Below are 143015 nucleotides of genomic sequence, written 5' to 3'. Positions count from 1 at the left end.
AATAAGAGTCTCCTAAAATGATTTTTAAAATTGAAAACTGTTTCCATGTTCTTTGTTTTTTGATAAATACCATTTATGAGAATATAAGATAACAGCCGATAAGAATTGTGTCTCTTGTGTTCAAATGGACAATGTTGCTTCTTTGCTTGTGCATCTTCTATGACTTTTTCTATGATAGTTTCAACGATAACTTAAGTTACAGATGATTTTAAGTTGAAAAAAATATTTAAAAATGAAAACTATAGGATTCATTCTTGATTAACGTACAATTGTCTTAAAATTCACCCTGACTGTATGTCAAAACTCTTATTAAATTACTGTACATAAATCATTTGGACGCTTTTAGTGCATTCATACTGTAAAATAACATTAGTAACAATTCTTTAGTTGTGGATTACAGTTATACAATCATAGCACGTTTAAGGATATCTCAACTTCCATGTATACATTTTGTCTACAACACAAAGGCACATTTAAAGAACATCCCTGTTTACATGTTCCTTTGTACTTTTGTGTCTCTAGGGTTGCAGTGCTGTAGTATATATGAAAACACTGGGTGGCAGTATAATTTCAGTCCTGCTGTCTGAGGGTCGGAAACATTGCTGTATGAAATGATCATACAGGATTACACACTCTCGTTTAGTTAACTATTGAAAAATCTATACTGCCTTCATGATCATATAGTCATGATCTTGTATTTTTTTATCAAATGTAAACCGCACTCCCAATATCAAATTCTGAAACTTTATATGATCATGTAAGGCTATCTTTTTTGTCTTTCTTTTAATCAATAGAAGATAAAAATGTCTGCCAATGAAACACGAAACGTATCTCCTATGAGATGGTTTGTCTATTAACCATCCTGATTTAAATAAGTGAAGATACAATAAGCTTTTGAATTATTGATTTAGAGAAACCGCTGCATTTTCATACATATGTAATGTTTTCTCTGATGCCGGGCACGCTGTGACTTGGGTGGAAGTGCTTAATTTTTAAGAGTAAGAGCAGATTGCTGTCACAGATACACTGAACTTACGACCTGCTACAGTATGTTTATATATGAACTTGACGTGAAGAAGGTGCGCTCATATTGTTACACTGAGATCTGAGACTTGTATAACTTTATGACCTCCCATGACCTCTCTCGCTCTCTGGTGGTCTGCCCTCTTGAGTTATGGTTTACAATCACATTTGAAGCTTATATAAACATTGAAGTTCAGTGAGTTAGGCTGCCAGGCTGAATAGTAATGTTGAGCAAAAAGGACAATGGTGTAGGTAACGGACTGTGCAATGCTGAAAAATTGAGATGAGACGGGAGCTGGCATTATCCTGTTTTTTCATGCCTGGCAATGCTACATCTGAAGTTTGGCTGAAACAGATTAGAGCAGAGTTTTGACTAGACATCAAATCTGTTCTTCACCGCACTGATGTGTTTAATTTCTCTGTTAAACCAGCATGAGAGGATCAGTCGCAGGATTCTGCTCATGCTGCTGGCACTCGCCGGTCTGGAATCTTTTAATTCCCGAGAAGATTATTTTATAGGGACTTAGTGGAAAGATAACTTGCAAACTTGTAGGACTTTCTCACTTCTGCAGAACACAAAAGAAGATATTTTGAAGTATGTTAAAGGGATACTTCACCCAAAAATGACAATTATGTCATCACATACTCACTTACGAGCTGTCTCAAATAACAGAGAAAAAACAGAGACTTTTACATTTTTTGTTCTATTGAACACAGAAGAATACATTTGAAGAATGTCGGACAGGCACTTTTGACTACCACTGTATTTTTTTTTTTACTTCAAATTTCTTCTTTTGTGTTCCACAAGACAAAACAGGTTTTTATACAAAATGTGGGCGAACAAATTATGACAGAATTTATGATTTTTGGTGTCTTATCCCTTCAAGATTACTCTTTAAATTGTCTTAACAAAATTATGATTAACATTTTCTATTAAAGAGTACATAGCATGAGATCATGAAAATGACATGCAGTCTGTTCTGTTGCCGTGTTTGAAAGTAAGCTGTCTGCCAAGTTGTAAGTCTGAAGGTGTATAAATAACAAAGTTATATTCTTGTTAAAATGGGAGTCGACTTTGAATCACACAAACGAGACGTGGACTAGTACACCCGCGTATCTACATCACTATACATAGTCCCCGCCTACGTTTTGCTGAGACTGCCGTGAAAACGTATCTCCCCTTCCCAAAACACTGTCGCTCGTTCGTGATACGTGTGTATCATGTCTAGAACCTTTGTTCTACGGTGTGAAACTAAGTCGGCCTTATTTCAACTACCAAAGGAAGAACGTCTGAGGGAAAAATGGTTTCAATTCATTTTTGTAACGATACCAAAGGAGTATAACCCCAGTGTTGTACTGTGCGCGCGTCATTTAACCGAACATTGGTTTAATAATATTGCCGCGTTCACTGCAGGATATGTCAAACGACGATCCTTGAAAGAGGGGGAATACAAACTCTATTCGAACCTGTCAGCTCCACCGTATCCCAACCTGCAAGTGTGACTTTTCATTTTTGTCTTGTCTTACGATATTATAGTGTTTTTACACATTGTATGTACATAAACTTGTTGTTGGACACTCCATAAACCAAAGTAGGGCCTAAAAAAGGTACATATGCTAGGTACTCTTTAACATTCTTATCGGAAGCATAAATCTGATGTCCAAAGTCAAAGAAGCACATCTGTATTACTGAACATGAGTCATTAATCAAAGAATTAATGAGTTGACAACTTTTCTTGATGTTTGACTCGTTCTACCGGTTCACATAAATTGTTCTGTGCTTCGGTTGTATTAGATTCAGTTGAGAAAATGTAGTGTTATGTGCATTCAGCTTTTAGAATTTGATCAATAAAATCTAGAATTTGAGGATATTATCCACAACCTTTCTCTCTCTCTCTCTCTCTCTCTCTCTCTTCAGCACACACATACAATGGCAGTCGAACCAAAGTGACTTTACATTCATTCACACACATGGATCAATCAGAAAGAGGAAATGGATTTTTCAGGTTAACCTGTGTGTTTCAGAGGCTCTGTCAAAATCATTTCCTCACCTCACTCATCCATGTGTAATGCATTTCTACTTGAAACACACTTGACATGGCTCTCAGCCGGACTCTACACTAGTGTTGAATTGAATAGGATCTTCACTAAATAAGCTTCTAATAATCCATTTCAAGTGATGTTCGGTGGCCGCGTGTCACTGTTGTTATTCACTGAGGAAGCACAGCAAACAATAATCTATTGACTATTGAATGATGCCTTGGAACTGTGTTCGCTTTTGTGTCTTTTTCAATAATATTTTGAACAATATATAATTCTGCTCTCCGTCTAAAGCAGACTCACAAAGACCTTTTGCTTTGTTTCAAACATGAATCTGAACCCACATTAATTGAGGTTGTATTGTAAATCTATGTTGAAACCACCATTGTGTTGTGTTGTATTGTATGTGAGCAGGCATTTCATGATGTAGATCTATTTTCTATTAGCTGCTGAATACATCATAGCACAAATTTTTACTTTAAAATACTCTGTGCTGTGTTTTAGCGATTGAAAGAAAATTAGTTATTTCAAACATAGCTTTGTGGGTTTTTACAGACCCGACAAACACAAATCTTCCACACTAGAGTAACATACCATGAATATTTTATGTTTCACATTACTGTAGCTCCAGAGATCTTGAGGGACGGTGTATTCCGTCTTGCACATTCAGTCTACTGGGAGACTGCTTGACCGTGACAGACCCTTTCAGAGTTTTAGCTGCTCAGAAGCCCTGAATGCTTTGACGAACTCAATATGTTAACCGTTCTCTATGAGAACATACAATTTGAATACTTCTATTTTAAAAGAATCATACTTATTTCATACATTCAATATTTAGCCACCACTAATTTAATGTTTAAAAACAGTTCTAAATGTTGATTTTAACATATTTCAACTCATAGTAAATGAGATTCGTAAAGTTATGTGCCTATATGTGACACATATTGCAACTTATTTAAAGCCCCTATTGATTAAATCATCTAATGAATACATGTTAGCAGTACATGTAAGCAGAAGTCACAATCCTCCTGAAACATGGACTGCACTGATCATTTAAATGATGTCTCATGGGACCCTTATATTCAAATATAGATTATAAAATAAAGATACAGATATTTAAGGATAATATTACCCTCCGCTGCCCTTTAACAAATATATTATACAGTTGAGCATCAAATAATAAAATCCTCATATATTCTCACATTTTGTTTCATACAGAGTCTGTCCCATATTCGTTTTAATAAATTGAAGATACATGTCTATTCTTTAAAACCATGTTTCAAATGTTTAGCCTTCAAAGTTACATTTGATATTTAAGTACAAAAAGTTGAAAAGGATGGAAGGAAGTGCACCCAAAAACGCTCTTGCTAGAAAAATTATTAACTAAAACAAAAGAAAACCTTTTGTTTAAAAGCTGCAGTTTTTAAGTTGCATCATATTGCAGTTTAAACCCAAATGTTCAAAATAATCAAACAGATTAAGTAATGTAAACTTAATTTAATAAAAAAGTTCAACTTACTTAGCTATTTTAAGTAAACTTTTTTACTTTTGAGCATGTATAATAATTATTTTAATTAAATTGAAGTTTTTCCTAAAACTCAAAAAATTGATCATTTAAACAAGTTAATTCAACAGAATTGGTCAAGAAGGATTTCCAATTCCAAGCATGCTTTGCGTCAGACTGGATTAGGAAAGTAAATAAAAAAATAAGATTTATTTACATGTTTTTGTAAAGTTAAAGACTTGTTAGAGTTTAATGTTCACTTCTCTTAGATATTTAGAAGAGTTTGACATATTTTTCAGTTTTGTGGTTACCATAGTTTAGAAGAGTGGTGCATGTGCTTATAGGCTCTGCGAAGCTACATCTGACATGTAACATATTTTATGTTACCATTGAGCAGGAACTGTGCTAATGCCAGTTATGAGATTAGTCTGTTCTTGCTCATTTTGCGTTGCATAAATCAAAGTGTTTGATTTATGCATATTTAGACTAAGAAATATGTCAAATAAAAAAAACTGAAAGAGTTTAGTTAACTTGAAAATGCAATTTTGGTGTAGTTATTTAAGTTCGGTCTACTTAATTTCATTAAAAGCAAGAACTTTAACTTAACAGTACTCAAAACCACCTCTAAAACTCAAAAAGTATTGCCAACTTATCCGGGTTTACAGTGTGTCTTTACAAGTCATTTGAACTTGAATATTAATCTGACTTTACATATCTTTATTAGAGTCTTGACCCATGATAAAAACATGACATATTTACGTCGTGACAAATTGTCTGTGTCTATGTACAGCTAACAAAATAAACAAATATTACTTAATAGAGATTTTATCTATTTTGATATGTATGATGATGGCTGTCTTACATCAATTTAAAACCGTTCACCATCTAGGGATTGGCTAACATACAGTACAATAAGTACACAATATCAACTGTGAGAAATTAAGCTTAATGTGTTAAAATAGTTTGGATATCCTAATCCTAAATAGAGATATTAAACAAAGAATGAAAGGAACTAATCCTGATCTTCCCTACTGCTGTTATATTAAACCAGTCAAAGATAGCTACTAGTCAAAATGGAGTCCTGTTGAAAAAGCTGCTTTGTAGTTACTGTAACTCCTGAATCTACAAAGAGCATTTATAAGCACACCTCAGAGTGAAGCAGTGACACTTTGTTTGTAATGGAGATATGTTGTTTGTTTGTGAGACTTCCTATGTAAGTGTATTATGTTAATGAGTCTCATTATCTTTAATTGAAATGCTTTGTTTATCCTTTTAATATGTAGATTCTGCCTCCAAGGACATATTATACAGCTATGGCTAATAAACAAAAATCAGCCATTTGACGTAATACGGAGATGTAATGTAGAGAAGTTATTGAGAATAAAGGGTTTTCTGCTTTGATAGTTCACTTAGAGATTAAAGTGATGCTCGTACCAAATCAAAACAAAATCATTTTATCTGTAAAACTCAGGTGAATAATTATATATGATGAACCAAAAAACAAAAAAAATTATCAAGGTGGTTGGTATGACGTGTGTGTTATATTATGATTGTCAGTAGCTTTATACTTATAGCCAGAAGAACATAAGCGTTACATTAAAATATGCTGTTTTTTACACATGAGTGTATTTAACGTATTAAAATGATCCACAACAGCTCAGTCACATTCCCAACTAATTCATAAAGTGGACAAACCTATATGTTTTGGTTTTTAGTCTTCTTCAGAGCACAGTAAGAAAGTCGATAGGCTCTGTCTGTTTGATGTTAGAGGTCCATTCATGTGTATTCCCCACCTCTGAAAAAAATCAAACGCATAAAACCATTAAACTTGTGCAAGTTGCCGCAGGGTGACTACTCACCACTCAGAGTGCCTCTTCATTCCTTCTGAGAGGAAGTGTTAAGATGTCCCTAAAATAGAAAGAAACTGTCCAGAAAACATTAATTATTTCACAGATGGCACTTAACTTGATTTTATTCACTCATTTTGTAATTTCCGGCCCATTTGGATTAAATCAAGTCTAAATTCGCACAGTCTGGGTCCATCTTTAGATGTTGCCTTTAGCCGTAATAAAAATATTTTTGGATTGAATCATTTTATGTAAAAATGTTATTAGTGGTATTTGTGTACTTTTGTTTAATTGCGTTTTTAACCCACATAGTGGTGTAGTATAAGATAGTGTATGTTATGAGAAAAATGACCAAAACATTACATCTCATGCATGTGGATGCTGCACATTGGTGGTGGTTGAGGAGATTCCCCCCTGCAATGTAAAAGCACTTTGAGAACCCAAAAAAGCAATATATAAATGTAATGAATTATTATTATTTGTAGTAGTAACATTTAAAATACATTATAACAATTGTTACAAAGTTAGTATTGCTTTTATTAATATGTGTTGTGATGACAAAATTGCAGTGTTTCTATGCCTTTATTCCACAGATGAAGCTTCTAAAAATGTCTTTCTTTTTTCAAAATTTTCCCAATTAATATTAATATGCCCTCAGGTAAAAAAGTCAGACTTAACTGACAGCTGTTGTTCACTAACATAATAAATATAAACAAATAGTATTCTCAAAAATAAAAAAATAATTTACTCACATACTGTTCGGCATATGACAGCAAATCCAGATCTGAAAATGGCACGTCAATACTCATGCTAAAACTGGATCTCACATTTGTACAAACAGCATGCAGTTTTTTTATAAAATGTTTGTATCTTTACAAATTAAATCACAGTCATCGATAAACATCAGAAATCTTACATGTACAAACCAACTTTTAAGCTATTCATCCATTAGTCTTTGATCCTTTTCTGCCAAAACTTAAAAAGAAATTAGTTTACTGTTGTATTGAATGTTGAGTATTTTTAACATAACAAGTAACACCTCTACATAAAATATCACATCGATGTAGAAATGTAGCTATCTATCCAATATAACTCCACAAAAAAGGTTTTGCAATTCATTTTGGCACCAAAATCAATGATGACAATAATTATGTGCATTAGTGTTGTTTTGCATTGATCACATGGGTGCGTGTGCCGGACACACAACGAGGAGCTGGCAAGCGTCTCTGCATGACAAAAATGTACAAACACATTTTTATTTACCAGACATGTTCTATAAAGGATGACATAAAGTCCATAGAGGATGAAACCACATGTACATGGTGAATTCATTCCAAACAATAGCTGAATATTTATTCATGCATTGAGATATTACAGCCAATGTATATTGGAGGCTATCTAAGGCACAAGCTATAAAATTGTCATAGGTTTGATTCCCAGGGAGCACACGACTGACAACTGCATACCTTAAATATTCTGTAGGTTTCTTTGGAATGCATAATGCATAAATGTAAAATGTGGTTTAGATTCCTTCAAAAATAAAGCAGATTTTAATGACTCATCATGGGACTGAATTCACTCAAATTCATTTCTCCAGTCTGTCGAACTTCAGCCATGGCTTTGAATGCCACAGATGTAAGGTCGCACAAAGTCTTTGTGTGAGTGAACGGCTGTGAGAAAAAGTCAGTCAAATGCACTCATTGTTAGACGAATCAAGTGTTTTCTTGATTTACAATATACAGTTAAAATACAGTAAAATACACAGTTCTGTTGCATTGCACAAAAGGGTTTAAAAGCTTATAATTGTTCTTGATTCAATGCTGCATATATCTGAGGAGAATATCAATCACTAAACCTAACAATTTAAAAGGGCTAGTTCACGAAAATATAAACATTCTGTTATAACACTCGCTCATATCAACTATAAAGGGTGAACTATCCCTTTACTGTTTATTTATTTTAAATCCCCTGGTTGTCTTAATATGAGCCCGGGGCTCACTGTGTGATGTTTCAGTTCTGAATAACACATCAACACCACCCATGCAGACCAGCGAAGAGAAGTCAAGCTTACTCTGAATGAATACCATGAGCCAGATTCCACTTGTGCTTCTCAATCATAAGGGTGAAATCAGTGGCTCATAATGGCAAAGAATAGCAAGTTACCAAATTGTTTTACTTCTTATACAGATTTTTTTTTGGGGTCACATACACTGTTTCACTTTGTGCTTTATGACAAAAGATTTCACGTTTCGGATGGTTAATTGTTTTATGCTGATTACAAGCCTATAAACACGTACAATAAACACACAACGTCTGATGGGGACAGCATGACTCACTGGTCACATTTTCACAGTTTTTGGCATAGAAACCGCTAGACGAAAAATGATTTAGTTTTTCACCGGGTTCCCAGGAGGAGGGCCATTTCCTTCAATAATGGTGCCTATTGCAGCATAAAAATGGCTCAGGTTTTAAGGTTTGGTCTCGCTTAGACCTTTGAAACTTGTTGAATGCTGGATTTTTTTAAGCGGCAGGAACACTTTTTCACATGAATATTTAACAGTGGACTTGAATTCTGAATTATGCCTGTGGGCTAGGCACCTGTTAACAACTCATTATAACACATTTCATTAAAAAAAAAATGTTTTTTGTTTTGCACAAATTTTGCCTTTTCAGTGACTTAAGCTTGACTGGATACAAGAGAAGTCTTCTAGAAGCTCAAAGCTGCTCTGTTCCAAGAAAAATTCACCTTTCTACTTACATTCTGTATATCTACATAGCATGTTAGATAATGTTATTAAGCTTATTTTTCACAGCATCATTCTGTCCGCTTTATTTTAGTCTTTATTTTGTTATCAGCGGTTTTAAGGACAGTATGAGCTCAGCAAATGGATGATGCCGTGAACCCTTCAAACAACAGCACAGATAAGTGTAAATGGAACAAAAAACACATGAGATATTTTACAGGCACCAAAACTACTATTTTTTACTGAATTAAATTCAGTGAAGCGCATCTTCTTTTAAAGGCCCATTTCAATTTAATTCAAAAAGGTGTAGGCAAAATACAGTTTTAAAGTGTCAACATAAACAAACATTACTACGCATGCGTGCATTTGGGACTCCCCTTACTTAAAGAACGTACTCTAAATTTCACCCTTCTTGAGCTTTCACATTCAACAGGAAATTAGTTTCTGATTAATTTTTCCACCTAAAGAAAGTTTTTCATGATGATTTTCTACCTTCTCTCTGACCCTACATAACTAAACAGACTCATGAGCTGGCCCCCATCTCTCAAAAGCAGTCCATTTGCAATTCCTGGATAACATGGTTACAGGTTCACACTAAAATGTTCAGCTTATCTTACAATGCTGGGCTGAAATAATTTTTATAGCGTTTCTGGCATTTGAAGAGGAGTGGATTATGATTATCGTAAGTATGCCGCATGTGAAATGATCTATAAGCATCAGAAATATTTAACCCGAAATTAAAAGAATCTTTCAGAAAAAACATTTTTGCCTTGTGGATTCTCAATGAAGCTTCAGCTGGAGCTGAACAGGAGTGAGAATAAATGGCCGATAGATGTGAAAACAGGTCTCTGTCAGGTCTTCCTGCAACATTAAAGAAAGCTAGTAAGTCAGAAGGCAAAAGCATTTTGGTGCTTTTAAAGTATGTCTGGGATGTGATGGACACTGGTGCTGGAAGCTTGGCTCGGTATTTTAGTGGAGTACAGTTTACACAGAAGAGAAATATTTAAATCTCTCTGGTCAAAAGGTATTTTATATGAGCATTCAGGATCTATACTAGGCCTTTTTGGAAAGAGCAAGTTTGTGTTGACAGAGTGTGTGTCATAATGTTTACATTTGACTTAAAATGATTAAATCGATCTGGGATGGAAAGTCTGCATTGCGGTTGACAAAACGCCACACTTTGGTGCAATGTTTAGAGATCTAATGTGCTATCAATTGAAATGTACTGTACAGTTCAAGACGTTTATTTAAAATCGCTGATCATTGTCGAGTTTGCAACGGTCCAAACTCTTACACAAATACATAAACCATCAAGCTTGTTTAAACACGGATAGAACAATTTTCACTGTGCATGTGTAACTGTAAACAAGTTGCTTTTATTGTGAATTTACAACTTCAAATGTACAGTATGTTACGTGTGTAGCATGCGGTACAGACAAATTCTTTCACAGCACGGAGACGGTTCTTATAAACATCCAGTTCTTCTGCTGTATGCCGACACATTAAGCTTCACCTATAATTAATGAACACCATATGTACATCGTTCCAAAACCTTGACGGAGCTGAACAAACTAAACGCCTACACAAAATCCACAAATCCACAGTCAACAATTGAACTAAAAGTGATACAAAATGTACCGAGAATTAAAGTTTCACTTACGTTTTTAGGTTTTATAAGAATATACATTCCTTATTGAAATAGTTGAGAGGAAATCTGGGCACTCATGTTTCAATAAAAATAAAACACACGATGGAGGGCAGTGATTCGAGGCTTTATAGCTAGTCTTTCAATATCTGATATATTTGTGACACGTCCTAGAATTATAGTTCATTCACTCTACATTCTCTTTATATATTCCATGGGATGTGACTGTGATTATTTTACACTTTGACATAAAGACATAAAAAACACATTCCAGACCAAATGTTATCTTTCCGCGGTGACCCAGTTTGAGCTAGATTTTCCAGGACTTGCCGGCATTGGCTGGAAGTCCATTCCTATGAGCAACACAGTGAGACAGGAACATTAGTGTGACAGCATGCCCTGGCTTTCTTTATTTCCCTTTAGCTTGTATACAAAGCCTAAATCTTTCTAGATGAACGAGCACGGAATATTACTTGCCATTGAAACCACAAGAAATGTAAAAACCTCTGTCTAGTTTAATGGAAATTTCTATCGCCTAAAGAATGGAAAGTATACAAATGCCACAATATCACATATAAACACTGTTGAAAATGTTGAGCGTTATATGTGTACTGCAATAGCGTTAGTTATTAATTCAGTTTACTTTCATTAGCATGAATTGATCCACAGGTCGACGTATGTGTTTGCACTAGTCATTAAGATGAACAATCAACCTATTCAAAGTTCATTTTACAAGCTCTATCTGATAGCAACAAATGTCAGTGTTGATGTCACAAAGGAGCGGTTGTTCCACGCACAAAAGGATTAAACATTCGACCGTGAACCCACAGTAATACATGGCACAATGATACGGAATCAATCATGCATACAAAATGTTGACTGTCTGCTGGATGACTGATCTGAAATGATAGTGCAGAGAAGGGCATTCGGCTTTCAAACATGCCAATTTCACACACGCACACACGCGCGCACACACAAACATGCTGGTCTGAAAACGTCATTAAAAAATGATATGAACAGCATGTTTCGAAACATTTGGTCTCTACAGTGTATCTCCATATATCGGATATTCAACAATCCACTTTTGGTTGCTTTTTTAAACTCGTAAGCAAATATAATTTTTTAAAGAGCACTCCAGGTGGAGAATCCCTAACCTTTTTTCCAACACGGCATCATCAGTCATTTTTGATGACGTGGTTGAATTTGTGTCCCTGCAGGGCCAAGTCTGCACTAAATGAGTCTAAAACTGCATCTCACGGCGTTCTCTTCTTGATGTACAGGTTTCACGTATCGATGGTAAACGCTTCTCAGCGCCTGACATTGTTTACAACTCTATCATCAAATTATGTCAAACAAGAATTTGGTGAAGGATACATTCCGAATAACAGCTCATGAATTAACGCAGCCTGTACACGTGTCGAATTCCAGTTCACACCACTGAACGAACGTTCACTCTTGTTCACATTAAGTGAATGAGTGGATTTTACAAGGCGAACACTTCCACAACACAGTAAATGATGTTCATGACTTTGGTCCTCTTAAGATCATTCCGGTGTGAGATAATATGCCACATGGACAATTACATCACCGTTCTGCCTTGTAGGTGGTAAGTTAGACAGTGATGGATGACTCGTCCTGGCACGCAGAAGCTCGCCGAGTCTTGGGGCTACAGCGAGTCAACATGGAGATCTGCGTGCTAAAGTTGTTACCGTTGCTGCCCATGGATGGGTGCTGGTATTTGGTGTCAGGACCCAAAAACCTTTCCAGGTGCCATCGTCTCCATTTTCTCTTGATCTCACATTGGACCTGAGATTAAAAAGATGACATGAATATGCAATGCCGTCATAAAATTACTTTACAAATCATCTGAAAAACAAAAAAACAAATTCACATCCATAGGGTGTATTCTAAGTTTTATCAAATTAAAGGGGTCATATGGTGCGAATACTTGTTTTTCTGTGCCTTTGTTGTGTTATAAGTTGCCCATGCATGTTTTAGACACATAAAATTGCAAAAATTTAAGTGTTGGAACAAAAGATGAATTCTATCTAAAAGCGAATGCTCACCAAGACCTGCCTGATACGCCTCGTGTAACCACACCCCCACAGATCAACGTCAGTTCATGGTATGATTTGACTAAGACCGCCCAAATGTCTACGCAAGTAAGGTGGGCGTACCTGTCTGCACAATTGCTTTGGAACCTGATGTTCCAAATATGGTAAGAGGCGTTACATTTCCGTCACACGCTTGCAGTATTCGACCAATCACTACGCACTGGTTAACTGGCCAATCATAAAACAGCTCGATTTTCATAGCGATGATTAAAAAAAAATCTGCATGTTAGAGAGGCGGGGCAAAGAGGAGATACAAACATGCACGGTATGTGGAAAATACAGCGTTTTTTGAACCGTAAATCGTGTATACACATTGCATTGCATTTAAAACAATCGATAATATACGTTTTAGCCGTGTCATTTGACCCCTTTAACTGAGAAACAAGAGGAGGTTATTATATTTATTTATTTTATAATATTTGTATATTTTGGGTCTATTTTGTTAAATTTTATGTAATTATAATATAATTATAAGTATTGTATTTAATTATATATTTATAAAACTATTTTATTATGGACTATTTTGGAAAAAAATACATTTACATTTAATATTTTATTCAAGAAATATGATTTGTCAACATACAATTGATCCTATTTATTTTGAAAAACAAATTCCTTGTTTTTTTATGAACAATTTATTGTTCATTGTTAAAAAAAAGATTCTATCCATCTATGAAGTTTATCACATTTCAATATATATTACCGCGCCCTCCCCTCAAACCACCTGTCATATGAAACATATTTTGTGATCAAATACATTTTCTGAAATGTCCCATCTTACATTTTCCTCCCGTTGAATATTTCACTTTGAAACAAGTCACACCAGAAAAGTAAAATAGGTTGAGAATGCTGGGTCATAAAATGGGTCATAATTCACACAGAATGCATTATGAAAATGCTTGCTTAACATCTTGTTATAGCTTCTGCCTTATTTCTGAATTTAGGTTTAGGTGTCAGAGCTCAGCAGTGCTAAACTTCATCCGTGGGGCCCAAACACATCAAATTATTACAACACACCTGGCACAAAGCCTGCATGCGTGACTCTTTTATTCAATCTGTGTTAGCTGGGGACCCACAGATGCTCTGAACAGCAATGCATATATCAAAGTAATAGGCCACCAGTATGTCCAGAGCTAGTACAGCCTGTATGAGCAAACAGAATCAAAGCCAATTAAAGGCCTCAGAGGTTGTTAAATTTAAGAAATAAAATGAAATATAGAAACCCTGTTCATCCATTCAGCCATTACTATGTATTGTATGTCTGTCTGTCTTTATCTTTGTGGATATGTATTTTTATTCATCCATCACTGTGTCTGTTTAGCCTTTTTCTTACCTCTCCGTTCAGGAAACAGTAGAGCACAGCAACCACGAAACCCTAAAACAGGTAAAAGCAACTTACACAGAGTAAGAACCAAGTACGACAATCTTATCTACTTAACCATTAAAAAGAGAACAATGCACATTCATATTTTTATAGAAATTGAAAAATAGAGGATACAATCAAATTGGTAATTTATCAAACTATTTTACATCAGCTCAACAGCATGTTAATGTGTGTGACAACACATTACAGGCCCAAATTCTGCATACCATATCTGTATGATATCAATACTTCATTTTGTTTAGTATTCAGCTCCCATTTCTTGTGAGAGACATGGCTGTGTACGAGATTTTCTTCTGCCCCTCAGCACTTTTACATCACATCATTAAACAATGATGTCATCTGAGCAACAGTCCCAAGATCAGCCCCAGAGAATTTGCTGTCACTCGCCCCCTCAGACATTTGCGTCCTACTTTTGTGTTTTTACAGCTAGTTAAAATGATTAAATCCAGTGAAATACCTGAAAAGACCCAAGAATGAGGTCAAAGACCAGCCTTAGCTCGGTTTTTATATTTTCTGGAATAAAAGCGAATATGATGAAGTTCATCCCAAACAGCGGAATCAGCAATAGTGTGGACTTTGCCAGTCGCCTGTAAAAAAAGACGAAACAAATATCAGACAAATTCATGGTTGATTTAGCCGTCATTCTCAAACTCACACACAGTTTACAGTTTTCTGTAAAAGAATAATAGGTGATATGGAAAAGAGGATATCAATGGAATAACAACGGTAGTGATGCTGGGTAGAAATTGCAGGTTCTTAAGAAGTGAGGCTTGTTTTGTAGGAGCTGCACCGTGGAGAGCTACTTAAAGACAAAGGACATTAAATCATCCGAGCAGGGGCGGGTGGACGCAGTGACATTTCAGATGATGAGATTGTAGTGCAGTTGGCTCTCACTCGCTGCTGGACACCAGCTAAAATGTCCCCTTTATTTTATGGCTGGGTTACAATGACATAAGCTAAAATGTTTCTCATGTAGCCCTCGAGACTATCCTGTCCAAAAGTGTGGCCACTCTGCAGCAGGGCTCAACCCTAACATAGAAAATGGTGCAACTGGTATCTTCTAACTTAACCTTTCATACAAGGATAAATCATGTGATAAGAAAATTAATTCATTGTTTATTCACCCACATGTCGTTTAAACCCTGTATGTGTCTGGAAAACAAAAGAAGATATTTTGAGAAACGTCTCAGTGGTGATCAATGGAGTTGACCTGGTTACCAACATTCTTCAAAATATCTTCTTTTGTTTTCGTTATAAGAAAAAAGTAACCCAGGTTTGGTATGAGGGTGAGTAAATTCTAAAAGAATTTTCTTTTTTTAGGTGAACTGCCCCTTTAAGGACCAGCTGCTTCAGATGACTTTAAATATTGTGCACTTTTCTGGTGCTTTTTAACATTTTTGTAGTTTGAAAGCTTGAGTACCTGTTTACTGTACATCTTTCAAACTACTTTCCAAAATGTTCTTCGAACCTGTGAACTCGAACTGGGTGGAAAAACACGCTTATTTAAGAGCAAAACCCTGTTTTAATGGATTCCCAAAGACTTACGAATATTGGTTGGATTCGTTTCTGCCGATGTCCGGACAGTTGATCTTCTGACGCAGTATGCGAATGATACAGATGAAGAGGATGAAGTTCATCTGTCGTTGGTGGACAAACACAAAGACAAATGTCACAATACGGCATGGATTACTGAAACCACCGAGGAGTTATGAGGTTATTGAAGCTGAAGCCGAGGAGTATTTTTTACTTATTAACTCTTTGAGACTGCAGGAACAAACATCTATTAGCAGAGACATACAACACAACTGCTGCCTAAAGACTGCAGCGAGACACATGCTATTAACTCTAAGTGCATGAGATGAACTGTGTACTTTCTAAATAACAAAAACAAGAATAGGTTGTGGAAAAGGTTTCTGTTGACTTCAGTTTGTGAGCGTTGGGGACACAAAGAAATACTTTAATATCGTAGCAAAAGAAAGCAAATCCTACAATAAAGTCTGCATAAACAATTGATGACGGTAACAGAACCTTTTTTCTCTCTTTCTCATTCCTTAAAGCTCTCAAAACAAAAGCCCAGAAATGTTTGTAAAGAATATTTAATGTAAAACCTAATCACTGAGGGGATTAAATTACCTTCTACGTGCGTCAACAGGCCTCTGTTATCTACACTTTCTTAGCTCTAAGGCAAATCCTTAGATGATAAGGTACAAATAAGCAGTACGACCCAACAAAAAATACAATTAAACTCAGAAGTCATGAGCAGATGTGATCTTTATTCACTACTGTTCAAAAGTTTAGGGCCACTTAAAGTTATAGTACACCCAAAAATGAAAATACATCCATTATCTCAACCTCTTGTCATTTTAAAACCCGTATGACCAAAGAGTTTAGATACCAAGAGGCGAGACTCTGGTGCTTTTTGGAAAACAGCGCGACCTCCATTTTGGGGTGAAAATGCGGACAAGGCTTTTGTCGTCATGTATTATCATCATTCAAATGGAATTTCAGCTTTCATGTTTTCGTTTTTTAACAAAGCAGCTAATGTGCCATCCTGAGAGCTAAAAGCAGAGTCGCTTTACCCCGAAGATGGCGGAACCGCAGGGAACTGGTGTTGCAATGGAACATTCTATTGAGTTTGGCCTCTTGGTATCTATACTATTTGGTATGCCTTTCTTTTTTATTTCTGCAGAACACAAAAGAAGATTATTTGAAGAACGTTGGTAACCAAACAGCGCCGGTACCCATTCACTTGCTCTAGTTTCCGTCATCTGTCTATTCAACAGAACTGAATGGGTACCGCCGTTGTTCGTCACCAACATTCTTCAAAATATCTTAAAGGTCATACAGGTTTGAAATGACAAGAGGGTGACTAAACGATGATAGGGTTTTCAGGTTTGGGTGAACTATCCCATTAATATTTTATTCCACATTTTAGTATAATAGTAAGCATTAGGGGTTGGAGATTTTTTGAGGTTGACAATTATGTGATAAAATTCTCGTCGACGTTGACTAGTTGATGATGTCATTAATGAATAAAATAAGAGCTAGGAAATGTTTTGCAACAAGATTTGATGGGTGTGGGCAGAAAGACACTTGTTAGTGCAGGCTGTAGGAGAATGGCGGGAGTCCCCAAAATAGCCTCTAAGTATATAGTATCTACATACAAATACTGTTGTTTATCTATTGCACAAGAGCAGCAACAACTAAACTAAGGCCATTTTCAGATTGGGCTCGTGTGCTGCGGTCAACTGGGAATGACATCCGCCCCGCGCGCAGGTCCTTGGAACAGTCAGTCGTCTTCTTAAAGGTACAGTGTCAATAAAATCACATGACCCGCGACTAGTCGATATCAAGCTTTAAGTGTCGCACCAGAGCATTAATGTCGACTAGTCGAATAGATCGTGCAACCCCTATTAAGCTTATAAAAACAATGTCATCCTTTATTCACCCTCATGTCATTAAAAAACAGTATAAACCTCTTTCATCTGTGAAACACAAAAAAGATCATTTGAGAAATGTCTCAGTGGTTTTCTAATCATACAATGGAAGTCAATGGGGCTGTTTTTCAAAATATCTTCTGTGTCCTGCAGAAGAAAGAAAGTCATACAGGTTTGGAATGACATGAGGGTAAATAAATGATGAAAGTATGTTCATATTTTGGTACAGGTCTAACCCTGAGATGCTTTAAAAACAGATTTAAAGGAGTCAAAGCCATCCATTAAAAACAAAATGTTTTGTAATGAAAGAACTTTGCACAATTATATTTTTTGACAAAACTAATTTCATAACTGTAAGTATAGACCTTCAGATCCAAAGGTTTATAAGGTCAAGCATATCATTTCACTCAAATGAACCCTTAACTTCTAAACAAAAAAACAAATATATATAGCTCAATTATATGTACTCTAGACATAGGCATCTAATAGACTACAGTACCAGTCATCAGATAGTAAGCTAGTCTCCATGGTGACCGTGAGTGACAGCATCCATAATGTGAAACAGCAGATTTCTCTAATCATATTAAAACTGTCAGATATTCTAGAAGGGGAAACAACATCTCACCAAGATGGAGGCTAATATGGGGGTTTTGATAATCCACCAGAATGGGTCTGTATTCTCGATTATATCCCAGCACCTGATAAAACAGTCAGAAAAATGTCTTAATTTGAATACATAAAAAAAACACATAATCTAAATAGAGAGCGGGAGGGAGATGACTGAGGTGTTAATATTACCCAACGTCGTTGAAATAAGCTTTGGCAAAACTCCAAGCCATGATGAAAATGGCCGGACCTCCTGCAGCGAGGTGAAACAAGAGCGTATTTCATTCACATGGCTGATTGATATAATGATCATTTCAGAGGTTAACAAAGAATCAATAAGTAGGTTAATAAAAAACCCACACGATTACTACAACACCTACCCCAACCAATCAGAATGTACCACCAGAAGTACTTCCTCTCCGAGAAGAACGAAACCGCCAATAAAGCATGAAGATAAAGACCTTCCACCAGGAGCCAGAAGAAGCTCGCCATAATGCAATACTGGAAGAAGATGATCACAGCCTTACAGCCGACCTGTAAATCAAGAGATGGGTAAAATGAAAATAACTTTGAAGAAGTCATTGGCATCCTCAAGGGCTCATCTCGTAAAAGAGCAGGGGCTTCCTGACATTTACCGCAGTGATAATGGCAAATTACAGTCTTTGGTTGCAGTGGGACGGCATGCAAGTGTTTTTCACAGAGATAAAACCCACCGGCGTTATTGATATATTCACTCAAATCTCATGAAGCCACAACTCTCCCTACAATTTTCAGAGGACGGCCCCTGTAAACATGAAAGTAATTTGGTGCAAAGTTCATCAGCTTGGTCTGCAATTGTTTTTTTATATTTTAAAAAACACAATTTTTTCACCGTCTCCAGTAGGAACAGACATCATGAACACATGTGTAGACCTTTTAATGACCTCTGGTTTCCTTACAGAGTTGAGTACATGGAGAGAAACAGAACTCCAAGGAAGGCTCACAAAAAGGCTTTTGTGAGGGTAGTTGCGATTTTTGCTAGAAACTGGTGGGAGGTAGACAAGTTTGTTGAGAGAGGACAAGTGAGACATGGCAGGCAGACTGCAGGAGGACTATAGACAAATAACTGAGACAAAGACACCCGAACGCAGAGACATAGGGGGGTGGTGGAACGAAATGAAGAACAAAGCAAATATACAAGCATCACTCTGAAAATGCCAAGCCCTCTGGCTCAAGAAGAAAATGAATTCATTATGGTTTCGAAATTCTCAATATAAAAAAACTAAAATAAACATGCTATAAAACTGGAAATTTGTGGAGATTTTTAACGTACATGATTATGCAAAGACTGTATATATGAATCATGTGTTTATGTGTTGATAACATGAGAGTTTATGATATTTATATATAAAAAGTCTAATATATACAGAAGAGACCTCAATTTTTTCATTAATCTAGTCTGGGTCACGGGAGTCAAGCTTGCATCAGCTGATCCTCCTCTACCTATAGAAATAGAAATCCATTTTTAAATTTAGCTAATAGCAGCTTATCGTGTTGCTCAGGAGCAAATTACCCTCCTCCATCCCCAGCTCCATCTCACATTTACAATGAGACTCGACTTCTGTTTTTCCTTTTTAAAAAGTCTCAACTACATTGGAATTATGTTACACTTAAATGTCTTTAAGAACTAACGACATCTGCTTGTTTTGTTCTGTTTTGTTTTGCGCTCACTAATCTTATTCATGCTGGCTGCATGGATGGGGAGGGAGTTTTGCCCAGAACAGAACCCTACCACCAATCTAAATTGTATATATGTCCGACAAATGTCTATAATAACACACATTAAAAGTTAATGATATTCACTGTTTGAGTCATTTAAAATGATCCGACTAACCATCTTTTTACCCCCCTAAAAAATATCCCTCTCTCTTTCTCTCAACAGATATTGGTCTGGCTTTTGTTGAAACTTTGTGTTAGCATCTATTGTGTTATTGCTCCTGTATGACATATCACTTATTGCTCCCTGGACTCTCAATAAGTCACTTTGGATAAAAGCGTCTGCTAAATGACTAAATGTAAATCTGCATGCAACAAATCTCCAATAAAACCCTCAGCCCCTCCGCAAGCGCTTCTCTGATCTCTGCGATCTGAGGATCAGAGACGGTCTCACACATCTAAGGCCCTGTTCCTCTCTGCAACGCTCTTAAAATGAGCGCACATGCCTTAAAGGCACAAGAAAAGAATTGGGTGGATGAAGCTATCGACAGTTTAGACGGCAGAAGGCACTGAATGATGCTTTCTGCTCACGGGCGTATAAAATGAGGCAGCACGGGATGAATGGATCCGGCTCATAGTTCTAATGTGCACAAATCATCCAAAATTACTCTGAGAGCCGTAGCCTCTTGCTCAGGGCACGCGGTCCCAAAAATAGATTGAAAGCTTTTGCTGCAGGCTCGACCACACAAATGGCTAACAAACACCTATTCCGGCCTTATATCATTTATTTATTATGTATCATGTATAAAACCGCAGTTTTATTTTTTTTATAGTGCTGTTTTCTGGCGTTCCGTCATTTAGATTTTTCTTGTGACGCTATTGTTGGGGATAAATGTTTTAAAGACCGCTTGACACGTAACATGGTTAAGGAAAATGTCAGATTCAGATTCAGATCGGATTAACTGTACATTCAGGACAACACAAGACAGCAGATCAAACACAAGAGAAAGGTTACAGCTGGACACTTTACTTTAGTCTAACCGCAGGACCACTGTGATAAGAAGCCACATGTCTTCATGAAGAGGTCTGTCAAGTGCAATCAATGGTCAAATGTCTTCAAGACCTCCTGAATCATTACCATCATTCCGAAAAGTAGCCTATGTTGAAACATCCAGATGTAATGCTAAACACTGTTGCTGTGTGTATACAGATTGGAAATAAAGTATTCTGTTGAACAGCTTAGATACGACGTAAATTGACATAATGTTGAATTTGGTGTAGATGGAAAACAAGTTAAACCTTGCTGGTAAAACTGGTCTTAAAGGGATACTTCAAACAAAAATACAAAATCTGTCATTATTTACTAACCCTCAAGTTGTTACAAACCTATAATGTATTTGTTCTGTTAAACACAAAGAAAAATATTTGTAAGAATGTTAGCAATTGTTAGTTCTGCGACATCATGCACTACTATAGTAGGATTTTTTGCTTTGTTGAACAAAAACCAAGATATTTTGAAGAATTTAGGAGCACAAACCGTTCTGGGGCACCTTTGATTACCATTTAATTTTTTCCAAAATGGCAGTGAATGATCTCACAGAATTGAAAATTGCTAACATTCTTCCAAATATCTTTCTCTGACATGGGGGTGAGCAAATGATGACAGAATTTTCATTTCTGAGCGAACTATCCCTCTAAAGTTGACAACTTCTTTTTGTAACTTGTGCTTTCTGCCTTCCTTTCATGAATGTCCAGCCTGTTTGTACTGGTTAGTGGTTAGTGATGGTGACAAAGTCTTGACAACACACACAAGATCCTGTTGTGTAAAATTACCTAAAATTGATGTCAGAACCTGTGATTTTGTGGTGTTGTTATAAAAGGGATTTTTTGGGGGTTCACAACAATAAATGCCATAAAGAATTAATGGAACAAGCAATTGTCAAGCTGGTTCACACAGAGCACAGTGAATTTTGCACTTTTAAAAAAAAGTGAAGTTGTGCCCATGGGTGTTTGGCTGTACTGTTGATGTAACAATAAAGGGGAAAATGTCATATAAACCTATAAAATACTATCGACAGTAAATAATGTGTGCAACATATCCCTGCTGTCTCTCTGAAACCTGTTTTTTTGTTGTTGCTACAAATAAATCATTATTAGGACAACCATGATTTGTATGAAAAAGTCAACCTGATCAGACAATTTTCACTTTGCTAGTGGCTTGTTGCATTTTAGAAAAATCTTAAAGCTTTTTGAATGCAACATTAAAGAAATGAATGTGCATGGTTTAGAGATGTGCCGATATAGTAAGAGCCAATAATCAGTTTCGGACGTTAAAGGAAATTTACAGCTCGCGGCCAAGGTTTAAAAACAACTGATGGTTAGAGCTAATACTGCATATGCTGTCAATCAAAAGACGACACAAAATGCAATGATTTTGTGACCTATATATAGAAAATGTTATGAAAAATCACAATAGTCATTTTATGACTTAATAACATTTAGCAAATTAAGAAACATAATGTAATCTTTAGCATCAGTATCATATTGGCAGGTATCACTATGTATAATTAACTATCGGAATCGGTGGAGAAACGTTGTATCGCCGCATCGCATGCATGGTTTGTTGTCATTTTCAACAGAAGATAGTAATATTACAAAAAATTATTATGGAAAAATATGAAACTTAAAAAACATAAATGTACTAATGCATGGGTTCATCAATTTAGCCCGTACTGAACTTACAGATCCACTAGAGCAGTTGTCAGACTCTTGAAAGACGTCATACAAAACTAAGTCTTTCACAAAGACTGCTATGGCCTTCAAGATGAAGGACACAAACAGGTGCATGTGGATGTAGTTTCGCGTGCAGTGCAGTTTCCTGTGGGAAAACAAGGAATACAATTATCCACGCATACTGACACACTGAATCTATAATATATTACTCTCGATAAGTCCCCTGCCCCCTAATTACACTCCGTCCTTGGAAATAATGGCAGAAAAATGACACATAATTACACTACAAATGAAATCCTAATTGAGCTTTCTGTTCCATGTAGGCGGTTCATTAAACAGATAATTCTTGCGCCGTGTTTATATTTCAGTTCACGCATCTCTACTTACAGTAAGCATGGGAAATCTGATTTAAAATTCAAGATCGCTACTGATGCATTTATCTTATATTATCTAGACGGGTGTGAAGTCGTTCGTTTTCATTATGCGAATAACATGACCAAGATATTTGCATTGGGAAAAATACGAGATGAGTAAACAATGACTATGTTTTCTTTTTTGGGTGAACTACACAAGCTTTATCAATGTAAAGGGGCTGTTATTTAAGAAGTGACCATGATATCTCAGAACACATTGAACACTTTTAGTTTACTTTGCACAAACCTAACTCTTAGAAATCTATTGATATTTAGTTCAAACTTTGAGTTTTCTATGTGGTTTGGTGTGTTGAGAAGACAAACATTGAACACTCTGTTACATCCGTCCTCTCTAATCTCCAAACCTGGTAGATGGCTGTTAAATACTACAGTCATAGGATTGATAGTGTTGTTTACACTGCCTCTTTTGAATAGAATATTGGTTTTCCAGTAAGAATAAGCTAAATAGTCTGATTACAAAACTTAATTCATTGCTAAACTTGATTGATCTCCTTTAGAAGTCTATTGTATGAAAGAAATGTGTGAGAAGGGGCTGGTTTGATTCTCTCATAATGTGAATATCCTAGAATTCAGTTCCTCCTTATGAAAATCATGTTCAAATTATTTACATACACTGTAAGAAATGTTGCGCAAATGTAAGGTTACTAAGTTTGGGTAGCAAAAGTTTTACAACAAGAATAGTATTGCATCATTTTTTTTTCACTCCTATTGTGATCTCGATAGCACCACTTTGGCACATCATGCCATGTTTTGGAACAGCTAAAAGCCTCATATTTTCGGTAGGCCTATTGGTAAAAGCGCCTATTTTTATTCCGTATTGAAAAAACAACCCAAGAAAAATTATTTTAGCCATAACACAGTTGGCACCATCATGTTACTTCAAACTGAGGCATGTAATGTTTTGTTTAAAATACTTTGGCCTTCAGCTTAATGTAGATGGATAAATATAAACAAGCATCCCAATGGCACGAATTTGTGAGTGTATGTTTGTGTTAATTACACACTTCACCCTCAAGTATACATATATATAAAGTATAGCCTTTATTTATATATGTCCACGCTTTTCGCATTGAGTATGAGTCGTTCAAGTTTTATCTTTGAGATACAGGTCAAATCCAAGTGCATTTTTTAACCAAACACACTTGGGGTATGAAGCCTCCCGTGTGCTCATTACACAAAGTGTGATCTGACGCTGTCAGCATTGGTTACGTCTCACAGTCTTGCCATCTGCAGTCTCACCTATAGACAGATTTTACTACAAAGACTTAATCTCTCAAACTCTTAAAGAAAGCATTTACTTTTCATATTAGTGGTAGATATGTTATATCAGTTACACTTTCTGTTGTACAGACCAGCGAAAATAACCTGAGGTGTGTGATCAGGTTTTTAGCCCCTGTCAGTCAATGAAAGTCTGCATCAAACTGATACGGGTGCTTGAGCCATTGTGCAATGGAAGATTGTGTTAATAGAGTGGATTAAGATTGATTAAATGTTGGAGAGCTGAATGCTTGCTGATCTCCCGACCCACAGGGACTTTATTTCTGATAGAAGAATACAGATTTTGGGATGAGACCATGTTGTTGTTAAAGCTCAGGGCTGGTAATCGAATGGAAAGAGGTACAGTGTGAACTACCATTGATGGGCACTTGTTAGCACTCACACACATGCAGGTTTCTCTGGGGTTTGTAATAAGTGTACTGAAGAGCCTTTTGGATAAAAGCCTCAGGATAGGAAAATCAATGGGGAGGAACCAACAAACTATCCAACATAGCGTCATTGAAAGCAGATTTTCAAGTTTTAACAATGATTCTGTTATCCTCTCTTTATAAACTTTACATTTATGAAAATGTTGACATTTTACTACATTCTTGACACGTACATGTATCTTAAAGGGGTGGCGGTGTGAAGTCAATATTGAGTTTAGTGATTCAGCTCATTTGGGTAATTTAAGTAAACGAACGGGATTCAAAGACGATTCACTGATTCATTTGAATATTTGAACAGAAATCGCTACACGCCCATATTTAACACCTTAACTATATTTAAATGTTGATGGTCACCATAATTGTAAATTCATGCAATGGGAAACTATTGCTTTATAGCTGGATTCATGCAAGTTCTTTCTTAATGAACAAAATACCTCCAGCAGTTACAGTCATGAACATAGGATGGTAATGTGCCACATATATAAATTGCCTGATTCTCTCCAGGCACATCCAATGAGTCACCTGACCAATGCTAAATAGACACAATGTTTCATTTTAAAGCTTTGTTACCATTTAATCCATTAATGGATGCAACAATAATACACATAAAACAGATCGAATCACTTAAAAAAGGTTAATACTTTAACTTGAAAGTTTTGCTTAAACCTACTTAAAAGATATTTATAGTTTTAATAATGGTTAAAAATCTAAATGAGCTAGCATAACCAAAATACAGCTATTGCTAGTCAGCAAACCTTTTAAAGCAATTTCTCATACAAACAGTTTATTCCAAATGCTTTAAAATTATGATCGCTTTCCAAAAGACGTTGATTTCTATTTTTGACGGGTGAAGTCACATTTCTCATAGGAAATCTTCAGGTCCTCCACGTGGGGTTCGTAAAATCGCCTCGGGATGTTTTTATGGATTGATTCAAAGTCATTCTTTTATGCAACATTGTGCAACGGGGGCTTTAACTGTAAATATTTATACTGTGTTTGTGGTTCATGGTATCACTACACTGCATCTATTCATACCAGCACTAATGCAAATTAAAATGATTCTCTGGTGGTGGAGAGTCTTGTCTGGTCTAGTAGAAATGTGTGTGTGTTGTAGGGTATCAGTGGAAGAAGCGCTTATCTTAGTCATTAGTGGGCAGTTTTGCCCCCGGTGCCATAGATCAATCACTGTGGTGTCAAAGAGTAAGCATGTTGTTCTCCATTTAATCCTTGACTGCTCTGACGATGTGACGCTTCATGACGCCTCATGGTAAAACCGATCAATAGGGATGCGGGTGGGCTAGAACAATGGGTGAAGCGCTGTTTGATGTGCGTTAACCATCAACTTAATCTAAAATCATCCCTAGATATAAAACATTAGGTGGTTTCCAGGACACAAATGAAGCCCCAAATAGCAACAAAAATCTGATCTGATCAAAGACTATGCTTTACCTCTGCCTAGATAAACAACTTTAGGTTTTAAGCAACTTCTAGGTGTTACGCAAGATGATTTGAAGCGGATGTTCTGATGAACATTTTCTGTTAGTTTTTAAATGACTTTGAAGTTAGGACAGCAGCGGAGTCGTCCTAAAGTGAAGACCGTCTATTTGTCAAGTCAAGACGCTTCTGTAATACCCCTTTCCTATGTATAGTTAAGATAAGATTATACATTTAGGAAGTGCTTTTCTGTAATAGCTTTCGTCCTAAATGAGGTCCTATCTGAAATTACCAAGGTTACCAAACAGATACAGGAGGATAAGATTGTCAAGTTTTGATCTTTCTGTAATACGCCCCCAGGGTCACATATTTGAGATTTAAAAAAACTGTGTAAGTGCTACTGGAGCAATATTTATATCTTGCGACGTAGTTTATATTCAATACAAATGTATAAATTTAAATAACTGGCAAACCATGTAAAATACAACTGTGTTAGTGTCTTTGCTTACCTAAATATACAAAGTATAACAATGGCAGTAATGAGGGAAATAAGAGAAACACTGTGTCCGATGGTGTAGCCAATCTTCACAGTTCTAAAGAAACTGTCCTAGAGAGAAAGAGAGAGAAACCGTGTTTACATACATTTATCTCTGAACTCACATTTTAAACAATTCCAATGCAAAATCATATCTGCTGGAAACTTAAGAGGATTTTATTTTACGGGGCTGCAGGGGCACGTTACAATCATACTATTGGCTGGTCATGTCCCAATCCCACACCCACTACTTTCTAGAAAAGGGAGAAAAGGTTGCAGTCTGTGGACATTGCTCCAGACACGTAAGCATCTTCAAGCGACCTATCTTTGTGTCCCGACTCACAGTCTTTCCTGGTCTTGCTGCCCTCTCTCCTTCCCATCACTCTCTATCTACTGTCCTCGTACAATAAAATATAACTTTGAAATAAATAAATGATAAAAAAGTAATTATATTCTCTTTCTGAACAACCTTGAAGATACAGCGAGAAGTCATTCTATTAAGACCAGAAAAAAATCTCTTGTGTTAGTCGATGGAAAATGATGTCACACACCTCACCATTGTGTTCAATAAATCAATAGCAATGATTTTTTTTAATTACTGTGCTGTTGTCCGCACTTGTGACGAAAGTGGACTCAACATACATGTTCTTGTGTGTCAAGCACACCTCACATCAATGCTACAGCTCAAAGAAATACCATGGTATTTGACCATGACTCAATACATAGCCTTCTGGTCCGTTTTATTACATCCAAATGCCTGAAAAGGGATGAATCTTGCTCAAGGTTGCCTTTTTGTGGTAAGAATGCCTGCGCAGCCTCTCCCACGCACAGCTTTGACTTGCCTGCGTAGAACTCGGCACTATGATGTCGCTGTGCGTTCAGTGTTTTAAATAACCCCCTCCATAGTCTTTTACTGAGAATCGAAAACCTTCACAGCGCTATACGTAAAGGCAGATACTTATCCAGAAGAACTTAAAATTACTTTTAAGACCCACGCACACAAATTCCCCGCGGATCCAGAGACCTGGCAGGCCTGTTACCTGTGCTGTTTTTCATTGAAGAGAACACATGCTGGGAAAAGTTTCATCAAAGCGGAAATCTCACTTGATCTTTACACGAGTACACTATGAGCAAAGATCAAGAATGTTTCATTTAGTGCTTTAGCAGCTGCTTCAAGTGTGGAGTTTACAAAACATACAAAAGATGGATGCTAAATAAAAGGGTTATTATGTTTGGCTGGTTGGTTTGCACACAGGAAATAAAAGACAGGCAGGAAAGGAGGCTAAGAGGTCGACTGCAAGAGGACGGTTTGGAATTTTGGGTGAGAAACGGTCAAGAATTAGATGAGATATCATCGCTTAGATTCACTCTGCGTGGGCTTAAAGTCTATCATGTCAAGCTTTTAACAGTAGGAGCATCACAGTGTTTTATAAAGGCAGATGAAAACTCTAGTTTTCAAAGACTCTGAATCTTTAATGTTCACCTGTGGAGATGTCACTTCAAACAAAACCGTTTCTTCTTATTTATTCTTTTTGTATTGTTTTACACTAATGCCCGATTCACACAGCCAGCGACTGGGAGTGACAGTGCAACATGGTCTCATTTATTTCAATGGTAGGTTTGCGACTTCTGGCATCACAAGCGACAGTGAACACTGGCGACAGAAAGTGGGCGTGTCTAAAAACACGACAAAATGAAGAATTGTTCATCTTCATGCAAATGATGAGCGACTTTTGGGAGCGTTACCAACAGGAGTTAAGGGCCGTTCACATTATAACGATAACTAATGATAATTGTCACTATAACTTTATTTGCATCTACACCAGCAGACAATAACGTTATGTTTTTTTTAAGATTGCGTGCTTTAGTGTTCCCAATCATTAAAATGAATGTAGATAATCTGTTTCTGCTGTCAAAATATGAAGATGAAGATGTGATCGTGTCTGGAATGTATAGCATAATATACAGTATGCGTTACATTATCCCCCCATAAACACAGCGCTTTCCGACCGCTATACAGTCTTTAATTCAGACATTAAACCTGTGTCGCGATCATCAAAAGCCAAACATCAGAGATCTGCCAGAAACTATTTAACAGTACTGTATGTATTATCATTCCTCAGCTGGAAAAATAAATCTGAAAGTGATCCCAACAATATCGTTCTCTTTATCTTTATTGTTGTAGTTGTAATGTGAACCCGCTACTCTCCTTAATGAGGAACAATTTTTAAAACTTGATGTGTTTTGGCAACCTAAAAATAGTAACACCTCAGCCAGAGAAAGACCTCATAGCCAGAGAAAGACGTCACACAGTGTATTGATGAACTATATTGATTAAGCACTTTAATAAAGTACATTGATCTGAAAGCAAAGTAAATCTTAAAATAAGATAAATGTACTTGAGAATCAAAATGATCAATATTAAACTTAACTAAAATTGTATTTCTTTTTTTAAAAAATGCCCTCAATTTAATGAGACACATTTATGTTTAATACAGGCAAAAAATGCCAATTGGGGAAAGAAAATAAACTTTATTTAAAATATGTGTAAACAAGTAATTCATATCTTATATAATTTAGCCTCTTCTAGTAAATGTATCATGTTTTGAGGTCGGCTACATATTTTTCCAAAATACGAGACAAGACTGAATAGAAATTCTTTTTGGACTTACATCATCAACAGTGTCGTTAAGATTAAAGCCACAATTTACAGCAATGGTCATGGGGTTCATCTCAGTCCAGCCGTCATCAGTGCAGGTCTTTGAGAGGTTACCTATATGAGATATTTAAAGGTTATTAACAGCAAAAACACACACACAAGCAGGCTGATCTATAACTTACAAAGTGCATTTGTTATTTGTTGCTTTATAAATCAAACTCAATAAACCCCAGGAGTTGGTTTTTCTGAAATGTGTCCAATCAAAGTAGTTTTCTAAAGCAAAAATTCTGGACCACGTCACCTTCCAGCTGAGCTTCTCCCTCCACCTTTCCCCTCAATAAAGAACAAAAACCCAATGAATAATCTAATCAACACAAAGAGCCCCTACCAAGCATGCTTGTATTTGATCTATGCTTTGAATGAAAATGAACAATGTTGTGCTGAGTGATTTGAATACAAATCAACCATTTTTGAGTTGATCTCACATACACTAGAAACAAGTCACTCTCATATACAAAAAGTGGAATATCTATAGTCTCTATATCCCACAACGATGGCTTATTCAGTGACATCACTGTCTTTTTCCGAAATGGTCCAGATTTTAATATACATGATCTAGACTTCAAAAGGAAGGGCATGGAGTAATACATCCATTCATTGACAAGCCCGTGTTACAATAGCACGTATTGATCGAAACAAACCAATCAAATTCACTCAGGCTTGAATTATAAAGACTGTAGATGAATGATTCTCCATAAGAAGCTCCGAGTCTTATTTTCCAATACACTGGTTACATGAAAGCTCAAAAAAGGAGAGAAGCAATGCGGTTTCAGAACAAAAATATGGACTCTAAAAAGGCGAACAACAGGGTCCTCAAATGAAAAGACACATTCAAGCTGGAAAATAAATTTTGATATTTGAAAAAGTCACACCTGCCGTGACCTTCATCTAATACATAAAAGTCTCTATAATGTCCGCTGCATATGGCCTATTTCCAAGTGTCAGAAATTCTCATTACCAAACAAACTTGGTGGCCAATTACATGAAATTTGTCCCTTCCAACCCTTAACTCAAGCAGCAAATCACAATATATGTTTGGATTGAGTTTGAAGCTTGTAAAACAGAAGGGGATTATCAACAAGGGAAAACTTGAAATAAGGTCAGCTTGCTCGATCCTCTTGTTAAAAATTAATTGGGTCTTGTTATGTCTAGATGTGGCCGCTGGCTCACCCTGGGAAGTTTGGGTAGCGAAGGCATCAGGTAAACAATATAAATCTGCACGTAGCATTATCCAAAATCAACACCATTTGGCTTATCTTTCTGCATTTTTAGCAATTTTGTTTGGGAACCATCAGTGCCTGTGTGGAAATTGAATACTTGATCACGTAATGATGAAGAAAAAGCAAGACTTCTGCTTATCCCTCCAACCAAAGACTAATATGAATATGATATACAGTATTAGGACTATTATCTCCTTTTAGATGAACCCTAAGCATTGTGACTTTTGCTTTTGAGTTTGTTGTTCCTTCAGAATGTAGATGCATGTACATTGATTAAATTGAGAATGCGCTATAGAACGTCTATAATGTAAAACACAGCGTCATAATTCAAGGATATGTGTGGAGTTAAAAAAGGGTACATAGAGCTAGAGTTTTTCAATAAATGGTTGGTAAAAGGAGGTTATTCACCTGATATGAACAGTTGGCGTATAAAATGTAACAGTTGGTATATATAAAGTTTTATTTTCTTTATATGTTTTTACAATCTCATCACCAAAATACCCTAAATTGTATAATATTGTACATTTATAGCAATTAACTTTAAATAAATACAAATCAAATAAAGAAAGAAAATAGATAACTGTGTTGCAAGTAACAGTAGAACCTAGAATTACACAGTCATTTTTAAAACCAAATGTTGATTTGCAGTTATTTAACTTTTGGTTCATGAACACCCAAGTACCTTACTCATGAAAAGTGCAAAAGACACAAAAGGTGATAAAAATCAGGTGGAGGGTGTTTAAGGAAACATCATACAGTACATGTAACTCTGTCTCTCTTCAAGCCACAACCCAACAGCAAAATAATGAAAGCTTAATATATCAATCTGAATAATAATGATAAGAAAAAAAGATTCTCTTGTCATCTGATCACACAATCCAGACCAAAATAATCAAATGCTGAATGGCCTTGTCCAGAACAATTTGAAAATTGTCACTTTCATGAAATCCAGTTGACGCCTGACTTCATTCTTCCTGACACCCTTCATAATTATTGAAGTTTACATAGGAATTCCCATTCACATAATGCAACACAAGCACAGGAAACCATATGTAAATATTACACACACCTAAAAACATCAGAATTGTCTTGATTTGAATATTCACATTCATGCATTTGGCAGGCGCTTTTATGCAAAGCTACTTACATGATTGCATTATACTATACATTTGTATTTGAGCAAGTGCAATCCCTGGCATCGAACACATGATCTTGTCATGCTAGCGCTATGGTGAGCTATTTCCTGCACTAAACCATTAATGAAGGAAAGTAAACATCATGCAGGATTAAGATTGTAACTTGCCATTGCCAATCCCTTTCCTACATCAGAAATAAAAAAAACATACAAAACAAATGTATACAAGCATTCATGTTACCTCCACAAATCTGGCAGTTTAGCTTGTGCAGTTTTAAATACGATATTAAATCCTGACTTTTGTTTTGGGGTTTCATGTCGTCACCAGACCTCTCGCATCCATCACTGAACAGGCACCCACACACAGCATTTCCATCTCACACATTCCAGTGGACCTCGGCTCTGTCATAAACCACAGAGGTCCAATGAAGCGAAATCCTGAATGCTACATTAATCCTAGGTATTGAACTACAGACGTACCTTTATCATTATGAGAAGCACAAGGCATGCCAATTCAGAGAGAGGATTGGATTCATTTGTGTAGCTGGGTATGTGTGTGTGGGTTTTGTCCTCAGAAGTGAGCTAAATCTGCAAGATTTTCCTTTGGGGACACCGATAAGAAACTTGATCATTTCAATAGTTTACACAAATCAAACCCAAAAACTCAAATCACAGGGTGTTCTGTATTCACCGTGAAGAGAAAAACTGAGCCACTACAGAAGGTATTACAGTACATAAACATATATCCTGCCATTTCAGAGTATGACCAATATGATTACTTAGATGTAGAATATTTATAAGTGCTTAACTTAAGAGTCTTGTGCATGTGAAACAAACAGTTTCGCCAATATGACTAAATGAAGTAATGCTTTGTTTATGCGGACAACTGCAGGCACAAAACCCAGAGGCGCACTGCATCTCATCAATCAAATATTCATTCCTTAAACATTCCTGAGAGGATGAATGACACAAGCATAAAAGACTAAAGGCATGTGCTTTAATTAAACCCTGTAGAACAAGAAGCTCTATATGAATATCTAAAGAATTCACAAAATACACATGTAACAATGATTACCTTTATAAACAATAACTGCAGATTTGCATACATTAAACATATTAACACTATGCGATTCTATACACATCATACGTCTGTATATACTTCCTTTCTTTTATTCTGAAAACCTTGAAAGTGCCTAAGTTAACACAGCACTGCATAATCTTTCTCTAGAAATCTTGGAGTAGTATGAATTACTGAAGAAACCTCCTACATCCAGACAATATTGCTTCCTCAAAACCTGATCCATCCTGATCTCAACACATTCCCGCACCACCCGCTGTTCTGAGCTACGGTAAGTACCTTGTTTATGTCTGTCTCTTGGTGGCTAACAATTGTGATTTATGTTGCGGGTAACAGCATTGGCTCTTCATCTCCTCAATGTTTTCAATCATCCATTTCTCCACTGCACTCTCTCCTACATCCTAAAAATGTCACTAGTATGAAAACTGTAAATTTCCACATCTGTGTTAAGTGAAAGATCCGTTTCATATCTCCAGACTGCAACCAGAATTCCCCACTTAAGCATCAAGAGTATGAAAAATATTCCCCCCATCTTCATCATTTATAAGTTTCTGCTGCATGTCACATTGTATATTGTACACTCATACAGGACTTTTTTTTGAGGATCTATTGACATAAATGCAACATAATATACATAGCTATGTCTTCAGAAGTGTATAAGGACCTTACATAATGAATGGTTATGTTTTCACAGAGCGCGTTACGTCAATACGTAATAAATTATTGTAAAATATCTCAAAAAACGTAAAAATGATCTCCTTCGACAAAGCTAAAACAACTTAGTACTGTGTCAGCCACCGTAGTGCTTCGAAAGGGAGGATGGAGGGATGACCCGTTGGTTGCAATTCACATTATCGCCACTAGATGCCGCTAGATTTCATACACTGGACCTTTCAACTCATTTAATTTATTCATATCATATTTGGCTTAGAAGAGTTACAGTTTGGGGCTGAATCTTAAATATTCCATATTTTATGCATTTTACTGTTTAAAATGTCTTTAAATGTCTTAGACTCCACTGTTAATACACATATCCCAGATATTCAGTACAATACAGAACTTACGCATTCATCTGTACTGCAGATAGAGATAGAAGACAGAGACCACTTAATGAAACAAAATGTTTTCGCTTCGTGTTTAAAAAGGATAAGGGCTTCTACTGTAACACATCATTCAGATGGCATAAAGACCTTTCAGTATGAAAACCTAGTTTGTATTCACACCACACTTTTGTAAACAATCTAGATGGCAGGCTATGCTGATTCTCAGAGGAGTCATTGTATGCGCTAACATCACTCCTGGCTCTGGCAAGAAGCCACAACATTCATCTTTTGATCACTGTGATCCTACCAAGAACTTTGTGATGAATGAGGATTTTTTCAGCAAGTTTAACAGCAACCCAATGCTCCTCAATCGACCTAAAACATTTAAAAACGGCATTGCCAGAATTAAAGAAATGACACTATCACTATCCTTGACGTACTCCCACATACCTTAGTCTTTTGTCTGCAGACTTTGATGACAAAGCTTATTTTATCTAATTCGATTAATAAATTGTTTCTTTGGCAGATTTATTGAAATAGAAAGGCAGCAAGTATAAAAAGTGGCCATCAACCACCTGCAGAGAATGAGTCATCAATGCATTCTCTCCTCCAAAGTCTGTTTCCCAGAATAGACAGACTATATACTGAAAAAAGCATGTCCGAAATTCGATCAACATTTTGGAGTAAGCTAGAAAATAAATGGCCCTCATGCAAAAAGAAAGTCAAACCTTTATTTAACAGGCAAACTATAAAGTACATAAAAGTGTAATAATTAACAAAGCAATTCTAAAAAAAGAGAAAAGAAAGCTGTGCACCAATATAAAGTGCTGTGTGCATTTACCACATCTGCAGTGGCAGTGGGTGTGGCAACAGTGGGAGATTTAACCTCTAGTGGGCGTTGTTTGTGGACGATGTAATACGTAGTGGGTGTGGTTTGTGGTTGGGGTTATATTTAGTGGGTGTGTCCTTGTTCTCTTCCATACATGCACAGTAAAATGGTGTTACGTGAGGCTGGGAACTTGGTGGACTGCCAGGCTTCAATACATGAGTAGGTAATTAATAGTTTCCGTTCCAATGTGGCTCAGTCTGAATTATCAGATGAAGAAGTGTGATCTAATGTCTGTGCACACATGCCCTGATAGCGCTCAGTCGATGGGTCTGATTTGGCTCCTGATGGAAAGTTTCTTCTATTCTAAGCGCAGCAGTTCTGCAGTCAATATGCATATAAAATGTAAACCTCAGTCACCAGTAGTACTGTACATTTATATACTATACAGATTCTATTGCCAGTAGATCCTCGATGAATTTACTTTAGCTGTCTTTGACCAGTGATGTATGAAATTACTAAATTATTGTCTTTCCAACATTGTCATCCTATTTCTTATACAAATGCATAAATACCATTTGAAATCCTTTCAGCTATAGCTAGAGATTTCCCTGACCATAGCTATTTGATCGGAGCAGTTTATTAAGATTATTAAGTATTTTCAGATTAGATACTGAACAATTGTAAACATTCAATTGCTTAATCAATAGATTAACCTAAACTTCAGGTATGCAGAGATGGAGAAGCACATCAATCACAGGTCATTATTGAAATTGACGTATACAAAATGACAAAGACAAAATTTTGTGCTTTACATCAATTCTAATGCATTTAAACAAATGCAAGAACCAAGTTTGGTAAACTGTGACCTGCGACTTTGTGTGGCAAAAAGAAATTGGATATAAACAGTGTATCAGGGATCTAACTGACCTCACGGCCTCATACAAACAACACAAATCTTAAATCTGCTTTGCGACGTTGTGATAAAATTTAGATGGCAAATTTAGATTTGAAAAGCTAGTGTGACCACACAGTTACAGAGAAGTTGCTAAATGTCCTTCTTGGAGCTCAGAGGTTTTAGATGATGATATCAGCTTACCTTCATGGTGATCTGAGAAGTGTCTGAAGTAATTTGGACACGGGATCACCACATGTTCTCCAACTCTGGCTGATGGCCAACAAGCAATATTATTCCACATTCCTTTGCACCCTGTGAAGCAAAGGAGAACAAATACTTAAAGAGACTGTAACTCAATGCAACATAACTTTCATTTTAGAGGTCCAGTGTGTAATATTTAAGAGGATCTATTGCCAGATATGCAATATAATATATATAACTATGTCTTCAGAGGTGTATAAAGACCTTACATAATGAAACGTTATGTTTTTATTACCTTAGAATGAGCTATTTCTATCTACATACATTGCGGGTCCCCTTACATGGAATTCATCATGTTGTTTCTACAGTAGCCCGAAACTAACAAACTTTTTGTAAAAAAAAATACGTTATCTCCTTCGGCATCTTTGAATTGTGAGAGCCACCGTAGTGTTTCGAAAGGAAGGGGGGAGGGCAACCTCACCGCTAGATGCAACTAAAATCTCAACATTTTTCCATCAATGTTAAAAAGAAGCATACAGAGAAAAAAATGTAAATGGTTTAAAAAAATGCACCAATCATTTTTTGTAATAAAAATGATATCTCTTTCACTGCATTTATTTACAACCACTATAGTGAGCTGCAGAGATGATGTATTTTTGTATGCAAAACCCGGAAGCGAGTTAGCATTTTAGGACTTCAGGTTCCATCCCTCCATATTCTATGGGTTATTTTAATGGGTTTTTGGAAATATTTTCAAGTTTAATTCTATGACATAAAACACACCAATCATAACCTGCTTGTGATTTTTTAAAGCCTTATTCTGTCTTAAAAACGCCGGTTGCTAACAAGTTGCTAAAAGCGACTACTTTTCCTTTGGCGTCGAGGTTAGACTTCATCGTGCATATAAAGCTCACAAATAATGCAACATGGGCATAATTCTCTTTAAATTCATTCACAAAGTAATTACTTCTTTAAAACCAGGGGACACATTTTTATTAAAAATTGAAAGAGTTGTCGGAGGCTTGGTGGAAGTGACGTTGATAAAGAGTGTAGTCTGTCAATAGCATCGTGTTAGCTTTTTACTTCTGCGGCTGATTGTATTTTTTTGCTTCAAAAGTAGCAAATGTTGTGTTCATTTGTTATCTTTATAGAAGAAAGTGTAAACATCATAGACCTTTGTCAATCACAGAGCTTATTTTTTGCGATCTTTCAAAAGTCTACGGGAAAAAAGCATGGCTTTCAGTCAAGGGAAACAGCTCGGCACTTACTTCCGGGTGTGTTTAAAAAAAATCATCGCCATCTCTGAGCCTCTCCATTCATTCTCATTGCAATGACCCCCCCCCCGGTGTAGTAATTTTGTTGCACAATAAATAGAGATTAAAGTTATTAAAGATAAATATTTGTAGACGTCAAACCAAATAAGATACAAGAAACTGGGCTCAAGTATATTGAGAATATTCACAATATGGAGCAGCTTCAGGATATTGCTTTTTATAAACGTGTAAGCTCGTAATAAAATCAAATTTAAAAATGGATTTTGAAGTAGCTATAATATATAAAATGATATAGTAGTGCCTTACATAATCTGAGAGTGAAAGATATCATTAAACACAAATCACACTTGAACTGCAGCTACTGTACAGTAATTTAAGCATATTATTGAAAAGGGTCAAACATGTGCTTTATTGTGAATAGACCGGATATATATGCATATTTGCATTATATCTAACTATATGCAAATTTCCAGGACAGAAATTCTATTGCACCCCTATTGGTTTTATTAAAGCCCTGTGTGTAGTTATCGTGTCTAGTTATTAAATTTCTCCTTTGGGAGTCCTCCTTGCCTCTATTAACTAGGGCTCTAAAACTCAGACTTTCCACAGTGCTGTATACATTTGTGAACAGAATAAACCGAGATGCGTTAACTGTTTATTGCTTCCCCATAACACTTTGAATATTTACAATCCAACTCGTGCCCCCAGAATGCATCACTCTGATTCATGAGTCGAGGCGAGTCGGCTCTTGACTGTCAATGTGGAGAACTGACAGCTAGTTCATCTTATTTGTACTCCCCAAGCTACAGCAGAATGATCCAGAGGCAAGTGGCCCTTTTTAAAAACCTACCTCAGACAGTGTTGCTGTTGGTATATGAATGTGTGGGCAGGAGAGGACCCACAATTTAAACACATAAATTCAGTCATCTCAGGACTGCAGTTAAATTGAAATCTGATAAATGTGCTAGTCCATCTACTAAAATCATAAAGTGGATAAACACAGACCTGGGAACTAAGGAGGGCTCGGTTGAATCCGAGACTGAGATTGGGTTAATTTAGAATAAATATAAAAAAATAACAACATTAAGTAGAAAGACATCAAAGCTTTAGTTTTACTTTTAATATTAAAGTTCCAGAACAAAAGTTGGCAGTCAAATCGATTCCAAAATAAATGTTTGTGTTTTTACAATATATGCGTCAATGCGTGTGGCGTGTATATTTATATGCATATTTAAATACACAAACATACAGTATATGTATATATTTAGTAAATATGTGTAATATATTGTATACTGTATACATGTTTATTTACTATTAAAATATAAATGTATATATATTTATGTAAATATTTTTTACATATACATGCAAGTGTGTGAGTTTATATGTGCAAATAAATATACACAAACATTTATTTTGGAATTGGTTCATCTCAATTAATCAATGTGACAGCACTACAACAAAAATCGTAATTTCTTTTAGAGATAGAGAAACTGAAATTTGGTATGTTCCACAACTTCTCACAGACGTTCAGATCTGATGTTGGGAGAAGATCACTGAGGGCGCTGGATAGCGATTTTTTATAATAATTTAAAATATATAATCTGGAAACAGCCTTTAAAACATCCAAAGCTGTTATTTATGGTACATTACGTAGAGCATTGTTATTACAAGATGACTGCCCATGCCATTACAGTCTATTGCACCACAATAACCAATAAAAGTCTCAGTCGACGATAGTGTATATATATTTAAGGATTTACATAGATTATCTGAGAATTCCGTTCAGTTTCATTAGCTTCAGAGCTGCTCATCCACATCTTAAATATCACCTCTGTCAATTGGTTAATAATCCTGGGATCTGAAGAAAACTGAAGAAAACTTGTTTAACTTCATACTTTCCTCTGTAGCTCATCTTGCAAAGCATTGCACTGCTATGGCAAGACTAGTAACCAAGGTCAAGGGTTTGATTCCTTTTGATTTCTAGGTACATAAGAATAACTTTCTAACACAACTTTTGGTTGACTCATATATCAAATTATGTTTTCACTGCTGTATGCCAGTAAGAATTAAGTTTAATAACTCAAGGCTTACAACAATATGCAATGGAAACTATGGGGGGCTTTCACTTCAAATAGTTGAAACTTTTGTGGGCATAGTATCCGCTTTCCATCGTTTATGAAGGGGGTCTGACTTTTGCAGCTGCCATCCACTTCAAAAAATTGTCTTTCAGGCCTGAATGTCAATTCACCTTGTCAGCCTGAGAAATGAGTCAGTCGAGGATAACCTACTTCATACCTCAAAGGAGCCTCGGGATGATCATTGATATCTACTGTGTGGTGGTCCTTAGGACCTCTGCTAAAAAGCCAAAATAATCCGCCTGGCTGATGAATTTCTGTATTTAGACAGAACCCTCGAGGACTCATCAAAATGTGAACAATGCATTCTCACTGATGAAGACAATGATATTCAACAGGAATCAGACTCTTTGTGAATGATTTTTTTTGCACGTTTACTGGACGGGGACCGGAAATCGAGAGGGAGAGAGAAAATGAAATGGCTAAATGACAGAATCAAACTCAGATATCCCATATAGGACGCCAAAAATGGACGACTCTAATGGACTTTATGGAATTGTACCTCTACATTAATACCTTTTTTCCTAGTTGCTGCTATATTATAATATCAGGTCACAACCAAAATAATTAATTTGTAATATTAATACACTGGGTTTTGGGCCCTTTAGTAAAGTTTTAATAAGAATCTTGTGTGCTTCAATATAAAATCAGATTAGCATGCATTTGAATTTAACATCTTAAAAATAGCTAAGTGTTAATTGAAAAATTAAACATAAACATTTGTTTAATAAAAAAAACATACTTTTTTTATTTATAATTTCCGACCTCAAAAGTCTTTTAGACCCCACTGCAGGTAAATAAAGTCACCAGTATGGGTTTTGTTTTTTGGGCTTGTTGCCGCATCCAAAATAATACCTTTGTGATTTGCACCTATGTGTGCCGTTCCCCATCAATGCGAAATTGTTTGTTGACTGTGAAAATAGCACAGAGCAAAGTTATTCTGTGAAAATCACCTGATGTGACGTTTCCTGCGGTTTGATTCTCACATCTCTCCCTCGCCAGCCCAATCTCATTTACCACGTCACACATCTGAAAAGCACCAACCTGTGAAAGAGAGAAAAAAACTCAGTAGCACCTTCAAAGCTTCAATCTCCTTCGTCTCGGTGATTCACAGAGATATTTTATTACTTAAAGGTGTAAGCTTTCATCTTTGTGGGCTTTCATTTCATATGCATATTTATATACAGAACCTAAGCCTTGCTTTGGTATATATTTACAACATAGGTCTACAAAGAATTGGATCATGCACTGCTTCAAAAACCTCAAAAATTACATTTTGCTGCATTAGATTCTCATCGATGAACCAACAAAGCAGTGCCTGGCTGTAAGCTTGAAGACAAAAGCGCCCGGCATCGGCATGGAGATTATATCTGTCTGCAAGCGGGAGAAGGAGCGTGGGCCCAGTGAGTAATCACCGGATTGCTCACTGATGTCCACTGCTGATGACAAATTCATGCTGACAGTCAGTGGCAGGCAGCCTGCGGGTCAATAAGAACGTGAAAGTCCAACGAACAGCTTGAGAAGGTCAGTGAAGACATGGTGTTGAGGATAAGGGGTAATGAACAGGGCGAGATGAATCCCTCTAGTGCTAATGATTATGATGAGTGTGGGGATCTTTGAGTTTGTATCTGAGCATGTTGTTGTTGTGGTGCATGTAGTGCCTGAAAATGTGTGCGTGTGAGAAAGAGAGAGATTGAGAAAGATAGAGAGAGAGAGAGAGAGAGAGAGAGAGAGAGATGTGGGTGTGTACAGGTGTGCCTGTGCATTTAAATGAGAATTAAAGAGACTAGAGTTCAGTAGAAAAGTTAGCAGAATGTAAAAAGTTACAGAAAGAAAGAATAAGCAGTGAGTGGAACAAAGCTGTTATAAAATAAAATAAAATCAATTATAAAACAACTTATAAAAGAAAGTATAATATAAATATAAAATAAAAAATACAATTATAAACTAAAATTAAATTTAAAATTAAATATGATAAAAAAATCGAATTAAAATTGAATAATAAAATAATAAAAGAAATTAAAAATATGAAAGAAAATATAATATAATTGAAATATAAAATAAAATACAATGAAAATAAGAAAACACAATCACATATAAAATAAATATAATGGTTGTTTTCTAACAGGTTTCCCAAACACTTCCACTTCCACTGAAACAGAAACACCCACCCACGTCTGCCATTGTTTGAGCAAAAAAGCAAAATGTCTTTGATCTTATAGAATTTTCAACAACTAGCTGTTTTCAACAGACTATATAACAATGACAAAAGACACCAAAAGTAAACTGCATTATCAAAACATCCAAATCTTATAATATGATTTACCTACTCTGTGACATGAGTCTGAGCTGATCTTTATTAATGTTTACAAAAGAAAGCGAAGAGAAGAGAAGAGCAGTCGATCCAAAGCTGATAATACAAGGCTATTTTTACTCAGTTTCAGCTGTCGCTCAGCGGTACTCTGGTGCATGGATAATAGGGTCAGCTCAGTAAGAACTGCTCCAGTGCCATCACTAGCCATGCGTGCACCTTTAATCCCCACCAGCAAAAGATACCATCATCCTCTTTATTGCATCATCTGACCTTGTCTAGCTCCCAAGTCATTGTAAAAGTAGGAGTGGGTGCCAACAGTACACATATGCAAAAAGGTTAGGCGTAACTAAACAACACTGCAAATGGAGTTTCTTAGGTTAATCATTGTCTCTGAAGTCTGACCCTGAAGTATAAAGATGTTTTTATCCTTTCTGCCAGTAAGCGCCGGCAGCATGAGCATTTGATTATATGACTCTTTCCTGGAATAAAATAATAAAATGTGAGTTTATATAAGATTAGTTTATGAGAGAACAAAGAAGCCGTTTAGAGGTAGTTTACACTATTTTGCCTAACTTGCAATTACGTTGCATTGTACTAAATCTGCCAGATTCTCTCCATCAGATAATGAGGAGCATTCCTCATTACGCAACCGCTTTTCTGCCTTGTGGGTTATCATCAGATGTAGGGTTCATTGCGTGTGAAAGCCACCCAGTGAAGCGAGACGTCAAACATTGGGGTGATCGCTGATGCATTCCTGATAAAGCAGACACACTCGACTTCACATGTCTGTGGTAATGCTCAAATTATTTGCAAGAGTTCAGATGTAAGTGGATTCCCTGTTGGAAAATCTTAAACTGGTAAATGTGTTTTGACACCTGGTATATGATGTTATGTGGTCATTAGCCGGTCCAAGTTGGTAGACCATCTTGGACAAGGAAAAAAAACTATTTCAGCTGAGGATACCAACTTAAAGTAAGTTGTTTTTAAGACCTTTATAGCTTGTTGATTAGCTCAGACCTGTTTGGACCAGCTAGAACCAAAACACACATACAAAGCTTGAAACAGATTTTCAGCAGGGTTGCAATTCAACCTTCTGGGTTAATTGGCTAAGTGTAGGTCTGCTGGGCTTTGCTGGTTTGAGGTGGTCTTCCAGCCCGGTCAAGCTTTTCAGTTAGACCATCCAGCTGGTCTTCCTGTAACCTCTCTAAAACCAGCCCACGTTAAAATACAATAAAGCTGACTTCAGCTGCTTTAAGCCATTTTCTTAAAGGGCAGACAGCCCTTTAAAATCTGAAACAAACGTGAGTCACTGAAGAGTCTGTAAAGACTTGTCTGCAGTCCACATTTCTCGTTAAGCCTCGATAAAAGAGTACATTCTTTTAAAGAACCTTAAAGGAGTTTTTTATGATTGGCATCAATCTATACTTTTAATGTCAGACTTGCTTTTTAGTGACATTTGATAGAAAGGAGAAGAGAAGGGCGGGGGGCATCATCCACACGGTGACTCAAAGCCGGACCCCGTAACCACAAAGCATCACATTTACAGGCCAAATGAAAAGCTCACCAGAAAAATGGCACCGCAATCTTGAAGATTCTATTGTTATGTTAGTCTGAAGGCTGTTTCTTAAAGGCTTGACCTATGACCTTTAAAAAACTGGTTTGCTGCTTAACCTCCACGTATGCATTACATGCAACCCTTAAAAGTTTCAGTAGTGCTTATTTTAGCCGACCCTCTTTATAGGACTCCAACATTTTATTATTCAAAGCCTTTCTTTTATTCAAAGCATTTGATGGCAAAGCCAGATAGTTTGTTTAATGTACTAATGAAAAAAAGCTTAAGAAAAGAGCCGTTTCAAAATAACAGGAAAGCAGGTTTGTGGACGCTTTGACCCAGATCTGCAACTAAGGCAGATAAACAACACAAAGGGCCGATCCACACACAGTTACGCTGAATAATGAAGTCCTGTGGCTCTGCTGGTTATAAGAACATCTGCTGACCTCTGGGACGAACCTGCTACATTCATTTCCGAGCCAAATAACACCACTGCTCTGCTCAAACCAGAGTAAGTGCAGAGAGTGGCTGGAGATTTGTCGTGAAGACGTAACAAATGGCAAGCTGGCCAGCAGATGTTCCCTTAAAGTGTCTGGAGCAGTGTGATGGGGGGTTGAGGAGAAAGCTTCTTTCTTTTATATCTTATTGGTGAATAATATTTTAAATGTTCACAGACACTGAACGCAAAGACAATAATTAAGCCATATGTTGATTTAAAATATATAAACACTGTGTCGGTGTGAAAACATCTTATAGAGCATTCTGCCATCCAAATATTGCATACATGCGTCTCCGGGTGTCTTGAAAGAGTTATGGTTTTATGTGTTAAAGTATGTACTTTGAAACAATCGCTGACGTTTTACATTTTGTAAGATTAAGCTCAGGACATAAGCCGTCCACGTGGGTGCTCTGTAGTATTTATAAACTCCTGCTTTATGCATCCACAGACAATTCTGTTTATTACTTTCCTTACAACATAAAATTCCGGTATGCTGCATTATTTTAATATCATGACTATTTGGGAATACTTAACAGTGTTTTGGCAGCTGTAATGCACACCCATGTGAACTATGTCTTTTTTTATTATAACTGCAGATGTAAAGAAACTGCGAAGGAAAAAATTAGGCAACATCAGGACAGTTACTTTTGGTTCACTGCCATCGACCAAAAGTAAGATAACAGAAAAAAAGCATCTCCATACTTTTATGAAGTGCATTAGAGGGTCTTCTAGTCATAAAATTAATGTTTAAGATCTATGTTAGAAAGAAGTAAATCGAAAGGAAACATCTCCGTATCACTCTATAAGAGTAAAAGTACGGTTCTTAAACTGTTTTGAGATAACTGTAACAAATTCTGCATACTTTGTGTACTGTAAACATTTTTGACAGGTAACCAAACTAGGCTTCATGTGGTCGATAATGTTACTCTGTCTGTGAAAACAAGGTTGATATCTAATTATCTAATTGTGAAATTATAAGCCTCGAAGTTTGATTTCAATCATTTACATTCCCTTACTCAGTCCATATATAAGATATAAAGGTTATATTTTATTGTACACGGGCGCAGACAGCGGGCTAAGACAAGACTGGACTAAGACTAACTATACTAAAACAAGACTAAAGTTAACATTTGAACTACAAATGACTAGACTAGACTAGACTGGACTGGACTGGACTGGACTGGACTGGACTGGACTGGACTGGACTGGACTGGACTAGACTAGACTAGACTAGACTAGACTAGACTAAAGTAGGCACAGGAACTCACCATATAAAACAACAATGAACCAGCACAAGCAAAAAAAAAACAGGGGCATTAAAGAAGGAATCAAATCAAGAGGGGAACAGGTGTTGCGCATGAAATAATTACCAATCAATCATGAGGAAACGAAGGGGCAGGGACAAAGAAGACAAGAGAGAGAGAGAGAGAGAGAGAGAGAGAGAGAGAGAGAGAGAGAGAGAGAGAGAGAGAGAGAGAGAGAGAGAGAGAGAGAGAGAGAGAGAGAGAGAGAGAGAGAGAGAGAGAGAGAGAGAGAGAGAGAGAGAGAGAGAGAGAGAGAGAGAGAGAGAGAGAGAGAGAGAGAGAGAGAGAGAAAGAGAGAGAGATAGAGAGAGAGAGAGAGAGACAGAGAGAGACATGTCAAAACATACAATGCCATGTCTCTCTCTACACAAAACATGAGGCTCTACCATGATCTTGCCACAAGACAAAGAAATTACATGATATGATTAGGCAGCATCATGACAATTTCATGCTTGCTGTTCTTCCTATTGCTATTAAACACATAAACAAAGGACTTTCCTATTTCCCGGATCGTTGTAATTAAGTAATTAAAAAGATTTCTTAAAAACAGTGTAAATGAAGCCTGTGATGTAATATATCCAACCTACTAGAAAACAAGCAGAAAGAGAATGTCTTTTCAAAAGAAAAATAACTTAGGACTCCGAAAGTATTCATTCATTAACTTTGATCCACAAGGTTAGAAACTTTCTTGCCCAAACTAGAACATTTTATAGCAAAATTAAAAATGCAAAAAACACCTGCACTTGTTCGAAGATTTTACAAGTTACCTTTTCCCTTATGCTGAAAACAATTGTAATGAAAAGTTGTTATAAATAATTAAAAAAGCATTTTCACTTCGAGATACAATAAATTTATCAGTGGAGATGAGTGGTTAATATTGTTGCTGTCCGTCCAAATTTGCTGTTTTCCAGGAAATAAAAAAAACACTGTACTTTTTGAATGCTACAATACTGTCATCAAAATCCAGTGGCAAACATAGAGGAAGAAAAATATTACAGATTTATGGCAAAAAATAAAATGACAAAATATGGAGATACGAGGTTTCAGAAAGACAGTAGTGATCTGTGAATCCGTTTTTTAGGGTTGATTTTTTTAGATTTATACTGTCACCAGTGACTAGGGTCCTGGTATGTGCACTAAAGATAACATCTAAAGCAACATCTGACAACTGGAAAACACTGTTTCTCTGGATGTTTCATCTACACTGGAATAATCCTGATAAATCCATCATGCGAGAAAGCCAACACTATAACTCTAATAACACTGGAAGTGTACAATAAAAAACTACTGCAACAGAGTGGATGGAACACTGACAGCTTGAGTCCTTCTCATAATTGGTCACAGTTGCACAATCACAATCAAAGCTCAAATACATCTCCGAATCCGAAGACAGACAGAAAATGTTCATGAATAGGAGACGAGTAGGAAGGTTTTGTATAAAAGGTGAGCAACAGGAAACGCATCTGTTGCACTGTGCACTACTGCTGTTACTCTTTCCGCAGAATGTAAAGCAGTCAAACATGACCACCCCAGAGACAAGCCTAAACTTCCTGCATGCGCATCTGCTTTGTGTCACACCAAGAATTTAGATACGGGAAGATTTTAGGGATATTTCTGTCACTCCATTGCGTTGAGGACCCTCAACCACTGGATAATAACAACATATCAGGCTTTGTTAACATATACTCTCCTGTACAACAGAAGCATGATACAGATGTTTGGGAAAGCACCGTGCAACTGTTTAAATGACTTCACACTAACACAGCCTTTAGAGCCAGCAAAAATATGTCAACAATGAAGCCAAGACCAGACAGACCAAAGGCACATGCAAGGAGAGGAGACAGCTGGATAGATTGTTGGATCGACGGATTTTCCTGTCTGGCAACAGCCAACATCTCAAAGCCAAAGACTTGCCAAAGCTAAAAGTGAAGCATGATAGTACTATATCTGTACAGACAAAGAGCTTTCGGAGTCAGGTGGGAGTGTTATTGGCAGGGGAACGTGATGCGTCAGACTCTGAACTGGAGAAAATCTAAAGCTTCTTTATATTAACAGCTCCTCAGAAAGTGAGTAACTCCTAATCTATCGGCAAAACTTTATCCATGCAAAGTCTGTCAACGTAGCATATATGTCCAACTGTCAAAGTTGCGACGAAATTACAGTAAATTCACGTACAAACAGCGACCCACATTTTAAGCAAGGAATGACTCCAATGGAATCAAAAACAGCCTAACAAAGCCTAAGATAATCAAGTTTCTTTTCTTTCAGCAGCGAGTGGAAGCCACAAAAACATTGTTCCCAAACAAGACGTTTTGTGCAGCTATAAAAGCTAGGGATGCGCCGATATATACATTTCGAACAATATATAATAATATTTAAAATTGGAAGCTGATAACCAATATATCGGCCGATATACAGTATCTTAATATCAATGTTATATTATAAATAATATTATATTGTATCATTTTCTGAGATTGAAAATGATACAATTTGTATCATTGTCAATGGCAATTTGTATTATTTTAAAACATTGACTGCAGAAAACAAGGTAAGCATTAGTTCTCTTTTTTCCCTGAAAATCATGTACTAAGCCTTCTTTACAGTGGTAAAGGATTCTTTTTTTAAGCAGTCCGATGCCCACCAGTATCCAAGGAGCTCCTACAAACCAATACTTTGTTTTTAAGCGTGACTTTTATCCAATGTACAGTATGAGAAGACGGCAGTGATTTCGGTCATCAAAAGGCTGCGACGTCTGTCTGTAGATCGGGTGGCGATCCTCCCATGTCAACTTGCCGAATTAAAATTCACTAAAACAATTTACACTGTGTGGCTTTGAAACAGTGTTAAGCCTATAGGTCGTGGTTAGTGTATTAAAATAAACATTATTTGCAAAAAAATGAAATTCATTATTTAACAATAATACATTTTAAAAGAGAAACTATTTTTCATTATTTGTTTGTTTTTTATTCTTTTAGTTTTCTCTTTTGAGAACATCTTAACAACATCTGAACAACATAATGACTGTGTCTGTGCTCAAAATTTTGAGAGACAGTACACCTTATATTGAAATCGCCATTAAAATGTTTTGTTTTTTATATAACATTTTATCTATGCCTTAATTATGTTGTAGTTGGAATGGACTAAATAACTAAATAATTTTACGAGCTAAAATGTAGATTTTTTTTTAAAAGTGTATCATCCGTGTGACAAGGAGAGCGGGACCAGGGCCGCGAGGGAACGGCGCCAGGCCGGTGACACGAGTGATAATGAGCGAGCGTCAGCTGCGCATTGTACCGGTCCCTCACGGCCCTCGTCTCGCTCTCCTTATCACATTCCGTTATTATATCCCAGTTTCACTCTTTCAGTGGTGTCCCACATTGTCCAACACAAACGGAGTACCTGTCCCACATTTGGTTTGTAAACCTAACTGTAAGTGAATGATCACAACAGAAAGACAGTACTGTACTGGATTTTAACTGTGAGCAGCGTGCAGCTGAAGTGCTTCTACCAGAGGAAATTATTCATAATTTATCAACTATAATATACCAGCCTAAATTGTATTATCGGATGATACTGATAACATTAAAAATGACCATTTTAATAGGAATGCACATTAAATTATCGGCCATATCGGTTTCGGCCGATAATTTATCATGCATCCCTAATAAAAGCTCATTATTGTGATGGATATCTCTCCAGCTGTACCGCTTCATTTCTTTCTTAAAGCCCAACAGTACAATAAATGCAATGTAAGAACTGATCATCTGGTGCACAATGTACTTTATCTATATATATATATAGGCGTTATCTTATGTAAAGAGGGAGGAATTCTAATAACAGGCCATTTGTGAAATTAAATTGACCAAAAAGTGTCCTATAATTACATGACAATACCGTCCTATAATTAATTATTATTATAAATTCTTTACTATGATTATACGTTTTTTTTATTAGTTTTAAGCGGGACCTAATTATTTGATAAATGTAGAAATTTGAATATGAGCCAATAATCATATAATATCAGCAGAGTGATATCAAGAAAAGTCCGGGGGGATGCCAGATAATCAAAAATAGCCCAAAAATAGCGCAATGGACCCACAATATCAAAACTCACTCCAATACCCAAACTATATATTTTACACATACGATGTATTTCAGGTCATTTCTTCTTGAAGATTGCTGCAATAGTGAACATAGACAGTAAACATAAACATGTGTCTTTGTAAATTAATCTCACCTTAAAATAGATCAGTGATTAACAATATCTTTCCACTTTAACTAGCTTAAAAAAATCCACTGCAACAGTTTAAAGCCCAAATCCACAGACTTGGCAACCCTGAAGTCACCAAGAGCAGGCTGTATTCTGTATGCTCAAATCGCTTTCTGCTTTGAGAATTTCTGCTCTGCCCCCTAATGGCTTAACATGGAACTACTGCTGCAAAACCTAGCTTTCTAAAAGGCAGATCAATTTTAGGAGACATAAAAATCTAACTGTTAATTCTGATTTCATGTTGCAAAAAAAACAATGGTCAGTGTGTGCTTTGCATCCCATTAAACTCAACATTATTTACACCTACCTATATTGGTATTTTATTGGATTAATAGCTTGTTACACTAAAGCAGCTGAGTTAAGTTTGGTAAACCTTTAGAATTAATAAGTTTGCAGTTGATCATTTGAAGCTCGCATCAGAAGACTGGTGACCTTAGAATACAGTAAATTAGGAAAGAAGTATGTATGGCAACCAGCAATATACAAGAAATACATACAAATATCACCACATTTCATTCTAAATGTCAAAGATGTCTTGTGAGAAACAGTTGCTAAACACTGAAACCTCTGGTGATGCAAACAATACACCAGAGACATAAAAAGCCAGACACGAAGCTCAATGCAACACCAGAAAGAAAAATAACCCCGACCAGACAAATGCACAGCCTTCATATATCACATAGATAGATCAATAACATGCTGACAATGTGACTCAACTGAGACAAATACATTAGGGACAAAACACTTCACACTCGAATACATCTACAGCACTGCAACCTGCTGCTCTCCATTAAGTGTGCTGCCCTGCTCCATTTCAAAACATGCTTACAGCCTTTTTAACGTTCGAATCAGCACAAGCTCCCCTAAATAGCAGTGAGGAGGTCTCACAAAATATGCTTTTAGCTAATATTTGGTACATTTAATTCCAGATTCAGGAATAAAATGCCTTTTCATTCAGCTTGTGACAGCTAGTGATGGGGAGAGTGGCAGCCGAATCAGGGTGAAGTGTGCAGATAGTGCACCTAAGAGGCTTCTGTGAACATTCGTGATATAATTTGCACTGTGAATGAATGGATCTGATAAAATCACCACCTTTTTCAAACATACATCACACACTGTAGCGCATCATTCTAGTTGAAAGATTAAGTCTTTACTGGGTAGGTGCACTGACCCCTTCTTTAAGTTTATCAAGTATTTCTCAACATTTACTTTAATGGAAAAATTGCAGACATTGCAGAGGAGTTAAAGAATAAAATCAAGTTATAATGCCTTTAAAAAGAACGAAAATGTTTTATTTTGGTTTAATTTGGTAAAAATTTGGTTTAATTTGTAATACTGTTACCTTAAACAAAGTAGGCTGATTAAGTCTCACTACAAATTATTTTTCCAATGGTATTTGTAGCAGAACTATGGCAATACAAAAACTCGGTTACTTCACTATGTCTTTAATACAACAATGGTTATTTTATTCCGAGGAATGACGCGCGCGCGCTCTTGCGCACTGTTGAGTCAGTATTCCGACCAACTTCTGCACTGCCACTTCAGGTTTCTGGGGAAATGTATGGTTTGCACTAAATATGCGATTCTCCTCTAAAAACTGCATGTAATTCACAGCAAAACGATTTGAAATAAATGAAACTTATCTCAAATGGCTAACAGCGCGCAACCTCTTACAAACTGACATTAAATACTGTCACACCACAATGCCAAAAAACTATACTTACCGCAGACAAACTGAAGCTCAGCGTCAAAACAAATAAACTGTATTTCAAGGTATCCATCGCAAGTCGTTGCTTTTTCCTTCAGCAACTGTATTCGTATATAATGAAAAAGTTTCTCGCGCCGCGTTCTTCAAAGTAAACTCAAACGTTATTAACTGTTAACCGGATGATGTGTCGGCAGACAATGACAACAAAGTAATTTAGATGAGGGTACATCATAAGACCCGTGTGTTTGAGCTCCTCTGGATAAAGTGCTTCATCTGCTGGAGCTCCTGACAGTTGAGCGACCAATGAGCGAGTCACAGTCCCCAGTAAAGCAGAGCGTGAGAAGAGCGGTGCGTATCCACACGAGTTGCGGGGTATTGTATTGACTGCGCGCTCAAGGATGTCTTTCTCGTCATCCACGCACAACTATCTTTGTTCCATTAGTACGAAATTTATTTCAAGGTATACAGAGTTTTTGAGCACTATGGTTACAGAAAAGGACTCCCATGTGAGGCTCTCTATCAAGGTTAAATTGCTTTAGACATGGTCTAAAGGTCTAGACATGGTCTAGCTTTTCTCTAGCTCAGTGGTAAGAGCATCACAGGTTGTGGGTTCGATCCCATGGGATTGCAAATACCTATGTAAAATGTATAGGATAAAAGCAATGTATGTCGCTTTGGATAAAGCGTCTGCCAAATGCCTAAATGTAAATGTAAAGGACCTGTTTGTGAAATACGACAGGTACATTAAATTTACGTGAGGCTGTTATAAGAGCTTTACGTAAATTAGAGTTTATTCGTTACATTACATGCAGACGCTGCAACTGTAGATACATACATGTGTACAATTTAGTAGAACCTAAACCTTCTTTATTTACGGAAGCCTTTGACGAAGTAACGATTGGGTTAATTTCACGTGTCAAATAACACTTTAATCATTTTAAAGGGGTGATTTAACTCTGTTTCATGCATTCTGACTTCTAAACAATGTTAAACTGGCTTCTCATGATTAACATGGTCAACTTGACGTAGCATGTCTGTGCTTGATACACTCCCCCCATCACTCCATAAGTTTCCAATTTTTGCGTCTGGATCCATGTTTCGTAACAGGGGTCCTATTCCTTTTATTGGGCAATTGAGCAAGAAATAGCCAACCCAAGCGCCAACCGATAGTAAAACCCTCCTACCATCAAGATTGACTGCACTGCGTCAATAGTTTGTTTGTTCAAGGTGCTATGATGTCATTTTGAAGTGCGCTGGTGCTCTAGTTCCGTCCCACCTGCCTGCCTCCTGCAGCTTGTGTTTTTCCGGAAATAATTGTACAGGTGTTTCTTGCTTTTATAAATGTGATCAAACCCTTCGAAGATACGACATATGCAATATACTGTATAGGTACTCAAGATTAATATGAGATTGGCAGATTGGGTATGTAACTGGGTATATCTAAAACCAATATTTCCAAAATATTATAATGTTAGTTTGACAAAAACAAATGAATTCATGAGTGATAGCATGGATATACATTACAGTAGCTATACAATGACAAAATATGTAATATCAAAGTGATTTTACTTCAGAAAATTATTCAAAGAATGTTGCAATATGCTATTGAAAAAACATACACTGTAAATTTACAGAATTTTACAGTTTTTTTTACATATATTTCAAATATTTTTTCAAAAGGCTACATTTACAAGAAGAACATAAAAAAACGTAATTCTACATAAAAAATTGTTAAAGTTATTTTACGTGCTTCTTTTGTAATTTATCAGACTTATATTATACAGAGTGATGCATAACTATAAATAGTTGCCTATAATTTCTGGAGTAACCTGGGGTTAAACACCACGCTCCAGGCAAGACACATCGGTAATTGTGTAGGAGTGTCGTCTGAAGAATATTCAAAAACTGTATAATTTAATCAAAGATAGTTGAAATCAATTACTCTGAATGCTTATTATTATAGTTTATTATGCAAGGGCCCAGATTAATATTCGGTTATATTCCATTATATAAGGTGATTCATCACAATGCTGATTTACATGGCTTCTGTTCTTTTCAGCACAAAACTGCAGCAATGGAATTAGAACAAGATAACATCTTACCAGATAACTAATTAAACAGGGTGGATTCAGGTTCATTGGGCCATTCATCTCAATGACAAAAGTGGCCCAATTTATCATAATTCTCACAAATGTTTACTCTTGTTTTTGAAATGTGTGACAAATTCTTCCGTTTATGCTTGAGAAGTGGTTTCTCTGCAATATAAGAATATTTCATGTTGAGCTACGAACTATAGAAAAAATGGGTTGTCTCGTTTTAGCCATAATTACGAATGCTTCCATGAATCTATACAGATTTATATTTGTTGAAAGCACTTTCTCTACCTAAAAATTACATCTTTTATAGTAGTCATTTCCACCTTCAGATCTTTTCAAGTCTCTGTCTGGCAATGGTCATGTGTCCTTATATTAAATTAAGTTGCTTTAACAATTGCATACTTTAAATACAAGTAAATCTTTAAGCTCTCTTCAAGCGAGGCTGGATGCAACATGTCTTGTGATAAATGAGCTCATTCGACGTCTCACCGCCATACTCATCCAAATCATTTTCTATTTAAACAAACTAAATTACATTTAGTGGGAAAATGCTTGCTGTAATATCGGTGTTGACATCATTGTGGGTCAGCTGCCCCACTTTCTAATGATTCTATGATTGATGTGCTCTCCCCCATTCAAATGTTGATTAACAGCTATTCTGTGCAGGCAGGACCCAAAGCGTTATTATTGAAGCTTATTACATCTGACACATTAAACGAATTGAAAGAATCCGCTTTTTTTAGATGAATGTTGTGTAAATGCTCATTTATTAAACGTTTAGAATTGTGTGTCCATTTCATTTTTGTTCATGAATGCTTTTTTACAACTAACTTGCTTTAAAAAAACGCATGTTAAATCAAACAGGCACATGCATTGCGCAATAGTGTCAGTGTTGGTATCGAGAAGTCATATAGGTTTGAAATGACAAGGGGGTGAATAAATGATAACAGAATTTCCATTTTTGGGTGAACCGTCCCTTTAAAGGCCCCAATCAAAAATGATAAAAGCAAATAAAAATCTTAGTTTCTTGTCAAAATGACCATTCTGTTGCAGTCATGTGAGAGGTCAGTGAAGGCAAGTGTATTTTCATGCAGATTTTTACCTTTGGGTACCATTGTTCTTCAGAGCTGACTTAGGGGATCATGACTCCAAATAGAGAACCATTTTTAGAAAATCCTTGACGTTCGCTTTTTCAGTATATGCAAATACTTTTTCTCCTGACAGGGGTCTCTTGACAGTTTTTTTCTCATTTTCTATGTTTCTCATTCAGGAAGGTTAGTTATGATGGCTGAATGGGTTACTTCTACTGCTTATTGATCAGTTATATCTGGCTGCATATAAAAGATACAGTTGACATGTCAGAGTTTTATTTGTTCCACAGTTTTCCAGAGCTGACACCATGTTTAAAATAAGATGTGTCACTTTATTTACATCTCAGAAATTGCAAAAAGCAGATGGGAGGACTTTACATTCTAACTGACAAGCGCTTTCACAATTCTAACCAAAATGTGGGCCCAAGGTTATTTTAGTTGTGTTCCCGGTTGCTACATTCAACATCCAATCAATCAAATCTGTCTCCATGAAGTTCTTGGCTGAAAAAAAGTTGGTAATTTTGAAGTGTCAGACACTTTTTTCAATCCATCTTTTATTCGCTTGAAATGGATGTCTGTGGAGAGTGAGTCATCTGTAGAATAACACAGAAAGTTACTTTATGATAGATTTGTTTTAATCTTCTCGGTCGTGTCGTAAGTGAGAATCTTTCAATGCTCCAGTAGAAAGCAACAGACTTGTTATGTAAGCTTTTACATATGTTTCTATTGGCCCAACCTGTGTAAAGGAAAATGTGGTGCTTGATTACTAAAGTTGTGTTGTGTGTTGGCAGAATGTCAGTACTCATTTCTCTGTTTAAAATCACTCATGTTTAAACGGCATGCAATTTTGCAGCTGGCCGCAAAACACTGATTGGTTTCACAATCGCCTAGTTGTTAAAAATTATTATGTCATATCATTTTATATTATTATGGGGCTAGCCATCAGCATGTTTGCATAAAACCGCAATAAAACACTTTCACCAGTTCTATAAACAATGAGGGAAATATTCTTCACCATGGAAGTTGCTTTTAAATTTCTCTGTTCTGTTGAACACAAAATAACACATTTTGAAGAATGTAGGAAGGAAAACAGTTTGTGGGCACTTTTGACTAACATTGTAATTGTTCCTATAGTAGTAAATGTAGACCAAGAACTGTTAGGTTACAAGCATTCTTCCAAATATCTTCTGCTTTCTCTTCATTTATACTCTTCATATTTCTCTTATCATTTATGACAGAATTTTAATTCTGGGTGAATTGATAGTGCAGGTTACATGTTGGCAGCTTAGCAAATAAGATTGAACAGACTTTATATTGTAAATAAATCACCAAAGCGCCATACAATACATTGTAAATAGTTTGTATTGTGATATCGTGCCATGGTATAATATCCCATAACATTAAAATAAAAACAAAAATCTTTCCATTAAAGAGAGACTGTCAACTTCAAGTTCTTTTACTTTGGCAAAATATACTAGAATATGCTGGAATCTACTTAATATGGCCTCAAAGCGAGACGAACTTAAAATTCTGGGTTTTATGCAGTCTTTAAACAGAATAAAATCTATTTACACACAGGGACAAGAACAGCATTATGTCTGCTGTGATCATTTATAGAACTTGTGCTCAAGACAGAACCTTTACCATGCCTATTTTTTGCAGTCATTTTAGTAGAGTCGCACGGTTGGAGCTCAGTGGGCAATTAAATAAGCATAAATAGGTGTGTTTGTTTACGCAATTAGACAGAGAAATGAGAGGCCACACCGGAGACATTGTAAACCAGGCGAAACACGGTGCTTTGAAAAAAACGACAACCACAAATTTTACAGCTCCAGAACTTTGTGGTGGTAAATAGCTTTGACTTTATAGCGGAAAAGTAGTAAACGCAAGTTTGTGTTTAGAAGTGCTGCAGAGCTGGAATCTTAAGACTCTAAACGTTAGAAATATTTGTATGGCATTATGTCATTTTAAGGGGCTTCTGGGGCTGAAGTATGCAGAGTCTCTTGAAATTAGCATTAACAAATTGACCTCGATCAAGATGGTAAGACAAATCTGTTCTCCTTTTGCTGGCACTGCTTGCAAACAGATATATAAAAGGTTGTTGAAATAATCTGTGAAAAGTGGACGACTTTTCCTTTTGGCTATTTCCCCCCAACCTTTTCCATTTTATTTGACAGGAATCAATATTAACAAGAAGTCCAAGCACACCTGAGACTTCGCAATCTTGTTTGATACTTGATATCAGTCAGAAGCAGATGCAACGGCTATCGCATGCAGGGATAGTGATGTGGAGCAGATTTGATCCTGGTCTGAGATCATCTGGCAGCACTCTTTTTTTTGGAAGTGACAGATGAGGTCAGAAGTGAGAATGACTTTATTCCTCGTTGATACCGAGACTGAGGAAAGGCTGACTGAGTGTTGGCAATTTCTGACACCTTTCCTAGAAAAAATCGGCAATGGTGTGACCTCTGCTGTATGTTTTGTTGAGTTGGCAGGGGTGCATCAATTTCATACTACAATGTATTAACACGTACAAAAGAAGACTAAATTTTGTTTTGCACCGTGGATCGCACTGTAAATCATACATTTTGGTATTTAGCCATTTTTGGCTTTGTTCAGACAGGAAGGAAAAATCTGTTTAGTCGTTTCTAGATGTACAGTACATCATTGCTATAACAACCACACACTGACCACAATGTCTAAACAGAACAATCAAATATCATCAAATGACCCTGTGGACATCAGATTGGATATAAAAACCAAATCAGATTTGTCTGCAGTGTGAACAAAAGCATTAACGTCACTATCCACCTCTTCAATGCCCCTGCACATACATCTTTTTCTTTCTTTCTGACCTTCTCAAAAATATCTTTCAAAAGTCATTATCATGTGTGCATGGGAGAAGGATTTTAAGTGTACAGGACAGCAGGATCCGAGACTACAGTACTAAACAGCCTATTTATATGGCTGTAATTAAACCATGAAGCCCATGAAGCACAGTGATGTTCCACAAACCTGTAGAGACAGTTCACAGTACCATTATTTCTTTTCTGTGTGTAACCGGTGTTAAAGGTTAGAGGTGTCAAAAGTGCACCCCCATTACTGTCCAACCACCTGGTGTTGAGATCTCATGGTACCTTCAGCTAACACATTATCTCTGTTTCCATCACCTCGGAAGAGCTATTAAAGGGATTATTCACCCCAAATAAAAATGTAATCACGCTCATCTCACTCAAAACCTGTGTGTGACTCTTTTTCTGTGGAAAACAAAATAAGTTATTTTAAGAAATGTCTTGGTGGTTGTGTCAGTACCATTGATATCAATGGGAGACAATGTTGTTTGGTTGCCCACAATCTTCAAAATATCTTCTTTTGTGTTCTGTAGTCAAACAGGTTTTGAAAGAGGCTGAGTAAATAATGAAAGATTATTCATTTTAGGGTGAATCTCTACATGGACAGAAACTATTTTTGAATCAGCTTGTTTTGACAGGACACAACTGTCATAAACACAAATTGTTTGTTAGCAGCATCCAAGAAACCTGACTGCAGAAGCACTTTGCCCGAAACAACATGCAACATTCAATACATTATTTCAGCATTTCCGTAGCCTAAAATACACCACTGGATGTTGGTTTTACCCTACTGTGACAACTATTGACTGACACCAGAACAAGCTTGATGGATTTCAAAAATCCATAAAATCTAACTAGCTAAGTTTAGTACAGCACACTGTGCAGCACATCTACTGTCCTACTGGTCAGATATCCGGCACGCTCACATCCACGACTCTTAGAAGTAAAAAAGTGACAAAGTAATGCTGCAAAACTGGCAGCAGGACTTAAAAGATTTACTCAGAGCCAATATAAAGCCAATATAAAGCTTGAAAGCCGTCAATCCTGGAAAGTCAGCTATGGGCAGAGTTACTACTGCCGTTGACAGGCTGTATTTGAATTTTAAATTCTGATTATTTGCTGGGCTCATAACGCTATGTGGCAGTGCAGTTTTCAAAAGATTTCTAAGTGTGGGTTCACACACATACACACAGTATTTAAGTGTACATTTGAACATAATACCGGAGGTTCAGCTGCGGGTAATAGTGATAGTTCACCCAAATATGAAAATGCTATCATCGTTTCCTCATCCTCTTTGTCATTTTAAACCTGTACGACTTTCCTTCTTCTACAGAACACAAAATAAGATATTTTAAAAAACGCTGTTATCCGAACCACGGCAGTATCCATTCACATCTATTGTATGAACACAAAACCAAAGTCAATGGGTACCGCCAATGTTCAGTTACCAACATTCTTTAATCTTCTATTGTGGTGCAACATTGTTTCATGCATTATGACATCTTTACAATGTTAAATATGCTGGCTTCTCATGTTCAACAAAAAACAAGTTGGACGTATTACGTAGTATTTCTGTGCTCAAACCATCCCCTAGAGTTCGTATAGGTTTCAGAAATGTTTTTCGAACATGAAATTCCCTTACGTAACAACCAGCAAGAGCGAGAAAAGATCATGCCCACATGTCAACCAGCGAGAGCAGGAGAAAGCTGTAAAGTTCAGCTGTGTTTGTCAGTTCACGGAATTTCAGTGAAAATTGTTATATAATGGTGGACATAGCGCTGGATTTGGAGATTGTTTAATACTGAAAGATGAAGTTGTCACCATGCTAAAAGATGTCTGCATGCGGTAAGTGAAACTGCGTCAAATGTCTGTGTTTTGTTGGCAATCGGCGCATGTAGTATGTGCATTATGTAAACAACACAAGCTTATAGTGAATCAACAGTTATGCAGTATTTTGTGCTTGGGATTTAGTTCCTCCCCCCCAAACCTTCAGGGACTCATCTGTTTATTGAAAATAATCTTACAGCTGTATCTTTTATAAATTTGATCAAACTAAATACTTTTCGAAGACACAAAGTATGCAGTACTACTCTATAGGTCCTCAAGATTAATATGAGATTGGCAGAAACTTAGTGTGTTACCTCTGCTGAGAAACTTATACCGGTTTGAAATGACAAGAGGGTGAGTAAACGATGACAGAATTTTCTTTTATGCTTGAACTGTCCCTTGAAGTATAAGACATGTGTCATATAATTAGAGTTTATGTTAAATCTGGTACTCAATGACTTAAGTAGCTATTGTTTTTCTGTTTTTCTATAATTATAATCTTCCTCCGATGTGGAAATGCTTTTTTGGTTAAAATGTAAATTGTCCACTTCTTTCGAAATCCACAGATGTAAGTGAAATTGATATCAATTAGGCTATGCCACCCAAATTGCCTGGGACAATTTATGCTAATATATTTATAACTGCTCCACTCCAAAGTACTTTTTGTATTAACGCTTTAGCAAACTCTTTTTCATTCAATATCTTTGAGCCCACTGCAAGATTTACAATTCCAATGAGAAACAACCTTTTGAACGGTTTAGTGCTGCTATTTTTAAGAGATGCTATTTGCAACATAAAAGCGTGCCTCCTCATGCCTGTTACCAACCACAGTCAAGCAAAGAACAAAAGACAGAAACACTTTCACCATCAGCAAGGTATAAATGATCTGATTTCTCCTCAGCATGAAATATGTTCTTTACAAAAAACGTGAGTTGAACAATTTTGCAGAAAACTGCAGAATATTTTTTTGATCCTTTCGATCAGGTCGGAGCCTCTCTTCTGAGACGCAGCAACTCATTATTTAGGTTCTCAATTGTCACAACTTGTGTAATACAATAATTGTAGGAAAATAGTAAGTCAGAAATACAGTCAGGAGAAACAACCCTAGTGTTTGAAAAACTGGAATAATTTCTGTGCTAATTATGATGTTTGCAAACTATGTAAACAAAATTGACATGTTTATTTTATTAGCATGACAGAGAAGGAGAAACCATTGACACACTGTGCCTCAATGAGCCAAAGTCAACTCAATTAACTCCAGCGATAACAGAGTTCTGTATCTATCACCAAAAATTCCCATTTTTAGGTTTCATCAAATAAAAGGATGTTTTTACACAGGCGTCTGCGGAGAATTGATTATGACTGGAAGAGTCATGTGCTGATTATAAGAAATGATCAAATGATTTCACTAACTTCACAGAATGAGTTTCTTTTAAAAGCCCCATCTGATTATAACAGACAATGGCTTTACACTCATCCCAGCTCTGACTGATGATTGGTTGCTAGGCCCTTCAGGCTAAACCCTGTCAGTGTTCCTGTCTTCTTATTATTCATTAGCTGATGAAAAATGAAATCCCAGTCTTGTAAGGGAATGAGAGACATTTGACATCAGGCCTCTACAAGCCTTCTGTACAGTTTCTCTTGTTACCCTTCTCTAAGAGATACAAAATGGCAATGTGGCTTTCTTTTCAAATACGTAGGCTTTTAAAGCACATTCAAGTATTCTTAAGGTTAGAATTATAGGTGTCCCAATATACCAACTGTGAAAGCCAAATATTGTGTTATTTTTGTGTAATAGATCACCCAAAGATGAAAACTGTGTCAACATTTACTCACGCTGTTGTCATTTCAAACGTGTATGACTTTCTTTCTTCCCCAGAACAGAAAATATTTAGAAGAATTTTGATAACCAAACAATGGCAGTGCCCATTGACTTCTTTTGTCAATGTGTACTATTGTCCAGTGACCGACATTCTTCAAAATATCATCTTTTGTGGAAATCATACAGATTGGAAATGACAAGAGGGTGAGTAAATGATGACAAAATGTTCATTTGTCAGTGAATTTCCCATCTAATACTGTACATAATAGTGTAAATAATTCAGTACTCATTTAACATTTTGCCATTATGGTTACAAATTCTCTCTCATTTGATTTGTTGGTCTCAAATAGGGAATACACAAAATAAATAAACAGTTAGTTTAAAGTGTGTTTGGTATCATGTGTTACTTTGTTTAATTTCATTTAAAGATAGTAACAATGACAATGCTGTTTTTGACATTATCATCATTTACACCCGGCATATGAAAAACACAATTTCTAACACAATTAATTTACTCCACGATACGACAAGTATGAGAGCACGATTTGACGTTCATTAATTAAAACAGAAAATTCCCCTAACTCATATAAATGTAAATATTCACTCTGTCAGTAGTGATATGTCATTAAAAGAAAAAGAAAATGCTTGAAAAATAGTTTGTTTACATTAAACTTAAAATAATGAGAAAACACATTAAGTTTGCTATTGCTCATAAGCTCACTTTTTATCTCAAGGTGCAGACCTGGTCGGCGAGTAATTTGAATACAATTTCAATTTGCTCTGGAAATCACCATATAAATGAAAGACCAGGAGTCTACAAGATCACAGGGTCCAACCTCACCAACCCGCATGAAATCTGATTCTGTCATGTGTTTTCACCGGACACGGCATCCATGTGTTTTGAATTTGATGCCTAAAAATGTCTTCGCACAACCTAAAGTTTTGACCTTGATAGCAGATGTTCGTTAATCTGACTCATTCCGATATCTTTGGCCAGGAAGCTTTTAAACAAATTAGAGATTTTTGGCTGAAAGTGAACTTCGATCAAGCTGTCAGGAGTTTCTCCAGCTGTATCAAACCCTTTTATTAGGTCAAACAGACTCTAGATGTATAGATACAATGTGACACAACATGCACATAACAATCCAAATTAGCTTTTGCGATATTTGCCAGAACACTTTAATCTTCCTCCTTGGAGAAAAAAGGAAAACAACAGCGTGTAGGTCCCTTTGCGTCTGTCTTTGCTCAGTATGAGTAGTGATTATGCCGAGCCCTTATATTGGCCAGATGAAAGAGCCAATCTAGCACGACTATCTGTTTTGGGTTGATTCCATAGAGATCTCATAAAGGTCTATTGTAGTATAGCCTCCAAAATTGCCCAGTCCCAATATATCTGCATAGTCTATAAAAGAATGACTCATACAGGTTGTAAAAACAGGCTTTCGCTGGCATTCAGTCTGAGGTAAACATGCAAGATATCAGTAGTTTAGCGTAGTGGGGGGTCTTAAGATCAACTGTCATTTTAGGGAATCATGCGGTGTATTGTACTTTTTATGAATGGATTAATCCTAAAAAGATGATACTGTTGGTATGCTTGATACTGTGTGAGCGTATTTTCCACCGTTTCCGCAACTGTTTATCAAACTACTTAAGGCAGTATATCTCTGGTTATTACAGAGACGAAGCATCCCCATAAACAGAGGAGCGGGGAGGATGAGACAGTCTTTATGTGGCTAATGTCCCCTGCAGCTATGCAAAGAAAAAAGCTATGGAGCATGGTGATTTGGGATGATTCGAGCGCCCGTACACACGCGAGTCATCTGTTTGAAGGTCACATCTATCTCGCACTTGTGTTTATTAAACCACACCGTCTCGGTTCTTTGCCTCTCGTTTGAGACACGAATGTAGCCAGGAAGAATCCTGAATGTCAACCGATGCTCTTGTGCTCCTCCACAATAATGAAAAGACTACAAAAAAATGAACATCATTTTTTTTAGCTACATCACCCAACCTACTGCTGATCAGTCCTTAAGGGCGACCCCTGTGAAATGTATTCAACCCGTGATGCAATGCGGCAATGAGTGTCTAAAAATATAAATGAAAATCATATGTCATTTCCTTATGGTCATGGTAAAACAACAGTATTAAAAGCACAATCCAGAAAATCTGTGTAGACCGTGTTCAGAAATTCTTAATCTACGAGATTGTTCAGAGAAAACAATGCTGAGTAAATTCACAAAGAGGGCATGAAATGTAGTGCATTCTCTGGAGGCAGAAAGCTCGATCGAACGCACATTTTTAAAAACATGCCATTTATAGGGAAGCAGAGGGCAACCTTGCAATGTTAAAAACCAAAAACTTCATGAATTCTTGTCTCTGGTCAGTGAGGGAAATGACACTAAGGGAGCTGAAGCGAAATACTATGGTGTTTAACATGCTGAGGAAGTAAAGAAAGTGCAGGACATTTACCGGTGAAACAAGTTTCTTCTATTTAATCAGCGCTTAAAGAAAACATATCATAAAGGACAAGATTTTTCCTCTACAATTAATATAACGTTATGATAAATATATCATAATGTTGTGCAAATGACAAAAAAATCCAAACTAACATTTTTAGTTTTAGTCACAATTAACGTTTGATCCCTCACAAATGTTCAATATATATTATTACAAAAAACTTCTTACCATATGGCTGTTATTCTATATAACAAGAGGGGCTTCAGATAGTCAAGAACTATATATATTACTGGAGGAAAAACTCACCTGGGCTATCGCTCTACTGAGCTGTCAGAATAATTGAAGATGAAGAACGATGAGAACCTGCAACTGCGGTCCTGCCTGTCTGCACCTCATAAGAGCACAAAGCATATCGGTTGGAATTAGCCAAATGGTCATGGTTTGGCATACGGCCACGAGCTTACCATTATGAGAGCAAAAAGCATTTTTTTCCATTTATCGGACGATCAAAAGTAGCCATGTCTTTTGCCAAAACACTTTTTGCAAGCATTAGAAAATAGATTAAAGTTATTTCATAATTCAGTTCATTCATAAACTGATAAGTCACATGACACTTGAGGCTCAGGTGACTGGCTAAATAAAATTGAACTGAGTGCAAAGATGACAGCATCCTGTATTTCTGCTAAGTAACTGTATTAAGATGAATGTGTAAGCTAACAAATAGCTCTCTCCAGCTATTAAAAATCTCCTTCGATTCGACTTGTCATTTTTTAATGAATGTAACATTCTTTTTCCTTATTATAGGAAGATATAAATCATGACATGATTTAAGGAATAAATCACAAGCGATTTGCTCAGAACAAGCTACACTGCCAAAAATATAATAAAAGCATAAATCAACAAAATTAATGTTAAATATTGTTTAAAGAACATTGCTTATATACTTTGCATCTCATCTCCCTTCTAACATGCTCTTCTTTAGAAATCATCAAAGACGGCACATAATATCACAGATGCAATGGAAGTGTCCGTCTGAGAGGGGATGCACAGAGAATATTTGTGAGATAACGTCTGTAGCAGCTAAAATTACCCAACGAATCAAAATTGTCCGTTGTTATATTTATAGCGATGCAGGATGAAGAAATGTGCTTCTCCCAATGGTGATAATAAAGCAATGTGGGTTAGGAGCATGTGTTATTCATTTTAATGTATCTCGGGTGCATTACAAACTACTGCTTTCAAAAAAATATGGGTTGTAGTTTTGCTATGTTGAGACATGGTTTATCTCTTCATTCCCAATAAGCCAAAAGAAGGTCTGGATTTGGCTGGTAGATGGGACTCTAAGTTTTTTTCTAGTTCAAGCCCTGACCTTATTATAGTAGCCCTGTTTTCATGATGTTATGTTCAGTCATTAACAGTATATGCTACTATACAGAAATGAAACAAGAATATATTTATGGTGTGATGCAAAGATTTATAGATCTCAAATGCATAACTAGAATGCTTGATGATATTCTGCAGCTCTCTTGTGTTTTTTTCTTGCATTAGATGGATAAAGGAATATTCTTCCCGCACATCATTTTTATACCTATACCACTGAAAGATAACAAAGGCATGCAAACCTGTAGAAAAGATACAGTGCTGACTTTAACCTTGACTTGGCACAATGCGCACACACAACACTTCAGGTCACACAAAACAGCAGTAGTAGATGGCCACCTGAGGCCGGGCAGCCTTACGAAAAAGACAGTTACTTTTATCACTTTCAGAAATGCTGCTTTAAAGCACCATAGCTCTTGTTCAACATTATAATCGTCCCCGTGCCACACACCGGAGGAAAATGTCGCCGTCTTATTGATGATATCCCCAAAGCTTTTACATTAATTGGTTATTTTACGACCGCAGTGAGTGGGGGACGATGGACTTTCCGTCCTGGTTCTGGAAAGCTCCCAGATCGAACACCGCATTAAAACAAGGCATTCAGCCAACAAGCCCAGTTTAGCAGCCTTGACAAAAAACACTTTGCATCAGCAAAAGTGAAGAAAAATTTAATATCTATTTTTAGAATCTTCTATAGTTTTAGAAATGTTCTTAGTTTAAAACAATACTTTTTGTGAGCTTTGCTAAGTGCTATAATTCACACTTTGGCAGGGTTAATGGGAGTTTCTATGACTTTAAGAAATATTAGAGGACTTAGCAGGTAACTGTAGACTCAAACTCTTAATGCACAGCAGATATTATAACTACAGACATATTAAAAACATACAATTGTTAATTATGAAGAATTAAAAGGATTTAACTAAAATCTAATGACTGGACACAGCTTTAACCTTCAACCGGTCAGCATAGATTTGAACAATGTGCCTATGTTTTTTTTTTATGTTTATAATTAAGTAATTCACTTTACAATAAGGTTATATTTGTTAACATAAGTAAATGTATTAGCCAATATGTGCAATATACTGTAGGTCCTTAGCATTTTTATCTTTCTTGTCAGTACAATTGTTAGTTCACTGTGCATTAATGTTCACCAATGTTAAATAATTTAACTTTTGAATTAAAAAAATTGTGTTGGTTAATGCTAAATTTAACATACAATAATGTTAATAAATGTGTAGAAGTATTTTTCACTGTTAGTTCATTTACATTAAATTACATTTCATTTGGCAGACGCTTTTATCCAAGTAGTTAACAAAATACAACCTTATTGTAAATTGATACCATACATTGACACAGCATTAGTGCTTTTAGAATTTTTATAAAGCACTAATGTCATTTCATGTTGACATGTTAAATATTCAAAACCCAAAATTGTTCTTTCAGGAACGAGGAAACCAAGAAGAGCAACACTTAAACCATGTTTAAAGACTGACTGTCTGATTTAAATGTCATTGAAGTTTAACATGTGTTCTGTCAGTTGGCAACTTGCTTTCAAGCAATATTCATTACAATATCCTTAGCTGAACATTTCAGCATAACTGAATAAGGGCCCTGGGCAACTTGCTAATTAAATGTAGGACTGCAATAACCCAAGATGATGCTCATGTCATTGCTCTCTGTCATTTATTTTCAATGCCTCTACAGTGTAAATGGTGACTTCTTAACGAGAAGGGTGTGTGTATGAGATGCTTGTGTGAATATGAATGTGGAGGAGCTGAAAATGTCTAAGCACAGAGCAGTTTGCAGGTGGATGAATCACATGTAGTATTCTTTGTAATAACGAATTTCCTTGAAGCAATATCACACACAGGGGAAATGAAAGTCTTTTCACTGGCTCTGGAATGTTCACAATTAATAATGTAATAATCTCTGTTAATTAATGCCTCACAGTGCCAAATTGCAAAAACAAGCCAAAAGCAGCCATGTAACCTCAGATGAATGTAGTCTCACTTAGAAATAAGGACCTTATTGGGACAATAAAGGCAAAGAAGCCTTACCAATGGTCATTTCCTTTTAATAATATTAATAATAATTCATAATTGATGTGCAATGTGCATTATTATTTTCTCTCTTTTAAAAACAAATGACAGAGGGTAAATGAACAACATTGACAAATGAATCAGAACTGAAATAAAAAACAAGGTTAACAGGGTTAAGCCTAAATTGTTATGTTTATTTAATTCATTTAAAATGTGTTAATTTAAAAGTAATCTATGATTGTAAATCAGTTCAAACCTGATTGTCAAAATTGTGTCAAATAATTGCTGGATAAAGTCAAGTTTGGCGCGTGAGACAGGTTAAAAACACTATGATGGAGTGGGGGTTAATGCATTTTCATTTTAGATAATAGTTTTCCCAGCATATCTTATTATTCCCAAGACAAACCTATAATAGGCTACTTGTGCCTCTTGAGTAATGGTTACTGGTGTACATTTACTTAAGTGCTATATGCTACTTTCCCTTTGAGATAATTGTACTTTGTGAAAGCACAGGTCAAGTATGATAATCCAGTAAAATGGCACTGTAGTAAAGTCCAGGCTTTTTGTCTTTGCCAAAATTAATACCTACAGGAAAGGTCAGAGTTCGTCTACGTGCGGATTTCGCTGAAGCACAGGGAAAAATTCACGGTGTGCATTTCTACCTCACTGCCACCTGCCAGCGTAATTCCTGCGCTGCCACACGGATGTGCATGATCTATATCTGCTGACAGAGATTAAGTATGAGAACACATACCGACACAGCAACATTTCAGTAATACTAATCACTTTAAATAATATGTTACAAAATTTCAAACAAAGCTATTATTAAAAAGATACCTTTTAGCTTCTGCTCTCAGTGTTGGTGGGTAACTATCTCATCTAGCCTAACCAAACACTTAGTAGTGCGACAGTGACTTTGCCTTTTTAATGGTGTTTTGCAGTACTTAGCTAATTTTTGAAACAAGCAGCCGTGTAACAAACAAACTGACTGTCTCATATCACATTTTTTTTACAATCACAGAAACGCGGCTAAACGAATCAAACGTGACAGCTGATTCACGCATCGGTGAGTTCAATCACCTAAATTGACCGAACAAATCGAATCACGAAAACGAACCACTGATTCTCAAATCCTATTTTAGTAGCAAAAGTCCTCAAATATTGATTTTAGTATTTAAAATACGCACTATTGATATAATATATTGCATATTTTAGAATATATTCTTGTTGGATTTAGTTTGGAAAATCTATCCATCCTAAAAGTTAATGTTTTGTGCGAGATGCGCCATGGAAAAAATGAAGAGACCATTTAAAAAAAATCTGTTTTTCTGAATTTACTGTTCATAGGCATGTGCTTAGGTAAAAAGTGTAGGCTATTTGTGTTTCAAAATATTGTTTCTATTTGCAATTATTTGCAGTAAAGGAAAACTGGAAAAACGTATTTAAATAACAAAAAAGATTCTCTGTTTTATTTAAACCTCAAATAAGGCAAAGACAAGTTCACTTTTAATATTTGTGTCTAGGAAAAGTTTAAAACTATTTTTTATGTAATAACCTTTATTTGTATCAAAGTTTACATGACAATGCTGTCGGTCTTACACAATGCATTGTAATGTATGTTACTCCTGAGCAGTGTTGGGTCTTTTACTCTGAAAAAGTAATTAATTACTAGTTACTTATTACATATTCAATAGGGGAATTATATTACTGTACAAATTACTCTCTCCAAAAAGTATTTTAATATTACTAGTATTACTAATTACTTTATGTATCCTTCATCAACCTTGATAAGTTAAGAAATTCAAGGATGAAACTGCTTATTTAATTCATTCAAAGAAATTATAAATATCTTCATAAATTATTCTTATTAACTGACCAAAGTATACAGTAAATCTTCAGTTAAGCTCCTGCCGCGTTTCCGAACGGGCGTGGTGGTACGGTATGAGTAGCTTCTAAGGGCGATGGGCATGCTAGCGGCTGCTAGATAGTGATCCCATTGGGCCTGCTGCACCTTCGACCACTCCTCCAGTTGTGGAACAATGGTTTGTGGTTAAGCCCGGACAGACACCGCCATCGGCTTATTGTGGTTTCTAACAATTGCACACGAGCGTTGAGTCAATGGGGATGGTGGGAGTTTAAGTTGGTGGGAGTCTCCCTGGGTGTTATTCCCTCTCGCCGAGACATCACGACCGATGCGACTCTCTCGGGATGTGGGACTTCTTGGAACCAGAGGGGAATTTGGGGTTGTTGGTCGCCGATCCAAGCCTCAGAACACAAGTAACCATGTTTTTGTTTGATAGCTTCCCCAACACAGTTTTTTTCAACCGTCTCACCCCCATCTGTATTGTGGGCTCACAAGTGCTGTCATTTACCCCTGCGGGTGGTTGTACATCAGTGCAGATCACGTGCTTGACGGAGCTATTGAAGCAGGAAAGTGCCTGTTATTTCTGTCATCAGTTGTCTTTGTCTGTCATCTTGAACTCACTGTGTGCCTATGAGCAAACATTTTTCACTCCTTAGTTTGTATCAAAGAGATCCATTTTGGTAAATAAGAATTTAAATTAGCTGTCAATCACTAAACCTGTATGAGTCAAGAGCGTTTACTGGATTATAACAATGGTACAGAATATCTAGGGCAGAAGCGGGCAGCAGGTGTAAAGTAATGCTACTGGAGGACAGATTTTTGCAACATACTCTTTCCTTTCACAGTTATTTGTTGAATCAATAAGGGTAATGCTTCATGACATCCACCTTGGCTGTTTAAAAAAATAAAGTGTTACCCAACAGAAAAAAGGAACACATGCATTTATTCAGTCTAAACGCCCTTTGTGAAACTCACATATAAAATAAACACAAACAATTTTCATAATTAGTTCATAATTAGATATGTGAAGCTCTAAATCATCTCAATACATTGAGTGACAGGAAAACATGACATTTATGAAGTCATTTTGTGATTGACAAGGTACTTAGATTAAAGTGTTTACCATCTCCCACAGAGCAAATTGTTACATTGCTAAATTCTGTCTCTTGAAGTTGAATAAATGAGAAGGAACAGATCACAATACAAAGAACCAGTAGATGCATCCGTATTGCCTCTTAGGAAAAGACTTATAATATCATGATTTGGCAACGAACAGTGCAGTGAAGTGAACACAAATTAGTCCATATTTACTGTGACAGAAATAACTTCATCCAGATTTATTATAATTTGTATACATTTTCTAAAGAAAATGTGATTGGTTTTTGCCTGCACGAAATTTATCATGCTTGGGTGACCTCATGCTGCTTAATTGCCATTATTGTTGGATTTAGAGGCTTCTAGAACATTAGACCGACTAGATAAATCGAACGTTACCCCGAAACGAAGAGATTATTTGCAAAAATACCTAACGCGGTTTTTAATTTAAAAAAATATCATGTTTTTTATTGTGCATTCAAACTGCAGTTGGGTTGTTTTGATTAAGTAATAATAACAAAAAAATGCTGCTATCTAGCAAAATAAAACACAATAAAAACATGATTTAAAAAAAGGAATTATCTGTTTTTGCAAATAATTCTTCATAGGTAAACAAAAAAGATCTTTATTCTTCATGTTTATCAAGATTTAAAAAATGTATTATTACGTTATAACATTAAAACTGGCAGACTTAAAATCAACAAAGGTGCATTTGACATGCATGCATGCATATATTTCAGAATAAAAATGATCGCCTTAAGACAATAAAGAGACTATTTTTATGATATTAAACGTATTTCCTCAAAATGTCCATTACAGTCATTGCCAAAAAATCTCATTCTCATCATTGTAACATGAAAAAGATATACAAATAAAATAAAACAAAACATATAGGTAACATTGTGGAGAACATTACTACATTTTTCTTTTAATATTTGGGGTTCAATTAAATTCTGTAAATTTTTATTCATCCATCTTTGCTCTTGCTTGGTGATGGATGTTGCCTGAGCTCAAATTGGGATGATCAGTCAGTCCTCAGGCTCTCATAGGAGGGTGGCATAATATCTGGTTACCTGGGGATGGGGATGGGCAGAAAGAGACTAATAAGCGTAGCTCCTGAATACATCTAAGGGTAAAATATATGTTCACTGACCCAAGTTTGGGTATATATTTAAATATTTGACCCAGACTTTGTTTTAGACAGACAGAGTAGACAGGATTAAAGCAATCAGGGTTCATCTGGATAACAAATCAGATTTCCTAAGTGTCTGGCATGCAAAATTTCCTTTATTTGTTCAAGGCTGCAAAACCTGCCACTGAGCTACAAGCAAACCCCTTCAGTAAAAGCACCTTATTGTTTCACTGATTTGATTTTAATGGCCTAATTTGAAACTGACAGATGTGTGTAGCAACAACCCAATGGGTTTAGAGAAAAATGTCAACAATAGAAGGAAATTACAGTATACGCTGGATAGGCCTTGATAACGTTCGCTTTCTTTAAGCCATTGCATATACAACATAGTGATTAGCATTTTTGTCAAACAAACTACTGATAGGATGAATATTGAGACTGGTCACGTGACATAGCTAAAAGGAATGCACTTAACTTATGTAAAGGTAAACAAAGTTACTCGACTTCTAAGTGCCGTCTCCCAAAATGATTTCTTAAACTTTTCAATGCTTGATAGTTTATAGAGCATAGTGCTGGCAACAACAAGATTATGGGTTTGATTAAAAAATTAAATTCAATGCACATGCTTTAGAATAAAGGCATTTACCGAATGCCTTAAGGTAAAAGAGGTACATACAAACATTTCTTGTTTTTTAAGGAAATGTGTTATTTGTCTGTAACAGACCACTCTGCTTAATGCAGTATTCAGGATTCTAACAGCTGGCCTGTATCTGGTGTCCTTTTAAAGCTCTACTTTTACATCTCTACGCAGTCCTTCCACCATCTGTACTCTGCTCTCAGATTCACTTAGCGCCACAGATTCGAGAGCACCGTAATCAATGTTACCATGCGAGGAGAAAAAGGCTGCTGCGTTTTAATGCATTAAGCTCACAGAACCTCCACAAGCTTATAAAGCTACTGAAGGATCAACAGCTTTGAGGATTTCTTTATCTTTTATCCACCCATGCCAACTCACTTTTGATTTATCCTTAATTACATTCACATTGCGTCAGTGGTGCAAAGACAGACCCACTTTGCTAAATGCCAAAATGTAAGATCCCTTTATCATTCAGATACCCTTTTGGGTCTCCACAAGCAGTCTCTATGATGACACATAATGTGTGCATATGCAGCGTTTCCAAATTAAAACAAATTCATGACATGTTAGCATTATCTTGTTAACATAACATCTATTAGGAAGGTATTCAGGAATTCCTTTTAATTGTTATACAAGTAATTTAAGAAGCACTTGGTTTGACGTATCTTTGGTTTCTAGGCAACATCAATCAGGCCAGTGATGAGTTTTCTCTAACCATCTGCCCGTTTCATTCATCCAATTGTCCCCGAGAAATACAATGACTGAATCCACAGGTGGGCTGCATGATAAAGATGTGAATTATGGCTCTTAGCTTTGGAGATGCCATAATATTGTGAACCTTTCCACATTTCTGCTGGTGAAGGACTTTGCGTTAAACTCAAAGTATGATATTACCGTATATCCCTAAATGAAGATTTCTGATTCAGTTTGGCATGTTTTACACTTTTTATTTTGTAAATAATGGAAAACGTGTAGATTTTGTATAGCAAGTTAAAGTATGTTATGATGTATTATCTTTATAAACAGTACTTATGTTATTAGTATCGCACTTCTGTAAAATATTCTTGGTAGTATTCAAAGACTAACAGATAATCTATCTATTAAAATGTGTTTGTGTTATGAAAAGTTTTTTTTTTAGTTTTTGGTCTCATAATTTTCATTTTGTTTCCATTGTACGTCAGAAGTTAAAAGCATGTTGTATACTTCAATGATGAAAGATGCCATTGGTCTGCACAAAAATAGGTTTTGATAGTCACCAGCAAAAAAACAGTGTGCAGCAGCAGATATCGGTGTAGAAAATGTTTAATTTTTTAGACAAATGAATTGAAGATGGATGTGTAAAAAATTACAAATTCTAGATGTTTTGTAAACAGAGCTAGACTGAGGCAAGCTGCAACATTCAAACAGGGATTTTTTTGGCAGGTCTATACATAAATAGATTTGCAAGATAACTGAAGAAGACTTTACACCTACACTGACACACCCTTTAAATTAAACGCAACAAATGATCCATTTTGAGTTAAAAAATTGCCCACAATGTTGTGAATGCACAAGACCAATTCGATATTGCTTAGGATCTGCTGACCCCTACTGACAGCTGAACAATCTGTCCAAACTTCCTGCCACATTCCAAAGAAACAAAGACAGAATCACAAATGCTTTTTACACAACACTTTAAAATTCATGTTTCACAGTTGCCATTATCATTGGCAATTCTTTTCTTTCTATTTACACAAAGAAATATCTAGAATTTACTAGCTTTGTCAGACAACTATTTGTATTTCTTTTGAAAGATATACATCAATAATTTTATTTAAAAATATACAGTTGAAAATTCCATCTTCCACGCTTAATATTCCAAAGTCCATCACTCAGCACTGTGTGTGATCTGACTGTGTCCTGTGGTAAATCAGCACAGCAGGCTCTTGACAGAGGTTGTGGATGCTATACTCCCGTCCTATAAGATAGAAGAAAACAAAGAATGATTACATTATCCAGAATTCATTTAATATTAAAAAAAATATATGTCTCAGGTTTTTACTCACCACAGGGTATCATAAACACTTGTCCAGAATTGTAGACAGACTTAACACCATCGATTTCAACTCGCACACAACTTGAGATAATGCTGAAAACCTTAAAACACACATACACAGAGTAAAGTTAAAACTACATACTTAAACAACACATAGGACATTGTACAGATTAAACTGTCATTTGTCACCAATGTATGTTATCTGGAGTTGACCTCATGTGTTAGTATTTACAAAATCCAATACCAAAATTCCTCAATCTTTAATAATTATGATACAAATGTCAGGTTGGGATGATGAGAAAGACATTCACCGATAAGGGATAAAACAAGCAACATGTCTGTGTTAAAGAACATGCAATCGACTTACAGAAACTGTTTCAAGGTCCATCTGTGAGGGTTTCTTCATGAATGACCCCAGCAGAATCTTTCCATGTGAGAAAGAGGTGCTCTCGAGGTCCACCACATGACCCATGGCTCGACCTCCGTAAGAGTGCCAGTGGAAGTCATCGGGACTAATAACATGGCCCTCTAGAATAGAAAAAAGGTGCTGGATGTAAACGGGTAGGTTCAGCACTAAGTAGGGGTATTTCAAGAAACTTTTCGTGTCCAATCATTATGATTTGATGTATTATCAGTTAATGTATGCGTGTTACCTTTAGAGGCCGGGGGCCACAGGTGAGAGAACCATGCCTTCAGGTTGTTCCAGTCTTCTTCTTCTAGGACAATGGTCTGCAGAGGAGGACCACAGAGATCACACTGCGACAACACCCGAGGGACACGTTGCACACAGGGAGTCAATCTGGTTGAAGGCAAATCTAAAATATTGGAAAGGATATGTAAGCAATTGCATGATTTACCAAAAAGTGTATGCTTTGACTCTTTGAAACGCTTTTGTGTTTTCGATGACCCAACAGCACAACCATTGCCACTGGTGGCTTAGAATTTGTAACATACATTAAAAATATATTCTCAATACAGACTCACCAATATCATCATCTTCCTCATCATGATGCTGAAGCTCAATCATTGATGATGGCCCACTTCGGAACGCAACATCACTAGAAAGAAACAAAAACAATGCCAACAACGATCATTTCCAACAGTATTCAAATTGTATATGGCAGTATTTACACTAGGCATTGGCAAATGTAGTTTGCAGCCTAAAGTGGGTTGCAGATTGGCTTCTTAAAATGAGCTTACACATCAGATAAGGTGTTTGGTCCGCTGGACACTCTGACACTTGTTTGGGTTTTGTTCCCTGAGGGCTTCACAGCAACAAAGTGAGAAGAAACATGTTTGTTTCCCAGCATCTGATCATCACTGTGTGCCATATTCTCACTCGAGTGATCGGACTGATCCTCAAGAGAGTGAAGGATATTTCTGCGTCCCTGTTTTGTGCGCCTCTGTCCACTTTTCACCACGTTAACTTTGTCAGAGGCAAAAATGGCATTCATGGAAGCTAAAGAACTTTTGATTGACTTTGGTGTGCTGATATTGTTTCTTTGAACGTTCCTCGTGTGGTTCTTTGTTTTGAGCGACTTTGCTGGATTTGGCTCAATATGCAACGCAGCACGAATAGGGGTGTTTGTTGGTTTAGACTTTTGTGGAGCGGAACTGTGAGGTGATAAAGGCCCATCAATTGGTTCTTGAGACTGTGCCACCTCCCACCAGCTGGAAGGGGCTTTTCTTTGTCTTTTCCATGAAACATCTGGGGAAGAGCTCTCGGGTCTTCTCAGTGAAGATGAAGGGCGTTTCTTTGCAGACCCATTGACGCGTGTGTACACGTTGTCGAACAACTGCTTCTCACCTGTTTATTTTACAGTAATAAAGGATAAGTATTATTGCTGTTGATCTCTTCATTTTTATTTCATTTATTTAACTCAGATCAATTTTAATTGACACCACTATCAAGTACAAGCAAAAAATAGGAGTTTGAGAATGGGTTAACCTGGTGTAGGGTTGTGTTGTCGATGAGCGCAGAATACTGGACTAATATCCTCAGCAGCGACCTCTGAAGTAGCTCCTATCTCCTCTTGAGACACACTGGTCGGTGAAGGCACTTGAGATTGAGCAGCTGCTTTGATTTTTTTTCGACCAACCGATTTCTTTGCCGTTTTCTGCTCAGATTTACCCTCATCACCTGCAGTTAACACCTTTTTAGCATTTTCCACCACATTAAATATAGATGAAGATTTTCGCTTCTGACGTTTTTGGGCAGGCTTGGAAGACTGTCCTGAAAATGCTTCTTCAGAAACCACCACAGCTGCTTGCTTGCTTGGAGTTTTCTTGGTCTTTGGTCCCTGCGTTGTACCGCCCGTTTCCTCCGATTCCCTCAGTGTGGCACTTTCATCTTGGCCAGAAAGCCACCACGTTCCTGGAGGTTTCCTCGTCCTCTTGTTAATCATAGAACTGTCTGAAGAAATGTCAGAAGCACCTGGTGGTGGATCTTTTGGAGTTGGTTCAATCCGTTTTGTCTTGTCTTTTTTTGGAACCTTCAAAGCTTTTTGTTTGTTTGAAGACTGCTTTTTTACCACTGCATTGGAAGAATTAAACAGTTAAGAAAAAACATGTTTAACTGTGAAACTGGCTTTAACTCCATGCAAATATAGTTTGAATTTTCTTTTAATTTCAAGTGGTAAAAGGTCAATCCCCCCTAAAAATGGATGCACAAATAACATTACCACTTTCAATAGTTCACAATATACTGCAATGAGCAAACCGTATCGAAACTAACCTTGTTCTTCCTCTTGATAGGCAGGTGGTGGTTCAACACTGTCATCCTCCTCACAAACAGCATTTATCGGTTCCGGCTCTACTTGTCTTTTTGACGTCCCCTTGTTTGTCTTAGAGACAGCTTCCCCTTTCCTACTGTACTTTATGTTTTTGTTTGTGGAGTGAGGATCTATGGTACTCTTGACTTTTTTGGATTCCTTATTTGCTTTGTTTCCCAGCCTCTCCTGTTGAGATCCAGTCAGCTTTGAAGATTTCTTTGTTATTCTCACCACAGGAGGAGCAAGGATTTGAGGACAGTCTGTATCTCCATCACCTCCGTCAGGAAGGTCATCGGATGCATTGTCCTTTGAGCTTTGCTCTCCTGTAACCACTGCACAAACGTATGAAAACCATATCTAAAAATAGGAACATGTACCTCCTACCTTCTATCATTTTCATTTAAAAAACGCATTGAGAATTATGAATAGGTCTAAAGCTCTAAGAGCACAAATAAACCTGGGATGTAAAAAATTATGCAAACCTAATGATACAATTTAAAAGTTTTAGGATTTGCCGGTTTTTAATCATTTCAATCATAAGAAACATTATGATGTAAAATGAATACAAATGACTTGATTATTTTATGTTTTTGGTTCAAAATTAAAATTATGCTTAATTTACACAAGCTTGTTCATTGCTTTACACATAAAAATGTATTGGTCCCCACCATATGATCTACAAAAAATAAACATTTTAAATGTATGTTTTAATCAAACTGTGATTTACCTGAAGAATCAACATCTTTGAGGTCCGGGACATTTTGAGGGGAGATCTGTTCACCAACACCCCTCTCTTGTACTTCAAGTACAGAATTTGTTTTTTTCTCTAAAACATCTAACACAGCGTCTTTGCCCTTCTTTTTTGAAGCTTTGCAGTGGTTTCCTTTGGGTTGTTTCTTCCCAGACTCTTTTTGTGCTTTCCTTCTTTTAGAAGTCATCCTCTGTTGATCGTTCACATCTGCTTCAGTCGGTGAAGGAGGTTCGGCTGGAAGACTCTCTTTTGAGGTTTTAGCTTGGACAGTCTTTTTGTTTTTGCTGACATCTGTCTTCCGAGGGATGACAAACAGAATAGGAGCCTCATCGTCCAGAATCATGAAGTCCTCCTCTAAATCTACAGGCGGAGGAGCAGGAACTGTGGCTGGTTTCCTGGAATTTATGATGAAAGAATAAGTAAGAGCTTGAAAGCAATAAAAAAATACCCAATATTTGGGTATAATATTTACATGCTAATTCGATTTTACACATGCTTAACTAGGCTGATGTCAAGCTCAATTGGAAGCATTAGTTACTCAAGCCATCTGTGTTACATACAAATCACAAAAAGCATTGCAAATCAATCCCAACAAAATAAAAAACAGCCATGTAGTTTAACATCAGAGGGTCATATTTAAACTCACCTTGAGGATTTAGGCATTAAGGCTTTTTTAAGCTTGTGCTGGAAAGAAGACCTTTTTCCAGTATCCTCCACCATCTGATCTATGCATTTCTCAGCCCCATGAAGTTTTTGCTCATTGTTCTGAACCAAAGCAGGAGACAGTCGACTTGGATCTTTATCCCTTAAAAAACAGGAGATACAAGTACAACGATGGTATTTAACCATGTAAAAATTAATATTCATCAAGTTACTGTGGTGCATAACAGGGGATTAACTGCTCACAATGTAATAATAGTTTTTAATAAAATATTACATTTATATTCGGTACTAACAGCACTGGAAAGACAATTGTTTCTTACGTTGGTGAATCTTCCTGCATTTTCAGTAGTGTCGACTGGGTGGCTTGCACAGAAGTTGTGCTTGTTTTTGCAGTCTTCATGCTGACAGAGCAAAGATTAGATTATGTTTGTTATACACAGACATTTTGAAATTTGATTAAGTTATAATAATATAAAGTGTCATCAATTGCTGTCAGTTGGTGTATCAAAATAACTGACCTTGATGAAGAACCAGCATTAGGTTTAGTGGCTTTTCGGAATGTAAGCCTTTCTGGTGGCGATTCAAAGGACTCACTATAACTTCAGAGCAAAGAAAATTATATGACAAGTATGCGACAAATGAGATCCAGAAAAAAAGTTCTCAAGACTTTAGTACAGTTCATACCTACGAATAACCTGCTGAGTGCAAGGAGGCTTTTCTGGGTCCTCTCCAATAGGATCCTCATCTTCTCCAAAGAGCAAAGGGTCAGCCATTGGCCTGACTTCATCCACTGCTTCTTCCCCCTCTGTTGCCAAAGAAATAGGGCTGGACGTCTTTATGGGCGCCATATCTTTAAACGGACTTTCTTTGTAAGAAACAAAAATATACACAGTTATTTAAAGTAACAGACAGTTATGATTATTTTAAAATTAAAAGACATTAAATTAATAGTAGGATTTGTTACCATTATCAGTGATTTCATCACTGTGAATTCCATTAACCTCAATTAAATCATGCTTAGGTGCCTGCAAAACAAAGCAAAAAAAAACTATCCACATCACATCGTGGTGGTGACAACTGAAGGATCTCTGATGATTCAAAACATGTCTACCTGTTCAGATGGAGCCTTTATGTCATTGGAATCCCCACTTTTCTTCTGATCATTTACGCTGCTGCTCTTGGGCAATGGAGAAAGCATAGGCAAACGCAGTTCAGAGTCTGCATCTAAAAAAAAACAATTTGTAATCACACAAGTCAACAGCACATGCAATTCACTTGAATGTTGAAGCACGTAAGAATATAATTACCAATGTCATCAAATAAAGTGTCAATATCATGCAGGGTAAAGACTTCTTTGATCTGGATTTGAGAATTGCTTCTGAAAAGCAACAGCAACATATTAAATGGATGTTAATGTGGACATTAAAATGATGTTAAAGTTACTTACTTGTCCTCTGCTTGTTGATAATGAAGTTTCTTTTTGGCCTTCCCCTAAAACAATTGATTTAATGGGCAAGGTCAGGTCAGTTTCTTATAAACTCTATAGCAATGCATTTGCAAATATCTAATATTTAAACGAAATAACATAAAATGCCTAAAAACATCACATTGTCTGCGAACATCAGAATGAGATTTTGGAAGCAGACAAAAAAGAGAGCAGAACTATATTTTTACACACCCATCAATACGTTTTTTTTAAATAACAGATCACGTATACTCTAACTTGTTTGTGATCGTTTACAAAACGTAGTGAGCTCACTACCTAGACATCATGTTGTTTGGGCACTGACTTGCGCAAGCGCCTATGAGAATGCTGTATAGACAGACAGCTAACTGTTTTAAGACAGCCGCTGACAGACCGGTGTTCTGGCTAAAGCAGTGGCTTCGAGTTGCTGCGCTTTGTTCTTCTTTTTTATCTCACGTAACTTAACTTTACTGACCTGCGACATAGTTTTGATATCCACGCCCGGGTTACAGAGACTGTGTGTCCGCCACAGAAGATAACAATCCTGCAGGCAACCCGACGTCCCGTTTCAACATGCCGTGTTTGTTAGGAGACCGACAATGCGTTACACTATTGTTTAATTTAAAGTGTCGCTTTTATCGTACGCCTATTACAGTTATAAATGTTTCAGGTCCAAAAGAAAATGCAAGTCTTTGAATTTATATTTAAGAAAACCAATATCTGACACAGCACCAGTAACTGTATTTAGCCCACAACAACAACACAAAAACTCCCGCCCAATTTTGTTCCGCTGCAAGCGGAAGGCGCGCGATGACCTGCTGCCATCTAGTGACGTGGAGTGTCACTGCACTCTCACTGCTAAACTCCTCTGCTGTATAAAAAGCTGTGCTGGAATACTAGACACATATTCATAATCTCATGGGTGATTTCACTTATCTTTTACCAAACCTTTATGTAACACACAAACTTTTTGATAGTGATTACAAGTCATTTCACTTTTATGATTTAATGGCTTACAAAAGTAAAAATTACACAACTATATACTGATCAGGTCATTAGTTTATATTATATTTGCTTTATATATACATACACAGGACAAAATTAAGAAAGAATTCCAAATTTCATTTAATCAGCATTTCAAGATGTATTGTGTCCAGTCCAGGTCAGTGTCTGTTGAATTTCAACAAAATCAAACCTCAGGAGTGACATAAAATCATCCAACAGCAATGTGAAAGACTGACAGCATGACAAGACACATGAAAATCACATTCATTTTTTTTCTTCCTAAATACGCGTACAAATATAACTGTTGTGTTGCTTAATTGGAGGGAATATGAACTAGTTTTCTTTGCAATATTTGAGGTCTGAAAAATCTTTTCTGTTATTTTGACCTGTTTCTAAACAACAAAATCTTGAGTGTTACAAAAAGGTCAAATTAACACTCGCGGTGTGCTTATAATATATTCTATCGAACTGTTGATTTGTGAGAGTTTGTACAGTTTAATTTTTTTATACGAATAAGTGCAACTAGAAACAATATTTTATTCGAAATTTGGAAAAAAATAGTTTTGGTCTTCTAATTATTTTCCAAGGCTGTATAATCAATATACTGAATACATAAATAGCAATGATAAAAAATATATTATTCAAATGATAAACAATATGTAATTACATAAACGTTTGGTTTAACTAAAGATCTTCATTTGCTGTTTAGCGATATCCATTGGTGACATGACCTCTTCTGCATTGATGCCTCTGTAGATAGGACGTTTAATATGCCTCCATATTACCAGCATCAGTCTAATTGCAAACAATACACAAGCCAACCCCAGCAGGACAGCTGTAGAAAGCATCACAAAATACAATCTCTTTAAAAAACTGGCACACAAACAGAAGCTGAAAGAAACCGTTGATGTGCAACATTTTTGTTTTGCTTACCTATGTAAATGCCATTGCGGCTTGGGTTTGCAGCATTAAAGTTCTTTGTCAAGTTTCCACTCAGGGCAACAATGACAACAGGGTAGATTGTCAGAATGTATCGCAAGTGCTTCTCAAACACAAAGTTCTCAACAATAAACCTGCCAAAAGATTATAATACTTTAGTTGTGGGTGTCGTTTTACAATTTTACTTTTGCTTATTGTCCAGTTCCGAAACCTTACCAGGCAACGACTTCCCCCAGAAGTATTGAGAGAGATAGTGTTGCTGCATCTGATTTATTCATTCCAGCATTATAGTTAAGCACAATAGTGAAGTTGAGTAGGGTGGCAATAGTTGTCCATGTTGCATATGTTGCAATGCCATTCTGAACCTGCAACACAAGGGCGAAGACATTTTAGATATACCACCTCCTAAGATTCTACCAGATATCTGATTTGATATGATAAATAAAAAATATTGGCATCTCACCAGTATTCGAATGCACCAAAGGTCTACTTTGTGATATTTGTTTAACCAGGCTCCATACTCTTTAAGTGCATGACAGGAGAGGAATATCGTCAAGTAGTTTGTGAACGCGATTAAGGCCAGGAAAATCACTGCAGCAATCATCATCCTTTAAAGAAACACAACAAAAGTTCATTGTTCAAGAGGTCAAACGTAAGGACAGATGTAAGAAACCTTAAAAAAAAGCAATAATATTTGCAATAAATTAAAATGAAGAAATAACTTGACGAAACAAGTATCTGTTTTAATAAATAAATATCACACAGACATACTCGCTGTCCCACAGAAAGAGCCAGCTTATATTAATCAGCATGTTCAATATCCAGATAATAAAGAATCCGTATGGCAAAACAGCAGGACTGCAGTACATTGGACCATCCACTGTTCTGTGTTGACAAAATATGTAAATATTTAGTTTCATTGACTGAATTAAGGTTTTGTATTCAATTCAAGTTTACTCGTACAGCACTTATTACAGTATTCTTGATTGAGTGAGCTGAAAGAATACCTTCTGCAGGTAGTTGTGAGGATGTAAACAATCATGAGCGACAGCCAGGTGTAGATGACTCCCCAAATTGAGAAGGTCCACCCAGAGGGTGTGATTTCTGTATTATATTCATTTGATACAGCACTGGTGGAGTTCTTAAAAGGACCTAATGAGAAAAAAAGACGTCACAAATCCTTTTAAACAAAATAATATTTCAGTAGTTTATGACGTCATTTAATGGAAACAATTATCTAACATACCACCTCCTGGTCCAGCAAGTGCGTTGAAAGCGACACATACAATGAATGCGACAGTCGAGACGACTATTAATGTCATTCGTGGAATGCTGTGATCTCCCATTGTGAAAATCTGAAATAGGCTAAGGATAATAGTATGCTGACAATATAAAATACCTAAAGAATTAATCAAACAGGTAGTTAAACACAAGATCCTACTTACATTGTATGCAGTCACAGAGTTAGAAACTGGAAAGTGTTGGAAAGATACGGAAGTAAATTGTCAAGAGCGTACTCGCCTTACTCTCCCTGAGGACAGAAGAAGACAAATACTAAACGTGAGGGGAGGGCTTGGTTTTATAAATGTCAAAGTTGTGTAACCGGTACATAATGTTTATGACTACACGTGCGCTTTTATGTTCATAGACAATGGCTGTTAAGGATTCATTGCATAAACTTGATGTTATACAAATCTTTACGCAACTATTTTATACACTTTTATTTAATACACCTGATGTGAAAATAATGTAAATATGACCTTATAATGTAAATGTGAACATTTAATAGCAAATCAATTGTTTTTTGTATTCTTTTTCTATTTTATTTATCTGTGCATCGTGTGTTTTCGTTGACCTTCATGTCATTTGGCTTAGCCATTAACCATGTGTGTTAAAATGTAGGCTATTTTATAAGATTGTAAAAGTACATGTGCGCGTTTTCAGTCACATAATCAGAAAAAAAATGCATAAACCTGCCCGTATCTATCTTTAGAGTACAGGTTGCTCATGCATGCGAAATTTGCCAAGTAGGCTATGATGACGAATATACTAAAAGTTATATAAATATATATATATATATAAATAACACTAAAAAATCCTTATACATTTTAATCACATAAACTGGACAAAGAAATGCTTGAGTGACAACAATAAATCGTTAAAAAGCAAGCAATAGCAATTATTACTTTGCAAATGAGTACCCATATAGCAAGTGTAAGTTCCATGTTGTGGTTAAAAACACTCACCTTGACTTACCTGGGTTTGTTGTTGTAAGTATCAGGACTGTAAAGCAGTCTTATGTAGTATGTAAAGCAAAGTATTATTATTTACGCTATAGTTTTAATTTATTTAATTATGCTATTCAACTTTTTTCATAATAAAACAACGCGTGGTTTTAAAACCGTGTAGCCACGCCCTAACCAGGCAACGTGAGGATCAAACCAGGTCAAAAGAGTGAAGATATATGAACATAGATTTACATTTATGCATTTGGCAGACGCTTTTATCCAACTCGACCTGCATTGCTTTTACTACTGTTTCTATACTATACAAGTATGTATTTATCTTCTAAGTAAGATAAATTACCACAAGAAAGCTATAAATACAGTTGGAAATATGGGCACATGTAACCATGAATTATATTTGATCGAATTTGTTTACTCGCTTTTTTCACGTGCATTTTAATTGGTACGCGCTCCCCTCTTTGGTATGTCTCTTACAAATGGTCTCTCCCAAAGGCCCGTCAACAGAAAACAAACTTCACTGTCTAATTGTAGGTGTTTTGGATACTCAAACAGTAGCTGTGTCTCGTTTTGTAAGGCTGCGTCTGTTCCTCAGAGGATTCTCAACTTAGAATTAAACGAGACGTCCTTCGTAGGACAGACTGGCAGAAAAGAAAACAGGAAGTATCACGTTGCTATGACAACACGTTGCAATCGCACACCTCAATTAAAATGATCTCTACATGATTTTAAAAGATTGTTGGTTACTTTTTACCCTAAACAATGCCAAACGAGTTAATCAAATGTAATATTTGTTGCCTTACTGTTTACGTTTAAAAATCACTGTACACTTGTAAATCTATTTACTACATATGCTTGCTAAGAATCGAAAACGTGACACAAATTGTAAACTGTTAACATTTAAACACCATACATTTGATTGAATGTGCAGCATGTGTGTTATCTCTAGCACCGAAGGATTCACCTCATGTGTCCTCCGAATTCTCGTAAAAAGTATGTTGCAATAAATGGAACATACAGTGTGACGTAACAGGCTTCGAATGAGACCTCCGGAGAACGCAGCCTTCCGAAACGATGGACTAAATTTCACTTTATTATCCCACATTAAAGCCTGATGTTGAGGATAAAGCTGGACTGAAGTTTGACATTTTGATATTCAAATCTTATTTAAACACAACTTGTTGTTGAGGGGATATTACTTCATCAGTTGTTGGACTGAATTGTGTCCATAAAATCAAGACTTGAATCACAAATTACAACCTGAAAGTACTCATTTGTTTTAAATACACTGCTTCCCTTTGCCGTTTTAAGGTACATTCTGTCATACATGTCTAGTATGTGTCTTCTGTTAACGATCCAAAGAGGACCCTCCCATGTTGGAGTGAATCTAGAGCGACAATAAACCGGTTTTGATAACCATTTTTTTCTCAGAAATATATGGGGTGTGGTAATTGTTTATTAGGTATACATGAGATAAAGTTGCAGGAACTGAAGTGCATTATAGTCAAAAGCCTCTTTAGTCTGTGACGGTCTGTTCCATACAAGTGGTATCTCCCACTGTCCCGTTATAAACTGGAAAGACTTCCAGCCGAGTTTAGAGTTAAACTGTTCTACGAAAAACATATTAAATGTATGGATCCTTCAGTGTTAAATATATGTCTTGGCGGAACTGGCGATAAAGAAGTGCAAAAAATATGCAATGAGGTTGGCAACGTTTTGAAACGGTGCCTATTTTACCTTTACCCAGATAAAGCCCCGTGTGGAAGATAAAGCCGGTCGAACGTTCGTCATTTTCATTGCTAAATCTTACATATCACAAGGTGTTGCGCTAAGAAATGACTTCATCGAGGTAATTTACTGTAGTACTACACTCACCTAAAGGATTATTAGGAACACTATACTAATACTGTGTTTGACCCCCTTTCTCCTTCAGAACTGCCTTAATTCTACGTGGCATTGATTCAACAATTTGCTGAAAGCATTCTTTAGAAATGTTGGCCCATATTGATAGGATAGCATCTTGCAGTTGATGGAGATTTGTGAGATCCACGAAGCTCCCGTTCCACCACATCCCAAAGATGCTCTATTGGGTTGAGATCTGGTGACTGTGGGGGCCATTTTAGTACAGTGAACTCATTGTCATGTTCAAGAAAACAATTTGAAATGATTCGAGCTTTGTGACATGGTGCATTGTCCTGCTGTAAGTAGCCATCAGAGGATGGGTTCATGGTGGTCATAAAGGGATGGACATGGTCAGAAACAATGCTCAGGTAAGCCGTGGCATTAAAACGATGCCCAATTGGCACTAAGGGCACTAAAGTGTGCCAAGAAAACATCCCCCACACCATTACACCACCACCATAATTGCATTAATGAGAAATTGAACAGGTGTTCCTCATAATCCTTTAGGTGAGTGTATAACATACTTCAGGATCTGAATCACTGATTACAAAGCTCTAACAACTGCTGCCTGTTTTAAATACATTGTTTTCATTTTCCTGTTTTAGGTGTATGTGGGTGGAGATGACTTTATTCATCTACCTGTTTAAAAAACCCTGCCCTGTTATGGAGGAACATTAACTCGATACGCCTGCTGACACCTGGCGCATTATGATGCAATTGAATATTTCGAACCACCAAACCAACATGATAACATAATAAAAAACATGATTTTTGGAAAAGTATAAAAATCGAGTTGTCTCATTTTGGAACCAAACTCTTCCATTGTTTTCATCAGTAATAAAAGTGATGGGCGGCGCCCACACCAAGGGGAAATAGGCACCGTGAGGATCAAACCATGTCAGGTGGGGTGAAGAAATGATGGTTATATGAACATTACCCTAAGGAAAAAGCGTACTGTGAAATACAGTGAAATATGGTTATTTTATTAGATATAGTCTAATCTTTTTACTTTTCCCGCCAGTTGTGAAGAAATTAACTTATTGTTACGGAACTAAATTTGGTACGTCTTATACAAATGGTCTCTCCCAAAGTCTCAACGGTCTCGTGACGTCGTCATAAACAGGAAACAAACTTCACGGTCTCTTTTCAGGTGTTTTGAGGCTTCCGAACACAAACTGTTTTAAAGCATTTTGTACAACATTCTGCATTTGAAATGTCTTTCATTTGTGGCGGAACTAGCGAAGCAATAGATGCCAATGAAGAAGTGCAAAAAATATGCGATCAGGTTGGTAATGGGAAAATAGTGGATCATTTATAGGGTGTTTTCCCACACATGGCTTAGCCAAGTCCTAGACTACCTTAAATATTAGAGGTGTAATAACTTAATCAAAAACAACGTGCACTGATATTTCTTACATTTTGTAAAGATTTTTTTTATAAACAATGTATATTTCCAAATTAAAAAAAATGAAAGTGACAAGAAACCTTGTGTAGTGTAAGCGTCATAGCAATTCAAGTAGTCTCACAGTCCCGAAGTGTCAGCTCGGCTTAAGGCATAGTCCTGGGCCAAGTGTAACCGGGTCTTGCTTTATTTCCCCAGATAAAGTCTGACGCCGAGAGTAAAGCTGGACGGAAGTGTGACGTTTTTATCGCCAAATCTTATAAAACACAACTTGTTGCGGGGACAAATTACTTCATCAAGGTAATTGTATTGTGTCTGTAAAATCAGGACTTGAATCATAAATTGCCACCTGAAAGCACTGTAATCTGTATTAGAAACATTTTTTTCCTCTGATTGTTTAAGGTGCATGTAGGTGGAGATGACTTTATTCATCTACGTGTTTATAAAACCCTGCCCTGTTATGGAGAAACATTAACTCTACACGGCCTGCTGACACCCAAGGCGCATCATGATCCAATTGAATATTTCGAGCCAAATCTCGAGATAGATCCCCAGTCACAATGAGTATTTCCCACAGGACCAATGAGTATTTCCCACAGGACCTCAACATCCATTATACTCATGATGACACTGTGTGTATAACCATCATGTAACAACATGTAGTACTAGTTTTTGTCAAAATGTGTAGTATGTTTTTCCTGATAACAATCGAAAGAGGACCCTCCCTGTCCCATGCTGGAGTGAAACCAGAGCTGCAATAAACTAGTTTAGAAAATAACTTTCTCTAAATATTAGCTGTATTGTTTCACATAGCTTTTAAGTTCATTTTCTCAGAATAAAAAGAATCTTGTCATTAATCTCAAATGTATAAGATTTTCCCATTTCTTGAGTTAAAATGCATTGCCAGTGTAATCACTTTTAAAGGTGTAGGGATTTGTCACCTAAAAATAAACCCCTTTTACATATAAGTATGAACATTGAGGTAGATATGCGTAACGTGTGGTGACTTTAAAAAATAAACGCTGACAAATTACAGTTAAATTCTGAATTTTCTCTGCAAAATCTGTGGTGTGGTAAATATTTATTAGGTATACATGAGAAAAGGCTGTAGGAACTAACGTGCATTATATTCAAAAGCCTCCGTCCCATACAAGTAGTCTCTCCCAGTGTCCAGTCATAAAAAGGAAAAGCTTTCAGCTGAGTTTCGAGTCGAAACAGATTTACAAAAAAATACTAAATGTGTAGATCCTTCCGTGTTAACGGAACTGGCAAGGAGAAAGTTGCAGATTAAGAAGTGAGGTTGGTAATGTTTATATAGCGGATAATTTATTGAATGGGGTCAAACACCAACCTCTCCTTTCCTTAGGTAAAGCCCCATGTGTAACTGCTGCCTGTTTTAAATTCACTCTTTTCATTTTACTGTTTTATGGTTCATGTGGGTGGAGATGATTTATTCATCTACGTGTTAATAAATCCAGCCTAGTCGTGGAGCAAAATTAAAGCTACGCAGTCTTCTGACATCCAAGGTGCACCATGATGCCATTGAATATTTTGGCCCAGATCTATAGACAACCAAACATATTGTATAAAGTGGCAGTATGTGGTTCCTGGGAATCAAACCCATGACATTTGCACTGCACTGCCATCACAACGATCTGTCAATAAGTCACAGGAGTAGAAAATAAAAACAATAAACAATGTTTTACAAAGCAACTTTGAATTGACAAATTGGTTTGGTCTGTGTTGTACATTTGTTTTTGCTTGTTTTTGTTTCACTGAAAAATCACTAAAATCAGCATGTACAAAAATGAGTTGGTTCACTTGCTATTAAATAATATTATTTATGCATTAATAATTTCCATTTGTAAAAACAATCATTACAAAGAGTTGTAAGAATTTGCTAATAATGTAGCCGAACATGTGAGGCTCAAACCATTTCAAAGGGGTGTATACTGAGTTTAAAAAATAATAATATAATAAATAATTTCTCTGTTCTCTAAAAAATATGGGGTAACTTCAGTATTAATCATGTATAGAGAGAAATTAGCTGTATAGATAGCAGTAAAGAAATAAACGTGTATTTGATGCAGTAAAACCCGTTTGTTCTGTCAAGTGGTCTCTCCCAGTATCTCGTCATAACAGGAACAAATTCCAGTGGAGTTTAAAGTTTCCAAAGTAAAGCAGCTTTAATACAAGGTTGATAATGCGTCTTGGCGGAACTGGCGAGGAAAAAGATGCCGATGAACACGTGCAAAAAATATGCGATGAGGTTGGTCATATTTAGATGAAAAACATTGAAAGGGTGTGTCATAAACTAACGCTGCCTTTATTATCCAGATCAAGGCTCATGCTGAAGATAAAGCTGGGCGGACGTTTGAGGTTTTCGTTGCCAAATCTTATAAAACACAGGTTGTGGCGGGGAGAAATTACTTCATCAAGGTAATTAACTGTATTAAACACATACTGTGTTGAGACCAAAACTGTAATCTGTTTCAATTACATTGTTTTTTGTCCTGTTTAAGGTGCATGTAGGTGGAGATGACTTCATTCATCTACGTGTTTATAAAACCCTTCCCTGTTATGGAGAAACATTAACTCTACACGGCCTGCTGACACCCAAGGCGCATCATGATCCAATTGAATATTTCGAGCAAAATCTTGAGATAGTTCCCCAGTAACAATGAGTAATAACCACGGGATCGCAACACTGTATGCGTATGACACCGAGTGGAACGTTAGTAAGAGCTAGAGACATTTGTACATTTAACAGTGTTTTTATGATAAGATGGGCTGGTTAGTGAGGTTACAAGCATAAAACTAACTGCAATGAAACTGGCTGGGAATAAAACAATTGGCAATTTACATTAATATCTTGCTTAAAGTGTAGGTAGCATAAGATCATGGAAATGACATTTCATCCCGTCTGTTATGTTACCGTGTTTGAAAGTAAGCTGTCTGCCAAGTTATAAGTCCGAAGGTGAATAAATAACAAAGTTATTTGCATGTAAAAATGGTAGTCGACTCTGAATCACACAAACGAGAAGTGGAATAGTTCACCTGCGTATCTACGTCACTATACATAGTCCCCGCCTACGTTTTGCTGAGACTGCCGGGAAAATGTATTTCTCCTCCCCCAAACACTGTCGCTCGCTCGTGATGCGTGTGTATCATGTCTAGAGTGACACAGTCGGTCTTATTTCAACTACCAAACGAATAACGTCTGAGGGAAAAATGGTTACAATTCATTTTTCTAACGATACCAAAGGAGTATAACCCCAGTGTTGTACTGTGCGCGCGTCATTTAACCGAACATTGGTTTAATAATCAGTGCGCGTTCACTGCAGGATATGTCAAACGACGATCCTTGAAAGAGGGGGAATACAAACTCTATTCGAACCTGTTAGCTCCACCGAATCCCAACCTGCAAGTGTGACTTTTCATTTTTGTCTTAACTTCAAGAAATATTTTTGTACCTTATGTCTGTGTTTAGCTAATGCATATAACGCTAACATTAGCATGTACCGTTATTTCTGGGGTGTTACAGTTTGTTTATCTTGCTACTAACTTTGCATTTTGACACATTTGCCGCACGTGCACCTATATAGATATATTTGGGTGAAACTAAAATCTTGTTTTTTCAATAACGTCGACTTTCCGAAATGCTCTATGTACCATGACAACGCACAGTTACGACGAAATAATAGTATTACTAACGTATTAACAGTATTTTAAGAAAAAAATAATATTTTATTTGATGATGGTAGGGGGGTTCCATTTGCGACAAATGATGAACGCGTTTGACCAATAACAACAGACTACACCATCTGACCAATCACATGACACAAGGTTAGCGGGTAGGCGGGGCCTAGACGGATGAATCGCGGAACAAATCATTTGAGAGTCAGTCAAGAAGTAAGGTGCGAATAATTGCCTATTGTTACGATATTATAGTGTTTAAACACATTGTATGTACATGAACTTGTTGTTGGACACTCCATAAACCAAAGTAGGGGCTAAAAAAACACATGCTAGGTACTCTTTAAGTTGAATTTCCCAAGAAAACAAAATTAACGTTTGGTCTGTACATCACAATTTCTCTATGCTTTGTAAATGGAGATACCGATGTAGCTGAAAAGTTGTTTTGCCCTATTTTTTGGTTTTCATTTTTACATATACAGCACTGGATAACATTAACATACTCAAGCTGTCAATGTCTAGTATTTTTTTTGTGGGGTTTATGAACAAACTACTCAGTGTTCATGGCACACGCATGTCAGAGAGAAAAAAAAATGACTAAATGAGTCCCCTTAGATTGAACAACGCAATGCACTCAAACTCATATGAAAATTCAGACTATATTTAAAGAATGACCTTTACCCAGGGAATCGAAGCCATGACCTTAACACTGCCAACACAATATTTTATCAATTAAGAACAGACTACACAATCTATCTGTGACCCAAGTATACAACAAACAACATGTCAGTGATTGGAAAACATTTCATTGTTTATAAAATCAGTTTTGTACAATATATGAAAAGTAATACATAACAGTAGTGTCCCTTCACTGTAGGAACATAAAGCCACAGAGAACACTGGGGGGCTGGGATTTCTGGCGCGAGCAGCAGAGACACTTATGGGTGAATGTTCCAGCTCAGCCCAAGATGTGGTCCTCAGAACAACTGTGTGTGAACTTTTAACTGTAGATATGGCAGTCACTTAGTCCTGGGTGGGGTATAATGAATTCGACACCTTTCATTGAAAACCTGTGAGGTAAAATGACAAAGAAAGCTCCTTTATAACGAATGTTTCTGAATGGAACAGCATTGTTTTCAACAGAACATTCTCACAAGCTCACCTTCAAACTCTGGTCATTGACCACTTCTTCAACATTTAGCTCAGACTGCATTAGTTTTAACTGCAAGGAAAGAAAACATACAGAAATTAATAAAAAAATAAGTACTTGTAAATAGAACAAACTAATTTAAGGTAGAAATCCGGAAGTAACCAGATGTTTTTTTAAATCTGCTGGAATGTGTGGGGTCTGTGAAAGCAAATAATGGCTTTACCTTTGTTTGTTCTTTCCTAAGTTGCTTTACAATTGACATGTTGTCACTATTTTGTGCCCGCTCTTCACGTAATTGCCCGACGACAGCAGAGGTCTCTGTAATACATGCCTTTATTGCCTTGTCTCTGGAAAGATGAGCCTCCATGAGCTGCAAGACAAACAGAATGGAATTTAGTCACGGATAATAACAATCCTCTTTAATAAGTAAAACAAGTCATACATCAACTTCAGACAACACATACAGATTCATAGAGCTTTTTGCAGGTCTTTTTGCCATCCACTTTGTCTGAAAAGGATGCAGTTGGCACACTGGTATTAAGTGCATGGACAACTCGGTCATCTATAGTGCGCATCACTTTTAATACTTCCTAAGACAAGACACAGGGGGAAAAGTGTTAGTGTACTGCAAACCTGCAGAATGCAAGTACAAATCAAACATATTCGTCATCTGTATTTCTGACCCATGTGCTTTTTGTAGAGTCAATCAATAAGGAAAACTTGATTAACAGATAAATCAACAGACAAATTAAGACTGCATTGCATTGTACTTTCATTACTTAAAGGAATAGATCAACCAAAAATTAAAAATTCTGTCATCATTTACTTTAGTTTTAACACTAGGTGGCATGCCATCTCACGCACAGAAGCCATTGGCACATGCCATTAAGTTTAGCGTCATATGCTTACTCAAGGGCTCTGGCACGTCCCAATATTTAGTGACACGTCCGGTTTGTAGTGGTTGTGGATGACTATGGATAATCGCAAATAGGACGCATGTTGTGGCACCTCCGGGAATGACTGCAGCCTAATTGTGACAAAATATGTTTTTTATTTTGTTGTTGCGATTGCTTGTTGTATTAAGTGATCGACTAGATTACGGAAAGAGCTATAAAATTAATTATTTTTGAATGGGTCATCGGGACGATCTCTTGGTACATTACCGCTAACCCAAACCCATTGAGTCCGTGCCACCAGACCTTCCAGTAAAGCCACGTTCACTCTGCGTTCATTTTTGCTCAGATCTGATTTTTTGTTTGGCTGTTCGCACTTTTTTTTAAATGTGGTCAACATCATATTCCAGTGTGAACTGGTGATGGTTATAAACTGAATCGCATGCGCAAAACAACAATAACAAGTAACATGCAGCACCCTTTCATACAAAATTAAGAAAGGGTCAAGTCAGAGGGTGTGTTTGACAAAAAGCGTTGCGGAGTCGACTGTTCTCTCGTGGTGCATTTTAGAGCATTCCAGGAACAGTCCGCTCTCGGGCTGTGCGCATGCAGGTTTGGACATTGCATCGCGCCATATCCAGTGGCAAAATTTCTTATTATAACGGATTCTATGGTAATTTGTTGCATCGCATCGTGCGGCTCACGTGCCTTAGTCAGTGCAAGGCCTTATGTTTATAATCTGATGCCTAATGTTTGGCAACCGAGCTGTGCACTTATGTCAACAGAATAGCGCATGAAGCTTCAAATAAGCGCAGAATTATGACGCAAGTTGACAATGACGCAAAGGTCGCATGAATTCAGACTGAAATATGAAATATGACCGTTCAGACAGAGGTAGCAGTGCGAAACTTTAGACCTTAATCTCATTTAGGACTACATATGGAAGTGGCTCAGACCAGATTCCATCTGGTTTGTCCTGTTCACTGTCATGCAGTGTAGAGATCTGGGATCGGATTTTGGTGGCAGTGTAAACGTGGTTTAAGACAATGGAATGTGCAGATGTGTTCTGAGCGTTAAGTGCCATGTCACTCTGTCTTAATACCGCTACTGTCCTCTTGGCATTTCAAACATGTATGAATTTCTTTCTTCTGCCGAACACAAATGAAGATATTTAGAAGAATGTTGGTAACCGAACAACGGTTATAAAATAGTAGTGACTGGGTGCCACCTTTGTTCAATAACCAACGTTCTTCAAAATATCTTTCACACAAAATGTCCCACAGGTTTTACATGACTATGGAATGAGCAAATGACCTTTTGTATGAACTAGGCCTATTCCTTTAATGTTCATGTAAATTTAGACAAAAACAATATAACTCATTACCTTTTTCAACTAATTAAACATACCAGCATGTTTTATTTGTCTATTTAGGAAGATCTTCATTTGCACAATAGCCAATAAATGTCTTCTATTATCACAAGTGTATGTTTATTCTTGCAGTGGGTTTTAAAAATAAGAACAACACACAGCGAGTTATCGACACACACGTTTGTTTGCTCAACACGTTGAACAGAACGACTTCATGCACTATCGTTACATCACCAATGGCCAGTCTTTCATTCAACCTTCATGTCATGCGGAAATTACAATAACGGGTTACAAAATACCAGTTCATGTTAAAGTTAGGTGACTACTTGACATATTTTTTCCCAAACAACTTGATTTACCTGAAACATTGAAAAGTCCTCACAGTTCAGAGTTCTACTGGGCGCCGCCATAGTTGACTGAGGTTGGCCCTGCGTGTTGAGGTGCCCGAATACTGCCTGAATTAAAAGGAAACGTTGTTTCTACCATATTTTTTTTACACGGACCGAGAAATGATACTGATATTTATTCAGCATTCCCGCATGGTTATATCACAGTGAATCAATAGAAGTAATAAAGAGCAAACGTTTACTTCCTCACGATAAAACATTATTTGGGTTAAATTTGAAATTGTGTATCTCTCTGTGTAACATTTCATTATTATCATACGGCTATGTAAAATAACATTATTTTTAACAAAAGCACAAACTGGTAGTGACCATGCTTTTAAGCATTTTATAATAACATTGAACAGGCGCTGAGGTGTTATGTCAGGTCAGGGTCCTCGAGGCAGCTTGGATCCAGTTTGCGCACTTGCAGCTGGACGACTTTCAGACTTCTTGCCGTTGTCATTTCGGCACGTTTTCATGGCTTACGTAACAGCTGTGCCTTAGCTTAACGTCACACCTTATTATTTCTTCGGAAAGGAATGACATTCAACATGATCAGAGGGCCTCGCATTGCCTTTGGCAATTTAATAGGTCAGTATTTTTAATATATTTGTTTTGGAAGCATCAAGGGTATGAACGCATTTTCAGTTGTTATCTCAGCTGGGGATTGGGTTACTTGAAAGTATTTTTGCCACAAACATAACTTTACATATTAAGTCGCACACTTGATTTTAAAACGCTGTCGAAGTTTCGCGGGTGGATTAACGTAAACGTTAACGTTACTGACTAAACGTTAACGTGTCATGGCTTTCACGAAGCTGTTGATATATTATCACATTTGATGCTTGATTTGTTTGTTTAAAGATTCAGATTTCAAATTGATTTGTTCCTTGGTAGTTACAAACTCATTGCGAAGTTCTGGAAAAGTATGAAACAGTTAATGTTATTAGTATTGTAAAATAATAAGGATTAAGGGCTAAAACCACTGTTTGAATACGATGCAATGCTAATTCATGATGGTTGACGGTAGTAACACATTCTGTACTACCTGCATTCATTGTTTGACGTAATACTTTTTTCATGCGTCATCACAAAACCTCCAGCAGGATGATGATATCGTTGTTTCTATCAATGCATTATCTTTTGTTGTTCTATCAATGCAAATGTACCAAACACATTCGTGTTGTTTAAACATATTGTTCAAACATTAACTCGACCTGACTGACGTTGATGTTTTGATATTGATCCGTGTTTCGCAGCGCACGCGCGGAGAGGTGTGATGATGAACACGGGTAGCAGAAGACTGTGTACTAAACCTCAGGAGGGGCCATCCGTACACCAACAGGTGCCATCCGTACACCAACAGGTGCCATCCGTACCCCAACAGGGTCAGTATTTGTTTTTAATACCCATGCATTTTACCTGGGGATTGCTTTATACGGCGAAGTCATACGTGACACTTTACGCAATAGTTGATTACGTTTATAATATGTTGAGCACGTTACGGCATGTATATGTCCCGTGTCTCGATAGCCCTTGCTCCCGAGATCGTGAATCAGTTTATCGTGTTCACGGGCTCCCTTCTCATTGGGACACCGTTCACTTGTTTTCCTTTGACGTGAGTGACTGCTTAAGCCTGTTGTGATGCTTCAAATCTGGTATTAATGAACAACCCGCAAAACCAACATATCTCTGTCTCTTTGTTTTTTAACTGGTTGAAGTACATATGAGAAATACTTCCATTATCCTGTTACATCATTGCACAAAAGTGGTCGATTATTAAATTCAACTGTTAAGTAGATTGTATTGTAGTATTTACCAGTATAGCTGATCTCTCAAGCACGGTATAATCTCCATACCATACAGGTAATACTTTTCTAAGATCTGAACTGTGGGTTTCTTATGTTCACATTTATGCATTTGGCATACGCTTTTATCTAGAGCTACTCGCATTGCATTCTACTATAGATTGTATCTGAGTACGTGCAATCTCCTGTGATCGAACCCATGACATTGGCATTGCTGGCGCCATGCTCTTACCACTGAGCTCACTAACACATTTTCTCTATGTTGCCCATAGCTCAACGACTTGGGTTTAAATTGCCAGGCTACCGCCCATCAGAGTGGGATAAAAAGATGCTGTTGTGGTCCAAGCGATTCAAAACCAAAGAACAGATTCCAGATTTTGTGTCGTAAGTAGGCTATCCCTGTTTACATTGAGCCTTCTGCTGTGAGGTTCAAATAAGATTTCCTACCAGTATACATACAGATAATTAGTGTAATTCCTGATATCTGGAGGAAGATCAGAGTGGGTTTTTTGCTTGTTATGGTTAGACACTAAACAGAGCAGGCATGTCCTCAATGACCTATACCACACATATGCAGCTGCTCTAAAATTTTCTGTCTATCAATATTATCATACTAGTTATATAGTCCTATTTTAAATCTGGCCCTTGATTGTTCACTCAATGTTTGTTTTTATTTCTAAAATAATCTGTTGCCATTTACAGATTTGAGATGATTGATGCTGCCCGGAACAGAGTGCGTGTGAAGGCCTGCTATGTCATGATGGGAATGACCATCTTGGCTTGCCTAGCTACGGTTATCTCGGGCAAACAGGTAAGACTGTCTTTGCCTAATATATACTTTACCTTGATATTGTATAACCCATGCCATCTATAACAGGCGGCAGGTCGGAATGAAAACCTGACTTCTCAGAACATGGAGAAGAAGGCTAGATGGAGAGAAGAAGCACAGAAAGAGAAAGAGGAAGCTGCTGTCATTGCAGGGAAAGCTCATTGAGATTTGGCAGAGCTCTTAAGTCTGATAGTTTTAGCTCTGGCTCATTCATTAACGAGCTGTTATATTGTATGCCATGCAACATTGGTTCACTGAAGGTGTATTAATCTTCCTTCAAGCAGTCAACGTAGTAGTGTCAAAGTTACTGGTAAATAACAAGGTGTGAGTTTTTATTTATGTTTTTTTGTATATACTTAAATTAAAATATGTTGCGTCACTTATTTCCCTCAGTTAGTTATTTTGTATTGCTACAATTTGATAAAAACTGATAACATAAACTATGTGAAATGGGTGGATAAAGCAGACATTTATTGTCTAGGACTGGTGAAAGTTATTAACCAGACGATCTAAAGCAGACAATACAATATGTTCAACAAGGTATGTGTTGACAAAAAGTAGGTTGAGTGTAATAAAATTGTGACAACTGACCCTTTGTGAATGAAATTCTTGAAATATCAACAAATCATAAATTATGAAAGCACTCATCTTCATGAAACAGCATTTATGCAAATGGCGTAACAAAGAACAGTTACACAATCTTAATACGACAGCAGTATTGAACACAGAGTTGGTAATTTTTTGGGAAGAATCTGACATCGAAATAAGAAAAATGCAGTAAACAATCATATATTTTGCGCTAAAACGCAGTAATTTAAAGTTTAATTTTGCTGATATATTTATAGTCTTCATTGAAGTCCATTTGTGTTTTGCTTTCGTCATTTTCCACGTCAATTTTAAAATGTGGACTATGGCACCTTCGGTTTAAAAGATTTTACTCTCACAAAAATACAATAAAACAAAACAGAATTGTTTTCATTTAACTTTTTTTCTGCAATGTATTTTCCTCTCTAAATATTCTGAAAATGTCTACGTGTTTGCATTCGGCATGATTAGACATTAATATTAAAGTTGGTCTCACACACACACGTCAGGAAGCTAAGCCTTTAGCTCAATTTTTAACAGCTAGTTGAAATGTTCTGACTTGGTGGAAGCTTTGATGGGGTGGAGTTTTCACAGCAGGATGAGGCAATGACATCGCGCTCTTAAATACTTAGTGTTTTAGGTAAATTCATCCTGTAATTTAAGGTATTCATCAGAATTTTCACCTCAATATCCTCAGCGATTTGGGCCTAAAACCGACTGTAGAAGTTTTCACCGAGGGTGTCTGTTTTAAAAGTAAAGTGCAGATGAAGATGATGCTTGTGTGAAATTGTCCTCTTGAAGTATCAAATGGTTAATGCACAGTCTAAAGAATCAAAAAAAGTTTGTCTTGTTTTTTTTCCTCTGTCCAGCAGTCTCAGTAAGTGGTAAGACTCCAAACTCCCAGAATTCCAAAGATGCAATGAGTAACCCCAAAAGAAAGGCGGAGCCTATAAAGTTCGGTCATTGTCGGAATGCACATTAAATGAGAAAAGCAAGAGACTGTCTGGCTGGTACCGTCAGTCAGAAAAGTCTGGACCTCTCGGTTCATCTGTCTGCCTTTGATTTGTCTGGGTCAAATCAGAAGATTAAAGTTCCTTGTCTTCATTAGACGTCCTTTCGGATCCTCAGCACGGATTGGTTGCTATTATTGAGGGGGAAATTTGAGATCATGCAACACAGTCACACGGTCAAGTCCAGTGTTTACCAACGTGAAATGTAGATGCCTTGTCAGATTCAGTATTGCAGTCACATCACACAAGCTGTGCTTTCCCAGCTTTTATCAACTCATCGCTGGATGCAGTTTTCCTGAATACACTTGTAACTTCTTTATGAGCTGAGGTGATGCAAGCGTTGAGGGTTGAATTAAGATTTAATGCAGGACATTCAGAGTGAATGATGTATCTTTGTGGTATATCGAGGACATACCTAGGGGTCAACAGGTCATCAGGTTTTCTGCATCTGGGCATGATGTCGTCATTGTTCTGGAGCACATCCTTCAGGACTGGGCCAATGACAAACAGGACAAGAGGGGGAAATGGGTTGACCGGCAACACAAGCTCTTGTAAAATAACACATAAAAATGTTATTCATTGAATCCTTTGCTCTGTTGGGTCAGGGGCATCTCTCACCCTCCAGGGTGGAACACTTGAAGAAATGGAGGGAGGGAGATGTTAAAGCTGGAAACCCTCCATGGGAGCCTCACACTGCTGGAAAAGGAACTGCTGCTGCTGGAGATCCACGGCAGGTGCCAGAGCTGGATCTTCATCATCTGTGCTGAAGTAGCGCTCGATGAGGTCGAACGCCTTCTGGTAGATCTCTTGGTTTTCATGGCCTTGGAGAAACTCAAGTTTGTCCAACCCTGACAGGAGACAATAGAGAAAAAGTAAGCTCCAATGTCTCTTCGATTTTCATCGTCATATTTGACAATAAAAACATACCATATGCCTCCTCAATGAGGGCACAGTAGGGGTTGATGCCTCCCCCACGTTTAGCCTCCAGCTCACCAAGTCGCAGGATGTTCTCCAAACCATTCAGTGCCACCTGTACAATCTTTGAATCCATCAGCGTCAGGAGGTCACAGAGGGGTTTGATGCAACCAAGCTCAACAAGATGCCTGAGAAGATGATCAGTATTGAAGTATTGAAATCTAAAAACTTCTTTGGCTGCACGCATTTGGCAGTTTGCGTTTTTTCCTGCTCACTCACCTGATCTGCTCGGCAGAACCACCAGATGTAGCGTTTGTGATGGCCCAAGCAGCCTCTTTCCTTGTACGAAACTCTGCTACTTGCAGAATATGGATCAATGGGGGGAGCAAATCGGCATCTATCACCATCTAGAAGTAAAAAAAAGGATAAGTGAAAAACCTTCATTGAGATCAATCTTAAACATCCAGCTATTCCAACAAAAACCAACCTGTATTTGTGCACGGTTCCCAGCTGTGATATTAGAGATAGTCCAACATGCTTCCTTCTTAATGGACTCTTTCGGGCTGCTCAACAGGTGAAGGAGACTTTGAAGAGCCGAGCAGTTAAGAATCACCTGTTTGTGAGATACCATATTAAACTTAGCTTCAAACCGATGGTGATTTAAAGGGAATCGTTCAATTGATCATTTAACCTGAGTCTGTAGATCATCTCCTGTGACAATATTCCCCACGGCTCTTAGAGCAGGGGACACCACTTTATATTCCGCATGCCTAAAACACAGAAAAAATTCAGAACCCACAAATTCACTTTTAAAAAACTATTCTCTATGTTCTTCTCATACAGGAGCAGCTCAACCAGTCTGCGACAGACTCCCGAGTCAATAACAGCCTGTATCTTCTCGTTGGGTCCATCGGATAGATAAGAAAGAGCCCAGCATGCATCAGCCAGGATGTCGGTATCGTTCACAAAGAGCAGCCACGAGAGAACGCTGAGACACGGCGACACCTACATAAAACAAATCCAACTTGAATATACAGTCTTACACTATCAAATGTACACACACACACACCCTTAAGCATAAATTTACATCATTTTCTGGCCTGACCAAACGTGACTGCAACAAAACGCTCACACTCTGCCCACTCACAATACAAAACCAGTGCTACTAAAGAGAATTGATTATGGTTGTTTTATGTGTCTAGTTGGTTTTTAAAAGGCCTTTTCATCTTTCCCCTGTCCTCATTTACATTTATTTTGCAGGCACTATTATTTAAATGAGCATGATTTTTGTACAAAAAAAAAAAAAACTAACAGTTACAGCAATAACATAACCACTCATATTTGGGGACTACAAAGAAATATAAATGAAACTGTTCTACTCACACAGCTCAAACCAAAATGGTTATCAAGGGAGCTCATTTGTTCCAATAAAATGAACATTCTGTCTTCATTTGCTCACCCTCCAATTGTTCCAAATCTGTTACCATTTTCTTGGTTCTAATAAAAAAAGAACGATATCTGGAAGAATGTTTGTAACCAAACAGTTCTAGGGTACCATTGACTACCATAGAGAAAAAATGTTAGTCAATAGTGCCCCAGAACTGTTTGTTTCCGACATTCTTCAAAATATCTTCCTTTAAGTTCAAAAGAACAAAGAAATGTATAAAGTTATTTTCCCTACTATGTTAGTCAATGGTGCCCCAGAACTGTTTTATACCACACATTATTTCAAATATCCTTCTCTGTGTTCAGCAGAATAAAAAAATGTAAACAGATTTGGAATAACTGGAGGATGAGTAAATGAAGACATCATTTTTCATATTTGGGGAACTACTCCTTTAAAGCGCTAGGATAACGTCTCTTCATGTTCAGATGATGATAAGAAAAGCGTTTGTTACCTTGGTGAAGTCCGGGGGTGGATTTTTCCCTCTACACAGGTTAGAAAGAGCCCAAACTGCGTTCCTCATCATCGTCAGGCGATTTTGTTTAGCCAATAACCTTCGGGAAGAATCCACCTTTTTAGGTCAACCGTTCAACAATACACTTTCAAAATAAATGACTGAAAGACTTACTGTACTAAAGAGGGCAAAATGTTGCAGTCTAGAACATAATCCCTGCATTCGGTGCTGTCCCCTGCAATGTTGCCTAAAGCCCACACCGCCTGCAATACAACCACAAAAAACTCTTAAAATTTAGACTAACTTCAAGCCAACAGGTAACACCGACATAAAAAAAATCCAAAAATGGCACAACTTTCCTCTAACCATCAGAATACAACCTTAATATGAGTTCCTGGTCTCATTGCAAATGATTCATCAGTGCCCATTATTCTTAAGAAAATACAACAATGCAATGTAATAACTAGGACTCCATGGTAGAAGAGATATTGTATTTAAACTAACAAGTATAAGAAAATGCAGTGAAAATGTCTTTCTATACTACAATACTGACTTTAACTGATCCCACTACAATATACATTATGAGGTTCTATATGCATCCAATTATGTGTACTTTTAGTTCAAACTAATAGTAAACGTGAACACACCTGTTCCTGTACATCATCAAAATCCGAGCAGAGCATCTCAATGAAGATAGGCACCGCCCCGGCCTGGATGACAACGCGCGTCTGGTGGGACGTGCCTGAGGCGATGTTCGTCAGAACCCACGCTGCTTCAAACTGCAGAGACAGGACATTTGTCACCACACTGCATAAAGGCATCTCCTAATGCACCATTAAACAGCCAAGCGGATTAAATGAAGACGAGCGATTCGCAAAATATACACATTCCAACACTGTGAGCTTGTGCTGGGAGCGTTCCATGCGGCATGACTCACTGCTGAGTCTTGGGGGCTAAGTCTAGCAGGCTGTGCTTCTGGCACTGTGGTCAGTTTTAACCAGATAAAGCTTATCGAGCTCACCTGTAGCGTGCAGTTCTCCCTTCTTTTCAAGAACTCAACGAAGTGATCCACAACTCCCGGGGTGGCAATGACCTCATCAATGGGGGGATTTGGCTCTGATAGAGAGTTGCAAGGATGGAATTGTTATATATTGATTATATATGTGCTTGAATTTTAATCTTAGGGGTGTTTTACCTTTAGATAAGAGTTTTCTAAAGCGTTGTGTTCCTATGAGCTGTTGTTCGGGAGAGCTAGAGAAAATCATCTGTATCATGTCCTCAGAGATCACACTTCCCTATTGAGAAAAAAAGGATTTTCATCACTATTATATCTGGACACAGTTTTTAAGTTAAGTATTTAATTTAATTTATAGCAGCATTCAGCATTTCTTTTTTGGGTAAAGATGCCAAAAATATGAATTACTTGGAACGCACTGGTTCATTTTGTCTAATAGAAAGCTTGTTGACAATAAAAAAAGAAAATAATGGTTCACGGTTGTGACAAACTTCAAGCCATTTAATGTCGTAACTTCCAGTTTAAAGCAACATTATGTCGTTTTTCGACCTTAAAATAATATCTTTAAAATTATTTTAGTGGTAGAATAACTCCTAACTGGACGAATTCTACTCCCGCTACTACCTGAGCAGCCTCATAGCACTACAACCAGACTCTGTAAGTTCTGTGTTCGGGTCGGTACACACAGCCCCGCCCATCCCCTGTTCGCGAAGAGTACCACATGGTTTCCAAATTAAAATTCTGCCTTAGCTGGTTTCATCAGCTTAATAAATAAATTCACGTGTGTTGCTCTACCCACGGGGAAGCTTATACAGCGGTATTATTGACAACACTGGTAACAGACAATTGCACTCATCAACCACATGGGGGAGTCATGAGCAAAAGTTCCATATTGTTGCTTTAACAGCATAAAGGTTAACACGGTCAAGTAAATCACATTCCTCAAGACAGTTCATAGGAACGCAATGATAAAATAATGTTTAGGTGTCTCACGGTGATTTGGTCCATGTTGTTGGCCTGTGACTCCAGGTATCCACTGTCAGACATTCCATCATCCTCCAGTGCTCCATCTTCTTCCACTGTGGCCACATTTCTGCGCTTGAACAACTGTAAGAAGACACTTTCAGCTTATTGCGCTCAATAAATATCAACATGTGTCACAAGTAAGCAAGTACTGATATATCCCTAACCATAATCATAACCAAAGTTACAACCGTCCAATATCAATTTCTGATTCGTCATAACATTTTTCATGTTCATTTGTCTTACTTGTTCATCTTTCTTTTGCTTGCGAAGTTGCAGGCCTTCCTCTTCCCTCCTCCTTCTCATCTCATCTGTGTTGAGGGATTTGTTTTTATAGCTTTTGAGACGTGCATTGTCTTTCCCCTGACTCATGGTGTTGACTGTTGACAAGACACAAATGAAAAAGCAACAAAACATGAACACAAGAGGGCTCAATAAGACTCAATAAGAAGCTTGATCTCCCTTTGAAGTCAGGATTTGACGGATTTATTCAATCGATCGCTGATGTTTCCACCAGCAGTGGATAAACACCAATGATGATAAATGCCAAATATATTCCCATCCATTGTCGTTTGACACGTACTGACAATACGTTAAATACAGACTCGGTAAGACCTTAAACGACCAATTCAGTCGACCAAAAGCAGTTTTAAGTACCTGTATCAAACCCCACCAATAACTTACCCACCGTCTAAATATTCAGTTGGTGTTTCAATGTCGCATAGAAACGCAAGTAAAAAACCGCTTAGGTCAAGGGGTCACGTTAATGTTATAACTGCCCCGGAACCATCGGTTCCTAACAGACTAAACAAAATAATACTATAAAATGAATACGATGCTAATAATAACTTTGTCCAGTACGTATCTATCAACGTGCCTGGAACGCTTTTCTCACGCCACGGGCAGCGGCGCTTCAGCCCGCAGTGAAGAAGAGCGACACATCCAACCATCTTCGCCTAAAATCACCTCACTAAACACACTAATTTAGCCTTACATCGCATCTATTAAGCAGCAACGATCGATTAAAGACACAGAATGTCATATTTATTGTGAACGAAGAAGTGATCATCGACCGAAAGACAGATTTGCTGGAAATGTCTTAATGCCAGAATCGCCTTCTCCTCCCAGTATCTGCTGCGCAGCAGCCTCAGTTAGCTCCCCTGCTAACCTACCCAACAAGGTTGTTCGACTGTTGTTTTTCATTCCCATTTAAACATAAGTATTTGTCTAATTCAACGTCACATACGTGGAATAAAACTACACAACCATAAAAAAGTCAAATTGGACATACCGACCTGTCAAAATGGTCTAGTTTACCCCGTGTCGTTTAAGCTGCTATCGTTCAGCCTCCGCCGGTATGGTGGTACTGCGCATGCGCGCTGGCAGAGGACGTCGTGTTCGGAGCGCATGTCTGTTGCCAGTTTTGTGCAACAGGATTTTTTTGTTAAAAAAAACATTTTGCGCAGATGTGCTTTTAATGTTTGACCTATGTAAAATACAGCCGCGGGGAAAACTAAGAGATCTTTTCAAAATTTCATTTCAAATGAGCATTTCTATGTGTTGTGGCTCTTCCAAACCTCAGGAGTGACACAAAGTCATCCAACACACAACAACGTCCAACTACGAATAATATCGAGGTTGTCACAACTTTTCCTAAATACAAACACTGTTGTATTGCTTGAAAGTGAATATTAACTTGTTTTCTACGTAGTTGAGGTCTGAAAAAAGACTTGTTTCTCCAGTTTTCGTTTTATAATTTTTGTCGAAATTTGGTAGAAATATTGTTAGTAGTTCACGGAATGAAATGATCATTTTACATAAACAGATAATAATAAACGGAATTTTTGTATTAGTAGTTTCACTTAAATAGGGTATCTTGTTGGGCGTCCTATTCTATACATGCTATTGACACTCATAATCGTTTCATCCTACTGTAGGCTTGATCTAGATAAAGTTTACCACCAGAGGGCAGTGGATCGAGAACCCAGTGAAACTGAGATGACGCTAATTTTATACTTTGCACTGTCACCCTTGCATGACTGACAAAGAGCACTACAATTTAAAGATGATATCATATCAGGTTTTAAGGTGCGTGTCTAGTTTTGCAGTCCCTAAACCGGTTTTTCAAAGCTAGGTGATCTCAGCATGTAGACTGAAGACATCCTCCGTCAATCACAGTGATAGACAACCTTACCCAGGTAGAGCCAGCCTTGAAGTGAACTCTTGATATTTTCTCCAAATAATTGGATTTCATATATTTTAAGAATATATGAACCATTTTTATTTTTGGATTGTGTTCCACTGACGTCCTCAATGTCAGGTAAAGTCCTTTTTTATTACAGGAGATGGACTCTGTTCAGAAAACAAAGTCCAATTTCCAATTAATTGTTTCTACCGGACAATAAGGACTGGCTTGTAAAGAGAACATCTCCATGTGTAAATATATAATTTTTAATTATTATTATTTCAGTCAGGTTTATGTAATACCGGAAAACCAATGATTTGATTTGCATTTTCTAGTTTGATTGTCAATTATTAGAGAAACTGCTTCATGCTTTTAACTCTTTTGCTTGTGCTTATTATAGCCTAGCACATCTTTTGTTCAACTCTTTCTTTTAACATTAGCCAAACCAAATCTGCAATTAATCTTAAACATTTTTGTGACGTGTTAAAAACCGATGATAAGAAACTTTTACTAAATTTCTCATATTTTATGTTTACAGTGTTATTGTGTAATGAACATTAAGTGACATTTAAATATTCTGATGGCATACTTTTGCTTTGGTCTTACATATGCATAACATGTATAACTGTCTAAACTACTTTTAGCTTCAGTTGTGACTTACGAGCAGCTCAAAGCTATGCTGGCCAATCACAGTGTACAACTGTTTGACGTCCGCAAACCAGATGAATTCCAGGCAGGCCGGATTCCAGATTCCACCAACATTCCATGTGGGTCTATTGTAGTAAAATTTAAAGTATGCTATACACCAAACAAGTGATGTTCACCGGTGTTGTTTTGAATCTGTGTTTTTTCTTTCAGTGGGACAGCTAGAGGAGTCACTGAAGCTCCCACAAGAACAGTTTGAATTGCAGTTTAAGGTGAAGGCCCCACGAAAAGAGGATGAAAACATAGTTTTTCATTGCCGGAGTGGGAATAGGAGTTTGTCTGCTCTTGAAATTGCTCATCGACTGGGATTCATTAAGTAGGCAACTGAAAACTCTTACAAATAAATGTTGTTATGCACCCAGAATAGATAATAATGAGGATAATATAATAAGTTATATATTATTTTTGAGAAGGACTACATGTTTTTTTTTTCTCAGGGCACGGCATTACGCAGGTGGATACATCGACTGGGAAGCGCATGAGAAGAAGTAACATGACTGATACAAGTCATTAAATTGCAGATGAAATATTGTCTCAGTAAATAATAATAAATGATTTAAGAATCTTCTTTAATGTCAAAAACAATGAGACAGTGTTAAATAAATTGCAATACAGTAACTGTACACCAGCTGTGTCAGTCATGTTTTATTAAACATTTCAGGATAGACTGAGCTTATTTTATTGGTGCAGAATTAAGATTCTACTTAACCGGCTACTCCACATAAAGGTATAATTTCACAAACACAGAATAAAGGGGAAGTTGACCCAAAAACACACATTTATTTCCCTGTATGATTTTTTTCTGATGAACACAAAGATATTTAAAATTTTTACAATGGAAGAAAATGGAAGAAAATTTACAATGGGATGAAATGTAATTTAAAATCTGTAAGAACGCTCATATTTAAAATTACCACCAATTTTGCATTATTACCACAAGGTGGCAGCAATGCAATTAGGGAAACCAATGGAACACTATAGGGAAGGCACAGGTTCATGGCCACAGGTGCTGAGATGTTCATGTTTAACCGATGGCTGTATAGATGCGGTCGGCTGCACCTTGGTAAATAGCTATCAGGCTCAACAGAGAACAGGTCTGGCACATTTTTCATTGGACTCCAATGAAATCAACTGACCTTTCCTGGTCCATTTTGGAGGGTGCTACTTTACTGTCATTAAGAGCTGATTTTTTCTTCAACTAGAGTAAATAGAAGATTGAAATGGTAGTCTATCATCAAATGTCAGCTATAGCTATAGCTGTGGATTATGTCCAGTCTAATACTGTGATGGTTTCTTTCTTGAAAGATGAGAACCGACTATGATGAATGGGACAATGTCATTTTCACCTGAGCCATAACGAGGTCTACGACACCGAGCTGGTTTGTAAAATAAAAAGTCTAAAAGTAATTTCTTTTTTGGCACTGGGCACCTAAACATGCCTAAGGCGCCCATCTGATGTGCGTTTGGTTATTTGATCTCAATTCTATTCCATGTTCCATATATTTATTTCCATGTTACATTACCTCTTTGACTCCCCATGTCATAAATATATTTAATTTACATTTTACTGCACGTGACTCGAAATCCTTTCTACATCGCCAAATAATGCGATAACATGCTCCAACAATTCACACGATTCTCTCACAGGGATCTATCGTCACAGGTAACAAGGAATGTTGTCAGACCCTTGAGTGTGAGCAGACTGCAGACATCTTCCAAAACGTGTTGTTATCAAATGATTTGCATATTGTTTTTCCTCTACCTGTACTTAGTACAAACCACATTTTGATGTCAAGAATGATCTTACATCAGCAATTGAACTAAAGAGACCAGAGATGCTCGTGCGTAAAAGACCTGATGGAGATAGGGTAGCCTACAGAGCGCGCCTCACGTATCCTCTAACCGTCGGGGAGAGTGAAAGCTTCGAGCGAATCCAGTTGGGTACTAACTCACTGCATCGAATGATTCAATGCACAAAAGCGAATGGAAGTATTTCTGGGGATGTGCATTAATAAGTTTCGCCCGCTACGCGCTAAGGATGGGGTCCCTTCCTTTCCTTAAACGGTGCGTAAAGAGAACGACTGGGCACAGAAGTTTAATCTCAGAAAAATCGGGGAAAGTTACTTCAAAGGTGGATCTGTTTTTCGCCGGAGAATCTTAACAGGTAGACATGCGGTACAGTACATTGTGTCATCTACTGCTGAAATGCTCGAGCATAGAAATGATAAATAGGCTAGAAATGGTTGTCTCATTGAATGCATGCTATTACATAGGCTACTTTCTGGATGCATGTGATGATCATTTATGTCCTGTCATGTTTTATAATTATTGTTTTAATTTATTAGATTGTTATTTAAAATTGAATAATATACGAATTGATTTTTGTTATGGCTAAGATGATCATGCTTTCCAACTCGTGTTTAATTACATTCGGATCAATGTACTAAAAAAACACTTTTTATGTTATGATACACAGTTATGATATGCATAAGGACGTTTAAAAGGATTCAAATATGACAAACACACATTATCAAAGGAGCAGAAATGCAAAGATCACCATCAAAAAACCTTCTTTAATGCTGTGATTAATAAGAACAAAATTAAAGGACTCAACTGTGAGTCAGACAAAGTGCAAATTTGCTCACCACTTTATGTATATTACAAAGACAACAAATAAGATGCACCAGAGTTGGCATGTTTACCACAAGAATGTGCAGGTATAGAAAGGGTAAATGCCTTAACACAGAATACCCACAAATGTGTATTTTTTAACTATTCAATTAGAAATATCAAAAAGTGGGAATGACAAAAGCAAGAATACAGATATTAAAGCTGAGGCGGGTCAGAATTGGTATATTTTTGTATTCGTGAATTCAGCATGGTTTGCAGAACACACAGAATTTGTAACTCCCACAGATCCAGCTCAGAGCTGCCTTAACCTGACTGTGTAAACACACCTCAGGTCTTGCCACGGTGTGTAACATTCACTTACATCCCCATTTCCATAAGCTTCAAAGAGCTTCATGAGTCATGACATCACCAATTCGTGAATTCATATTTCCCTGTTGTTTGTGGTTTTCGATATCCAAATCTCCAAATGTTCTCTCTCCCCAGATCTTCAACACAATGGTATTGTTTAACAGCAGTGAGTGGCTCTGGAATGACTCCGTAGACCATTCTCTCATCCAGGCAAACTCTAGCTTGACACTGGACAAAGAAGCGAAGAGGAATTACTATGCCATGCTGTACTCCCTTATTATTCTGGCTATTGTGTTTGGCAACGTTCTAGTTTGTATGGCTGTGGTCCGAGAGCGGTCTCTCCAGACCACCACCAACTACCTGGTGGTTAGCTTGGCAGTAGCTGATCTTCTGGTTGCCTCTCTGGTCATGCCCTGGGCAGTCTATTTAGAAGTGAGTACACGTGAACCTGATGTATGAATGAGGATGATTCAGAGCTACTTTTAGTTTAACACTGCGGATGCTGTTGAGGATGCAGTCTTATTTAAAAAAAAGGTTTTATAATCTTATTTTTTTTATTTGATTATATTCTTTGTGTAATTTAGTGGTCAAAATCAATTATGTTTTGTCACAAAGCACAGTCCTTCCTATACTGCCACAAGGACACCATTTCTCAAGGGAACTCACAAAGCTGTTCTCTAATCCAATGTGTTGTTGTCCATTAAGGGATTAGACAATCTTATTGACACGAGAAGACCTGAACCAATGCTATGTTTAAAAATCAATATCATTGGAACGCTTAAACACTAGAAATGTTTAAAACCCAAGAGTGAGTCACACTGGTCTATAAAATCATGCTCCGTTGCGATATAAAAGGCTCTCTTAGTCACTCGTTTTAGTCATCCTTGTTTCTTTTTCATGAATGAAAACCAGTAGTCATATTTCTAAAGCCATTCAGAAGGCATCTCAGAATTTGACTGCTGATCTAATATCAGATTTCCCACTCCCAGTGCCGGTTTTAAGTGGTTTAAACAAAAACATCCATTCATTTAGCCCACATCTCGTGAATGCCCGAAGTTGAAGGCATTGTGTTGCTTTTGATTAATGCCGGCACGGGTGAGAAGCCGTTATGTCTGTCATGAAGCAATGCACCTAGCAGTCTGGTTCTGGAGCATGCGGTTCATTCATCTCTGCCTGTTCCTTATTAACTTCCTCTCCACTGATGGGTGTTATCTGCCTCAACCCCCTGAGAGACAGACTGAGGGGCTGTTTGCCTGTGGAACGCTTATTTTTTGCAAAGTGAGTGAGGCAGATAAAAGCTGTGACTTTCAAAATGCAAAAACCTATTCACTGATGCAGTGTGGCGAGAAATGAAAACATGCCAGCCGGACTTAGTTGAGCGGATTTTATCCATGTCCTGTCCATTAATTCTATTTCATTAAGTTTAAACTGTGGGAAAACAGGCTAATGCAAATGCGCATTGATTGTGTCTCTTTGGTTTATCTGTGCAGGTGATGGGCGGAGCTTGGCTCTTCAGTCGCTTATACTGTAATGTGTTTGTAACCCTTGATGTGATGATGTGCACAGCCAGCATCCTCAACCTGTGTGCCATTAGCATTGACAGGTATGTTGGTCTTGTAAATCACTTTTTACAGCTTAAACGGATAGTTCACCTAAAAATGAAAATTCTGTCATCATTTACTCGCCCTCTTGTCATTTCGAAACTGTATGACTTTCTGTCTAATGCAGACCACAAAAGAAGATATTTTGAAGAATGCTGGTAACCAAACGATGGTGGTTCACATTGACTTGCATTGGTTTTGTGTGTTCGTACAATAGAAGTGAACGGGAACCGCTGTCATTTGATTACCAACATTCTTTTTGTGTTATACAGGTTTGAAATAACATAAGGGTGAGTAAATAACATGACAGAATTTTAATTTTGGGGTGAACTATCCCTTTAAAGTGCAAAGTCAACTGTGAGTGGTATAGATGATTTTGCCAAACTTGTAAATTCTGTGGATAGGTATAATCAGATCTCAACGACAGGTGCATCATTAACACCTTTATACATAGCAGGAAGGGGTCTTTGTTTTAATTTTGGTTGCATGGCACGTGGAAGTTGGTGGAAGGAGTGACTGCAAGAGATCATATGGTCTGTTAAATGGAAAGAGAGGAAATGATTAGGTTTAGAGGGAAAACAGCAGTTGAAAAACCCAGAAAAATACATGTATTCAGCAAGAGAATTTAAAGGAATATATTTAGTTTAATTATGTATCAGAGATTATGCTTTTGGACCTGTCTCTGTGGTATTTGGTAGTATGACAGAAAAACAGATCATGCTAGCAAAGGCTGATGAATCGATTAAGATCTGAAAATAATCAATTCTTCGTCATAACAAAAAACTCTTTCTCGCACATGCCCATTGAATTAATAATTAATCGTTTGATTTTGATTAAATTTATATAGCGCTTTAAAGTGCTGTACATGGAAGGGGGGATTTCCTCAATTACCACTAATGTGCACCATCCACCTGGATGATGCGACGGCAATGTTGAATAGGTGAATGTTCCTAGGACACACAAGGCTTTTATTTTTTAATCAAATATTTTCCTTGTATCGGTACACCTTATAGCAGATTTTGAAAAGGCCTTCAAAATTGGTGGCATACCCAAAATTACTTGATGGAGATTTTGGATCTAATTACACGACTGTGGCGTTCTGTGCTTCAGTGGTTATGACCTTTTTCTGATCTGCATTCCCATCTTCTCTGGGACTCCTCTGAGATTAACTCTTTCAACTGTGAAGGTACACGGCCGTGGTGATGCCTGTGCTATACAACACCACCCACAGCTCTCGAAAAAGAGTTTCAATGATGATAGCGACAGTTTGGGTCCTGGCCTTCGCAGTCTCCTGCCCTCTACTGTTTGGATTCAACACAACAGGTGAGCTTTGACAAATGTTCCCAGATAGCACAGGTACTTGCTAAAGATCTGGACATCTTAATCTGATTTCATATGATGTGAATCAAATTTTTGGCAAATCACGCATTACTTTTGTTATCCGTTTTAGCACTTTCTTATCTGAAATATACATTTCAAAGCAAATCCAGTCTGATTTCTCTATTTCTCTAAAATAATTACATTGTGAATAAGCGCTGCTGCAGTGAAACTATTAAGGACCTAACTAACTGCAAAAAAGTTTTGAAATTTAAGAAACATAGAGCGCTACAGATTTTACCTCAACAGTAATTTCATATCAGCTCACCATCTTTTCTATCGGATGATGATAAATAAGTTTGCAGAAGAAATTAACCATCCATTTAATTATAGTAATCAGTTAATTAGTGTCACGGTGAGAAATAATAAGTTGCATCTCTCTCACACACACACAAGCCTTCTAGATGAGATTCGTTCTGCCTCGGCTCTGTGTTCTGGAGATGTGAGAGGAGGACTTTGAGGATCTAATTATGTTGCCGCTGTAATAACTGTGCATGTCACAGATTACCGGTGATAAGAATATTGATTGTGATTTATACACAGCTGGTGGCATTGCGTACATTCGCACTGATTTATTACCATATCTTTTGATTCAATCTTAATTTATGTTACACAATAGGATGTTTTGCTATAGTTTTGTTATGGTAGACAAAAGAATGACACAACATTGAAGTAAAATAATATATCTAATGCAGTGTCATATTTTGTATTTTAAGCATTTGTACTGTTATGAATCTCTGTGATTATGTTCAAAGGTATTATGCAACGAATTAGGAATTATTTGAATTTACAGTAGTTGATATCCTTTCAGTAATTTTTACAGATCTATTCAAATGACATCATAACATGCCATAGAATCAGATTGATTAAATGTAATGTAATTTCTCTTAGCACCAAAGGTTCTTAAAAGGTTCTTTGTCGGGCTGAATGGTTCCATAATTAACCTTTATTGTATACAAAACCAACAGATTAAACCAACATAAAATATTTTTTTCTTTTAGAAACCTTTGACTGAAAGTTTTATTTGGGAATAAAAATGTTTTTAATAGCAACATTGTGATGAACACATTTATTGGAACCTCTTCAGCATTTTTACCAAAATTTTACTTTTTTACCACAGTGCCCTACCCACATTGGAATAAATTGATAAATGTGGTGTCATTTTACAGAAAGCCCTTTAAACTTAACAACAAATTAAACAATTATTTTGTTACGTTAAAATTACATTGTAGATCTGTGAAATATCAAGTGATTTTCTTGAGAGTGAACGTTTTATTTGATACATGACTCATTTATGTTTTCTGAGTTTGGGATATAAAAATGAAATTTAATATTGTTCATATGATTTTCACAGGAGGGAGGGTTTTGGGTATTTAGTCCGTATTATGTTCTTTTATGTAACAAAAAGATGATGCTAGCACAAAAGATGCTTCACAATTTATAGATTTGATGATGCAATATCTCCCATGTGTCCGTGGGAGGTGGAAGAGTTTAAAGGGACAGTTCAGCCAAAAATAATTCTGTCAGCATTTACTCACCCTGAACTTCTCACCCTTCTAAATCTGTATAAATTTTTTCATTCCAATGAACACAGAAAAAGATATTTGGAAGAATGCTTGTAACCAAACAGTTCTGGCGACCATCAACTACCATAGGAGAAATTACAATGGTAGTCAAAAGTGCCCCAGTTTGCTTTTATACGTTCTTCAAAATAGCTTATCTTTCGATTTCATCAGAACAAAGAAATGTATAAAGATTTTGAACAACTTGAGGGTTAGTAAATTAAGACAGAATTTTCATTTTTGGATGAAATGTTCCTTTAAGAGGTTAGAGTGTGTACAATTTTTTTTATATATGTCAACAAAACTATTTTGATATGCTCCATGTGTCCAAATTGCAGATGATCCTACTGTGTGCTCGATTTCAAATCCTAATTTTGTGATCTACTCCTCCGTGGTGTCATTCTACCTGCCTTTCATGGTGACCCTTTTGGTGTACGTGCGCATCTACATCTTCCTCAAAAGGAGAAGGAAGAGAATTGCCTTCCGTCACGGAAGCGGCAAAGTTCGGCCAGCATCCATGCCACTAGTGGTAATACTTTCACATTTTACAAACCCATCCAAACATAATCTCCTCAAACTATTTAGGATTAAATAGTCAACTCTCATTGTAAAACTATATAACACCCATAACAGTGCATACTTGCTAAAGGTGTTTGAAGTATCTGTTACGGATGGTATGGATTAGAAAAAAATCTAAGATTCAAGAAGTATCATTAATGAGCTATCCTGGAAAGTCATGGTTGTGTATAGTAGGCGTACTAAATTTCACATGAATTCAAATAATTTTTAAATCCAGTCTCCCTTTGTTAGGAAACATTACTGGGTTTTACTGAGTGAAACAACATTTTCAATCAGGGGAAAGAGCAGGATCATGGCTTTTAATTGAAATTAAGATACACAAGCATATATTAGGAAAAACTCCAGCAAGCCATTCTGATCTGTGCCCTAGGAATTTTATTGCAAGATGGAGTTCCAGCCAACTGGTGCATAATTCAATATGGCTTCCCTGAATATACTTCCCTCGGTGGCCTGTTAACTTTCACCCGTTCCGTATACGGGACACCTAGTTTGCGTCAATATTGTGCATGTAATGTCTAATCGAATCATGACAAACTATATATGATTGGAAAGGTCTAAGACTCTAGAATACACATTTCTTTGGTGTTTTTTTAAATCATTTATGTTGGGAGAGTAATTGATTCTTTTTTATAAATAGTGTGCTTAGATGTCTTGTTATCCTTTTGGGACCCGTATTGTTTAAATGTATTTTTTAATCAAAGAAAAATATTTTTGTGTGTCAAAGAAAAAAAAATTGTGCGTGTGTGATTTTTATTGTTGTTGCAATAATCAGCTACTTTTCTTTTTTCAAACGAGACCTCCAACACATGCGTTTTCATGTGTAGGTTCATAAAGGGCTTCGACAGTTATCAGGTTGAACATTTTTCAACAAATTTTCAGATTTTTAAGCAGATGACATTTTACAAAATTACATTTTTGACATTACCATTGCAGCTAATATGAATTTACAATGTATAAAATTTTATCAGCATTAAATCCATAATTTCTCATAATTGCATATTCATTTTTTTAATCTATAGGGTTTCAAAATATGTTCATTTATGAATATAATATTGTCTATTGTTAATTTGTGAAAAATGCATTATTTTAGAATGCATGCAGAAATAAATTATACAATTAAAACTCGCTGGAAAAGTATGTTCCTCTGGTCTAAGTTAATTAAGTAAATATTATTGTGAAGTGTTATCAGTGAAATGAAAAGTTGATCCATTCTAGTTATATAAAAAAAAATTCACAGCCCATTTTTTGCACTTTTATCCTTCTCTCTATCATTTCAGCTTTCACTTCTTTGGTTTCTCCCACTAAGTCTTTAACATATCTCCACAGGAGACGTGTTTACGAGACGTCATTCATAAAGAAAAAAGAGATCTTTCCCCAATCAAGATCAACGTGATAAGTGTGCGTATACCATTTTTTCCTTGAATGTGTGTATTGAAATGCCTGCGCTTGCTCTAATCTTGCATAAATGTATAGCAACAGTCTCTGCTAACGTTTCAGATTGCTGGCAGCCTTTCGCCTTTGTTCTTAAGCATATAGCATGTGCATTTCTGTTCCCGTGCCCCATAATAAGATGTGAGCTTGAATGTATGGCTGGTGCTTTTGAAAAGATGTTGATTGGCTGAGATGCAGAAAAGCAGCAGTGATTTTTTTTTATTATTGTAAGCACTACAAAGATTCCCATGGAACACATAAAGAAGAAAAAAAATGTATCATGTAAGCAAGAATTAAGTCTCTTTGGATAAAAGCATATGCCAATATGCTTTAATGTTAAAACTTCACATATGTTTTTGGTGTTGATTAAAAACGTTAATTTATTCATTCATATAATTATATATTATTACTTAAACAAAAACTTGTACGTTCAATTTTTCTGTTTAGGAAAAAACAGAACAGGTGACTCGTCCCCGCCTCCTCGGCAGCTGCCTGTGGCGCAAGCGGCCTCAAACCGCCCCTGCCGAGAACTCACTGCTTCCCCCGGTGGTCATGTTGAACTATTGCAGCATGAGCCAAGCGTCTTTTGCTCGCACAGATCAAGATGGAAATCGTGGGCAAGAGGAGGCCGGTGAGGGGGAACAGGTGAGGTGTGAGGTGCAGAAGTTGTCAAACGGGTGCACACACACCACCCTGCCTGCATCGCGGCCTGCTCGTGTCATACTGTACCCCAGTCAGATCCGCTGTAGGACTATGCACTCCAAGGAAAAGAAAGCCACGCAGATGTTGGCCATCGTTCTAGGTGAGAAATTATTTTTATGAATGTGCCTGGCACAGTTTGTCAGGTTGCTGTCATGAGGCCACATGGGGAACGCAAAGAACGGTGAATGCCAATAGCTGCAGAGTCAGTCAGACCTCTTAGTAGTGTGAAACACCAAGCAACCAATCAGAGTCAATTAGTTTTAACCGCCTCCGAGTCTGTGTTGTGTAGAGCGAGAGATGACATTGATGATAATCTAAAATGTCTGCATAATTGAACAGGAAATGAAATCACTCTTGTTGAGTAAGACTCTTGGATCGAGATAATGCCTCAGCTGCCTCAGTTCAAAGTCAGTTGGTCAGGGTTCTCACACAACCATTTGTCATGTACAGGAACTTCTCTACACACTGCCTGCAAGTGTTGATGTCATAGCTACTATTGTAAAGCTGCCCGTGTGGAAAGATGTTTTTTAGACAGAACATTGGACTAAGGTTATCTTAGTTATCTTCCTTGAGCAAAGAAAATATATTTTCCTATATATATATAATAATTTATTTAAATGGGCTAAATAAACGTTGCTGTGTTATTGTATGCCCCTCTCTCACCGTTTCTGTTTTTTCAGGGGTCTTTCTTATTTGCTGGCTGCCGTTCTTTGTGACTCACATCCTCAACACTCACTGTAGTTCATGTCGTGTTCCACCTGAGCTCTATAGCGCCTTTACCTGGTTGGGCTACGTCAACAGTGCTCTCAATCCAGTCATCTACACCACCTTCAACATCGAATTCCGCAGAGCATTCATTAAAATCCTGAGCTGCTAAATCTTTATCCATGCGCACAAATGATGCCCAACGGATGCGGCTTTCAGACATCATGGGTTCTGTTTTGTGGAATATTAATGGACTTGAAATGTGAGAATATTTTCAATGTGATTTTACATTCACTTCAAAGTCCTACACCTGCAGTCGACATGCTGGGCAATAGTGTTCACTGAAGTTTGATTTGAAAGATTGGACCTATGTGAAGACCCCAATAAAGCCAGATTCTGCTTCTTATGGATGAGAATGTCAAAACATTCAACAGCAAAACATCAAACATTTCCTGGAGCTTATTCTTCATCTCGACATCTTGTTAAAATTCTCAGGTCATCACATGTTCGCATGTGTCACGCCTTCAAGAGATTTGTTGGAACCTCCTCGGATTTAAAGCAGCTAAGAGAAACAATTTATATGGAGATAAAAGCTAGTCCCCAGTCAGAGGGACCATAAAGCCGGCGAATAGAAAGAATGGGTTGTAAAAAATCCAAGACAACGACTGTTTCTCCCCCAAGGTTGAGTTTGGTGATCTGATTGCATGTTGCCATCTGGAGAAACTAGGTGTGTGATGTAAACTAATGCTTCACTGCATCCATAAATCAAATCTATAATCCTAAACATATTCCTATAAACACACCTTTCACAATTTCCTCAAAAAAGCAATTAAATGTGTTGTTCCAGTCGTTTTTTATTACCGTAAAACCTTGCCTACAACGTGCCCCCTGAAAATAAATCATGTCCATTCAGATCCCACACAAAAATACATGGGGTGCAAAGAGAGATAGTTAATGGGAAACAACACAAAAGGAAATGGCATAAACGATACAAGCGTGTGCGGAAAAAGATAAGTCGGTTTGTTGACAAAGTGAGGTGCGACAGAGTGAATTAAAGCAAGCGAGTTGATTGGGTGTGCGGGAAAGAGCGCACGCGCGCTTTGAATAGAAAAAAGGAGACTTTCAAGCACAATTTGAAAGAGAGCTCGGAAGCCAGAAGATTATATGGAGAAAACTAAATGAGTGAGTGAGCGAAAAGGTGTCACGCTCTAGTGCAGCTCGACCAAATTCATTTCTTTTCCGGTCACACTTGGGGCGACTGTGCAGTAATGAGTGGGTGTACAACGAAGGTGTGAGTGACTGATGCCTCTACTCTCTTATTACTAAATTATGGCTTGACTCCAGTGCTCTTAAGAGCTCTATGTTAAGGCTTAATGCGTGTGGTCCACACACACACAGAATTATGACGTTAGTGGCTGTCGTCAAATGCCAGCTAATCAATTTGAATTGGCGCTGCTTTCTCCAGGGCCTCCTTCAGTCTGTCTGTTCCACGTCGTATCTGCCAGACACACTCGGTCTTGCTCCAGATCCTAATCTGCAGCGCATTGTAGATCGACTTTTGCACGTAATGGGGTCCTGTCAGTTTCCTAATTGTTGTTTTATATAAGACTGTGAGAATTTGTGTGGTGTGTATACATGCATTTACGAAGCCCTGACAGAAATAGGCTAGGCTAGTTTCAATAACCATGTCAAAATGGAAGTGGGTTTGGACTGAAAGACGTTTGTGAATAATTTAAGATTCTTTCATTTCATGCTTTCTTTCCACCCACTAGCCCCTTATTATATAGAAGTATATAGCAATTATATAGCAGCACAAGCTAATTCATTGACACCAGAGAAAAGATGATCCTGGCCATGAGAGCCAAGAAGACATTTGTGCCAAAACAGCGGTTTCCGGTGTAGAATTTTTAATTATTTTATTTTTATTGAACAAATTTGTCACAACTGTTTTGGTTTATTTCAGAAACAATGATACATGTCTCTTTTATACTTGCCAGCATAATGATGTGGTGTTGTGCCAGATCTCCAAGGATTTACTTTGACGTACATTAAATTATAAATATTATAAACGTATTATTAAAAGTACACTGCACTTGAATGAACATTAAAGGAACAGTTTTGCTTGAAATAATAATTAAAGGCAATATGGTGCATGTGACCCTGTCTATGAAATCCAGGCTTAAGTCTCAAAATCTAATTATGATATTATAAGACCATCAAAGTATTTATAGCCATAAAAAGATGAATGTATGGCGTGTGTGTTTAATGCTGTAAATAATTATATGATTTATTTCAAGAGACTCAAATTCCCATTTAAAAAATACTAACATTATTTTGCATAAAAAATACTGGAAGTTGGCTTTATGAACATGTATTTTAATCTTTGATTGGGCAATATAAGATACATAAATGACTATATTTTAACAGAATATTTTTCATATTATGAATTTTCTTTTACATTATGCAGAAAATCACCATAACAGGCAGGATTACATTTTTCATAATCTAGTGGCCTGATTTAGGCAACCATTCAAACAGATAAACTCTGTGTATTTATCTTATTGGTGGCAGCTTAATGAGCACCGGATGTATTCCCATTGTGGGGAGGACAACCAAAGGGAAGTAAGATAAGTCACCCATTTACAGGTGGAGAGCAATGGCACTGATGAAATCCTGGCTATTGGGCAAGTGTTACATCATCACCTAATTAATATGAATTGGCCAAGCTGATAAGGTTTATAATATGTCCCTCCCCCTTTTTCAGATCATTCCTGCACATGGCTGGTAATGCTTCTCTAGAGGCGGTTTAAGCACTCCCTTCACGATGGGTCTCATCATCAACTTACATTGTGAATCTTTTTACATAGTGAAAACGAGAGACAGACCTCTGGTTCTCTGCTTCGGTTACCTACTCATAGTGTTGTGCACTTTCTGATAAGAATGCAAATCTTTCCTTTTCAAAACCGCGAATGCCTATAAATTATTTACATATAGTCATCTAGTTGACGCTTTTATCCAAGCATTTAGATGCCCTTGTTAACTCTCGAGACACCTTCACTGTCACAACTTCTCTTCCAAAATCTCACCCCTCTTGTTTGTGTGTGATAAAAATTTAAAAGCGTCTAAACTACTCCTGTGCCGTGACTAACATATGAAGTTTGAAAAACAATGCATTTTAAGTGATTTATTGGTTGCCGAGTGAAAAGAAAAATGTGGGAGCCCATTTATCTCTGAGGCCCGCAAGGTCTCCTCTGACAAACTGTACTGACGGCAGGTTCTGGATAACGTATGCCCTTGATTTCACTGCTGAAACAATGGTGCATTTTAAATAAAAGAGTAAACTCCTATTTTATATCTGCCCATAACACGTAGATGCTGCTTATCATTTTACAGGACTATTATCTGGTGACATCATCTGCTGTTTTCTGACAGAGGAGATAAAGGACACCCTGTCAGAGCCGTGATAGACTGTCAAACACAATTCAACTCCCAGCGGTTCTCTGCATTTCAGTTAACCACCTTTGCAAGTCCATTTAGGAGACCAGCATACAGATTTGCATTGGAATTGGATTTGCATTGGAATTAGCAGCTGAGGTCTTTTAGGACCACTGCTCTGGTGTGTCGGAAGTATTTAGGAAGCCGACACTCAGATGAGCAAGAAAACAAAATCTTATACCAAAAAGTTTACAAAATATCGCCAATAATGGTATCGGTCGCTAAAAGTGTTTTTTTCCCATACAGGACTTTTCATCCAAAAATTAAAATTCTGTCATCATCATTGACAGAATTTTCATTTTTGGGTGAACTATCCCTTTAATAACTTTAATTATTAAATAATTATTAATTTATCCTTTGGAATTAAGTAAATAGCCACAAACTCTGTATCGGTGGAGAAATTTAATCGGGGATTCCATATTTAGATCTTTTTTATTTTTTTTTATCACCATTGGCGAAGTTCTTCGTATTAAGAAACCTCAATACATTTGATAAAATTTTAATACAAAGAAAGATTTGTGTTTACATAGACGCTCTGTTAACACACATTAAGGTGCTTCAAACGTTTCTCATTGCAGCTGCAAACCCTATTCTGTCAGTATGTCAATACCTCACCTCCTAGAAGTAGGGCACCTGCGTCACAAAGGGTATGAACGTGTGTATTATGTGCTTTTGGATATAAAAGCATGCATGCCCCTAAGCAGCTCACAAGGTTCTGTCACTTTAATTTTCTCACCCACCTTAAGCTGACAAATCCTGCCTCTGAGATCACACGTTTAGTCAAGTAGCACACTCCAAAAGTACGAGGTCTGGACACACTTGGGTTTATGTTTCTCATTATTTGAAGAATCGAGCATAACGCTTAAACCTATAGGAATTTCTTTACGGAACTTTCTAATTGGAAACGTTGGATCAGATGGGACAACAGGTACAAAACATGGGAACCTCTTCTGTATCTACAGGTGGCATCTTATAGTATAAGAGTGTGTGCTGAGATTCAGTTTTAATTTTATTCTTACTGTGCTATTTTATAAAAAAGTCTAATAAAGAGGTGTGCCCAGACCTCAAAAGAACCGCGTTCACCTGTCTGTCAGTATAAATATTTTTGGTCAGCATCGCAAGTTATTAGAGGTCAAAGTGTTTCATATATTTCTCCGTCTTTAGCCAACATGCTTATATATTATTTCGTACTATCAGAATATTGCCCTTTCAAAGGCAATATAAACAAAAAAAATCGACCTTCTATTCTGCTTTCACCTACAACTGCGTAACGCCAAAGCATAAGTTTAGTCCGTCTAGACAGACAGCCCTGACTTTGGACCCATCTGTTAAATGAGGTTGCCTGTCCACAGGGCACCACCAGTTTATAGAATAACTGGAAGAGACAGTAAAAACAAAAAATGAGTTTTTGATGACCTTGATTGATGATCTGACCGCTTTATCATTCTCTCCTGTCCCTCTCCGTTTGAAGACACTCTTGGAGCAATCCTTATTAACAGAAGCTATAGATAAGGACAATAACAGGGTGAAGGCAGATCATGTGGTGACTGGCTTTGATTAAAGTCCTTTAATTATCAGTCTAGTGGATCAGTGCATCATACCCTGACATACAATCTTCCCACACTATACTGAATCATTCCTGTGTGCACAATGTGTGAGATAAGGGAGGATCTATTGACAGAAATGCAATATATATAAGTATGTCTTCAGAGGTGACCTTACATACTAAAGGGTTGTGTTTTCATTACCTTTGAATGAGCTGAGGTGATTATTTCTCTACATACACCCAGGGTCGCTTTATATGGAACTCGCCGTGCCAGTGAAGTGAAATCAGGAGGGGTGTTACATGGGTTATTTTAGGCTGATTGAAAACTAGACGTGCAGGACCATTTCAGGATCATTTGCAAGGGCTGACTGCATTGTTTGGAAGACCGACCAGCTATAGTAGTCCAGTCTTTGTATGACCAGAGCTTGGACTAGCAGCTGAGTGGCATGCTCCGACAGGAACAGCCTGATTTTTTTGATGTTATAGAGTACATATCTGCAAGTTCGAGAGGTTGCGATGTGAGAGATGAATTTCAGCTGGTCGTCGAACATTAACCCCATTTCTCCCAGACTTGGTGGGTGTTATAGTTGAGGATATGAGCTGAATGGTAAGGTGGTGTGCAATTGATGGGTGGGCCGGTATAACCAGGAGTTCTGTCTTGGAGAGGTTGAGTTGTAGATGATGCTCTTTCATCCAAGAAGAGATACCAGACAAGGTCAATTAAAGACATACACAATTAACACAATAAGAGGAATACAATGTGATTAAATGGCCAAGACAACATGTAAAACCTATTAAAACTCCAATCCATATAAAATAATAATATATATAGAGCGTTTCATGTTTGACAGTGTCACAGCTGTAACTTCTGCAAAGACATTCTTTAATTATTGTTACAGTGTTACATTCGATACAAAAGGAATCTTCCTTTAAAGCGTAACTTCATCTCCTAACCTGTTTTTTTCACTGACACTGGCCGGCTATCAGTCTCAATCTCATTTCTGTGCAATCTACCATCCTTATAGTCAGAAGTCCCCTATACATTAAAGCTAATAATACAGAAGCTCCTTCTCCTCAGATAATGGAATTTCATATCACTACAGGAAATTTACATTATTCTTTGTAATTTACAAATGGTATCTCCACATCAGGTTACAAAGGTCATTCACTTCCAAGAAATTACATGATGCTATAGAAGGAAGAGATTGCACATAGACACAGATAGAAGGATTATAGCAAGAGATTCAAAACATGGCATAGATGTCAAGCTTTGTTAATATAGTAGATGTTATTTCTAACAGAATACAAATTCTGTTAAATCATGTTGTGCACCTTGCAAGAAAGAAAGTGGACGATTTGGAAAAACATGATTGAAAACATGTCCATAATGCAATCTGCCTGCATGGAACCATTCAAAATAACATTTGATCTTTATGAAGTGAATGAAAGTTAGTTAGTTGGCAACATGGGCCTATACATGACATACATGCAGATCTCCAAACACATCAATAGGAGACATCTACAGCCAATCTTTTCCATTCGATTTTTTCAAAGACACATTTCAGATTCAATTCACGCCTGAGCATCTGAACATCAGGCTGTTGGAAGGTGAAGATCTGAGGCTGGCTATCATGCTGCCTTCAGAACATCTGCAATAAACCCCTCCTCCAACCCTGTGTACTGTACATCAGTCATTGTGAGGATCAGAAATGAGGGCAGGACAGACATCCAACAATACCCAGAAAGATGAATGAGGAATATATTCTAGCCACCAGGGGGACATCCATTAACTGACATTAAGAGCTATTAATACATACATGTATTTACATGGGTATTTTGAAAATTTTGGCTAAAATTGTTTCATTCGCTCTCTTGAAGATCAACATCAAATGGATCACAAAATGCGGTGTTTTGAAGATTAGGCTTCAAGTGGGCATCAAATCTAAAATATACCATAAAAGTGAACTACTTGAAATACTTGTAGGCTTAAGGTCATGAAGAAAAGATTATGCCATGCACACAGACTGACTGAGTTTCTTTATTGATCCCTTAGGGGAATGTGAGCATGCTACACACTTAAAGCGATCTTCAGTATCTTCACAAAAACTCTGAAGGGGCTTCAGTTCAGGGTCTTGGTTATATTAATATCGAGCCCGATTGGATTCATGATCTAGTTTTGCCAAATACAGTTTTTGATCTTTTTAAATCCCGTATTGACCCTCATAAGCCCTAGTGAATATCCTTATGCCTATAAGCCCTTATGAATAACATTCATTCACCTACTCAGATAACAGTAGTGAGGGTTCTTTTTTCAAACTCCTTTTCGATTCAGTCAGATAAACTTGGGATTACACAACAAGATTCCTCTTATTGAACAAAACTCATGAATTCTTCATATCCTTTCAAAACATTTTCTCTTTTGAGGAGAAAGAATGTAAAGAGGACAGAATGCGAGATGGACTAGCTGTCCCATTTCTTTGCAGATCTACACTCTTATACAAATGGGACATTTTCTCCAAAGCCCCGGTAACAATATTACATATTCCGCCCCACTTCTGTCTCACAAGAATGTGCCCTTCACCCAAATTTCACCTACACTTGAAGTCTTCTGTGTAGAATCCTAAATGACTAACACTAGCGGCTGAATCCCTAGTCCCAGTTCTCTCATAGGGAAAAAGACTAAAGCTTTTTTAACATAACTAAACTGTGTTGAATTTGTTTTAATAGGGTCAACCATTAGGACAACAAAAAGCATAGAGCAATACAAACATGTCTCACAAAGCTTAAAACAGTGTACAGAGCCAAGTTTAGTTTATCTAAGCTTAAATAAGCATGCTTTTTTTTAATATTGTAGAAAAGATACAGAAATCAGAAATGATCAGTAAGGTGCAGACGGAAAAGATGTGTTTTCAGCCGATTCTTAAAGATGGCGACAGATAGGTAACAGAATCTGCTGATCTTGTAAGCATATCATTCATATTCTCTGCACTTCTAACAACAAGTTTAAAAAATGAGATGTGCTACCCATAGTCACATAGTCATAGTCACAGACTGCTGCAGTGTTAGTGTGAACACCATGCCATTTGTTATACTTGTACGCTATGTCCTTCGAAAATCAACCCTGTATAACCTGGAAAATTTAGCAGAAATCTCTATAAAATGAAGTTTGGCCCTGGGTCTTATATTTGAATTCACAAGACCTCACAAGACCTCTCTGCCAATCTCATCCTCCGCAGAACTATAATTATAATTTCATGCTTACAGAAAAACAACATCAGAACATCATGGGACAATTTGCCTTGAACTTTATTAAACTTAACAAAGAACATGAGACACATTTGTCACCGCAGAAGTTCAGCATCCAGCTCCTTGAATCATTTAATCAAAAGTAACTGGGTGCATGAGAGAAATCAGTTTGCACCAAAGAAAGATAACAGGTGAAAGATGGGACTCGAGAAAAGGGCACTACTTCCTGTTTGACCTATTCAGACGCAAATCTAACCACTGCAACCGACATCAATAACCTTTAACTCAACTTTCCCCAACCTTTCATAAAACGGACAAAATACTAAAGAAAGTAGGCCAGGCATAAATGGAACAGCACCTGAGAAAATGTACAACGCTTTAGGCCCTTTGGAACTAGCATTGCCATGAATTTCTGAGAAGAGCAACAATAAGTGTCCACCTATTGAGCATCCTTGGTTCAAAAATATATTTTTGGGAAACAGTCTCCACAGGGATTTCAGACTTCTTTAATAACTTGTTCTAGGTCAAACAACAAACTGTCCAGCTCTCAGAATGCTTTGCCATATTTGAAAATAATGAAAACCACAATATGAGTCAATAAACTAATGTATTGAATAGGTCTCTCTATATCAATTAGAATTGACACTTGTTGAACGCAATAAACGAAAAAGGATTCGACCTTAAAATGGATTTAAATGACTTCTAAAGGGACCAAAAGGTCAAGCTCTCTCACAAGAACAACCCTCCACTGATATAGCCGTCCCTCTTCTTTGAATGCAAAGGAGGCAAGGGAACACCCATGACATTCAGCTGAAATTAAAATTCATATTATACAGCACAGAACAGCATTACTGAGACATTTCTTATACTGTGTCAGATCACTGACATCTGAGATCCAATGGATCCAGAGGGAAATTCAAATGTGTTGAGATGCCACTGGACTGATACCCTAATGCCTTCACCAGCACTTCATTCATACAACGTGCATATTTGAGAAACCCTCATAAGAACGACATTTTTCATGAAATATCACCTTGGGTCTTATACAGAACAGAAAATCCATTGCAATCAGAAATCTCAAAGGAAATGTGTAGGGTTAGTCAAGTGTGGGTTTTCAAAGTCATTTCAAGCACTCCTGTGTGCATAAATACTCTAGGTCAGATGCAAGAATATGAATAAAGCAAGAGTATACAAAATGAAAGGCAGAATTAACAAAGCTTCATGAAAGCGAATCACCAAGAGGTAAAACGAAGTAAATCTTAATTTAATTACACAAAGCTCAGCAGTTAGTGGCTTACAGGTCTGTGTCAAGTTTAGGATTAATAGAGGAGAGCGGAGTCGGATGTAACATTTAATTTAATGTCATATTTCTCAGGACGGTTTATTATTGAAAGTCAGAGCAGAATCAAGCACATGGGAAAGTGATCCAGGGACTTTCTTTAACAATCTCTCCTGGCTCTTGCGGAAAAGGTAATTGGGTAAAACGTTGGGAAGAACCCACCTGCTGAGAAAGTGTCAGGGAACATATTTTAAATGGAAATGCAACCTGCTGCCACTCCTAGAGCACCAAAACCCGAAAACTAAAGTAAATTCTCAAAAGTGAATCTGCATATTCAATTGTCCCACATATACACTTACTAGATCCAAAACTGTACCACAACATTGAACATTAGAAACCTATTGGCAGTAAGATGTTTTGGAACTCGTGTAGTACATAACAGCTCAAGCGCATGATGTCATTAAAGCAAAAATGAAAGAATTGATACGAATAATACGCAGCAGTAATCTGCAGTAAATTGAATATTTAATAATTATCACCATCATTATTTAAATCTCCTATCGCTTGAAGGTCTAAATTCTGGTGAATCTCATTAGATCCATCATTTATTGTGTAGTTATCTGAGGAATATAAATACAAAACAATTCAGGACCAAACCATACAAAAGGCACCTTATCCGTTTTTACAAACAGTGAGCTAGATGTGCTTTGTGACAAAAAAATATGAAAATGCCCAAATCTACCATAATAGTAATTTGGTAAGTAAAACTGTTGTTTGACAATACTGTTTTAAAACTATGTTATATAAATAAGTGTATTATTTAACAAACATAAAGATTATTATGCAGTAATAGAGTAATACAACAACAAGAAAATGTACTAGAGAGCTATAGGGAGTGAATTTGGTCCTACCCTATTAAAAAGGTAATTTCTCTGTTATCAATACCCCTCCTAGGACAATTTGTTCATTGAGTAAAACGAATGACAAATGCAAATCCATACGCTCCCTCTGAAATGAGCCAGGGGAAAAGAGGAGATCACTGCATTTTACATGCCAAGGACATGAGAATACAGCTTTATATTCACGTAAACACGCATAATCTGAAATCAGAGCACTCGTATGGCTCCTCCATAGCTTGAAGTAGAAGTTCTGGCCCCATGTCCTTCAATCACTTCAATGACACATCTCGCTCTCTTCAACTGAGAACTCTATTTTTAAAGTCCTGCAGACGGTCGTTGGCGATTGCCTCCCGCAGCGCTCTGAAGAAGCCGAGGTAGTGTGCCATATTGTGCAGCATGAGTAAAACGCCGGCGAGCAGCTCATTGGTCACCAGTAAATGATGAATATACGCTCTCATGTGCTTCTGACAACAGTAGCAGTCACATCCCTCCACAAGTGGGCGAAAATCATCCTGATACCTAAAACGTTAAATGCAACGTTACAAATGCGATTTTTATACACAGTTGAGAGTATGTATACAGTTTTATTAAGCACTTGTTTATATGCATGGGAGTGCTGTAAATATCTTTTTTAATATCTCACCCCTTCAACCACAAATCTAATCTGACTCCAGTGATGGGGGCAATGCTGTGATAATGCCCATGAATTTATTGCCATATTAGATTCATTCTTTTTGCCTCCCAGCTGGGGTGAATGAGATAGTGATGCATGTGAATTCCTAACCCTCATGCGATAAGAGAGGAGCAGTTTGGAGGTTAAGGAACATGTCCTTGTATGCCTTCATACACACATACCTTTTATCCTTGAGATTGATTTCGAAAGTCGTCATACTTTCATCTCCATTTTTGCTGGGCTTTGTGACAGCGGGCGTCTCTCCATTTAGTTCCAGCACTGTGCCACACATACATAAATAACTATTAATCTTGAGACAAATCCCATTAATGTGTTATACTCATACACCAAAGGCAATAAATTATGCCATCTTCTGTGACTTAATCCTTAAACTCCATGATTAGGTTAAATGATATATCATGATAAATTACATTACTGCTATTAATTGTACATTACTCGTCTTGAAGGGATTCTTCAGCCAAGAAACTAAATTGTTCCATGTTTTACTCACCCTCAAGGCATCCTAACTGAATATTTCTTTCTTCTTGAAGAATAATGCAGTTAGAGTCATAATACCACATATTATTTTCCTTCCAAGCGTTAGAATGGGAGGCAAATTTTTGAAGCTCCAAAAAGCACATCCATCGATCAAAGAACTGCTCGTCTTCTGAAGCGAATCGATGCGTAATTGATCCATATTGAAAACACTATTAACGATAATGTCTAATTTCTGTTATCCCTCGGCTGGGCTCGAACCAGATGCTTGTTTTTCTCACTTCAGAAGACCTTTATTGAAGGGGATGTGGAACGGTGTTTCATGCATTCTTACTTCTTTACAATGTTAATCGTGCTTCTCATGCTTGACATGGTCAACTTGTCAAAAAAAAGAGTTGGACACATGACATAGTATTTCTGCGCTCGATTCACCCCCCCAGCGTTTGTATAGGTTTCGGAAAGTTTTTCCTTACAAGTTTTCATTGTCCTTTATTGGACGATTCTCCCGGAAAATCATGCCAACACGTCAACCCGCCAGAGCGAGAAGAATTGCACGCCAACGCCTCAACCAAGAGAGAGCGGGAGAAAGAGCATGGGTACACGTCAACCAGTTGGAGCCAGAGAGAGAGAGCACTGCGTTTGCAAAGTTCAGGTGTGTGTTTGTTCACTGCATTTTGGTGAGGAATGTTATATAAATCGTATAGATCGTTTTAAACTGATAGATGGAGCGGTCCCACCACTTAAAGGATGTTGAATATTAACCGCACAGGGTAAGTGAAACTGAGTCTTATGTCTGTGTTTTGGTGCTTTAGTCCCATCATGCGTGCAGGACTCTGTCTCTGTCTTTTATAAATGTTATCAAACAAAAGCCTCTACGGATATTTAAAGAGTGCGATACTATTCCTTAAGTTATCAAAATTAACATGAGATATGAAGAAACTGTCTGAGTTTAGGCGCCGTGTCGAGCAGTTCTTTGATCGATGGATGCACATTTTGGAGCTTCAAAAAATTGCCCCATTCACTCCCAAAAAAATTATACGTGGTATTATAACTCCAACTGCATTATTCTTCAAGAAGAAAGTCATATTCAGTTAGGATGCCTTGAGGGCGAGTAAAACATGGGGAAATTTTGATTCTTGGCTGAAGTATCCCTTTCATTGTTATAAAGTAAGCAAAAAAGAACAAAAGTAGATTGGATTTGAACACCTGTAACCTGGTGTTACAGGAGGCAGACAGGAATGAGGCTATAGCTGCTTTCCCCACAGCGCTCTCTAATTGGATAAGGGGATATGGCCCTTCTTCCTTCATTCTGCAAGGGCTTTTCCTGAACTCTATTACCATCCTAACACATCGATTTCCTCGCTCTCAGAACAGACCGCTGCGCACCACACAACACAAATCAATTATTTATTTCCAATAGTGAATAAACCATGCCTCCTGATCTGGATACATAAGGTAAATGTGCTTTATCTATTCTCAAAGAAAAGTAAAAGGCATATTAAAACATTGCAAACCATAATGAGGTATACATTTGAGAAATTAGGTGTTTCTTGAAGTAAAGATAGCAAGTCTGTTGCCTAGGGCTGTAATTCTCTCTAACAAGCTAATTATTTCATTTGAATGGAGCCTGAACAAACACACAATCTCTCCAAAACTCTCTAAACTACAACATAATTATCTATGACAGCTTTGAGAAGGCCTCCCACCAACACAAAGTGTGAAAAATCGACTTGAATGCTGGTCTTTATTTTGTTATTGTCCCTACTGGCAAAGCAGTGGCGGCTAAAACTCAAAAAATCTTTATTAATTCATTGTTATGGCAAAAAGCAGCACCTTTATCGATCATAGGCTTACATAATCTCAAACGCCTTCTCAAAGACAAAAAAATGATTTTAAATTTACGTAGGCCTATTTGGCGGATGCTGCAAGAGAGTTACAGTGCACTCAGTGTGCACCCCGATAATCAAACTGTTAACCTTTGTGTTGCTAAAGCAATAAATCTACCCATTGAGCTCATGAAACACATAATGCATGGTTTCATACACAAGGCTTAAGACCTGAATTAATTAGCTGTCTTAACTGAAAATAACTTGCCCTGACATATCTAAAAATTAGTCAGTGTCATTGTTTTGTCTCAAGATGCACACCAGTAATACTTTTTAAGGCATTTTAATAAGAGCGACTTAAATAGCCGAAATTTACTAAGGCATAGTCTTGGCTTAGACTAAGCCTTGTCTATGAAACCGGGCTAATACGTCGTCGCCTCAGAATTATAAGGTTCTTTCTGTGGTCTGAGTAGTTTTGAGACATGGAGCTTTAAAGTTTTTGCAGTATAAATGATACAAGGAACAAATCTCTTTTACACATGAAAAAGAAAGATTCTGAAAAACCCTTTCGGTTTAGAATTGTTAGGTTATATCTGGAAAAACATTCATTAAAGCAATACATTTTCAAGCAAAACAAACAATTTACTTATAACTTTTGTTAAAACATAAAATTATTGTATATTAATGTGTAAAAAAGCAACATTTGCATGGTTTTTATGACTCTGTTTTCATATTTTAGGATGTTTTTTTCTTGTTCAAAAGGCCATTGTATCAATGTTTTATCCACAGAAGGTGGGACAGATCAAATTACTTTTTAGAGATGATTAATATTTTTTATTGTTGTAATGAAGACTCTTGACGTTGTTGACAATTTGGCATTAACTGCATTATGAGAGTCTTTGTGAACACAGGTATAAGAAAGCTAGCGTTGCTGGCTAGAGTTGTGCCTACAATCATAAAAAAAGTGTATCTCAACAAAACGTAAAACAAAAAATACTGTCGTTCGAGCTGCTCTTGTTGTAGTATCAATAAAACAGTCAACCTTGAGGATTCTTTTAAACATTGTTTTGTGTTGCACTGTGTCCTCAGATATTCCCTCACATGAAAAAGAAAGCTGATCCTGATTGGTCCTCATGTGTGAATTATAACCTTAAAGCACCAAATTATAATTCGATTTTGTAGATAGAACCTTTTTGTTTTTTAAAAATAGTCCCAAAACACAAAAATAAAAAACAAGCCATAATGTAACTAAATTGACACAGAAATTAGCGTGAATTTGAGGGCGGGACTACCTGTAATAATGTAAGATATGGCAGGAAGAAAAGGTAGCAGGGGCCTTTGAAAAAACTTTTTGCCATGATTCTGTTTGGTTAAGCTTGTTCTGCAAACATAACTAATCTTAAGAATGTCCACTATTATGACTACTGACTTTTCCACACCTTTAGGTGATGATGTACCTGCTGTCTCAGGGTCAGGATTAATATTGTAGTTGAAGTTCAATGCACAGCCTCGTTCGGTCACTTGAAAGGGGAAGAAGCTTTCAAACAGGTCGACTCCTGCTTCAGCACAGCTGATCACCTGGTCAGGACAACCGACCCCCAAAATCAACCTGACACCCACATACAAAGAGAGAAAACACATCTGTCAATACACCAAATACTTTACAAATTATGCTTTGTTGAAGCTGGGGGTGTCACAACATACCAGTATTGACAAAAATCGTAATATTAAAACACATTATTAATATCGTGTTCATTCCACATATATCATGTATTGTATACACTTGTATTTTTATCGAAATTCATTGAATCAAAGACAAAACAGAAAAAAAACTAAATTAAAGATGAATAATATTGTTGTCATGACATTTTTTGGCCACAATAACCGTGTAGTGAAAATCTGATATTGTGACAGCCCTAGATATTACTAAGCAAACGGGTATCTGTTACAAAGCTCTTTTACAATATTGTTCAATGGTTAATGTCTAATGAACTATCCCTTTAAAGACGTCACATCATACTTTAGCATTTTCTCCTCTGTGGTCCACAAATGGAGATTTTTTTATACATACTGTATATATAATAATCATAATATCTCATTATATGACAGCAGCAGACAATCCACATATAATAACTTGTTTTTACACATTAGGATTATACACAACTGATTTGTATATAACAGACTGCTACATTGTGATGCCATAACATGAAAGATCATTATGCTATTGTGTGCAGTTCAGAAGCAACTCCGAAGCTTGGGATCTTACAATGCATTTTTGCTGTTGTTTCGGGAATACTTCTCCCAGGGTGCCCCAGAAAGACAGATTACACTGAACTCAAGTGATTAATCAAAACTAGATTAAGCTTCAGCCCAGGGTAAATCATTAAGTATTAATACAAAGCCAGCGGATCTGCAGTTTTTTGTTTGGTTCTGTTCAATGCAGATTCAAAGCTATTTCATAAACTTATCGATCGAATCATACCGTGAAACACAAAAATGAAACTCAAATAACAAATGTTAGATATAAATCAAATTGAGCTCACTAATACATTGTGGCATGTACAAATGTACAGACTGAGACATAATATAAGACACAATAAAACTGTTAATATTCACAAAAGTTTTGTTTATATGTTCTGAGACAAGAAATCAATAGAAGAGAGTAAATGCGATGAGAAGTCGAAAACATGTTCAAATTAGCGTTTCTCCACAAATGCTATTATGCATGTTTTTTGTAATTCTTGAACATTTGAGTCACTGTCTGAGACTGGAGAAATGACAGAAATCACTCATTACATCACCAGGAACTCAGATGAACTTTCTTCACAGAACCACTCCATCACTCCCAGTTCCCCAGTGAGGGGAGGTGGTGTCTATTGCTTTAGGAGGGATGAAGCGTTTCTACGGTTGCTGAGAATCAGAGGTGCATATCAAGAAGGAAATACAAAAGAGGAGATATATCTATTCAATTTCTATCTGACGTAAGCCTGTGCGTGTGGCATACCTTGGCTTTTCATGTGGAAGCTCTGCAGTTATCGCTTGAATCAACTGACCCCTCACGTCCTGGTTCATGGCAGCTGAATGAAATCCATCTAGGACAAATCCACCCACAGGACGCTTTGCAGTCTCTCGAGTTGAGCGAAGCCTCTCCTCCATTATATCTCCGCCTTCCAAAACTCCAAATATTTCAGCCTGCTTCAATTCCTGCGGACAAAGCCAAAGAGTTTACAAATACCTGTAACAAACAAGATAAAAAAATACTTTATGCTATTAAGTACAGAATCACAAAAATTAAAAAGCAGGATCGTAATCTGCTGATATTTAAGTGTATGAAATTTAGCGGCATCTACTGGTGAGGTTGCGAATTGCAACCAACGCCTTGCTCCACCCCTCCCTTTCGAAGCACTATGGTGGCTGCACAGGACAAAGATGTCATCATGTTTTCGCTTCTTTGCTTAAGGAGATAACATGTTTATAAAATACGCTCTGTAGAGCAGTTTGTCCGTTTAGGGCTACTGTAGAAACAACATGACGAATTCACTGTAAGGGTCCCCGCACTGTATGTCGATAGAAATAACTCATTCTAAGTTTATAAAAAAAGACTTCATAATGTAAGATATTTATACACGTCTGAAAGCATATTTATGTATTTCATATTGCATTTATCTCAATAGATCCTGACACAAAGCATCTGTAAGTAAAATGTAATAGAAACAATGAGATTGCCACCAAAGAGTAATCGCAATAATTCACTACAGGTATTAAATAACGGACTCTGTCATGTGACTGAGGTTGTATATGTCAGTTCTCCGTGCAGCCAGAGGTATTGAGAAAGTATTCAGGACTCTAAATTTCAACCGGTGCTTTTGTGCACAGACCTGGGTCTTCTGGTGCAACATCAGACACTCATCCAGATGGGCCAGAGTTCTGTCCACTGCTTTACGGACTCTCTTGCGAGATGAATTGGCCTGCCAGGTCTCTCCGTCTGCCATGCTCTGATAAAAGTCGGGCTGGATAGCTGCCTGAATAGCCATGAACCGGGCCGCCGTCAGCTCTATCCGGCCACCGCTTCCCCACACGGATACTGTCTGTTAAACCAACACACAGCTCTTATAACAGGTCTCATTACATTAGCTATAAGACCGGCTGACAAAAAAGGGACACGTATTCTACCCAAAAATTCCTTAAGACTCGGTTATCTAACCTTGTTGGTGACGTGGCCAGCAGGGTTGGGGTTCACAGAATCGTGCAGAGAGCAGAAGAGCACAGTATTATGAAGACCTGCATAAAGACACCATCATCATCAAATGAATTATTTTGATGTAAATGTTGATCAATCATAACTAGCACAGCTCTAACCAACAAACATTAACATATAAATCGAAGATTTCTAAGATTGTAACAATCCATCCTAAAGTGAAAGTCGAGAAATGCAAAATATATTTGACAGATGCTTAGTGCCGGAATGCCTGAGCACGGTTATATGCAATCAGGCTGAACACTTGCTCATTATAACAACACTGTTTACTGGCAAAATAAACTTGCTTTTCGCAAGACATGAAAATGCATTTATATGGAGATTACAACAAATTGGGGCACCGTTGAGTGCTGTCGAGGAGAAAAGTGTACATTTGCATAACGCGTCCAAACTGATTTAACTTTAATGCAGGAGCTCATGCTGAAGATTAGTGAACTTGTATGAAAGACGAAAAGGTCTAGAGATAATGGTTAAGTGGAGCTGATTATATGAAAAAAATAACAGAAGTGAGCAACAGCAGTAGTCTTTAAGCCCAGGTTTCCTCTTCGTAATTAACCATTTGACCCTTTTGCTGCCTTAAGACATTGTCTGAACTATTTTTAGAGTTTCTAAATGTTATGTTGTGAATGCAATTACATCTCTCATTACTTGTTGAATTGCTGAAGGCAACAACCGAAACAGAGTCAGAGACCTTTCCATCATGTTTGTAAAATGAAAACCTATTTTAAAAAAATGTATCTGTCACATGCACCCAAACATGAACTCATTATGATTTTTAAGGAGGCAATTATTAGTCATTGAGAAAAAGAGGTTGTAAGAGTGAGACAGACGTTACATTGACACAATGCTCCACTGCAAAGTTGACTGGTTGACGATGTATTTTTTCCACGTAATAATTTAATAATCATCTTTATTAATCAGTTGCATAGCATTTTAGATATTGTTAAACTTATACTAGCAGCACTAAGTGGAATAGGGCTCTTATCTTATTCATTTACAATGGCCAATGATCATCATTATAAATGTATAATATACACACACATATTGTATGTATATATGTGTATGTGTATGTCCTTGTAAACCCTACAGTGTGAGGACCAAATATGTTCCCACAAAGATAAAAGCACTAATTTGTTTGTCCCCATGAAAAAATTGCTTACCGTCTGAAGTCAATTTAGACGTTTCTGACTACTTAACATCACTGATAGACTTAAAATAAGTCAAAACAAATACCAAGGTACAGAAGTAACAGTTGGACTGCTAACCTGCAAATTTTCTTACACCCTCTTTACATTCTTCAAGCACCTCCTGATGTTCTGCACTGAAAAACAAACAAACAGAAATCGATTTTATGGTCCAATAGTTTAGGTTTACATACTTGTCCAAATCATTTTAAATGGTTCATGGTACTGAGGAAACAGTCAAGAATAGTATAATAATAATCCTGATCACAGGATCAGATTAAAAGAACATTACCTCATAAAAAAACAAATATTAAAATTTATTTTTTGTTTAGAAAACAGATGAAAACCAAAATTTCGAAATGAATTGCAGAGTTTCTTGATGTGGCCATAAAATCTAAACAAAATAGTACATAAATAATATTATATGTTGACATCCTCTTTTCCAGAATGTCTGGTATTACTTTTCCATCGATAATGGACAATTACTGTGAACTTAACTAATTATTAAATAACATTCCACCACTTTTTGCTCGAAAAAATACTGGAAAGATGCAACACTCTATCAATATTTAGATGAATATGAATAACTTACAGGCTTTCCACAGTCACTTGGGTGACTGAGGGTAGATCACTTAGTGTGTGTAATGTGTCCTGTGTCAGATGGGGTACAGTTGCACATCGGGTGTAGAGGAGACAGCCGGGCACCTCTAGGCAGTGCTGCCCTGTCTTCCCCAATCCGGTCAAAACACCCAAGCGACATCCCTGAACCACTCGTGACAATTCCAGCTTCATCATACCTGTACAACTGTAGCTTGTCTTAAAATGGATGCAATTGAGATCTAGAAAGATGACAACATTTCTCTTGTCAGCTCTGATTTTAAGAGACATATAGAGTTTATAAAATGCAAATATCGACACATTTAATAATAAAACTAATAGAAAAACACTACTCTGTAGTTTTCAAACTTATCTTATTAAGAGTGATAAAAGTACACACTACACCAACAACATGATTACTGCTGTGTCTAAAATACAACATTTTCAATGTGGAAATAAATAAAAAGTTGTAAAATCCACTTATTATTACCTATTTCGTGTAAAATTGCTTTAGAAAGCAGAACACGTGAGGACCCCCGTCGCAGTATAACAGCGTAACGTTGCTGCTTGGAGTAGCGTCTCACATTTACTACGTCACTACAGCGCCTAAAGCGCAGTCATGGATTTTATACATGTATGTATTTAAATGTATAATTATTTTCGGTCTATCTAGCTGACAGATATCAATAGACTAAAACATATTTATTTTATCCGGCGCTAGAAGCCCATTCATAAACGTATGATGGCGTAGCAACGGTTTCCATGGTTACAGGGAAGCAGCTTCTGAGAAGTTGTAGTTCTTTTTCGGTCAGGATTGCTTGACGCTCATACTACGCTTGACTGTGCAAACTGCAAGTCCCATAAATCCTCAGCAAGGTAAAAAGTTCCCTGTGTTTGTGTTTTGTTGGGAAGCTCAAGTTAATGTTTGTATAATATATACTTTAAATGATAAGTAAACTCTGAAAACTATTTATTGCTACCCAGACGAATGTCTATTGGCGATTATGGCGTATTCCATGCACAGACCGGATATATTTCGTTGGAAAACATTTGATAAGAGCAAAACGGGCAGAAATAAGGCAAGTGTGACTCTTTCGTCTTGGCACTTTCTCTATTTAACGCACCTTTGGTCACATTTAAATACAATTCATTTAATTAACATATGATTGGATTAAATCGTATAATATGTTATAAGCATGGGTATTGTTCGACATTTCAACCCCCTGTTTTAAATATTCATCCAGGTGTATTATATTCATCTAAAGTTAGTACATTTCAAACTCGGGTTGTTTGGTCATGCACATGTAATGAATGGATCTGTGACTAAGCATTGGGCTTTATCTTAAATGTGCAATGCAAACCAACAGGTGTATTCACAATAAAGCTGGTCCATGATAATACAATGACATTAATCCAGGGATCAGACGTGCCATATATTATTCATATAAATGTATTTTCTCATTAGTTTATGACTGTAGAGAATGCAATAATATATGTTGTAGTTTCAACTTATTTGATACAGTGTGCGGAGCTAAATTATCTCTCTGATGTTTCAGGCGCAGCTGAATGAGGATGATATAAAGCAGTGGATGAAGGTAAGTACATTTAAGTCATGATATTATGCAAAATAAACCATTATGTTTTGCCATTATTTATTTTCATAATCATACTTTCTTTTGCGTTATCATTCACAGAAGGTGGAAATGGCTTCAGAGTATGCCGTAGCTGAGGTGTTTTCTTTAAAGAAAGCACACAGTGGTAAACATAGTGAGGCACTGCAGAGCATAGAGCAGCTACAGGATCACGATGATGCATACAGTGAAGGTGCACTTGTTAAAATTCTGTACTTACGGGGATAGTTTACCCCAAAATGAAAAATGTTTCATCTTTTATTCACCCTCGTGTCATTTTAGACCTTTTTTGAGTTTCTTATGCTAAATAACTTTTGTAATTAAACAACACTTTCCTCCATTGATTTCCAATGCATGCACATAAAACTACTGTCTTATTTTATGTTCTGTTGAAGAAAGAATCAAATCACGAAGATTAATAAATGAACATGTCCTTTAATCTTCATATTCTACAGCTCGGTCTATTCTGAGCGAGTGGATGAACCAGAAGTTACGTCTGGAGCTTGAAATGGACGATGAGGAAGAAGAAGAGGAGATGAGTAAAATGGAGAATTCAAAAACCAAACAATTAGTTAAAACCACACAGCCCAGCTATATTAACTTTGATGGTATTTATATAGGCTTTACCTGTTTTTTATTCTTTAACTCACAGTTCTTTATTTTTTTAATAATCAAAATCCTTTAATTTATTCTCTCTCTTTTTAGAGATGTACTCTCTCCTATCACAGGAAGAGGAGAACTCTGTGGTAGAGAACTTTCTCCAGGGCCTGATGGAAACTGAGGTGTTGGACTTTGGAATGGCTGAGAATCTCAAAGTGAACTCCGACGAAACTAAAAAGACATGGAGAGACCCCAACGTCACCATAGAGATGCGCCACAAACAAGTGAAGGAGAATCGTGCACGAAGAGATGCAGAGCGAGACAAAATGCGCAAAGAGAAGGAAGTGTTGAGGGAGGCGCGAGAGGAGGCGTGGCGGCTGGAACAGGGAAAGCAGGCAAGGAAGAGACAGGAGGCTTGCAAACAGGAGGAGATGATACAGCAGGAGATGATTCGTTTGCGGAGGGAGATGAAGGAGAAGAGGAATGTGGACCTGCTTGCACGAAACATGTATAAATACAACATTTGCACCCCCCATTTATTTGCAATAAATTCTGATTATTTAATAGCAATAGACTTAATAAATATAAGTTTTGATTATTCATGAAATACATTGGTCTAGACAAGTATTTAGATTGAGCTAAGGCTCCTTTCTAGGGATGTAACAATATTATAGATATCGTGTTATCGCAGTAGCAAGCATGCAAGTAAAGTTTATTTATAAAGCATTTTACAACCACCTAAGTGGAGCAAAGTGCTGTACAGATCAATAATAAATTGCAAAATTGTCTCAATATTATCCTGGTCACATGACTGTATGAAACCATAGGTCTTCCGAGCCTAACATAGAGAATGTTTGAAAAAATAATAGATGTTACCTTTGGGGAGGTCCATCTGGTGCAATTATTTTGATTCAAAAAAGAGAATAATAGGTCATTTGACCCAACTCATGTTAAAACTCATACCTCTAAGCAACCGTTATGATAAGAGGATAAAGAAAAGAGGATGCTTACGGCACGTTTCCTAGTCATCATTTGTGATTTTAAATATAGCAATAAAAATCACACCGTGGACTTTATTCCGAGGTTTTACCGTACAGTTAGATTTTGATATTGTTACATCGCTACTCCTTTCTAAACTTTTTTAAGCTCGAAACTGTACAAATGTATAAAACTTCCACAATATAGCAATGATTTTCTCATTCTTTTATGTATCAATTGACATTTGTGTTGAACAGGGAGAGAGACAGGCTTCAGAAACAAAGAAAAGGCTCCACTGAGTGCTCTGTCATTCCAAAACCTCCCAATTCAATCAAACAAAAGAAACGGGACAAAGACCTTCAACCCAGAAAGATGAAGCTAGAAGCCAAAGTTGAGCTTCTCAAGTTAAAAGTTAGATCTTTAGAAATCACTATAATTATATTTTGTTTACTAAACGCCTACATGGTTTTGACCGGTTCTATGTATGTTTTTCACAGTGCATTCAGAGGCATTTCTCTGCATGGTACTCTACGGTTTTGGAGAGAAGGGTGCGCATGGGAAAGGCAGCGGCGCTGTGTGATTGGAGGAGGCAACTGAGGGCGTGGCGGGCATGGCGAGCTCTGGTTTGGGCCAGAAGAGAGGAGAGCGAAGCCAAGAGAACTGAAGAAGAGCTGAGACGGGAGCATAGGTAAGATAACTTATTTGTGGACATTGGAAGTGAATTGACTAAGAACCACCCATATAGACAGGATGTCTGATTGATTTGTAAAGTGACCAATCAAAGATCGTTTTTTATGTGCTTCTAAGCTCAGACATTGAGATAACAGTTTATTATATTGGCTGTGTTGAAATATGCAGCAGGAAAGTAGCATATGGACTGCAGGTGGTCTGTGGATCTGCCATCTGAGCGTCTATATATGCTCCAAAAATGATGAATATTATTCAAAGGTTAAATTCATCCTGAGGGTTTTGAATAATATCTGTAATTTCCACAGGCGCTCCAAGCAGGCGGTGGACAGTGACCGCAGGAGGCTTCTGAGGCGTTGTCTCAGTGACTGGCATGTGTGGTGTCGGGTAGAACGCGAGCGAAAGGAGCTTCTTAAACAACAAGAAGAAACTAGGTGTAAAATGGCTGCCCTGATACGTGCAGCAGCTTCTGGGAAATTGGGGGCGGAGACTATCACATTTCCTCCAATCACTAGCTCTCCTGACAAACTCATTCATTCAGAGAACATCAGTCAACAAGTGAGGAGATTATTTTTATTCGGATAAAATGATAGCACAATGAAATATGTCAGACTTAGAATTTTTTTATGAGCTATAACAACCTTTTCTCCCGCAGGACACATCAGCACCTCCAGAAATCAATTCACCGGCTGGACCAGCCACTGACAACACTGCCCCATCTGATGCCCCGTCCACTCAGGCCTGGCAGGTGACGCGTCGCCACACTGCCCTCTCACCATCGGAGCTACAACAGGCCCGTGAGGGGCAAAAAGTGCAGCAGTGCGTTCTCCGAACTAGAGGTGCAGAACTGACTGGTGAACAATTCAAACACCGCCATGCGGCCCTGCAGCAAACCGTAGGCGAGCAAAGACGCCTCCTGAAAGAGCAACAGGAGCAGATTCTGCAACTGCAACAAAGACAGAACATGCTTGAGTTGCGACACACGGTGGAAAAAACGACACTGTTGGCAACTGTCGGGCCACCTGGAGCTTTAAGCATATGTTCTACACCTGACGCAGGTACAGACAGGGGAAGAGGAAGTATGAAGAAAAAAACAAGGTACCACCTTAGGTTTTGGGGGAAGGGAACAAATAAAATATTTCTGTCACCACATGCTCATTATCATGCAGATTTGATCAAAGGGTCACTAAAGCTCACATTGTTGCTGTATCTGTGTGTGGGAGCCAGAGTAAATGAAGCACATAAGAAAATAAGGAATGTTTGCATCATTAATCACAAAGATATTCATGCCCCTTATGATCTCAGAGCGAAGACTGCCTCAGGAGAAAACGGCAACAACCATAGCACCTGCAAAACAGCTTTGGGACGCTCGGCACTTCCTCATCCTTCTGTACAAGGTCAGTCTCACACAGACAATCAACCAATTAGAAAAACTGTTACTGCGGCTGTGCCGAGCATAGAAAATACATTTCATGGCAATGTCCTAGTTTGAAATCCTCACGGACTGAATGCATTGAACGCAGAGGCTCAGTAATGTGGACAAACACTTATAAATCACTTGTGCGAACATCGTGTAAGCCCGGAACCACATCACACCCACACAATAGCTCTTGTATGTATTCAACCCTATGAGTGGTAGTGTTGTGTAAAGCTGTTATTTACAAAATTGTTGGAGATTCAGAGAGATTTGTTATAGTATACACGGCCACAGCTATCAGAAGGTGGGTGTTAACAAAAGCCCTTGTGACTCGGCTCCCTGCTGGGTTGTTCTTTGTTAAATATTATCGTTGGCAGTCGATGGGACAGATTCTTGGGGCCTTTGCAGTGACCAATGACATTCTTCTCACACTGAAGAATTAACAAGCCATTGTCTTGCTCAGATACGATCCAAACTTTTCTTAAAGCAAACACAAAGCAACATAAGGCAGACGCTGTCTGTTGTCTACAGGGATTGTGTAACCAAACATTTCTTGTACTTGTGAAAATGAAATGAAGCTGCGTATAAACGTATTTGCAATATGTTTATTTGAATTATTTTAGGGACACGTTACACTGATTTGATGTCAAAACTGCTAAACATGCAATTATTTAACCTGTCACCATTCTAGTGCCCATAGATGTCTCAGTCTGTCATGTTCTTTTCTTTCTCGCTCTCTGTCTGTCTTTCAGGCATGGAAGAGCGAGCAAGCCAGCGTGCAGAACGCAGGAGAGAGATGGAGGAGCAGAGAAGGAAACGGGAAGAAGAAAAGCTGGTAAGAGTTTCCTCTTGTGCAGAATGAAATGTGAGAGATATTGTGGCACATTAGCTCTCTTAAAGGCACAGTTCATCCCAAAAATAACAGTTCAGTAAATTGATTTAATTTACCCTCTTCAAAACCTGTAAATTACTCTTTTTTTAATCTGTGGAACACACATGAAACTATTTTGTCAAATGTCTCAGTTGTTTGTGTCAACACAATGGATGTCAATGGGGGTCAATGTTGTTTGGTTACCGACATTCTTCACAATATATTTTTTGAGCTCTGTAGAAGAAGAAAAGTCATACAGGTTTATAATGACCATCATGAGTAAATAAGATGTAAAATTGTAAAATGTAAAAGTTTTGAGAACTATCACTTTTATCGTATCACTACACATAACTACAAAGCTGTTTGAGATGAAATACTCTGTCGCTACGAACGTATACATTGAGA

At 37.1% G+C, this 143015-nt stretch overlaps 12 protein-coding genes across 22 annotated transcripts in view; 6 read left to right on the top strand and 6 right to left on the bottom strand.

Annotated features, from left to right (window-relative positions):
- Positions 1 to 10524: 10524 nt before the first annotated feature.
- On the bottom strand, positions 10525 to 51369 carry vipr1b (vasoactive intestinal peptide receptor 1b). The gene is made up of 13 exons (XM_056738241.1): positions 51074 to 51369; positions 40364 to 40454; positions 36002 to 36112; positions 29554 to 29654; positions 26856 to 26953; positions 22782 to 22917; positions 18725 to 18878; positions 18537 to 18597; positions 18364 to 18436; positions 15847 to 15938; positions 14759 to 14888; positions 14251 to 14292; positions 10525 to 12609 (listed from the first exon to the last, which is right to left on the bottom strand). The coding sequence occupies exons 1-13, from the start codon at positions 51128 to 51130 to the stop codon at positions 12415 to 12417; spliced, it is 1341 nt and encodes a 446-aa protein (XP_056594219.1). The 5' UTR covers positions 51131 to 51369; the 3' UTR covers positions 10525 to 12414.
- Positions 51370 to 72635: 21266 nt separating this feature from the next.
- si:ch211-161h7.4 (msx2-interacting protein) lies at positions 72636 to 79800 on the bottom strand. 2 transcript variants are annotated; one of them, XM_056737680.1, is made up of 18 exons: positions 79510 to 79800; positions 79017 to 79060; positions 78877 to 78947; positions 78681 to 78793; positions 78534 to 78594; positions 78254 to 78434; positions 78088 to 78168; positions 77890 to 77970; positions 77553 to 77711; positions 76883 to 77301; positions 76119 to 76487; positions 75333 to 75917; positions 74585 to 75191; positions 74369 to 74442; positions 74038 to 74199; positions 73752 to 73912; positions 73395 to 73485; positions 72636 to 73306 (listed from the first exon to the last, which is right to left on the bottom strand). In XM_056737680.1, the coding sequence occupies exons 1-18, from the start codon at positions 79516 to 79518 to the stop codon at positions 73221 to 73223; spliced, it is 3354 nt and encodes a 1117-aa protein (XP_056593658.1). In that variant the 5' UTR covers positions 79519 to 79800; the 3' UTR covers positions 72636 to 73220. The 2 variants fall into 2 exon arrangements, with proteins under 2 accessions (XP_056593658.1, XP_056593659.1); XM_056737681.1 differs by having other exon boundaries at positions 78088 to 78162.
- Positions 79801 to 80140: 340 nt separating this feature from the next.
- si:ch211-161h7.5 (uncharacterized) lies at positions 80141 to 86692 on the bottom strand. 5 transcript variants are annotated; one of them, XM_056737705.1, is made up of 9 exons: positions 86609 to 86692; positions 82424 to 82509; positions 82225 to 82333; positions 81986 to 82130; positions 81750 to 81863; positions 81442 to 81586; positions 81195 to 81343; positions 80973 to 81112; positions 80141 to 80874 (listed from the first exon to the last, which is right to left on the bottom strand). In XM_056737705.1, the coding sequence occupies exons 3-9, from the start codon at positions 82322 to 82324 to the stop codon at positions 80720 to 80722; spliced, it is 948 nt and encodes a 315-aa protein (XP_056593683.1). In that variant the 5' UTR covers positions 82325 to 82333; positions 82424 to 82509; positions 86609 to 86692; the 3' UTR covers positions 80141 to 80719. The 5 variants fall into 5 exon arrangements, with proteins under 5 accessions (XP_056593683.1, XP_056593681.1, XP_056593680.1 ...); XM_056737703.1 differs by having other exon boundaries at positions 82225 to 82343; positions 86609 to 86691; XM_056737702.1 differs by lacking the exon at positions 86609 to 86692 and adding an exon at positions 83225 to 83845 and having other exon boundaries at positions 82225 to 82343.
- LOC130412909 (cystatin-B-like) lies at positions 86230 to 87389 on the top strand. The gene is made up of 3 exons (XM_056737709.1): positions 86230 to 86408; positions 86724 to 86825; positions 86928 to 87389. Exons 1-3 carry the CDS (start codon positions 86337 to 86339, stop codon positions 87087 to 87089), a joined length of 336 nt encoding a protein of 111 aa, XP_056593687.1. The 5' UTR covers positions 86230 to 86336; the 3' UTR covers positions 87090 to 87389.
- A 1246-nt stretch (positions 87390 to 88635) lies between these two features.
- Positions 88636 to 89387, top strand: LOC130412910 (cystatin-B-like). Its single transcript, XM_056737711.1, has 3 exons — positions 88636 to 88794; positions 88863 to 88964; positions 89048 to 89387. The coding sequence occupies exons 1-3, from the start codon at positions 88729 to 88731 to the stop codon at positions 89201 to 89203; spliced, it is 324 nt and encodes a 107-aa protein (XP_056593689.1). The 5' UTR covers positions 88636 to 88728; the 3' UTR covers positions 89204 to 89387.
- A 556-nt stretch (positions 89388 to 89943) lies between these two features.
- mix23 (mitochondrial matrix import factor 23) lies at positions 89944 to 94384 on the bottom strand. Its single transcript, XM_056737708.1, has 6 exons — positions 94350 to 94384; positions 93993 to 94088; positions 91836 to 91961; positions 91595 to 91741; positions 91384 to 91443; positions 89944 to 91291 (listed from the first exon to the last, which is right to left on the bottom strand). Exons 1-6 carry the CDS (start codon positions 94362 to 94364, stop codon positions 91241 to 91243), a joined length of 495 nt encoding a protein of 164 aa, XP_056593686.1. The 5' UTR covers positions 94365 to 94384; the 3' UTR covers positions 89944 to 91240.
- A 32-nt stretch (positions 94385 to 94416) lies between these two features.
- On the top strand, positions 94417 to 97246 carry fam162a (family with sequence similarity 162 member A). Its single transcript, XM_056737707.1, has 5 exons — positions 94417 to 94610; positions 95279 to 95407; positions 96100 to 96211; positions 96530 to 96638; positions 96705 to 97246. Exons 1-5 carry the CDS (start codon positions 94559 to 94561, stop codon positions 96819 to 96821), a joined length of 519 nt encoding a protein of 172 aa, XP_056593685.1. The 5' UTR covers positions 94417 to 94558; the 3' UTR covers positions 96822 to 97246.
- On the bottom strand, positions 97102 to 104481 carry kpna1 (karyopherin alpha 1 (importin alpha 5)). Its single transcript, XM_056737700.1, has 14 exons — positions 104398 to 104481; positions 103349 to 103482; positions 103073 to 103186; positions 102260 to 102359; positions 102086 to 102180; positions 101712 to 101843; positions 101239 to 101327; positions 101065 to 101164; positions 100008 to 100171; positions 99858 to 99936; positions 99654 to 99779; positions 99446 to 99573; positions 99179 to 99354; positions 97102 to 99099 (listed from the first exon to the last, which is right to left on the bottom strand). Exons 2-14 carry the CDS (start codon positions 103472 to 103474, stop codon positions 98912 to 98914), a joined length of 1617 nt encoding a protein of 538 aa, XP_056593678.1. The 5' UTR covers positions 103475 to 103482; positions 104398 to 104481; the 3' UTR covers positions 97102 to 98911.
- A 768-nt stretch (positions 104482 to 105249) lies between these two features.
- On the top strand, positions 105250 to 106615 carry si:ch211-161h7.8 (thiosulfate:glutathione sulfurtransferase). 3 transcript variants are annotated; one of them, XM_056738782.1, is made up of 5 exons: positions 105250 to 105300; positions 105445 to 105538; positions 105932 to 106054; positions 106146 to 106308; positions 106430 to 106615. In XM_056738782.1, the coding sequence occupies exons 2-5, from the start codon at positions 105535 to 105537 to the stop codon at positions 106482 to 106484; spliced, it is 345 nt and encodes a 114-aa protein (XP_056594760.1). In that variant the 5' UTR covers positions 105250 to 105300; positions 105445 to 105534; the 3' UTR covers positions 106485 to 106615. The 3 variants fall into 3 exon arrangements, with proteins under 3 accessions (XP_056594760.1, XP_056594759.1, XP_056594761.1); XM_056738781.1 differs by lacking the exon at positions 105445 to 105538 and having other exon boundaries at positions 105263 to 105422; XM_056738783.1 differs by lacking the exon at positions 105250 to 105300 and having other exon boundaries at positions 105410 to 105538.
- A 2503-nt stretch (positions 106616 to 109118) lies between these two features.
- drd3 (dopamine receptor D3) lies at positions 109119 to 117100 on the top strand. The gene is made up of 7 exons (XM_056738433.1): positions 109119 to 109403; positions 110462 to 110574; positions 111759 to 111895; positions 113850 to 114040; positions 115417 to 115488; positions 115969 to 116323; positions 116904 to 117100. The coding sequence occupies exons 1-7, from the start codon at positions 109119 to 109121 to the stop codon at positions 117098 to 117100; spliced, it is 1350 nt and encodes a 449-aa protein (XP_056594411.1).
- Positions 117101 to 125338: 8238 nt separating this feature from the next.
- On the bottom strand, positions 125339 to 137045 carry qtrt2 (queuine tRNA-ribosyltransferase accessory subunit 2). 2 transcript variants are annotated; one of them, XM_056738180.1, is made up of 9 exons: positions 136917 to 137045; positions 136422 to 136668; positions 135911 to 135966; positions 134592 to 134668; positions 134266 to 134475; positions 133392 to 133591; positions 131827 to 131996; positions 128249 to 128345; positions 125339 to 127912 (listed from the first exon to the last, which is right to left on the bottom strand). In XM_056738180.1, the coding sequence occupies exons 2-9, from the start codon at positions 136622 to 136624 to the stop codon at positions 127690 to 127692; spliced, it is 1236 nt and encodes a 411-aa protein (XP_056594158.1). In that variant the 5' UTR covers positions 136625 to 136668; positions 136917 to 137045; the 3' UTR covers positions 125339 to 127689. The 2 variants fall into 2 exon arrangements, with proteins under 2 accessions (XP_056594158.1, XP_056594159.1); XM_056738181.1 differs by having other exon boundaries at positions 125340 to 127912; positions 131845 to 131996.
- A 122-nt stretch (positions 137046 to 137167) lies between these two features.
- ccdc191 (coiled-coil domain containing 191) overlaps positions 137168 to 143015 on the top strand; it is an 8962-nt gene continuing 3114 nt past the window's right edge. For 2 of the 3 annotated variants that reach the window (XM_056738171.1, XM_056738170.1), the window contains exons 1-11: positions 137321 to 137505; positions 137983 to 138021; positions 138121 to 138250; positions 138513 to 138665; positions 138763 to 139165; positions 139893 to 140046; positions 140133 to 140323; positions 140631 to 140880; positions 140978 to 141420; positions 141628 to 141719; positions 142492 to 142574. In XM_056738171.1, the coding sequence (XP_056594149.1) occupies positions 137431 to 137505; positions 137983 to 138021; positions 138121 to 138250; positions 138513 to 138665; positions 138763 to 139165; positions 139893 to 140046; positions 140133 to 140323; positions 140631 to 140880; positions 140978 to 141420; positions 141628 to 141719; positions 142492 to 142574 (2013 nt within the window). In that variant the 5' untranslated portion in view covers positions 137321 to 137430. The other variant, XM_056738168.1, reaches the window with a different exon arrangement.

This window comes from Triplophysa dalaica, chromosome 23 (genome assembly GCF_015846415.1).
Source record: "Triplophysa dalaica isolate WHDGS20190420 chromosome 23, ASM1584641v1, whole genome shotgun sequence".
In the NCBI taxonomy this organism is placed as follows: domain Eukaryota; kingdom Metazoa; phylum Chordata; class Actinopteri; order Cypriniformes; family Nemacheilidae; genus Triplophysa; species Triplophysa dalaica.
This window is presented reverse-complemented; position numbering and strand designations above follow the sequence as displayed.

Bases quoted from the DNA above. Each gene is read 5' to 3' on its own strand.
- LOC130412910 (XM_056737711.1), top strand. From the start codon at position 88,729: ATGCGTCTTGGCGGAACTGGCGAGGAAAAAGATGCCGATGAACACGTG. The intron at 88,795-88,862 runs GTTGGTCATATT...TTTATTATCCAG, and splicing joins TGCAAAAAATATGCGATGAG to ATCAAGGCTCATGCTGAAGA. The intron at 88,965-89,047 runs GTAATTAACTGT...GTCCTGTTTAAG, and splicing joins GGAGAAATTACTTCATCAAG to GTGCATGTAGGTGGAGATGA.
- si:ch211-161h7.5 (XM_056737705.1), bottom strand. From the start codon at position 82,324: ATGGGAGATCACAGCATTCCACGAATGACATTAATAGTCGTCTCGACT. The intron at 82,131-82,224 runs GTATGTTAGATA...TTTTCTCATTAG, and splicing joins ACTTGCTGGACCAGGAGGTG to GTCCTTTTAAGAACTCCACC. The intron at 81,344-81,441 runs GTGAGATGCCAA...CTTGTGTTGCAG, and splicing joins TTTGGTGCATTCGAATACTG to GTTCAGAATGGCATTGCAAC.
- fam162a (XM_056737707.1), top strand. From the start codon at position 94,559: ATGACATTCAACATGATCAGAGGGCCTCGCATTGCCTTTGGCAATTTA. The intron at 94,611-95,278 runs GTCAGTATTTTT...CGTGTTTCGCAG, and splicing joins TGCCTTTGGCAATTTAATAG to CGCACGCGCGGAGAGGTGTG. The intron at 96,212-96,529 runs GTAAGTAGGCTA...TGCCATTTACAG, and splicing joins CAGATTCCAGATTTTGTGTC to ATTTGAGATGATTGATGCTG.
- qtrt2 (XM_056738180.1), bottom strand. From the start codon at position 136,624: ATGATGAAGCTGGAATTGTCACGAGTGGTTCAGGGATGTCGCTTGGGT. The intron at 135,967-136,421 runs GTAAGTTATTCA...TTTGTTTTTCAG, and splicing joins CAAGTGACTGTGGAAAGCCT to TGCAGAACATCAGGAGGTGC. The intron at 127,913-128,248 runs GTATGTGTGTAT...TTAACGTTTTAG, and splicing joins ATCAATCTCAAGGATAAAAG to GTATCAGGATGATTTTCGCC.
- LOC130412909 (XM_056737709.1), top strand. From the start codon at position 86,337: ATGTCTTTCATTTGTGGCGGAACTAGCGAAGCAATAGATGCCAATGAA. The intron at 86,409-86,723 runs GTTGGTAATGGG...TTATTTCCCCAG, and splicing joins TGCAAAAAATATGCGATCAG to ATAAAGTCTGACGCCGAGAG. The intron at 86,826-86,927 runs GTAATTGTATTG...TGATTGTTTAAG, and splicing joins GGACAAATTACTTCATCAAG to GTGCATGTAGGTGGAGATGA.
- kpna1 (XM_056737700.1), bottom strand. From the start codon at position 103,474: ATGAGTCAGGGGAAAGACAATGCACGTCTCAAAAGCTATAAAAACAAA. The intron at 99,937-100,007 runs GTATGAGAAGAA...TCTGTGTTTTAG, and splicing joins AGACTGGTTGAGCTGCTCCT to GCATGCGGAATATAAAGTGG. The intron at 99,100-99,178 runs GTATGTTTTTAT...GTCTCCTGTCAG, and splicing joins CCTCATTGAGGAGGCATATG to GGTTGGACAAACTTGAGTTT.
- si:ch211-161h7.8 (XM_056738781.1), top strand. The intron at 106,055-106,145 runs GTGGGTCTATTG...TTTTTCTTTCAG, and splicing joins AGATTCCACCAACATTCCAT to TGGGACAGCTAGAGGAGTCA. The intron at 106,309-106,429 runs GTAGGCAACTGA...TTTTTTTCTCAG, and splicing joins CATCGACTGGGATTCATTAA to GGCACGGCATTACGCAGGTG.
- si:ch211-161h7.4 (XM_056737680.1), bottom strand. The intron at 78,794-78,876 runs GTAATTATATTC...GTTTTTTTTTAG, and splicing joins CACTTTATTTGATGACATTG to ATGCAGACTCTGAACTGCGT. The intron at 78,169-78,253 runs GTATGAACTGTA...TTTGCTCTGAAG, and splicing joins ACTCAGCAGGTTATTCGTAG to TTATAGTGAGTCCTTTGAAT.
- vipr1b (XM_056738241.1), bottom strand. From the start codon at position 51,130: ATGGATACCTTGAAATACAGTTTATTTGTTTTGACGCTGAGCTTCAGT. The intron at 22,918-26,855 runs GTAAGCAAAGAC...GTTTTCCCACAG, and splicing joins GTTATACTTTGTATATTTAG to GAAACTGCACTGCACGCGAA. The intron at 14,293-14,758 runs GTATTTCACTGG...TACCTGTTTTAG, and splicing joins TCATTCTTGGGTCTTTTCAG to GGTTTCGTGGTTGCTGTGCT.
- drd3 (XM_056738433.1), top strand. From the start codon at position 109,119: ATGGTATTGTTTAACAGCAGTGAGTGGCTCTGGAATGACTCCGTAGAC. The intron at 109,404-110,461 runs GTGAGTACACGT...TTATCTGTGCAG, and splicing joins CCTGGGCAGTCTATTTAGAA to GTGATGGGCGGAGCTTGGCT. The intron at 114,041-115,416 runs GTAATACTTTCA...ATATCTCCACAG, and splicing joins CAGCATCCATGCCACTAGTG to GAGACGTGTTTACGAGACGT.
- mix23 (XM_056737708.1), bottom strand. The intron at 91,962-93,992 runs GTAAATCAAGTT...GTCTTGTCTTAG, and splicing joins AGGACTTTTCAATGTTTCAG to GAAGTATTAAAAGTGATGCG. The intron at 91,292-91,383 runs GTGAGCTTGTGA...TTTACCTCACAG, and splicing joins TCAATGACCAGAGTTTGAAG to GTTTTCAATGAAAGGTGTCG.